The following is a 121465-nucleotide window of genomic DNA, read 5'->3' as shown; positions in this document are numbered from 1 at the left end:
TGAAATGACACGGTCCTCTTCTTTTTCTTATCTTGGCCAGCAATCAAAGCTATGCAAAATACATGCAAAGACAAGGCAGGCCATTCTCATAAACGCAGGATTCAGGTACATTTTCATATGCATACGGCAGAGTGAATAAAATCACAAAGCTCTATGACTGAAATTCAAATCAGAATTAGACGCCCGGCCAACAGCAAAAAGAAAAAAAAAGACACCGTATGGCTATATGTGAATACAATCTTGGGCCAGTGAGTCCCAGTCCCTCTCTCCCTCTGGACCAGCAATGTACTGTAATGCATGACACAGCAGGTCGACAGTGGCCTGGCTGGGCGGGCCGCGGGGTGTTCTGGTCGTCCAGAGGTTCAGGAATGCTTTACGGCTCCGGCGCTCTGAATCGGGCCGATTCACGCGCCATCACCCGACACCCACCTAAGGTAAAGGTCAGCAGCCAGAACAGAAAAGCCATCCTTCTCTGTCCCGTCCCCAGGACACAAAGAGCGTTTTGTGTCCTGGCAAGTGCACAAACACGAAACATCACTTCCTCCTCTGGGTAATAGTCCTGCTGTAAGGGACTGACTTGCAATGCCAAAAACACAAACATTATGGAATGACCTCAGAGGGGCAGAGCCCAGGTTGAGGCTTCTGTGGTTGAAAACCGACACTCACGCCCTCTCGTTAATGTCTCATCTTGTCTCGTCTCTCTCTCTCTCTCTCTCTCGGGATACCAAGGATAGAGCCAATCTCAACACCCTATCTCCCACTAAAGCCCTGGAGAGAGAAAGAGAGAAAGAGGGAGAGAGAGAGAGAGAGAGTATCCACACCCTGGACGTGCAGACTGAGAGTGTGTGTGTGTGTGTGTGTGTGTGTGGGTATGTGTTACTGGGCACTGGGTTCCTGTGACATCATGACTGCTTACAGTTTGGGCACGCTGCCATGTCTCTGGACACTACATTCCCTGATCCACCCTGAGAGAACGCTGGACAATTCATCAAACTGTACCCCAGGAACAGCGTTGCATTTTGAATACCAGGGGCGTGTTTTCAGAGTCACAGTTTTTTTTTAATTATAATCTCCATACAGAGCACAAACATCTGATGGAACAAAGCAAAGTCAAACAAACATATTGTGAGCAATAAAACAAACACTAGACACAAAAGAGACCATGGAGAATATTGTGTGAAAGGGCAGAGGGGATGCAAGGGGGTACACTGCCCAACACAGCTACTGCTGTCGCCAGGATCGATCAAAATCAAGGAACAACTTGGCAAATGGTTATTATGTCAGTTGCTCAGTAAACTGTGTGTCCTTCATTAATATCCCACTCTAGGTCAAGCTGAATTTCAAAATCATTTAGTCTGGGCAATCACAGTTATCCTGACAAAATCTTTAAAACTCTTAAAGAGATCAAGATCTGGGATTAGAAATACACACTGTATTGACAAACAGTTTTGCATTTAATAGAGAAACCCTAAAACATTTTAAGCTGACGAAACACTATGACAAGTCAACCATTTTTAAAAGCCTAATTTGTCATGCATTCCCAGCCCTTGAATAAACAATCCACTTTTACTGCATTGTTTGATTGCAACTGGGTGAACTAAAACTGAAACCTGGCGTCTCTTCAATGGCGTGGGCTGTGTTGAGTAGGACAGGAAATTTAACTAAGGGCATTCTAAAGAGCCGGTAGATAAACATTACACACGAGTCACTGGTAGTGATTCACACGAAGCCTTGGTACAGTAAAGCCTTTCATCACAGGGAGGTATGAGATCACTGGGTCCATGGTTCTCTGTGAATGCCAACTCTCAGAGGGCAGGAATATGAGGTCTAATGCAAACTGTTCACTTTTTGTTGCCTTTTTTCCACTGGCGCTGTCGCCCGGCTGAGAAGTGACGTAAGAGCCGAGCGAAGCGAAACAGAATGAAACTTAAGGCTGAAAAAAGAAAATAAATCCAGATCGTCGCGGCAGAAATTTGTCTGCACTGGCTTTCAGTGTAGGAACACTCACTCACGGTAACACTGAGGTTCAGATTCTCTGAATTTGTAGTTGATTTTGGATGCCATCTAGCACACACGCACACTGACTGAGGTTAAACAAGTTGGGTAGGCTACCCTTGTCTGAACGCTGAGAATCCATCAGGACCACCTCTCGTTTGCAAAGAATCTGACAGCTTGCATTTGGGTCATACAAGAAGAAATGGTCTAAAATCTGTCTTTTATGGAGATGCAGCTAAATGGAGCTATCGTACAGCTTGCTGCCACGGACACACAGTCTGTTTGCCTGCGTTCTCTTTAGAATACCACCATGCCATACAAATACACAATGCCAACATATCAACACAGGCAGCTTGGTATCATAACTGAATTTGTACAAACATGTTCATTTAACCTAATCTTTCCATAACTTGAAAAATACAAAAAGAGGAACTGAGGACAAAACAAGGAGACCAGTTTGGTGATTTGTGTCAGACTTACATAAACAGGACAATGGGAGGAAAATGTCTAAAAGGACAAATTTCCTTGTGATTTTGGTTGCTTGTGTCACTTTCTCACAGTGAATTATGCCAAGACCAAGTGACCTTTTGAGATCTTTTACTCAATGGGGAGTGATTGTTACACTTCTCAAGAAAGCTGAGAGGGCAAGATGTGCATGGTTGTTGCATGACAGCCCTTAAAAACTGGCTGAGTGTTGTCTCACACACTCATCCAAAAGGCAAAAAGCTTCCGCATTGCACTAAATACACCACGTGATTAAATAAGCAAATCAATAAATCAAAAATAGTTTTGCAAACAGGTTTAGGCATTTGCTGATACATGACTGAGGCAGGGGATAAGGATATCCTTGGCAACACGTTCCTGAACACAGGAAGGACTCTGCCCAAACCAGGAATGAACAGACTGAACTAACTGGTACCTACTGCATCACCTCTAAAAACCTGACACACACAAAAAAGTACTCTGTGCAGCACTTTATAGCCTAGAATGTTCCACACACACACTCACCAGCAATGTGTTATGTCAAGGGTCACCACAGCTGTTATTTCCCCAATACAAGCGGACAGGGCCCAAGCTTGTGTTAGTACACTGTGGAATGGGCAAGTCTCAGATATGGTGACTGCTCTTGGCAATAACGCTTTCCCAGCACCAGCAACTGATCTGAGGCAACAACAAATGGAGCCATTCATTAAAGAAATGCGCATTGCCAAATAACTCACATACAAGTGACAACATGACCCGTGAGTCAAGCTGAAATGATGCTTTTAATGGTTGAAGAGTGACTTTATAAATAACTGACACAATGAGTTAGCACAAAACATACTTTTTTTTGTCCACTTCAAAAACATCAGTGACATGACCAGAGAAATGGCCAGTGTCACATGCTCAGAGAGCACCCCTCATCGATTCTCCCTGGCTTTTTCGCATCCGATTCACTGAGCAATAAGCATCCCGACTGATATCCAATCGACTGTTCTAAATGCTCTTCGTGCTCAATTAAGTGCAGAGAGGCTTCAGCTGGTGTCTGTGCAAACTGCAAGCCCATGAAAGTCCATGCAATATCATTGATTGCGTTTTTATTGCTTTCTTGATTAAAAGACCTTAACAACAGTCAGCTCGAGAATCTTACCGCTTGGACGCAAAGGAGAATCAGCAAGTCATCGTCTCCTTTTAGTTCCTTGGTTACAGTATCAGATTTTGTACAGTAAATTATCTTTCAAAATGTACTCCTTTTAGAAATGGTTCTACATACTGTATATGGAGCTTGCATACAATGCCAATACTGTGTTGAGCGATTACACACTCAACACAGAAGAATAACATAACGCTGATTGTAACTAACTGACCTGACCAGTTCCAGTTCAAATGCTATTGTGTGCATTAGTCTCCACCAAGTTGCTCTCCACATAGAGTGTGGGCCCAGACACACCAATAGACGTGGGTGTTAGTAGGCTCTACATGTTGTTTGCCTTAATGAGAAATTGTAGCCAGTTCAGGCTTGGTTCAGGCTTCAGGCCAGCCATACTAAAATGGGCACACAGCCACCTCTCTCTGCGTTCAGGGATACTGAGCTCTGAAGAGATGGGCTGAGAGCCAATGGAGGTAAGCCTGGGTTGATTTCATCAGTACAGCCCACCACAGATTGGCTGTATTTCACTAAGAGTTTCGCTGACTGAGGCCATTGAACAGTCTTCGAGGAGGTGAATGAGTCTGTCCGCAAACGAGTCTTTTCTTTTCCTTTTCCCCCCTCCCTCTCCATTTCCCTTACTCCCACTTTCACAAGTACCCTCTAATACATGATCTTGTTGCACAAAGGTTTTTCCATGAACAACTGGTCTGTACGAGTTTGAATGCATTGCTTTTTATGCGACACAACGATGATAAAACGTACTTCCACCTCTCTTTAACCACTTTCATCTTTCACTTTCAGGTGATTCTGCAGGGCCTGCTTTAAAACTCATGCTCTGTTTGAAGTTAGTCCTCACTAGCCTTGCTAAGTTAAAGACTGTTGAGCTAAGGGTTTGCTACAGATATAAAATGAAGAGAATATATCATAGTAAGACAGCAGACTCATCTCCAAGTGACATCAACTGAAGCAGGCGCGTTAACGTCCACTTTCTGTTCTACCAATCAAAGAGCCCAAAGCGATTTCTCTTTCTTTACAGTGACACACCGAATGGGTTTCTTTTCACTCAGTCACCCCAGAAGTCTCTCAATGCGTCAATGCAGGAAAGGAGCTGGAGCTAATGTGCTAAAGTCTCAGAAGGTTTGCTTGTCTTTACACGTCAGGGCTCCTAATCACACTGCAGAGATACGGGGCCTACGGGCAGCAGTTATTGAGCAGCTCCTCCTACGCGTTTCGGGCAGGCACAGCCACGCCCAGCCAGTGCAATAATGACAAACCCACCAAAACTACAAGGAACAAAATCCCTCTCTAAAGACAGAGTCATAGGTTGTAGCCTGCAGCAACCGCTTGCTTACCTTCACATGATTTGAACACACACACACACACACACACACACACACACACATATAACACCCCTCTCTAAGCCTGGATACACATGAGTCATAAAGTGTCAGACAACACAGCCAATCAGTAGGGCTTTATGCTTTTATACCTGATATTACATAACACATTTAACCTCTTGATTCTTTTACAGGCAATAATTAATGTTGAGAGCTCTGAGCCAAGAACATCCTTCAACAAAGCCAGCAGCTAAGACAAATTCCCCAAACCTTTTTACCACATTCATTTTTGATCTAAGCCAGTGCTACCCAATTACAAATTCAAATGGCCCAGATTTCAAAACCAGGCCTTGTTCAAGGGCCAGAAATTCTGTCAGAATATTTACATTGACATATTTACATTTATATAATCGGCTCTGTGTGCTTATCAAGATGCTTCTGCTGCTGTAAATCAGTGAGTGAAACATACCGTAAGTACCCCAGGGCTGTTATATTATATATATCAGCACTAATGGAATGCCTTTTGTCCAGTTAAATTACTTGACTGGAACTAACTGTTGTTTCATTTCAGTTTGAGAGTGCTCACCACTGGAACCCTGGAGAGCGTTCTGCAGGCCACCAAATGAATGGGGCTGATCTAAGCAATCCAAAAGCTTCAAGCATTTCTGACTAAAGCTATTTCAGTGTTTCTGAATCCACTGTTACCAGGCCCAGCATCTTGAGTTTTCATTTTAGTTGTAGCACACCCAATTCAGCTTATCACTTAGTCAAAATGTCAAGAAACAAATAAAAGTTGGGCACTTGGCCTTGTAGGAATAAGAATTAGTCCAGCGCTGCCAGGGATAAACCCAGGTATGAGAGTCTGATATCCAGCATAAATGACCCAGGCAGGAAAAACGTACAGTAGTCTGTGATCATCCTTTGTCAAGGTTTTAAATGGCCTGGTACATGAATGAACTCGCGTGCTGAGACATTCAACACCGAGATAAACAGAAGATTAGCAGATGATCGCTCTACTGTCTTTACTACAGACTGTCCCAGTTTACCGTTCTACCGTGGGAACGATTACATTGAATTATACTGAATCCGTGAATTTTGGACAATTCAGGAGAAGAGAATATCTTTATACATGTCACTGTTTGTAAAAGGGCAGGCACTTTTGCACATACAGTTCGTGGAGCGTTTTGCAGAGAAGCAGCGCTAAACACAAGTACCCCTTTCAAAAGGCAGCATGTCCCTGCTTTTCTCATGTCTGTTTAGCCCTGGTAACGTGGCAGGCGACAGAACATAATCAAAAATTCAAAGATTCACAAATCTTTGAACCAAAAAAAAACAAACAAAAAAAATCAAAGACAATAGTTAACCTAAAAATGTGGAAACTATAGTAATATTTTGTAGTTTGGGGCGAAAAAACAAACCACGTCACCAAAAATGACTTCATCATCCATTGTCTTAGTTACTATTTAGCCCAAAACGGAGGTGACGACTACATGCACCTGACATAGTCCTTTCTACTGAGAAGAGAACTATTAACTGATGCTGAGTTGGAGAAACAGTTCGGCTTGCGCGACCGGCATGTACGTGCATCTTGTTTGCGTTCAAAAACCACCTATACGACCTTAGTAAGATTTCTGCATTACTTAATTACTTATTACAGGAAAATGTTTCATACGTTCAAAGAATTAGGCTGTCATTCACCGTCAACAAACAAGTGCAAGTAACCCTGTTTCTATCCTGCCTTCTCTAATCGATTGATTTAAATCTAGACAAAAGTCTGTCATTCCAGAAATCAAAACAAAACTAATTAGTACGCCGAGTTTTACCATACCTGAAACAAGAAGCAAGAGCAGAAAAGTTCGAAACTTTAGCGATATAATACTTACAATGGCGAAGGGACAAACTTCACGTCTCTTCATAATCGGCACAGTGAGACTGTTTTGTACACAACTATGGGCCAAAAAGTATCATCTTCCCGCCAAATACCCTACCCTACCCTACCCTACCCTACCTTGTGCAGGTGTCGGTAAATTGTCATAGCTAGTTAGCAGAAATGATGAGCAGTACCATAGCAATAGTCCTGAAGTTAGCTGCATTTACCAACTCAACGGCGTTCTTGGCTCCTTGTTGGTAAGTAAAATAATGCTCTCTCTGAAACATGTCCAATACACAGGCAAAATACAAAAGTGTCAAAATCTTGCGGAGACATTTGAATGTACCTGTCAATCTCCGTTTCTCTCCACGGCGGTGTTAACTTGCGAATGCGGTTAAGTTTTTCTGACCGCTTGACAACTCGTCCGTAAAGCACTGTTCTTACTTACTGTATTTAAAAGACGCTTACAAAATTACCACAGCTCTAAACCTCACATGTGTTGCACGCTTTGGTATTTTGTCATTCCCTACACTGGTTCTTCCCATATTATGCTATTACGTTACTAGCGTCAGTACTCACACTGTCTCGCTCTGTATGTGCATGCTCATGCTGGCAACCCACTCTTAAAGACACATAGCACTAGTCTAAGAATTTCTCTCTCTCTCTCTCTCTCTCTCTCTCTCTCTCTCTCTCTCTCTCTCTCCAAATTGTTTATTTACGTAGACCCATTGCTTGACTAATGCAACGTTAAAATGCAAACACTTGACACTGTCTTATACTTTCCACGAACTTCAGTGATTTCATTTATCCAGTACAGAACATCAGCTTGCAAAGTGACAGGTCGTCCATGTTGACATTGTGGGCTACAATTCTAAATACTGTAATGTTTATAATGTTTATCAGTCGCTGATAGATGCTGATACACATGATTTTTATTTTGTTTTAATATTCGTTGATTTTCAGCTCTATTTTACCTATTGCATGAACTTTTTTCAAAATGACCTGAAACTATGAGAGAAACATAAACCCCGCAATTCTAGCGCTAAGCTAAAACACAATTCATAGAAAAGCACCCACAGTAAAATGAAATGACAAATTCTTTGTGCTTGTTTCAGTTGTGTTAGCTGAATCCGCATTCAATCACAGTATTGTACTCCCGCGGTGTGGTCTAACTGTAGAACTGCAAGCGATCTGACATTAAAAGTAACTGAAGCATACAACATAACCCCAGTGGCTAACATGTTCCTTTTACAATGTTATAAATGCATAGAAAGATAGACGACATTATATTTGAAAAAAACAAACAAACAAACAAACAAACAAAAAAAAACAATGACGCTATAAGTGACGCTATGAAACAATGACGCTATCAGTAAAAAGCCCTTAACCACCGTGATGCATCAGTGAAGATCAATGGTGCATCTGCAGTTCAGTCAAGAGACAACACCATAGTAACAGCCATAATGTCGCTAAAATGGAGTCTAAAACTTCACAGTCGCTGTTTTTGCAAAGCCACTGTTTTGTGGCGCAGCATTACTTATTTATCACAATACTCCATATCAGAACACTCACTCAATGTCTCACTCATTATCTACGCCGCCTATCCTAATCAGGGTCGCGGGGGGTGCTGAAGCCTATCCCAGCGATCATAGAGCGACTCACACACACATTCATACCCGGCGCAATTTAGCGATTCTCCAATTCACCTAACCTGCATGTCTCTGGACTGTGGGAGGGAGCTCCCGGAGGAAACCCACGCAGATACGGGGAGAATATGCAAACGCCACCCGGCCCGGCCGGGAATCAAACCCCTTCTTGCTGTGAGGCGACAGCGCTACCCACTGCGTCACCGTGCCCATATCACAACCATCCATCTAAATAAGAACAAAATAAACCAAACTGCGTGTAATTTTTACATGTATTTAGAATGTCATTGTCAAACAGTACCTGTGCAAAGGCCTCTGATCTTGGTCAATAGATCAGATGAATAAAACCCTAAAGAAAAAAAAAGAAGAATAAAAACCAATTATTTTAACTGCAGGGTGTGCACTTCATGCAATTTGTCACAGTTTGACACATCTACTGAGCAGTGAAAGGAAACTGAAAACAGACGAGATCACCCAACCGCAGTCTTTCCACACACCTGCATTTACTAAGCCCTAACGTTCCACCAACTTCCTGTCAGTTAACTGTGTCCGTCATAAGCTCTTGAATGGTTTTGTTTGCCTTTCTGAAGGAGAGCCTCACCGTTTTTACACCAGTGTCTCGTTGATATAATGTTCCTGCCTTAAAACAAGTGTCACTCTCTTTTTCTCTCTCACTCTCTATCTGTGTGCATGCGTATGTGCGTGTCTGTGTGTGTGGAGGGAGGGGGTCCTTCTGCATGCATTTTGCTCTAATGCTAGAAACAATTTTATGCATGCATTTCACTCTGATGCTAACAAAAGCACTGTCACATTCATCATCACCTGTTTCATTTAAACAGAGTCCAGTTCTCTCACCATGGAACCTCACAGTTACTACTAGCTACTATGAGAGGGATCCTGAACATTGCTGCTCAATTCAGTAAACAATAAGCATGGTAAAGATGAAGAGTTTGACTTACTTTGATGTGTCCAAACAGTTCTTCAGTTTCACTGCTTTACAGATAGACTCATTCACACACATTTGTCACAGCATAACACGTCTATTGAGCAGTGAAAGGAAAGCGAAACAGACAAGATCACCCAACCGCAAAGTAATCTCTACACACACCTGCATTTACAAATCCCCAATGTCCTGTCAGATAACTGTATGCCTCTTAAGTTCTCAAGTGTTTTTCAAGGGTTTTTTTTTTCTTGTTCTCTCACCTGGGGTTTCAGAGTCTGTTCATGTATACCCAACATTAAAAATGGAGCAACATTAGTCTAAATGCTTTGTTATTTTAAGGAAAAACTGTTATCGCTGGAATGTTTGAACGTGTGTTATCATAAAGGATAATATCACCTTTGTCCTGCCACCAGAACTCTGCTAAAGAATCAAGAATCTAGATCAATAGTGAAAAACAATGGCACATTCAAGGTTAAATCAACCATCTGAGATACCACCATAGTAACTGCTTTATTGTATCTTAAATGTTGTCTAAGAGCTGAAAATGGAAAAGACAATGTTTTATGTTGTAAGTATTTTTTAAATATTAAAGACGAAGCTATATTACTCCTGTTTTAAAATATCCTGCATATATTTTTATACAGTGGTTTGTTGTACAGATGGAGACACAAGTATAAACTAAAACACTATTCCTTTATTATTCCCGGACCTACTATCCCCTCTTATCTTACTAGATCACTTAAAGTAATTTTTATTTTAAAAAGGACATTTTTATTTAAAAAAAAAAAAAAAACAACTGAAAGGCCAAGATGTCACATAAAGATTTATTGCATGAAACAGATTGCAAGGTTTTGTGCAGCTTAAATGCAAAAAGCACTGAATATTTTTACTGTGTGCAGCAGAAGTACAATTTTCTCTGTAATAACCTATGATTCTTATACATGTATAGCTGGTGAGTCACTGGAAATATTCAAATGAAGTTGCTGCATAGTGTGAGAAATGTCCACTGACATACACTCTCTGTTGTGTGTGGTTAAGACAAATGGTCTTGACAAGATGATCAGGGATAAAAGATTCAAAAATTAAAAAAAAAAAATAATAATAAACAGGTAATCTTTCAGCCTTCACTATATCTACTCTGATTGTAACAGAACAACGCAAAAGTGCAAGCAATAAAAACAAATTATCGATTTTTAGAATTCAAACATTTGAGCTGTCATTGTGAAGCCATAGCTATGTTCAGACCTTTGACCTTCCCAGTCTGAACACATAGCCCACATTCTAATGCAGTGGTTCTCAATCCTGCCCCCGATTAGTGTGATTGATATGCTCTTGATTAAATCAGGTCTGCTCAGCCAGTCAAAAGTGCCACTGATGAATTCAGCCAGGTGGGTAGAGCAGGGAAAGATGGAAAACATGCAGAGCAGGGGGCCCCCCAAGAGCAGGATTGAGAACCACTGTTATAATGTATTTAATTCGCCCTAAAGGAAAGCTTCACTGATTTTTTACATCTTGGACATTGTGTTCCCATCTAAAAACAGCTTTAAGAACGGTGGACTTTATGCATGCCACTGGCTTTATGCATAGCATTCTTGGCTGGGAACGACCAGAGACTGGCTTAACATTGGTGTAAAGGTTTGTTCACATCCTGATCTGTTAACACTCCATGGCCCCCAGTCAAGGAAGCCACTGTCCTGTGCCGCTGATGTTGTGAACCAAAAACCAGATGAAAACAAAGCAAAGAGATACACAAAAAGCTGCCATTAAAAGGCACAAAGAGGCAAAAATACAAGAAAACACAAGGGGAAAAAACTACAGAAAAACAGAAAAGGAAGCAATACACTTTCATAAGCATAGAAACATACCAAAAAATTTAATTAAAAAAAAAATAGCACATCGTTTATCAAGATACTACTCTGAGATTTCCCCAAACTTTCACCTCCTGAGCTTTCAAATGAAAATAATTTTCTTTTTTTTCCTCCCAAATCTCCATTACCCAAAACTGAAGAAGATAATAGCACTTGATTGTTGAATACAGATCCTTAGGGGATATGGTAATGAATGAGAAAGCATGACAAAAGATTGTGTGTGAATGCTGATTAATATGTACAACATTATGGGAAACACTGTCCCCGATAATAAACATCCACCATACAGTGAAATATGAGAGGCACTGCTCTCGATATCAACGCACTGGTAGGCAAAAACTACCATCATCTTCTTCACATTATGGAAGTCACTGCTCCCGATAATGGTTTAGGATTAGGAATAACAATGTTCCTAAGGCAAACACTAGAAACAGCCATGTAAAATTTCTTCTTTGATCCATGTGAATAGTAATTACATCCTCCCCCAAAAAAGATATATGGATCTGATTGATTACGCCTCATTTTTACAAAATTGACTAAAAGTCTTGTAAATGGTTGATTTCATATAAAACTCTCCAATATGGCAATGTCTAGTCATGTCCTTTAGTAACAAGATTATTACCATAGCAGATGCTGCTTTGTTATTTCGACAGTATAACTGTCATAATTATGGAAGGCACTGCTTCCGATAATTATACATTTTTTAAAAAAGGCGTTACAAAATGCTATTTATAGTGAACCCTGCCACTGATAAATAAATATAAAATAAATAGAGATTTCAGTGCTATATCGTAAAGGCGCTTTCTACCACATCTTCAGTTGTCCATATAAACTGCTAGCAGACAGGTATAACAGTCATAACTAGGGTTGGGTACCAAAACCCGGTGCCAATATGGCACAGGTTCCTATACAATCGGTATCTACCGGACAGAATTGAAACGAGATTTCAGTGCCTAATTTCGGTGCCACTTAAATGAGCTGTCGAATGAAGTACTTGAAGTATCGGTTCAGGCACTGTTTAGGCACCGGCACCGTCTTAAAAGTATCGTTTTAGCACTGGTATTGGAAAAAACTCAAACGATACCCAACCCTAGTCATAACAGAGCAGTGAACATGCCAGTGTTCCCACTGGGTGAACTTAAAGTTCCAGGGTGTTTCATGGGCTGAATCAGATGGTGTAGGTGACTGTCTGACTACAATCTTTGTGTGTGTGTGTGTGTGTGTGTGTGTGTGTGTGTGTGTGTACGTGTGCATCTGTGTGTGCCTGCTTGTGTGTGCATGTGTGTGTGTGTGTGTGTGTGTGTGTGTGTGTGTATCTGTGTCTGTGTTAGATCTATTCATCAGCCTCTCACTTGAGTCTGATTTAGCACAATTCTTTATGTTCCTAAGATGAGAATGGATATCCTAGAAAATAGCAAAAAGAGCCATAACAAAATCCCAAATTTGTGATTAGGTTAGTTGTATAACATATGGTGACCTCCTCAACTGCTTCAAATTTCTTAATCAGTGCACATGCTTACAAACTGCACACTGTCCACTAATTGTGCTAAATCTCTTAATAGCGACTTAACAACTACATTCATAATCTTGTAAAATACTGCTACTTGATATTGGCTGTTTCTACATTGTATATCATAAAAACCACCAGTATTTCAAAGTGCTCCCCAGTAACGGAACCCCCTTTTTTTTGGCTGGGAGGGTGGTGGGGTGCGGGGGTAGGAGTTACCAACTTCCTGTGTAAAGATGTGAAGGCCCCATTTGTAATCAGTGATAATAAGCATTAAATGTTGGTCAAATCAAAGTCTGTCTTAAGGTACTTAATTTGGAAAAGGTATTAGAGGTCTCAAAGAGAACAGAACAGTTACTTACAGTCTAGTCTCAGGGAGCGCAATCCATATTATGGGGGACATAAACCTGATGACATTCAAATTGTGAATCAGTTGTGAAGAGTCTAACTAAACTCTTGACCAACAGGTCTGTTTTTACCAGTTATTCTAAATGTCATTATTCAATGCCCACACAGGTCCTGCGATTGCATTGGCACAGCCCTGAATGGTCCAAGTGGCCAGAGCCAAGTCAACTTGGAACCGGTTGACGTCAGCCGTTATTGAGTCTTGTTTTATTGCTTCTAGGTGGTCCTGCAGAGCCGACAGCGTGTGAGGGCCAGAGCCCACCAGTATGTGACGGAATGGACTGTCCCGGGGAGATACGTAAGGCGAGAGCAAATCCCTCTCCACCTGCAAGGAAAGAGAGACAATCAAAGAAATACACGCCAAAAAGGCATCCACAGCAGCATAAGATGAAATGCAGTATGCTATCTAAGGACAACTGAGCGTCAAAGCCTAGCAAATGTCACAAGCGGCACTTCAACTCTGTCCACTTAGCAAAGCTCTGGTTTACCCTCATGATGCGATCGTTGATGACACGACACTGCTCAGCATCCTCCAGGTCACTGCCTTGGATGGTGTTAAGGAGGTTACGTGAGGCACGGCTGTAGGAGCCCAGGGCTGATATCAGCCAGTCTCCCGTCAGAGTCTTAGGCAGACGGCCAGACTAAAAACCAAATAGACATCAACCATCTTTACTGCAGAACCATGAAGGGCTATGACTCTTACATGTTACATGTTGTAACACATCACTGCTAAATGTAAAATTCATTTAATTTGTTGCAGAAAGTCTTTGCACTGTCCTGAAAAAGGGCAGAGGGCACTCACTGTCTTGAGACTGTTGATTTTTCTGGTGAGTTGGAACACGTGTTTGCGAATGACAGTGGTGTACATTTCAACATTCAGCCTCAGCACATGATCATGCACCAACCGCAGAGCCATCTGTCCAGCTATCTGTGCCGCTGTCTTAGACACCTTGCCAATATTGTAAGACATGATCTCGCCAAGCTTTTCTTTGGTATCATACTGCGTCCCAAAGTATGGGTACTCCTTTTCACCCTAAGACAGAGGAAGGCAACAAAGAGTGAGGCCTTTCTGTGGTCTGATTTAAACTTCTCATCATCTCAGTCCCTAACCCATTGACAGTTTGGTGGAATTGCTCACACATCGGCAAACAGACAAATGAAAAGAATGAAATCACTGACCTCGCCAAACCAGAAGGAGATTGAAGGGATACCAGAGAGGGTCAGGAATGGGTAGGCAGGATCAGATATCATCATAGGTCTCATACTGTAACACAAAAAGTAAATCATGTACCATGGGACGTTCTCAATGTGAGTTTACCAGGCAGGAAATGGGGCTTGTGAATATCTGACAGTAGAAGTGCTGGGGTATCACATACACAGCTTTTGTCCATTCCGATGACTGTATTTCTGCAAACAGAGTTGTGTCCTGGGAACCTAGTGAGGACACCTGCAGGCAAGGAAAAGGCCAATCAGTTCTCTATGATTCAAAACAAAACTTCACTCTCAAAAATAACCATTGTTCCCATGTACGAAAGCTCACCTCTTTCAGGGTGTTCTCAATGAGGTTATACATCAGTGGGCTTGCGGTTGCTCTGAAAGAGGAAGAGCCTGGGGGAATAATTTAAGGTTGGTCATTAACGAAATAGTGCAACTACAGCACAGTGATTACGGTGAAACATGGGAGTCATTACGTACCCCTTACAACTCCATCCAGGCTTATGTAGGAGAAAGCTTTCACACTCAGAGAGGACAAGTATCCCTGCAAATAACAACCAACAACGACAGTTATTTAATTCATCCCCTCCTCAATGTGTAAGTGAACAGTAAAAGGAAAATGTATTCTAACCTCCAACCACTCAGTGGCACCAACACTCCCATATTCTCCTGCACTCCAGCTGGCGAATATTATACTCCTTCTGGGCTTGAATCCATCTATGCAAGAGACCCAAGCAGCGACCAGTAAAAATATACACAAGACATATCTGTGAAAGAGTGGGCCATATACACCACCCATGGTCTAAAGGTAAATAGTGTACTTGAATCACCTTCCCTGTGATCTATAGGAAACAGCCATGGATGTTACTTCCAACAAAGCTTTCCAAACTGATGAACTTACCATCTTTGATCATTTTTGTGATGGCGCTGGCTAGTTCAACCAACAAGGTAGTGCCCACAGTAGACTTTGCAAAACCAGGACCCCAGGCATCTCTCTGTGCACCAATCACCAAGTAACGGTCTAAACCAAAAGGACTGGTGGTTAGAATGAATTCAAAGGGACCTACTCAAAGTATAAGTGAATAATCATTTTACCCTTACAAATCTTGTTTCAGTATCTGGTTGTACCTGAGTCAGTAAAGCCTTTGATGACGCCGAACACATTGTGGATCTTACTCTCAACTAAGACATTTTTAACCTCCACAGTGATCTCATCATCATTATTGCCAATCCTGTATTCAACCCCGTTTAATTCTCCATCTGCCCAGCCTCTAGGGGGGAGCTCTCCTTTCATGTCCCTGTCATGGTAAAAAAGAATCAATCAACATTAAGTCACTGAAGACCTGGAAATATTGTTGTCATGAATGACAACATGCTCTAGCAAGATTAAGATCACCATTTAGGCAATGTTTACTGTACCTCATTATCGAAGCAGCCATGCTGGCTGTGATGGTCTGTGCAGGAATGGTTGGCAGGCCTGAAGACTGAATGGGAGGAAACTGAGTGTGGTTGAATGAAGGGAAACTGGGGGTGTATGGGTCACCAGAGCCAAGATGGACCTATGCAAACAGAAGAAAAAAAACTCCCCAGTTACTTACTTAGCTTGTTAAGTACAGAAACCAGTTTACGAAAACCAATTTATTCTGGTTAACTCATTTGCCAAGATAAGTTGCGACACCTGCACAACAACTATAAAGGAATGAAGAGCAGGTTCCACTTACGTGGCCATACAGATCAGCATCAGGCGAAACTTTGTAGTCAGCAGGGTCCAGATAGATCAACACAGCACTAGCGTTTACACTAGCAGCATTAGCAACCTATAATATTTCAACAGTGAAATCAGTGAAAAAAGATGGAATAAATAGATAAGAGATAATAAGAGAATAATGAGCACTATCATGCCAGTGCAACTATTATTGTCTTGAGCTGTTACCTCATTTGACACTGAGCACTTTCCAAATACCAAGTGGTCATAAAATAGATTCGATTTTTTTTCCCCACTCACCTTCTCAGCAAAACTTATTCTTCCCGCTCTGACCAAGAGAACCTTTCCAGCGAAATCAATATTGAAATGCTGCTGCAGCTGTGTTAGGTCATCTTTCAGTCCATAATGAGCATACAAAGCTGTGCCCTGTAAACAAATTTAAAAGGCTGTTTACCTTCATAGAAACAAGTATGTGAATATTCTGTACTTCAGTAATACTGTTATGCAAAATAATATAAATATCTTGTTTGAGGTAAGAAGTCACAACAACAGTGAGGGCAACATATCAGTTCAGACACCAACCTCGACAGTTCCTGGTGCACTGTAGGCCAGATAGCCTAGAGTACGTCCAACACTGCGTCCACGGAAGGTCACGCTGTTGCCAGAGAGAGGGGGTTCCTGAACCTTGACAAAGTGCTGATCAGTCCAGGGTTCCATGTCATTAGCCTCAAACCTCTTCATCACTCTGTAAGCCAGATCTTCATCTCCAGAAGAACCTGCTTTATGACTGCTGCTGGAGAATTCACTAAGAATGAGAGAGACAGGAAGAAGAAGAGCTTTCAGATAAAAGCACCTGGCAAATCAGAACAGACTACATCAAGTTCTTCTGCTTAGCATCCATTTCCACAGATGAAAATATGATGTTTTAGACCATCCATAAGCATCAAAGTGGACTGGAGTATACAACTACCTGAGGGTGTCCTCAATGTTTGTGGCACTAAGCTTGTTACTCAGAAGGGATGTAAGATCCTCCCAGGTCAGTGGTGCCACAGGTTCGATCATCTCGGATACGCCATCACTGTCATAATCCACTATCAGTTTGGATTCAGCGTCAGTACAGCTTGGAGACACATCTGTTTTCTGGTGCGACGCGTAACCAATCAGGTAACCTGAAACACAAGCCATAGTACTGGGTAATATCAATGGTTACTCTTTGAGCAAATGTAGTGTCTGTATTTGTATCCTTTACTTTTTGACACACAAAATCTTTACAGAACTACAAAAACATGCAATTTACACTTTTGTATAAAAATTTAATTTAAGGAACAAATAAAACTGTCTGGAATGCAATGTAATCAATGATTCTTTGACATACTCACCAATAGTGAAAACCAGCAGAGCAGTAATGAAAATGAAACAGATTTTTCTGGGGTTGCGCTGGCTCAGTGTACTGGCGTTGGATGGCCGTGTATGATTAAGGTGCTCCCCAACTCCATTGCCCCCTACCTCTTCATCCATGTCTGACGAGAGCTTCATCTCCACCTGGCTGTTCTCTCCTTCCATGTTCTGCGTGAGGCTGAAACGCGTGTAAGACCGCGGCTCTCCATTGAACTGCAGACAAGGAAAGATGAAGAGTTAAAAGTCTCAGGATTGTTGTTTTATGCTGTTTTATGGGTGCAGTCATCAAAGATTTGTGATGATCCCACATAGGGGAGGGTGATATTTCGAATATGCTCGATGTATCATGGCTTGTGCCACGTGTGACGCAGTAAACGACTACATCGTGAACAGCATGAGACTCCCTTTAACATTTCACTTCTCTCACTCTCTCCCATGGCTCTCCCCCTCTCACAGATACAAAAAGAAAAAAACTCACACACTCGCCCACCCATCCAGGCCACTTTCCTGGGCGAGTGTGGGTGAAGTATATAGGTGGTGTATATATGTGTGTTTTTGTATCTGGAGGGAACAGGGAAAGAGCCAGGAGAGAGTGAAAGAAATGAAGCGCTAAAGCGAGTTCATACACGTTGAGCTCGGAAACGGTAGAGGTGGACAAATTGGTTACGAAAAAAAACAGCACTGGATCCATCATCTGGCAGTGGTTTGGGTACTGCAAGGAACATGTTGAATAAATACTGTTTTGTTAAATTTAACTTGATTGTGATTTCCCCTTTTTTGCATGCAAGTTTAAAATTGTTCCAAAAGAAACCACTAATGAATATAAACAAGAATGTTTTAATGCAGACATATGCTGCAGGGACTACTAGAATCATCATACTGGTGTGACTGTATGCATCAAAGGGTTAAATCGAGCATTTATCAAGTGCTTTAGAGGAGATTTCAAAATATTGAGATATATATCATGTATCGAGATATAGCCTAAAAATATAACAATATTATTTATTGGCCATATCGCCAAGCCCTAATCCCACAGGACGCAAATTTTTGAATAACGATCAGTGACGTGTTTAATTTAATTTACCTCCTCCCACCAGTTGCCTCTCAGAAACAGCTATTTTGCCATGAGCATTTCCATGGCAACTTAGATCATTCTAAGTAGTAATTAGTGGGAGGAGGTTAATTAGATTAAACAGAAGTATACAAAATAACTTTGAATTGCAATGTCTTCTCAAATGAGGATCACATTAAACTGGATGGATATCACAGAATATTAAAAAACCCTTACTATTTTGGATATTGTTGACCTTGCCTGGTCCATCGCACCATACAGAAATCTGAAAAAGGTAAAGAGGCATTGTAAGAAAAAAAAAAGCAGATTCATTTGTTCATTAAGTGCCCCTTTTTGTGAACACAGAAATTACAAATTAGCCTAAATTCAAATGAAATTTAAAAAAAAAAATGTTTCTAATAAAAATATTGGAAATATAGTTTTTTAAATACATTTTTAAATACATTTCAATTATTTCTTTTTAAATACATTTATTTTCAGTTGACAAAAGGAATACATTTAATAAATATTACTTCAATTTGTACAAAAAAACATATTTCACTTTACCACCATGAAAAATTGAAATAAAAAGTTTGATGCCCAAAATAACTGTTAAACACAAAACAATTTAGGAGCAGTAGGGGGCGACAAAAGCCATTTGGTAACCTACAATGTTTATTAAACCCAGTGGAGCCAATGCAAAGCTGAAAAGAATTTATTTCATTTTACACTGTGGATATGCCCTCTTTCATAGAAACACTACATTTGACTAATGTGTCCAAACTTTCAATTAATTGACTTAAGTAGTCTTACAGTCTCACTCTCAGATAGTCATTCACCCACGCTTGTGAAAACATAATATGTCTACACAGCAGTCAAAGAAAAAATAAACTAAAGCAGACATGATCACTGAACCACAACTTTCCACACACCTGCAATTATTAATCCTTAATGTTCTACCAACTCCCCATCAGGTCACTGTATCCCTTTCCAACTGCTTGTCATACTATTCATTATGCCTAATATTCAAAATTGATGGACCTTAAATGCTTTGCTATCCTGATGGCGTGTTATCATAAAATTTATGGTAGGTCCCCCCAACGTTCACACACACACACACACACACACACACATCTATAACCTCATATACATTCCTACAAGGCAAGATAATGGCAAGGGAGTTAGCATGGGAGGTCAGTGAATGTTAACGAAATAAAAAAAATTGGTCTGTTTTGTCCCTGGACGAAGACAATCACTTACCAAACCTCTTGAATGTCTTCAAAAACTAAATCGAGATGTAAGAGGTGACATATAAAGGGAGAAATACCAGCTCAGATGAGCATGTCTAAGCCACAAATAAACAGACAATGAACTACTGACACGCTCCACAAATGGCAGGTTAACAGGTGCAGGTTTAGCAAGTGATACCTTAGAGAAATGTTGATGTTAACCAGTCAACAAAAATAGCTTATTCTGCCGTAACTGGACAGCATTCAAAGCTTCTCTGATATCTGTTTTAATGACTTTGCCCAAACACATGTGAGCTAGAGATAGGGAAATGCTTTGGGTCACACCCTACCGGGAAGAATTACGTTCAACGTGCACACAATCAGATCAAACTCTCCCTCCCATCTCTGGGGACAGACACTTAGACTCTTACTCTAACCTGCAAAACCGCTCAGAAAACAACCAAGCTCTTCTAGAGAGGGTTTTAATCCTCTATAACATGTTTAAACATAAGATGTACCAAGTCACAACCAATGTTGACTACCCAAAGAAACAACTTCAACACCAAAAGGCTAAAAACACAGACTATTTGATCTAATGCGACATAACATCCTCCCTGTACAATGTCTGTGTCAACAGCATTTCAACTTGGAAAGAACAGCTCATTTAATCCTTCCACACCAAAGACTCCAGTCCCAGAGTCTAGCCACCATGTGACCAACTGAATGGCACAATTCTGTGAGAAATGGTTCCTACATTCACAAAAATAGGTTAACAGTGCAATCAGAGTATTAACATCAGTTTCAAAGTTGAACTAAAACAAAAACTAGTAGCATATTCTACATGAAAAAGACCTGTTCTTTAACCACAAAAGCGACAAACTTGCATGTTACGACCAGAACAGTCTCCAGTTCCCTGAATCTTACAATTTAATACTGGGATTTTTTTTTTTTTTGGGGGGGGGGGGGGGGGGGGGGGGGGGGCTGCAACTATTCTTCAGCCACTTGGAGGCAGATCATGTGAGGGTCACACTGGAGAGGTCCAGGACTTCTATCTCAGTATTGCCAAGTTATGAATGGAGTTGAACCAAGCAGTGGTGGGGGAAGCAGCCATTGAAATGTCAAGATATACTCCGAGAAGAGTCTGACATATTTTATAGATAATGTGGGTCATCCACAAGCAAGGTCTGAGAAAAAAAATATTACTAAATCAAGGCTATTTGGGCTTCTTTTTTAATGATTGTAGAGCACCTATTGTATGATCTAATCGGACATCAATTGCAAAGAATACGGCAACAAGTCGTGCTTAAAATTGCGATGTTAAGGTGTCCGTTTACAACACAAAATCCCAAACGAGTCTCTGTCAATGAGTAAGGGATTAAACATAAAATAACAGCAAAAGTACACCGCGAAAAGGAAAGAGATGGAAGCGATCAAGGGCAGGCAGCAAAGTGTCTCCACTTCAGCCAAGGACATGTCACTTTCACTGGCTACAAAACTCTGCAAAGCAATATTTAAAACGGTTCTCTGAGACAAAACTTTAACAGCACAGAACAATACATCATCAAAATATCGGTCATGGGCTTTCTTTCGACAGGACATATGAGTAACTCCACCATCTCTCTTCTGTATAAGTGGGTTCACGAAAGCGCAAACCATCCTATGCTAACGTTGCGATAAGCTCACGTGTCGTTTTCTTTTGGCTTGCATACTTTTAACCCTGACCCCTAAAAGCTCAAAAACAGGTTTTCTAATTACTTTAATAGGCAGACAATACGAACGGACGCTCAGCGTCTGAAGTAGACAGCTCTCCAGTCAAGGTCAGCAGGTGCCAGCCCATGTGCTCTGGCAACATTAAGCTCATGTTGCACGACCTCATTGCCGTGTTAATTATTTTGCATCATAAAAAAGAACGTGAGTCATGGTTCAATCTCCACTACACTGAAAGCTTAGCCATTTTAAAATGCACATTAGGTTTGATTTCGATATTTCAATAAAGCTGGTAGGTCAGCAAGCGGCTACAGGAATGTATGACATTAAAGTTACCATAAGCTGAGTCAAAGACTTGAATTCCCATGACATGCAATTACAATGCAGTCACATAAATTAATCGACATTTCTAAAGAGAGCTTACACCACTGAGAAAAATAAGAGGTCATATGTATCGTGACAAATCTTACCAACGCTTAGAGTCAGCTTCCTTTATCAGATACCCAAACGCACGCTTCTACCGGGGCGCTCTGAACCTCTCCTCTGCTAGTCTAGCTTTGCCTATCTCGTCTGTAATAAGGAGGACGGACTGACTGTTCAACGTCACTTCCCTTCAAGGATATGTACCTTTGCGCTTTCATCTGAAATAAATGTGCTTTGTGAACCAGATTTGTTCTGTGGACAAAAGACTGAAGCAGAACGAGGTACTGAGTGCATGAATCTGATCCTAAAGCTTGGCTGTTGAAAGCGTCCCATTAAAGGAGATCTGTTGTTCTTCCTATCGTTTATAAAGCCTTACCACCGCAGAAACAGTGGTAGTATTACCTCGGCCGACCCCACTGCCTCGGGAAGACAGCTGCACGTTCACAGTGCCAGTATGTTCTCTTGCTATTTCTCATGCAGCTCTTTTTACAGTCAGCATGAAACTATTGTGGTTTTTATGCACGAAATATGTTGCACTCCCACAATCACGGCGTATTTTTGCTATTTTTGTTGTAATTCCAAAAGGAGCAATGTAGAACTGTTATTAGGCTTTTTAAACACTTTTGGGTTTTCTACCAAGTGTTTGAATAAATAGTGTTGAAAATACCTACCTATTGCTCTAAAGTCCAGAGAAAGGCCAAGATAATCAAACCAGACCCACTTTTTCCTGCAGGTTTTTGAGAACTCTGGACAGGTTTTTTTTCCCCACCATTTCTACAGCTGTGAAAATATTTTATAGGTCGTGGTTTTACAGTGTGCTGAGGAAGTGCACAGTGAAGAGTTTTGGAAGCTGCTTCGAATGTATCTGCAGTCTCTGACATTTGTGAAAATCCACTCTTCCTAATGGTAATTACGCAGTAATTACAGTCCGGTGTCACAGGTATTTGTGATATATGTGTGTGTGTGTGTGTGTGTGTTCTCACATATGTCTGTTCAAATGTATCCAAAAAGCTGCTTTCTGCTTTCTGCATTATCCCCTTTTTCCCATATTTCAGTGTTTGTTAAACATTTGTTAAAGCATTATTAAATAAGTACTTTTAATATGCCAGCTGTTTCACTGAGACTTTGTTGCACAATGAATCTCTAGTCTTTTCAATATTCTATACATTCCATTTGGGCATTCTCTACCTTAGTTTTTAGCAGCTTGTAGTACAAAGCGGTTTGAAATGGCCTTCTGTGATGCAGTGCACCAGTTATGAGGCAACAAATGTTGAGTAAACACACCAAATATCCTCGCCTACCTCAAATACTAGGGCAATATTATAAAGTTACACTTTAAACAAACTGTCTGAGTGTGAAATGTGTTTGGAAATTCTTAACCTTTGCATGAGTGCCCCATCGTTTCTAACGTGACATAACGTTTAATCTTAATCAAATCAGTCAGATAATACATGCCTGCAATGTGATTCCCACACTGTGATGGTCTTAATGTGAGCAAAATCTGTCAGTAAAGAGAACAAAACAGTGACCTGCACAGGGGCCCAGCCGAAAATATTTTGAAATAATTGGTGAGCAGAATTAGGACATGGGCTTAATGCCTCCATTAAGTATTATTTTAGCTTCTTTTTTTTTTTACACAGGCAATAGGCCTGAATCAGTTTCAATAGATCGTTGTTGTAGCAGCTGGCATTTCAGTCCAGGAATGCTGGGCGCCTACTGTGTTGGTTTTAAAGCCAAGTTCAAGTCAAGTTTATTTTTCTCAGCCCTGTGCAGTTCTCTCACGTTGTGGGAGAATTACTGAACCTGTTGAGTAAGAAGCAGTGCAACTGACTTTAAACATTAACCTGAAGGCATCTATGTACCACAATTAAAATTTCACACATTTCAATTCACATTCAAGTTACATCTCATATTCTGTCATGTTTCATAAATATTGTCACCACAAAACACCACACCAGTGCATGCTGGAATAACCTGATGTTGCACAACCTCACTGTAAAAAAAACAAACAAACAAAAAAACTTTTTTGATTTGATGATTTTGTCACGAAAGAGTTTTTTTTTTATTCCCTGTTCACAAGCACCTGAGCAACAGACTGATCAGATAAACACATTCTGGTTGTCTTGCTAGTTTTGCCACATGAAATGCATACAGCTTTTGTTCTTCCCAGTACAAATGAAGAATTTTACTGATCCCATGCACTTTAAGCTATGGGTTTCACTTATCACTGTTTTTATGTGATAAAAATAAAGGATAGCATACATTAATTCATCAACTTTACCAAATGCATCCTGAGAAACATTTACTTCATCTTGGCATTTTTTTAGGGTTACTGAGAATGTCTTTCTATTATAGGGTTTTCATAAATGCAGGTAACCAGGGCCAGATGTGGTTTCCTTTATTAAAGATATTAATAAAGGGGGGGGTGCAAACACCATAGTCTCATTGGTAGTCTAAATATACCAAAAGAGCAGACGCTGGTGCTGTCTTGGTTTTTCTTTGACTGTTTCATGGTCTAAAAATCATGGCAGGAGTTACCAGACCTGTATGTGTTTTCACCTTAGCTGACCTGCTTACCAGGCTTTCCGCCAGGTTGGGATTCAAGGTCACAGCTTCTCACCACAACCTTTATAACTACTGACACAGTGAAAGAACAGAGTAACCATCTGTGTGAGGGCGGATCAGAGGGCAGAGGAGGGAGAAACGAGGCACTAGGACAAACACTCCGACATTATGTTCAGTATATTCCCAGAGTAGTGGTGAGTCTCCTATGTGTGACACAGTGCCTTTCACTGGAACACAGACCTCTTACCCGTGTCTGCAGCCTGGAGCGTAATAATACACGTTACTCAATAACACACTACATAATAATACACTTCAGAAACTTCAGTTTGCTCTAAAAGGTTGAAGATTATCCTTGAGGCAGATGCTGACTCCTCTGCACTTGACTCTGTTTGGGGGGGGGGGGGGGGGGGGGGGGGGGGGGTTATAAGGGTCTCCTTCAAACAAAGGACAGCAGGAGCAACCCCCACCCCTTGTAAATGGGCCATTACTGCATTTCTTTATCAGTACATTTAGATACACCGTTGTAGTATTGTGTTCAATGGAAGAACACATGGGTTGTCAAAGCTCCAGTGAGACAAGATGACAAACTAAACAATGTCAGAAAAGCAAGAATGTTTTCTTTCAGTTTTCTTCTCTTTCTCTTTTTTCATCTTTGTGTGTAATTATGGGGTGGCACGGTGGTGCAGTGTGTAGTGCTGTCACCTCACAGCAAGAAGGTCTCGGGTTCAATTCCTGGCTGGGCGGCCAGAGTCCTTTGCATGTTCTCCCCGTGTCTGCGTGGGTTTCCTCCCACAGTCCAGGTGAATTGGAGACACTAAATTGCCCCTAGGTGTGTTTGTGAATGTGTGTGTCTGCCCTGCCCTGTCTAGGGTTTTTCCCCACCCTTCGCCCTATGAGCGCTGGGATAGGGTCCAGCAACCCCACGACCCTACTTAGGATAAGCGGTTAAGATAATGAGTGAGAGAGTGAGTGTGTAATTGCAAATATAACCAAGTTAGTCAGATGACAAATACAATTCTCGCATTGTCCAAAAATGATAATGGTTGACAAAGATATATTAAATGTTAGGATACATTACCACACTGTTAAAACTGTTAAGAGCATTGTCTTCATTTTGAATGAGATTAATCAATAAAGAGAGTTTTGATAGAGCTGAAGAGGGAAGAGCCCATTTATTCTTGAACATGAGCATTGTTACTTAACCTTACATCAGGAAACTACTCTATACAGAGCAAAGCTCAGAGAGAACCCTCATGCTGCATTCATTCAGAACCTTGCTTTATAGACACACACACACACACACACACACACACACACACACTAGCATGTACTATCCTATCCCGCCTTTTTTTCTTCCGAACAGTATCAGTTCAGGAACCTTTTCTCAACCTAAGGGAAGGCCTCCACGTTCCAAGAAGACACTCTTATCAGTACCTCTCCTATAAGGCTGAGTATCAACTGTGTCTGTGTGTGTGTGTTTGTGTGTGTGTGTGTGTGTGTGTGTGTGAGGAACAAACTGATCAATGGTGTAAGCACATGGTAAGTTTGTGGTGTAGATACTCAGGGCTTTTGGAGAGATAATTCACTTTGCCCTCCACTGACCCCCTGGGCACCCACATATTACTCAGTGGTGGGGGGTGGGGGGCACCCACACTAATTTCACCCGCAGATTGTCATAAGCATGGGCAGTGTTAGAACCAACTGACAAAAAATGATGAATGCCAAAAATGTGTGAATTATGGATTCTATCACAGTTTAACCTTAAGTTTAATATTAAGTGGTGGTGTACTACACACCGCTATGTTTTCTTCAAGCCACTGTCTGATCCATTGTTATTTTGTTATATCACTTATTGGCAGTGGTTCCTCCATTGTCTTTGTCTAGGCAGAGGACAGTAGCTGTTATGGAAGAAGGAAGTATGAACTAGACAAAATTAGTTCCTGTTTAGCAAGAGAGCCACAAACCTGTTTTTGCAGCCTTGCTGAGGTAAATACTGAGTAAATGGTTTAGAAAAAGAAAATAAGGTGGTGCAAGAAGACAGTGCTTTCTCGTTCCTTCTATTGTTCTGTCAGTCACCCTAACACAAGCGTGGTCTCAAACATTGCCATCTGTTCTCTTTTCTCTGTCCTTACTTCCTCTTTCTCTCTCTCTCTCTCTGTGTCTCTCATCACATTCAGCCAGTCATATGCCAATAGACCAGGCATAGAAGAGACATTTTTTAAAACGCTGTCCTTGACCCCATGCTAACATTGCTCTGTGCTGAAACAGCCATGTTTGTCAAATGATACGGAAGTATTGAGGCCATCCCAACCAGAAGCTGCATGTGTCACTAACAGTGTTACAATTACTAACAGTCTCAGTTACTCATCCACTTATCAGAGCACAACTGTGGATTTGGCCTCTGATCCTTGAATTTAATGCTCCCCATGTGGTGTTGAAACTGACTGCAACCTGGAACCTCTTTCATATGAAATATGAGAGCGGTTGAATTCCACCCCCATGCTGGTATCAAACCATAACTACCCCTCCTTTCAACAACAAAAAAAAACACCCACAATAAGGCTGAGGGATTAATGAGATGTTGGGCAATGTTTAGAGTCTTTGTGCAGGGTAACCTTTAAGAGTTAACCTTGGAAAGAACCTGTTGACCCAACTGCTTAGTGGGAGATGGCAACAGTCATTGTTTATCACTCTGACCGTTCTCAACCCTAACAGCAGTGTAACGAAAGAGGATTGCATTAATTCTCACGCAGCATAGGGAGGTTAGTAATGCTGTGAAGTATGTGAACAAAGAACGTGAGTAAATCTTGCTGTACGTAAAGCAGGTTTAGAGCGAACTACCAAGAAAGCCACAACCCTGCTGAAAAAATGTTTCCAGAACGTCTGATTGTTTTCAGTCTTGGAAGACAGAGATAGAGGAACAAGGAAGGAGGAAAAAAGTGGAGAATATTCTTTGAAAGAATGCAGAGTGACAAGCTGCCTTCCCATCAGAAGCACCTAAAAAAAGGTCGCATTTTCATGTACACCCAGTCGCCACCCCCCCCCCCCCTTCCCCGCATCACCACCACCACCAGACAAGAAGTTATTAGAATGATGCAACTGGAGGTCTGAGTGGAGAAGTTAAGAAGTGTCTTCTCATTCAGAGGAGGAGTGACCGTGATCAGAGACTGTCTGTGCACAGCAAAGATACGTTATCTCTCAGAGCCGGGCCCGAGCCCAGCTTTCAGAGGACTCCACAGGCTCGAACTCACTTCTCATACCACAGTGTACTCTACATGCCAGCTGAAAGTCTGTAGAGAATATAGTTCCTATTTCCATTCATGATTTTATACACAGCTACGTGAGGAAATTAATATTCATGATCAGATGCGTACACAGTTGAAGGCAACAAAAGGCTGTATTGCTGGCATAAGAACTGACATGATCTAAAATAAAACGTGAGATGCAGTGCCAGCAGAGCAATGTAGGGTGATGCTTTCTGTCTGAACTCAGGAAGTGAGGTTTTGACGTGCAAGTTCCTCGAAAAAGATTTTTTGGGTTGTTTGTCTCAAAATGAGGTTAACCTTCCTATAGCGGTTATTTGTTCGTTATGGATAATCCTCTTCATTGATTCAGTCTGTTAAGGATGTTATTTGCGAAAACAGCAACAGGCAATCGTGCATATCTGAAATCATTAATAATGTGAATCCCAAATCCTCTTAACCTTGAGAATGGGTAAGCCCTGACACCCCAAACAAGACTGTGCATGTAGTAAAAGATACTAGGTCATGATGCCAAATAATGTTAAGCAGAGTGTCTCTGTGAAAGTGCTCAGTCTTGGCAGCAGAATAATCAAAGATTAATTATTCATCAACAGTAAATTTACGTAACTGGAAGGCTTGTTCAAAGACCCTGTGTGACATTTAGCGTCTCGGGCTAATTTGGTATTCAGTAAATCAGTCTCTGTCCTTTATTGTCCTGATTGTGGACATTACACGTGCTATTTTCCAAGACAACAAAGCAGTATAATAATGTCCTCCGCTGATCCGTTACATAAACGCACAGGCAGTTTATTTTAAACAGCCTCTTACCTTGCCATGAGTGACACAGCCGTGTAGCACTTACACGTACAGGTATTTGTGGATTAAAAATATCTGATCAAGTAAGGTCAAAATATGTTACCTAGTTATTTATTCTCATATTAGTAAATATATACTTTATCTGGAGCGTCCAAATATTTGGCATCTTCTCTAGCGTTGACTTCTAAGGAACGCTTTAAAATTACATCGACTTGGTTCACTTCTCAATATTCTCTCTAGGTGGCACTACGTACTTGCACAACTACACGTCTCACCGCCGAAGAAGCTTACTAGCGGATAGCAGAGTTGTCGATTGAGGACCTTCAATGCGTGAGGTAAGGTAGCTTGTGATTTAACGTACATACATTTACAACGTGAAATATTTATGTACACTAGTGTAACTGATGCATTTTGTAATTTCAGCCTTCATACATAGGTCCATTATGGTGTTGCAAAGAATCTTGTACGCTTTGCTAAACAACGCACAAGTTGTTGAGAAGCTAGCCGAGTCCCGTCCTATCAGGCGAGCGGCGCAGATCACGGCCTTTGCCATTACGAAAGCCCAGATCGCCGGGCGAGACGCATCATCGAAGATCCTTAAATCTGACACTCTTCGCCAAATTCGAGAGGAGTCGAAAATGATGCCAAAAGACTTTGGGGAAATCGGTCAGAAAGCTGGGCGGCTTCGAAATACTTTTGTTCGGGAGGTGAAAGAGGGAATGAGGGATGCATCCAGACAAATCAAAAACAAAAAATGAGAGAGAAGAACGGAACTGTTAGTTGGTTAGATATTATGACCTCTGAGTTGGGAACGTTGATCGGTCTGTCAGCTGAGTGTCAAACGACGTCCGTCACATTTTGTCACACCGAATGACCTTTCGGTCGTTCCAACGACTTATTTATTTTCCAATAAAGTAGTGTATGTTTTATTTACGTTTCACTCATCACGAAATAATACTGTAAGAGGCGAAGTTTCAGAATCTGGTAGCTTCGTCTGTGAATTTCATGTTAAAATTTGTGAAAGAGTATTGAAATAAATGATCGCTGATAAGAACAGACGTAGCCTGTGAGATTAATCGAGAGCAAGTTTAGAAGAATTTGTCATCCCACGTCTCTATTAAACAGCAGATATTCTCGATATTGCCATCCAAAGAGTGAATTTCAGTGATTAGACATCTTTAATATTCATAGACGATCAGAGTACACAACTTGATAAAGAGGAATAAGTTATGTAATGATTACACAACTGAGATTCGGCTTGTTAGCTTAGCTGTTCTTAGGGTTTGTTCAGAGAGACAGCTAGACAGACATACACAAGCTCCAAATTCTATATTAGTGCAGTTCCACAAAGTGAACCCTAGTTGCCTCATATTCTGTCACTGTGTTTAAAATTAATATTATAAACAAGATTTATAATCCAGTGTATAAATTCAGGGTTCCACTGAAATCTGCTGTTTATTCACAAGTAGTAGACATTTGCTGGTATTATTTAACCTCAATCGACACATCAAATGATAAGGAAGCCAGAAGTGTTGAAACTTGACATTTATTAGTCTTGCAGTCAACCATGGAAAACCTGTAACACTGTATCCTGTGCCAAGGGACCATTTATCAAGCAGGAAGAATGGTTTGCCCATTTCTTATTAAAAATGCCTCATTTTACAAATGTCTAATTCTCTCATTCTTTTTACCTCCTGTGTAAAAAATTGGCAGCCAATTCGTTGATAACAAGGTTAAATTGGTATTTTTTGTACATTATCCGAAGCTTGATGACACATCCATGTAGAAACACCCACTTTTAACACATGTTGCGTCCCTCACTTACTCAAGGGTCTCCTTTATTTTGCAGTTCCATATACAAATACACCTGTGCATTGTTTGTATTTGTAACGCTGATTATGCGACTTATCAACTAGTCCACTCTTGAGTTATTCTTTTGGACCTTCCCTTGGTGTTTTCAGTATACAGTCACAATCACATTGTCCATGTGAGGGCATACCAACCTCTGTTTCCCACATGAGTTCCCTAACACCTTGAAACCAACTTAACAAAGACTCAAACCCAGACTGTGTTATATGAGAAAAAAATCGATTTTATTATTGTCATAACTTGCTGTAATAGCTGTTCTCTGTTTTCGATGTGGAGGTTATTTACAGGTTTCCGGTCCCAGATTTTTTTTTATATCGCCCAGGCAAGGCGTCAGAAGAAGCAGTCTCAGTATATAGAAAACTAGTATATCTTAGAAGATCAGACAGGCTTATGTCTCCATCTGCTGGGTTTTGGGGGCTTTTTTTTGTTTGTTGGCTGTTTTTTTTTTTTTTTTTTTTTTTAAAGGAGTCTCTCTCAAGTGTCTCCAGTCCACATGGAGAACAAACCAGTGCAAGCCCCTGTAACAGAACAACGACAAGGCGGAGCCGCTTTCCCCCAGCCAAGATGGTTTGCAAGTGGGTGTGTGAAGAGATAGAACGTTCTCCATTTTCACACAGAGGTTTTTGAGGAACCTTTTTGCTCACAGGGTGGGTGTAACAGGACCGCAGAGGAGGTGAGATCAGAAAGAGAGCCAAGAGTCAGATCAGCGTCAAGTGTGACCATTCCTAAATTTGGTAAACTGGAGCACTTGACATGTCTTCACATGGTCAAGATCCTTCCTGTATATTTCTGACAGGTTAACTGACAATAAAGGGAAAGGTGTTAAAATAAAATATATATTCATATTTAACATTTTTTTTCCAAACATATCTTTCAAAATGTCAAGAAAATAACTCCCATAGTAGTAGTGCTTAGGTATAGTTCAATATAGATTTTTATTATAACAAAATAGGCAGTTCATGAAGGGTTAAATATCCGTTAAAATTTCATTGTACAACAAATTGTCCAAAGCAGCGCTGGCTGACCAAAGCTGTTAGGGGCGTGGCTTTAAAACGGCAGTTCCTTGTTCATGTGGTCATTTCAAGACTTTATTAGACGGAAATCCAAGATGTTGAGAAAATTATTTATTTATATAAGACACTTATCATAGAAAAAAACACACACTCTGTGACCTTCTAACACAGACTGCACATCCCACAGTTCTGCGCAGCGGAAAAAGAAATGACAAAAATAAAACGGCTTCCTAACATGGACATTTGTTTGTGAGTATGAGTGGGAATTCAAAAGACAAAAGAAAATAAAAATAACAACAACACAGACTAAGACATATGTGTTTAAAATAAGGGACTAAATTGGTAAAGAGGACCGGGGGGGGGGGGGGGGGGGGGCTGACAAGAAAGAAAAGTTGAAGAAGACATGCTCGTAAAGCTACAACGTGCAAAGTTATTTCATGTTTCTTGCTAGTTTTGCACCAAATGCCTGAGACTTGACCTCTTCTCTACTGTCTTGGACAAAAGCTGAAATGGGACAGGTTTAATAAAATCCAGCTGAACCTTTTTTTTTTGTTAGTGTTAATATTATTATCATTATTATTATTCTTTTAGAAAGTTTCCTCCCTTAAACATTAAGGAACTGTGCCGTTTAAAAAGCCCTGGTGCAAATGCTGGTCTGTTCTGGCAGATCCTCTCAACCTCTCTCTGTCTCTCTCTCTCACTCTGTCTCACTCACTCTTTCTCCCTCTGTCTCTCACTCACTCTCACTCTCACTCTCTCTCTCTCACACACGCACTCATGCTCTATCTCTTTCTCTCTCTGGAAGCAGTGATTATTAGAAGAGAAGATGTCGTGCACCCGGCAGGAACACTGAGGTCTTACTGATTGGGTGAGAGCACTGAGCTGAAGACTATAGGAGGTGGGGAAAGGGGACTAAAGTCAACTCCATAAGTCTGGGAAGATCCAAGGGTCAGGTGGTCAAGAGGATGCTGCCAAACACAGCACCCCAGCTTGTATTAAAAAAAACAAAACAAAAACAAAAGAAACAAAAACAAAAAAGAGGTAATAAATTAAAACAGACAGAGAGAGGCAGGGAGGGAAGAGTTTGGGGTTGACTCAGAGTTTTTCCTTGGACTGCACCCATATGTATGGCCCAGACTGCTCTTCGATGATCTGTTTCACTTGATCGTAGATCTCCTCCAGCGTGTCCCCCTGAATGATCGCTGCAACACACACACACACACACACACAAACAGTAAAACACAAAGCGTCTCATTCACATCTCTTCACTGAAAACTTCAGACTTCATTTGGCCGTTTCTGTGGCTTATGTCTGCTCTCACAGAATAGTGACAGCAAGTGATTAACACTGACAATGTTCTCCTAGCTAAGGGGTGGAGAAGTGGAGGTGGAGGTGATGGGGTAAGAACTGCTGTCTAGGGTTGTGCAAAACCAACGTTTTTTCAATTAATCGTTTTTTAAAATTCATCCGATTCGAAATCGATCTGTAAAATTTATGGATCGATCTTTTAGGCTATTATGCATTTTTTTCCCTTGGTTTTCTAGGTTCATTTCCGCCATGTTTAAACACAGCCAGAGGATTAAATAGATTAATTTGCAGCTATTCCTTTCCGTCTGAAGTCCTTTTTCTTTCTTTGGTGCTTAGTTTTTTGTTTTGTTTTTAAGGAACTGTACCCATGTGTTTCTCAAATAAGAAGATTTTGGTAACCAAGTCCTTGGCCTTTTCTTCAGTGGTTTTTCACAATTTGTTTCCATTTGCAAATTTCTGTTCGCTTCAGACCTTTTTTAACATCTCTCAAAATATGCAGTGCTATATAGTATTTCATATGTCATTCCTATTGAATCAATATCGAATAGGAATCGAATCGGATTGAATCGAATTGTTAGCTTGTGAATCGGAATCGAATTGAATCAGGACATCCGTGCCAATACCCAGTCTTACTGCTGACCTGTGAAATGCTCTGTAAAGTCCTGTTCCAGCTTTGTGGCTCTGTCGTAGATCTTCCTGCCCTGTTCCTCTGTCAATCTTTTGTTCATCTCCCTGTGGTTAGAACACACACACACACACACACACACAGAGTAGGCTTAGAGTTCAGTACACACCCTACCCTTTATATAATAAGTGACAAATATGGTATTATAATCCATGAATGTGTTTCTGTGGACAACATGGTGAAGCTGATGAATGGTATCTAAAGATCGTGTGTGGGATGCGATACACTAGTTAATGATGAGTGGACAGAGAGTGACAGACAGAGAGACAGTGAAGGAGTATGGCAAAAATGATCAAAGAAACACATTCCATGTTATGATGATATTACAGATGAATGACACAGATAAGTACTGTGTTTAAGGTCAAATCACTTTTTGGGGGGGGGGGGGGTTGTTTCATTTGGTAAAGTGAAACAGACTCTGTTCTGTACTCACATGATGTTCTCCACTGATTTGGGTTTGATGAAGATAGCGATAGGGTAGAGTGCTGCCACCTGTAGTCTTTTGATGGCGTTGCCTGACACGTCTAATATGCAGTGTTTGCCCTGAGGGGACAGAGGAACCAGACCATTGTCATTAAATTCATGAGAGCTCAGATAAGCTAATAACTCAGGTCTGTACAGTAGTCACTTCAGTGTGACAGAGGGTTAACTACCATGACAGACGTTGTTTCACGTCAACAAAACCATAACACTGATCCCAGACCTGCCTCTTAACAAATATAATAATATAATACATAAGTAAAAGCTGTTCTGCTGTGGATACAGGTTTATAATAAGTCATTAGGTCAGTCTAAAGAATAAAATAAGGCCAGTGGTGTAGAGAGCATTTTAAACATGCAGCTCTTTTAAAAGCACCTTTACCACAGTAAATAAAAACAGACAGCACAACACTCATCCAGGAAATGAACTGAGTAGGAGGAAACCATGTCACGAAAACATTCAATAAAAATAGTTTCTTCATCCAGGAGCAATAGACACTGAAGCTGTTCATATCAATATTTTCACAATCCATCATGACATTGTTGACTTGTATTATACACTTATTTATTTTAATGTAAACCAGTTAGTCAGAGCAGTTTTACTGTACTATTATTTATTGGAGTTCAGAAACAGGAGGTAAGTTAAACAGTGGAAACACCCAACAACAAAGGGCTCAGAACTGAACTACAGTCAAAAATGGATTCTATTCTTAAGGTTCATATTCACCTCAATACTAATTACCAATATATGTGTGTGCCATAAAAGGCATCTTCAGGTCAACTTTTTAATATGTTAATCTAAAGCAACAAGAGAGACAGATTTCAAAAAAGGTCAAATGATTGAACCCCAAGCTGGGACAGATTAAGTCAATGAAGTCAACCTATTTCTTCAGTCAATGAAGTGGAACAAAAACTGTTTTTTATACATTACTAAACTGATATTTGTGGTGAAGGTGCCACTCAGAAACAACTCATAACCAAAGTCAAAGAACAACAATGTATAACTTAAGTAATTAGGGCAAAACATGGACCTCTGAACAGTGTGGGAAATATAATATGGTTTTTCACTGTTTTTCCTACAACTGGGATGGGTCTGTGTTTGGAGAAAAGTACAGAACACCACTCTACCTAAACATAGTGGTGGACCAGGTCTACTGCAGGCTACCAATCCCGTGGGTGGATCTGGCTCTGCATGGTAGAATTATGGCCAAGGTATACAAAGTCGTTTAGACGACCAGGTGCACGATTTGGGCCTTACAGTGTTTGTCTGAGCTGTAACTATATTCCATGACCATAACGCCTGCGAGCACATGGTTTCATAAACAGCAGAATGAAGTAAAGTATATCCTGTGGTCCCTTTATAACACCACATCGTAACATGATGGAACCTTAAGTCAGAGTTCTGGAATGTACTGTATATGGAATGAAGCTCTTAGAGAACTATAGCTATTCTACATACAAGAGTAGACTTATATCTGATTAAGCAGTTCTGTTACAGTACTCAGAGAAAGGCTGAACTTATTCCATAGAGATAGTCCAGTTCCTCAAAGGTCAGTAAATCTTTATGTGTTGTCCGATGTTTCCATTATTTTGTCCATCCCCTGTATTTTGTTGTAGCTCAGTTTTTTATCTTAAAAATTGTCCTCTGTATAAAAGCTCTGATTTTCTTGTTCGTAGAACTGAGTTTTGATCAGAGAGGATATGAACAGTCTAGGTATGAATCCCAAAGTATGAAACCGGGTATGTAAAAAAACACCATTCAAGAAAAGTTACAAGAGTAGTTGTAATGTGTTACTGAGCACCACTGCTTCAGTTAAAATTAGGCTGAAAGACACCACACCATAAGTACAGTCTGTTTAACATTTTATACCAATATTAACTCTCAGAACACTCTCCCAAAGGTGAAAAAAACAACCTCACACCAGGTCCATACAACATTATAACACCCTTGTGTGAGAACAGCCACTTTGTGGTGCTAACCTTCTGGGCCACCTCCCGCACTGACTGCACGCTGGTCCCGTACAGGTGGTTATTGTACTGGCCAGCTTCAATGAATCTGTGCTCCTGGATGTCTCTCTCCATCTGCTCTCTGGAAATCACAAAGTGATAGTCTCTGCCGTCCACCTCATAGTCCCGCTTGGGCCTGGTGGTGTCTGAGAGAGAGGGAGAGAGGGAGAGAGAGAAAGAGAGAGAGACAGAGCGAGAGACAGAGAAAGAGAGAGAGAGAAAGAGAGACAGGACACAAAGCAACAATGATTCACTGTGTTTAGATTTTAGAGTGGAATTCCAATGCCATGTGACAATGATTAAGTGGCTTTTTATTTGCTTTTGTTTCTTTTTTCAAAAATAAATCTCCTGTGGACAGTACAGTTACTTACGGGGAACACAGGAGCCAAATTTATCAGGGAACTCTGATATTAGGTCATCATTTATCCGGTCTTTCATGGGCCCCAGGATGATTACTGGCCGTGTGTAGCTCACTTAATACAGAAAGAGAAAGGAGTTCATAAAATTACTAAACAGAACTGAACCATCACACTGAACAAGCTGCACTGACATTCCTTTCAGTTAGTGATACATCACAGTATATTTGAGTGCTGTGTCTAATACTGGCATTTGGTAAGAGCTGGCAGGTTTGAGGTTTGGATTCTCACCTTCCTGTCGGCAGACTGGCTCATAGGACAGTACGTAGTCCTCCTGTCCACCTGAGAGCAGAGTAATACACACAATGACATTTACACTACTCACACAACATAGCCACCCTGGCCCTGAGCACTGACAAAAGTTTCACTTTGTGAAAATATGTTGATTCTCTTCAAAGGTTAAATTTAGAGTGTAAACTACAGTGTGTGTGGCGGATGTCTTATCAAAATAGGGTTACTGTTTTGTTTTGTTTTAACTACTTTATATTGTTAAAGTCCTTGACAATAATTTACTTTGAAGCACATTTTTGCTTAGGTTAGTGATTAAATATGTCTCTCAGTAAAATGATAACAAAAGACTCCCAGGGACTTTTCCACCAAAGAGTGTTAAGTTGGCAGCATGAAGGTCTATGACAATGCTCTGTGTGGGGCCTGTGCAATATGTGACCAGCACATGGCAACAATGCAATGAGGCCCTCACTAACTGCTGGGGTATGTGTGTGTGTGTGTGTGTGTGTGTGCGCATGTGTGTGTGTGTGCGTGTGAGAGAGAGAGACAGACAGACAGTTATCATGATAAGAACCTGTTATTTGCATGCCTCAAGCTGATGGCTGTAATCGCTATATTGTATTAGTCCCAAACAGAAGCTCATCAGAAATCAATAAATTTTAGTATTAAAAATGACAGAGATGCATTAACAAGCAGGCCAAAGTATACTACAGTAAACAGGTATGTGCAGTGTACTGAGGGCTGTCCACTACTGACACATGTACTGTGTATGCATAAAAGTCAGACAGCATTACTCAAGCATTATCCAGCTCTGGCCTGTACTGGACCAGACTGGAGCATTAGAGCACTGTGAAAACAGCTGTAGAGAGCTGTACCTTTAGCTCAGTGTGAGAATGAAATGTGATACTAAACAAGAACAGCAGACCGATCTTTCACTTATTTCACTACTGTGAACCAGAAAATCAAAATGAAAATGATATGAGGAGGGGAAAAAAAACAGATCCATTTGATGTACACAATGAAATGATCATAAACTACAAAAAGCCATGTGCAGAGTAAGACCAGCCCACCTCTCTCTAATTTCATCTCTGAAAGACAAAATAACCCATTAGAATCACTCGTGTTGTCAGCAGTCTGTCTCCATGAGAGATACCCTTGCTTTTTTTTTTTTACTTTTTTTTAAGGACTAAAAGTCACTGATTTTGAGCCTTCTTTTACTTAACCTGAGGAGCAAACTCTACTACTGCCACTGAGAATTCGAATTTATTTCTCATAAACGTAGAGACACTGAAGAGCTGTTCCTCAACTTTAAACCTGAACATGCTGCCTGGAGTCCCAATCACAACTGTTTACGGAAACATCTGGATATTCGTTTGTGTTTATGCACAGCACTGTTAATTCAACTCCAGAGTCATACGCTGTTCCTCACAGGTTCAAGATCCATCTTTAAAATCTCCAATCTGGACAGCTCCCAACTCTACACAGGCAAATTTCCAACCTGCTTTTTCTGGGAAAATTCATTGATTTTTTTTTTTTGACTCAGGGTTAATACCTGACCCAAGGCTCAGTGCTGACACCATTAGGGTGTCTGTTCCCATTCTCTTGGATTTAAGTGAAACAATTGATGTGACTGACGCCAGCATATTGATCCTCTGATCCATTATTTCTCCAGCAGCATTATTCACTGGTTAAGCATGCATACTACACAGAGCCATTCTCAGGTAAAATGAAGTGATTTTCTCTCTAAGTAAAAAAAAAAAAAAAGTCGGTTTCTACTGATTGTGGTATTTCTGGGGCCTCTGATGCTTTGTTTATGGATCCTCTCAGACCGTTCATTTATCAACATGCCGATTTTCAACGTAATGCTGATGCTATTTAATAGTTATGTTTCTGCCTGAAGTGACGACCCCGGTGCCCCAATGCTCACACAAAAAAAGTCTTTCCACTGTTAATGAATGGAAGGGTAACTGAACAAGGACAAGACTGGGATTATGATATTTGGTCTAACATTGAAGAGAGCTGAACTGCACCCCAGACTGAGTAGTTTGACTATGCATATATAAAAGCTGAGAGATCTGAAGGTCATTTTGGGTTGGCACCTCTACCTCACAGACCATAAACGATATAACACAGAGTCAGCACTGTTCCACTTGAGAGGCAAACCCAAGAAAAGATCAAACAGGAAATGAATGATGTCCAATCATTTCCAGCTGCCCTGACTCTTGGAATAACATGACCACAACTGAAACTGGGTCCAAAAAAGTGAGCATGTAACTACACTGCAATATGACCCACTCTGGCTCCCCCGATGGCGTTATTTCTATTTAATTTCTTTACGATTTTGTGTCTTTTAATCTCTGCACATAGAGATGTATTGTATGAAGGGTGCTTTAAAGATGCATTGCTGTTTTAATAAGTTATAATAGCAGCAGCAGTGACAAACTCTTGATTCACATTTGAATGAACATTTCAGTCCAGTACTACTACTTGGCACCACGGTTTGTGATTGAGACTGCAGGTTATTATCACTAATCTTTGAGCATGTAAGTGTAAGTGACTACGATCCACCAACATTGCCGTAACACGGTCCTTAGCGTGAGCTGGTCCCTGTCTGTTGAACTAAGCTATGACTGAAATATCACCGCGTGCTGACTGAAGAGCTGGGGAGGAGAGTGCTGTTGCCATGGAGACTGACTGGGTGCACTGATTGATTTTGGGATTGTATCTGTGTGCCTGTGCACTCTCAAGCTTCTGGAGTATTCCCCCACCCCACCCCACCCCACCCCTCACTGCAGTGGCTCTCCATTTGAGAGAGAGAGAGAAAGAGGGGCTAGCTGATTCCTTATATAAGACTGAAGCTGTGTCATTCTCTATGTGCTCGTACATCATTTTGGTATAGTGTTCCACTGGTCTGTGCAGTATTAACCACATGGTCCAAAACAGTCTGTCAATTTTTTTAAAAATGAATTTCAAAGAGGACAACAATATGTTAGAAGAGTTTCATTGCAAGCTATGCAGAAGGATATCTTGTGTGTGTCTGTGTGTGTGTGTGCATTTAAACCACAATTTGACACAGAAAGACTGATTTTAGTGTTAGTGAGTTAGCATTAAAATGACAGAAATGCAGAAGATGAAAAAGAGGAGAAAAGAAATAAGAAGAAAAGAAAGAGAGGAATGAGGGGAAGTGAAATGGACACTTACGGTAACTACTTTCACTATCGCTGGCATTAGATGTGACATGTTCTGGAAACACAACAGCATGGGGTGGATGTTGAGAACTGAGCCCACAGTCACCAGTACATTGCCTCACAATGGAATATCAACAGGAAAATCAAATGGCTCACTACACAGCAGTAATACATAAAAGGACCAGCGGAGGGCAGCACAGAGAACCTACTGAGATCAGATCAGAGTAGGCCTTGGTAGGATCCAGCAGACATATTGGTTACAAACTATCATTTTTTTTCTATTTCAGATGCATTAAAAATAACAGAACTCTAGCATTAAGAAGTAGCTTTGCAGCAGAAAATCAGACCTGAAAGCGCAACAAAACTCTCCTCTGAGAGAGGTCATAACATACCTATTTTCATAAGTCAACACATATAGTATGTAACACTCAGTACGCACCAAGAGGTCAACAATGAAACAAACATGGGACATCTACGTGGTTTTAGACTGATTTAGACTCCACAGTGATTCTCCCAATGAGAAATAGCGTTAACAGACAGAGACCCAGACACCAGTACCAAAGCTTTACACTGCCAAGCCCAGCACTGACAATAGAGGCCAGAGTTTAATGACACTCATTCTATGTGAATGAAACTGCAGCCAAAAGCCGCTGAGCTATGTTTCCTTTAGCTTAATGTCACCACAGGTGTGCCATGAAAGTGACATATAGTGATAGGCACATTAGAGAGAGAAAGAGAGAGAGTGTGTGTGTGTGTGTACACATGTGTCTGTGTGCGTGTGTGTGCACAAGTGCACATCTCAAAATATCCAAAGTGGTCCAAAAATGAAAAAAAAGGACTGAACTAGAGAAAATGCTCTCTAAAGAAACTGATGTCTATTTGGTGTGGTTTAAGAGTGAGAGAGTGTGTGTGAGAGAGAGAGTGAGAGAGAGAGAGAGAGAGAGAGAGAGAGAGTGTGTGTATGTGTGTGTGTGTGTGAGAAAGAGAGAGAGAGAAAGGGAAAAGGAGGAACGAGATGATGAGAGTGGGATGACTGAGGTGGAAGGTGACAGGGTGGTCTGGAGCAGATGGAGCTATGGGGTCTACGGGGCAGCAATGCTGAGAAGGAGGCACTTACTCTGGCCTTTGGTTAGCATGTCATCTGGGTTGTCCTGTGGAGCAGTCAGCAGAGAGCGAGAGAGCAAAAACAATAACAAGAGCACACACATTACTGGAGCACTCTGGGAACACTTCCCAATACCTGATACAGCAAGCACCAGACTCTTACAGGGCACGGAGAACCAACTTTACCACTGAGCTCAAAATAAACAGGTACCAGTAAAGGCATAACCAGTATCATATCTAATGTGGAAACATGAAGCATAATCTTAGCATGTGGTACTTTCCAATGTCCTTAAGCATTTGGCTTGACATACTCATGCCACAATACTCAGGGAGACTAGTGTCCACGATTGGGCGCATGACTGTGACTCCCAAGCCAAGGAGTGGGAGTATGTGCAAGTCAGTTTTGTTCCAACCTCACACAACCACACCCAGTTTAGCTAAACACTAATAAACACGCCATCAGTAGAACAGTAGAAGAAGGCGTGTTAAGATCAGGCCTGGAGCGATTTCCTTTTGGTGTGTGGCTCTCTGGGTGGAGGAGGAGTCAACTCCTCCTGTTATGTGAATGCTCCTTTAAGTTAAATACTCAGTGACTCTGAAGGTGACTCCGTGTGTCACTGTAGAGGGCGGTGGTGCTTACTGTAGCAGGGGGTCCCCTGCTGGCTCTAAAACCCTGCTGGACACGCCCTTGCCCCCTGTGTTCTCTCAACGCCCAGTGTCTCAGCTGCGTCTCCGTGAGCGCGGGGCCGCGGCCTCGGCTGACCGTACTTACGCTCCGCATCGCTCGTTTCCTGCTCGCTCGTCTCCTTCTGCTTGTAGAAAGGGAACTTTCGGGAAAAGAGGTTCTTTTTACGCTTGTCATTGAGGGACTGTTGAGGAAGAGAAGGAGAAGGCGAAAGAAAACAAAGGGTTGGAGGGAGGGGGTTGGAAGAGGAAGGATATCTGATGTTTGTATGGAGAAAAAAAAGAGATGAATCTTCTGTACCGACTCAGCGATTCTCTACGAGGCAAAAGAGCTGACACAGAACTCTTAAGACTATTACAACATTATAATACAGATCACATAAATGTTGACTGTGTAAGACCTGAAAACGCCACTGACACTACAGATTCTTACAGGTGAACCAGTTCTGACGCTGTTTTGTAGCAGGCAAAGGCAGTGTTGTAGGAACATGTGTTAGGACTTGGCTTATTAATCAGTATTTCAAAGCACTCTAAATATCCTGATGACAATAGTACAGCATTAGTTTTTATGTTGTTGGGTTTTTTTTTTTTATTTATTTGTGATCATTAATCAGTTAAGAGAGAGCACAAAATCAGTACTTCATGCAAGGCAAATGAAGTAACCTGAACTGGACAAATATATCAACTTGAGCCATAGACCCAGAGGGAAACATTAACTTGCCCCCACCCACCCAGAAAAAGCCCTTGCGTTCATTTGCATGCATAAAGGGGGCTGAGGAAGGCTGGGGGAGGCTTGACGCGTGTGCCAGAAGCATGTGCAGGCCTGCGGCGGCTTTTATGGACGTCTCTTATCAGCAGGAGCGTGTGGAGCAAACACAAAAGCCTTGCAAAAAGTCTTTCATTAGCCAATCGAGACCAGCTTTTTTGGCTTTTCACCCAGAAAAATCAACTGGAAAACCGATCAGGAAAATAGATAGCGACCATTGGCTGAGCCCAGATGCCTTCCTGCGCATTCATTGGTTAACATGCAAGCACAGAAAACGAGCTTCACATATGTCACAGAATGACTTTCCCATACACCCTAACATGGAAATACGTTCTCAAACTGCACCTGTCTGAAGAGATAAAACGGGTGGTCGAGCACTCAGGAAAGATTCTGTGATGGAGTAGCTTTAGCGAGATTTTTATAAAGGCCAGCTAAAGTTATTTCTGCTCTGAGACACTTAATGACATAAACAGTACATGCTATTGTGTCTAAAATTCATATTCGCATGACAAGATAGCTTTACTTTCTCTCTCATAGGTGCCTGCTAGCACACGCACTATGAGGGAAAAAAAAAACTACAGAAAAGCAGAGCTGACCAGCAGAAAGCAAAGAAGAACAGAGGAAGTGAGATGGAGTAGAGTGTGAGGTAAAGGAGTAAGAGGTGAGTAAGAGGAAGAAGTAGCAGAGGAGAGCAGTCCAACATCAATGGCAAGCGTATTTGTCCTTCATGTTTCCTTTTTTTTTTTAAATTGTTTTTTTTTTTTTTTTTGGTTCTGTTTCAAATAGTCATGCTTTTTTTTTTTCTTTTTGCTTTGCTTGGCAAGTTAAGGGTGTGAAGCAAGTAGGTCTTTGGACAGGGCACTTCAGGCTACAGGATGCTGTTATTATTATTGTTATGATGATTATTACTATTACTAATGCGTGGGCTAAATTCTGCCAGTAACACTCACTGTTTGGTTACACATGCAGTTAACTCAGTTCTTCTACTAGTGTAATTATTACAGTATTTTACACAGACAATGCTGCAATGACTAGGCATGAGTACATGAGGGTTAAACTTAGAGCATATACACGTCTACATCATTCCTGCATTAGCATTCATGCGTTAATATGTTTCAAATGCATATGTACCATTTATACAACTGATTTGGCAGATACTGTTCTATTCTCAGGTGAAATTATTTATACAAAACCAACTCATATGACTAGTAACATTCATACAGTCAATAACATCTCATCTCACATGACAACAAAGCCCAGTGTTACCAGTCCCAGTGCCGAAACACAATTATTCTGCTAAAGTAAACTGACGGGTTATATACATACTGCTGTGTCTGACATAAGCCTTAGGAATGGCGACACACAGGGTGCTAAACTTACCCCTTTGTCTCGTGATTTGGGGTTGAATTTGACTGTTTTTAATCTGGCTCTTTCTTTCTTCTCCACTCTGAGGAAAAAAAAGAGCAAACTCTCATGACCATGTTGAGACAGTGCTTATCCTGTTGCAGAAGGGTTAAACAGGGTTAAGTACCCATACTCTATGAGATGGCAATTCTACATGCACCAATATAAGACCCTGATGCCTGTGTTCAGTGTTTGAGATCTGATAAAAAAGGAGGGTGGTGTCATTCAGTAACATGACTTTGATTTTCATTCATTTCACACACCTGAGTAGACTTTGTCTATAGGATTCTTTATAAATAATAATCTATTTGAGAACAAACAGACAATAGGATTGAGAGAGTGTGTGACAGCACTGCTGCCGTCTGTCTGTTACCCTCTGTGTTAAACAGAGGAAAGTTGAAACCATGTCGAGTTCAGTCACTGAGGAAGCCGTGTTAAAAAATGCATGAGCAATCAATGTGGAAACCAAATCTTGGATTTCCACAGAGGGAAATCAGCCCTGCGTAGTGAGGTGGATAATCTAGCATGCGCCACTGTGGGCTTAAAACTCCCACTCTTGTTCTATATCTTCCTGAGTAGTCCTCTCCCTGGTCACATTCAATCCAAACAAATCCCTGTTATCTGACCACATTAACACTGTACAGTGGGCAAAATAGTTAAAATAAATCATTCTCCAAATGGTGTAACACCAGCTCCACAATCTTTTTTTCTTATACCTAAAAGGGTTTATGACTGAGGAAAAAAAAAGAGAGAGAGAGAGAGAGAGAGAGAGAGAGAGAGAGAGAGAGAGAGAGAGAGAGAGAGAGCGCTGAGTCAACGGTTTTCTCTAATTGTCATCCCTCCATTTTTCTAATATGAAGGAGGCATTTATGTGACACAAGAATGTCAAACTAGCTCGCACTCTCTCTCTTTATCCTTCTCTGCACTGTCCTAGAGAAGCTTCCAGAATGTTCTACAGATCTAGGCCGGTCTCTGACCTCCTCTTGCTGGGGATGACTCCAAGCTCCTCGGCCTCCCCCTCAGGGGTGACCTGTCGCGCTTGCCACCATTCATCATCGGAGGCATTCACCACATGCAGGATGTCCCCGAATTTAAAGTTCAGGCCTTGACTGGGCAGCCCAGAGTCCTTGGTCTTATCATAGTCAAACAGAGCCCTGGAGGAAAGGATTAAAAGAAAAAATAAAGAGTCAGCGCACATCAAAAGTACAAACAAAAGGAAGAATGCCAATTATAAACAGCAACTACAGTGAAAAGTTACTTGTGATTTGTTAATGATACTGGAGTACACTGAGTGAGGATGGGAATGCTTGACATACAGCGTGTTGTCTCACACCTTTATGAAATGAACCATAAAAAATAACTGAGTTTGTTCTTTTTAATAGTTGCCAAAACCTTAAAGCCAAAACTTCAAGGTGGTCTGAGTTTTAGAGTCACAAAGTATGACTGATCTCCATGTATGAAACAATAGCAATACCATATATTGTTGAAAGCCATCAGCTAGGTGGACAAATGTAGATTGCTATAATTTAAAACTCTTTGGACCCATACTGAGGGGTAACAGCTGACCTGAAAGCAGTTCAGGTGGAGAGTCATGTAGTGTGAGAGGCTAAATTGTGTAGTTGTGTCTCTGACCTGACATATAGAGATCTCTTCTTACTGGTCCTCAGAGAACCTGAACCAGAGCTGATACTGCTGTTCATCATCTGCTCCCGCAGGTCATGGATCTTAGCCTCAAAACGACTGTACTCTGAAAACACACAAACACACACGCACAGTTGGTTTGTCATGCTCTTCACAAGAGGACGGAGATGAACATCTAACTAGAGATCAAAGACGGCTGAACTAAAAACATTTTTGTCTGCATTTGTTTACACAGATCCTGTGATTCATGTGGAAAAGGGTGTAAAATGTGTGTATTTGTAACTGTACTTGAAACAATAGAACATACAGCATGTTTAACAATAATAGAAATTAAAGGTTGTTAATAACACACATACCAAAAACACGTTGTGCAAGAAAGGCGACTCGCAACATCAGAACATTTCTACCCCTAAACACACACTTTAATTCACCCAAATTTCACTCAATATTACAGAGAGAGAGTTCATATTTGGTGAGAGAGCTGCAGTGTCTTTTGCGGCTTGGGTCTGACAGAACGCATCTACAGAGGAGGGGGAGAGAGGGAGAGAAAAAGCCTAAATGGTTTCTCCTTTCATCTCTAAAGGAAAGAATGCTCTTCCTTGGCATTTCCTTAGCAACAGTGGGTGAGTGGAGCTGCTAGCCAGTGAGCTGTCTAACGGAGGATCCTGTTGTCCAGCTGATGGAAACATCCAGTCTGTTCTCTGCAATATGATCTGACTGTCCACTCAACACTGATGACTGCCAGGAGAAAAAGCCCTCACAGAGACAGCAGTGAGGAGATACTGCACAGGGCAATATTACTGTCTACTCTCAACATGCACCTATTTCAATGCAAATAAGCCCCCTACATGCACAGTCAACAACAACAGTAAACTTCAAGGTTACATATTTGTCAGTGTCACCATTTACTCAGTAGAATACTGCAGTGCCGTTTAGAGCCTCTCTATCTACAGCAATGTCGAGTCTAACCGAGTCCAACAATGGTTAATAACCAAAGCAATTCATACAGGTCATATGCTTACTGATGGCCTGTCCCATTTCTGTAAAACCAGTAAGAACATAACTGCTTATCACACAGTCTAAACTTAGCCCTAACATTTTACAATTGCTGATATTCTCTTCACATAGCCCAGTACAGACAAAATTCAGAAACTTCATCCTTTCTGTTTATCACTCGTTTATACACAGTACAATCTGAAAACAGTACTTACACAAAGTTCCTGCCAACTCCGCAGAAAAAGGAGGGAGACAAGAACAGAGAGAGAGAGAGAGAGAGGCTTCGGAGGAATGTTTCTGTTTGACTGTGACTGTGTGAGTAATTCAGTATGAGAGAGATCGCTGTCCTGGACATATAGCCTCCTAATGGTCACAGTGTGTAACCGTCTGTCACAGTGCAGACAGAGCAAGCTTATATTGTCTTTTAGTGTAACAGACTACAACTACACCATACCATATTTAAACATTCTTTCCCCTGCTCTCTCTCTCTCTCTCTCTCTCTCATAACCACACAGTCCTTGATTAAATCCCAAATGAGCACTACGAACCTCAAAACGTGTTATTCAAAGATAAATATTAATAAAAATGAACTTATTTCAAGCCAGACACTCCTGAGGTGAGAAATGCACACATATATGCAATGAACCTAGACACAACTGATCATAAAGCAGCTGTAAGGGTATCCAACCACTGAAAGAGTCAATCAATCCCGTCCTTTTCATTCATTCATTCATGCTACTGATGAAATCTGTCGGTAAAGAAACAGACTGTCAAACACCCAGGCGGTGCAAACCTAAACACAAGCATCGGCATCTACTGGCCAAATGTATTGACTGTATACTGCGGCAAAATGGACATTCAGCTAAACTACAACACAGGGCTGCAAAAATCAATGCACGGTATAAAATAATTTACAAAAAAGTCTAGCACCAGAGAGGATAAAAAAAAAATCATAATGTTAGTGCCTGAGAACTAAGCAGCACAGAGTTCTGAAAGTTTGTCTCAGAGGAGAATAGAGGTGACCGTGCTTCACCAAAAGTGTCTGAGTTCCAGTAAACTGAGAATGGATGCACATGTGTTTGGTATAATGCTTCACTCAGAGCTCACAGTTAATTCTATCTGACGAAAAAAGCCTTTATCTGTGTCACTTTTCAGTTTGATTTTCCCAATTCATTTACAATACTGATTATTTTCCACAGTGACATTCTCCAGTGGACTAAAGATTACCAACTGACTAACCAAGGTTTGTTATTGTTTTTGTTTTGTTTTTTTAAGATTGATTTCCAGTTCATCAAATGAGACCAAGACACAGGCTCCACTGATAAAATAGTGCAATTGATTACTGTTGATCAATAAATGGTTACTGGCCTGTGTGTTGTCATAGTGATGAGTGACTCCACGTTCCTATGTATCTGTCTGTGTGTGCATGAGTGTGTGTGTGTGTGAGAGGTGTGTGAATAGCTTACCCTCTGGTCTGTAGTGGGCTACAATAGTTACAGTTTGGCCGGCGTTTTTCAGAGCTGCAGCGGCTTGCTCATGAGTAGCATTGCGTAGATCTATTCCATTCACCTGAGACAGGACAGAGAGAATGTGTGTGTGTGTGTGTGTGTGAGAGAGAGAGAGAGAGAGAGAGAGAGAGAGTGAGATGGGACCGGGGCATGCACTTGTGTATAGATGCATTCCCATGTCCAAATTTGTCAGGTGTTTTTTTTTTTTTTCCTAAAGGCCTCTGGTTCAGGTCTTGTGCGCGTGGTGTGCCTGTGAGGGTTATGAATATGTGAAAAGGTTTGTGGGAGCGAGTGCTCACAGACACTAGACGGTCTCCTTTCCTCAGCTCCCCACACAGGTCTGCAGGGCCTCCTGCCAGGATGAAAGAGATGAAGATTCCCTCTCCGTCCTCTCCACCCACAATGTTGAAGCCAAGGCCTGTAGAACCACGGTGTAGAACAACCTTCCTGGGCTCCCTGAGAGAGAGAAGGCAAGACAACACAAGTCGGCAAACATCCATCATTTTAACTAAAAGTGATTTGACTCGCTAGACAATATTTCATGTGCTCTGATAACTTGGTTGTACTGACTGGTATTTGAACATGACTTTGGGAACTGAGCTGGCTTTGTCACATATAGAGCCTGAATGATACCCAAATATTAGATAATGTTTAAATTCTTCTGCCCACAGAATGATACAGACAAAATTCTGATGCCATTGTGAACAAATCCTTTTGTAATCATATGCTGGGTTTTAACTTCTTGTAACCATTCATCAAACATCATCTGACAATTAAGACAGACAGAGCTTTTGTTAGAGCAACTATTTTATTATCTGTTCTTTGCCTAAGTACTTTTGTTTGATGGACACAATCCTTTATTTGAATAAGAAGGCTCTATTTATGAATTTGGCCTCTAGGGGGCACTGTAGGCCTGTGTCTACAGTATGTCTGCAAAACATGAGATCGAAGGAGCGATCACTATTTGTCGTCCTGAACTCCAGACCTCAGTGAACGTTACCATGAGGTCAAAAGCATTAAATTGTAGAAATCCAGCGGCTGTAAGGCAGTACACTGAAAATAACTGGACTCTACATTCAAACGGAGGTTCGACAAATTAACTATGACCAGTCAATGGGACGATTATCTGCTTTTAGAGGGCACTTTGCCCATGTTTGGCCATCGCGCCATTGAAAATCCTCCATCGCATCTAAATGGTCAGATTAAATGAATCGATTGTTCGGCGGATTACAATAATCTTGTTTATTCATTTCTGTCAAACTGACTAAGAGGCTTTGATACACAGCGACATTTTATGAAAATGAACAAACACATGACGCGAGCGGGCTAAATTTGGATCTTATCAGATCTCTAAAACCTCGCTGACGTCCCACATCGGACCTCTTTATCTCCGCCTGTGTTACTTTTTTTGTGAAAAGAAAACATATTTTGGTAAACCCTGTGCTTGCTGTCTCAACACGAGGCATAGCAAATCCTCTCATTAAAGCGGATTCAGTGTGCTAAAGTGTTCGAAAATATGCACGTCACCTGCCCTCATGTTCACTAGTCGCACTTGGACAACGACCACAGACTGGGTCACCCGGATCCAAGGAATCCATGAAAGCTAGCTCCCACGCTTCTCAGCTCTTAGACGCCACTCAATGAACTGTTTTTCCAGTTTATAATCACTAACCTTAAGTTACTCTAAACACACACAGTTTTGTTAAGCACGTTTTAATTCATGGTCCATTTGTATTGTATGCTGACGCACAGCCCAGATGAATGACAAGACTATTGGCATTGAGATGGTAGGTTTATGTCTTGTCCTGCCCATAGCACAGATTATGGCCAAAGATCACTATGTTTGGAGACCTTATAAAAGTTTGGTATTTCTGAAATGGAGATTGTAAAGGACACACTGATGTCCTGGGTTTAGTTATGCCCATGAGTGAAGGCCGACACTGCTCTACTCTTGGACTCTTCCTGGCAGCATATAACTGTCAGTTATCTTTTTCTCCCTCTCTTGCTCTCTCTCCCTCTCTCTCTCTCTCTGTGCTGCGAAGGTCTCCAAATGAAGGAGTCAATTCACGGCAGGACTGTAGTTCATTCTCTGAGTGACATTTACTCAATTCTATTATCATGCAATGGTAGGATTCACAGTCACAGCCAGGAGTGATAAAGTGTAATGACATTGGGCAGCAGAGAAAGAGGGAGGCAAGAGAGGGAGAGAGGGAGAGAGAGAGAGAGAGAGAGAGAGAGAGAGAGAGATCTGGGACTTTAAATTATGAATCTTCTCCCACCACAAGTGAGCACTTGTAAATCCCTCATAACTTTATCTCACCAATTTCTGCTGGATGAAGGAGAAAAGTGAGTGAAGAGAGGTGAGAGAGAGAGAGCGAGAGAGAGATAGAGAGAGAGAGAGAGAGAGAGAGAGAGAGAATAAAAAGAGAGAGCATAGATGGAAGAGTCCTTTGGAGAATTAATGTATATTTTTTGGCCAGATTCACAAGTTACCACTTGAGAGACTCGGGTTAACATACATGGCCAAAGACAGGTCTAATAATCTAACAGCACATACAGGAAAAAAAGGAGAAGTATCATTACCTGGTGATGTCATCGTCTCCTAGCGTGGTCTTAGGGGTGGGTGAGTAACGTCCTGTAGGGATGGGGGGCACCGGCTGGCTCAGGAAGCTGGGGGGGCTGATATGGTTCTCCATATGTTGGGAGTAGGCTGTGAGAGAGAAAGAGAGAGAGAGATGCTGGAGATCAGGGACACAGTTCTGTACATCAGATTCAAACAACTGCAAGAAAAGACATTCAGCCTCCTGAGTCTCAACTGGAAGTTGTCAAGGTGACAGGATACTGCTCCACGCCCTAACTGGGAGAAGGTAAAGAATAACACCATGCACCCTTCTGCCCTGTGTCTGGTGCTTTTCACAGAAGAAGTATCTGACCACTCCCTCAATGTTCCAATGTGAAATCTGATTCAAGGGAGACAGGTATGTCTCTCCTTTATCTTCTTTGTAAATAAACAGCATATGGGCACTTTTCATTAATGATTTTGATTCTTTACTGTTAAAAGCTATCCTGGATACACATGCACTTATTCTTTTATGATCTAGTGTTTTTTTATACAAACTGTTAACACTCCACTTTGCTCCAAGATGTGTGCGACATTACAAATATCTCTGTATTAACAGAGAAGTGTTAATACTCTGTGTACTGTTGTGTGTTATGTTGCACAAAAAACCCTCTTTTAGTGATGTAACAATATTAGTCAGCCTCTTTGACAACTGCATTGATGTTGAAAATGCTTTTATTTCTGTCAAATCTTAAGCTCTAGGAGGGCAGGTGAGATTGCATGAGTGGTGAAGAGACATGTTTCTGTAATGGACAGTAAATGATACTCTACTTAGAGCTTTTATCACCTCACACTAAACTAAGGCTATAGTTACACATCACACAGCCACTCTGCTTGTGGTCCTGGACACCCAGGGGTCAAGACCGAAATCGAACCCAAAGTCTGTCTGCCTGTCTGTCTGTCTGTCTGTCCGTCCGTCTTTCCCTTTCTCTCTCTCTCTCTGTCAAAGTTTAGATGACAGTAGAAATGAACAATTCCTACTTCAGCTCAGAGCCATCCCATCAGGACTGTCAGTCAGCATACAATGGCCTAACAAGTCACTCACTGATCTCTCTCTCTTCATTCCTCTACACACCCATATACCCTACCTAACCCCTCATTCACTGCTAGGCAGAGATGTGTGAAAAAAAAGCTTTTGTGCTGAGAGCTGGGTATTAGAAAGTCCTTCTGATAGCCAGTGTAAGAGCACTGAGGAACAGAACTGGCAGTAGTTCAGTGCATGATATAATGGTTGTAAGAGAGATTCTGGGGGTATTACACACAGGCCAGACTCTTGGCCTAACATACCTTCGTTTTAAAAAACACTGTCCCCACACAAGAGGAACGCAGCATTAGTTTGATGCCAATTTTCAGGGTCTGCTGGGAAACTTCACACATAATTTCAGAGGAGTTTTTGCAGATTAGGATGGGAGAGAGTTGAGAGTGGTCAGAGTGTGCTCCTGCTCTGGTGCTGCAGCTAGATTCCTGATTCCTGTTTGTCTGTTCTCTGAAATGATCTGATGAAACACCAGTGCTCCTGAGCCAGAGAGCTGCTCTGTAACGTCGTTGGAAACAATTGCATAATGAGGCTGAACTAGTTCAAGCACAGGAGTGCGGCTATGGAGAGTAGATATCCCCATGGTATGGAATATCACATCAATGCACATCTATACCAATACACTTACATGCTCTATATGGGGGAATGACCGGGCAAAAGAGACTTTGATATCTCTAATTCTAGGTATGAAATGAAGGTAATGTGTCAGGCAAAAGAGACCTGGATATCTCTAATTCTAGGTATGAAATGAAGGTAATGTGTCAGGGCTGGGGGCTTTTGCATGGCTATAGCAGGGTGGCTTTTCTCTGTAAATTCCCTGTGGTGTGCTATGGTTGTCACAAAACTGGAGGCTTAGCTGCAGAAACCTCATTTTACCCTCTGGCAGAGCATGGCGATAAAAGAAGACCAACAGATGGTAGAAAGAGATGTTTCTGTGGCTCCCTCTTACTAGGGACAAAAATATATAATATGTTAATGCAAAGGCCCTTTTTAGCTGTGAAACCCCCTAACACATCATTACGCCACGTAACCCCATACCATATAAACACATCCAAAACTAAAATAGAACAAAAACACACACATACATAAAAACAAGGAAATCAGCACAAAGACTCTAGTCTATCTCAGCATGCAGCTACACATGTGCAGTATATGGTCATTTTTCCTAGTAAACACTGTTGTTTCTGCTTTAAGCTCCAGGGGCGGAGAACAGTTGCACGCACTTAACTGAATTATTTCTCATTCATTAACTGGGCCCTGGGGTCGGGCTCCATACGCCACGGTGAGGCATCATTACACATATTGCCGTTGCGGCTGTTGCTGCATTAGGATATTACTGCTTGGATTAGCAATACCGGCCGCCAACCACGTGACCTAAACTATAGCTGATCTTTTACCGTTTGTCCTTCATGGTTTTGAGCCAACGCTACACCGTCTCCCGTGCGACAGGAACAGGCTGCTTCGAGGGGATCTGTAACTTCGCTAAGTCACAAAATTCTGCAATGTCAGCACTGAGGAGAAGTCCCTTACATCGAGCACCACGCTATAAGCATCACAGCATAAACAGTGCATTTGGTCATGGTAGGAACACTCTGTGTGAGTGTGTGAGTGTGTGAGTGTGTGTGTGTGTGTGTGTGTGTGTGAGAGAGAGAGAGAAAAACTGAAATCAATACTATTTCTATTAAATTTGATCCTTGTATAAAACAGTTTAAAAGGTTTACTGTGCGATAATCATTCCCAGATAACTAAATAAATAAATAAATAAAAGACATCCTTGTTTGTCCATAATCTTCAGGGAAACAAAAACGAAAGGATTATTTGACTGTATCTGCAACATGAAGGCAGTATACAAGTCAGTCTTTTCCTAAAAAAAAAAACGTTTTGAATTTTTAAAAAGGCTCAGCCAAAGCCCAATGGACCTTGCTGAATTATTGATGGAAACAGCACCTGTCACATGACTACACATTATATTTACGATACATTTTGTCACATGACTGCCACCTAAGGTCAGCATAATACATTTGCTTCTATGGGTGAAAGCCAGATAGGCTATGCAGGTCTGAACAGATAAACAACCACCCACAGACAACGTGCTTTGCTAGAAAACTCAATCACTGTCTCAGCACCTCTTCAGTTACCCCTCCACGAGGTCACGTCAGGCCGTGTTATTGCTCTGTATTTAATGCCTGCCCCTGTCCTATCCTGGACACTGTAATCACTGGAGAGATAAGACAAGCTTTGGTCTGATTCTGAACGTACACCACAAAGATGAAAACCTTTATCCCTCTGGTGAAACTGATTCTGATGACATGTTGTCAGTAGCAGGCAGGGGGGTGCATTTGCTGCTTTTTCTGAAGATTTGAGCGTTGTCAGTGGTCTGATTTAGTCAACATTCAGCCGGAGGTGCCAGTGAAAATTATCTGTGAAAGGCCAAGGGGTTTGTGGCCCTACAGTTCCATAACAAGGTGCACGTGCGTCCGTAGAAATGCTGACAATTGGTGCATTCTGACCTGAATGCCCTCATTGGTCTCAGACAGATCCATCGAAAACCTGCGTCATTACGGTTGGACACTTCCACAGCACATTTCATTCGAATTCTTTTACCCTCCAAACATGGCCTATCCCAGGAAGAGTGAATTTATGGCAAACACCACAAAAATCCAGAAAACTCCACAGTATCTATACCTTACGGAACCGCACAGACACCTAAACACTCAGCTACAGGGACAGCCAAAGCAGCACTCCCAGTCTGAGTGAGGAATTCAATGCTAAAGCCAAAAGTCACCAGACAATAACATTTTCAGGCCCAGCACTAATGTCCACATACCGTGAATTCATGGAAGGATCCAAGATATTCCATAGTTCTTGGTAGACTTAGTACAACGTTTAGCAAATCTCTACACACATGAGCACGCACAGACATTGCCAAGAGGTGAGGTCCTTTTTTTTTGTCCTCCCCCTGCTGAGCGATTGTGCTGGCCTAATGGCAGCGGAGGTGGGTAGGGGTTGGAGGGGTGCTCAGACAAGAGTAATCAATAGTGCTTGAGCTCTCTCCTCGTTGGGCCATTAAGTGCTCCTGCTGGCAGGGCTACGAGCAGAGCGCTGATCAATACACGGCTCAGCGTGGGCCTGTGAGTACGGTTCAGCACATCTGACACACTTTCAGCGTGTACTGGGAAAACAGCGGGGCAACACATTCCTTTTTTTTTTTTTTTCCACATTTCACCACTTTCCCTACAAATCAACCAATGACACAGCACTTTTAGTTTTCCATTCATTCTTTTCACGGAAGACTGTTAAATAGGTTTCCTCTAATTTCATTGCAAATTTATGACCAACTTCAATTGCAGCTTGTTCACAGACACCCTCAAACATGAATCATAAAAAAAACACTCCCAATTCATTTCAAAATTATTCAAGATGTTTTTTCGTCCAAACTCTTTCACATATGACAGATACAGCTACGTATTTCTCAATCATTACTACATATTTTTATCTCATGTTGTGCTACTTATTACAGCATAAAGGGCAGAAAGCCTCACTCTCTGCAGTCTGGCTGCTCTCATATGATGTGTAGTGAGAAATAGTGAAACAGGTCTAAGATTTTTATTGTGGTGAGTCAGTTTCTTTTGTGGCTGTTTTTGGCATTGAGTGTTTTTAGGCAAGCACTTACAGTTTGTGATATCCGGTGGGGCAAAGCTATCGTTCATGAAGACACTATTGGGTTTTGCTACTTTCAAGTAGACCACGTCTGGAGTGTTTTTCAAGGCAGTCACGGCATGCTCGTGTGTCACCTCCTCTAAACAGGTGCTGTTCACCTGAGAACACACACACACACACATACATCACACACACACATACCATTATGTAAAAAGAACTACACAGTCAATTAAGTGTGCAAAAAATCTTTAGCATCCCAACATGCTTTAGCTGAATGTGTAATTCTCTCACAGCCAAAAGTTTGTCTCCAATCTGCAGTCTGCCATCCTTGTGTGCAGCTCCTCCCTCTATGATCTTGGTGACATAGATGCTGTTGTCCCCCGGGATGTGCTGATTCCCTACACCTCCTGCTATGCTGAACCCAAGACCTGGAACAAACCAAGAGAGGAGAGGGGGGGTTGGGAGGCAGCAAGTGGCAAAGAGCATCAATACAGATATAAATCCAGTCTTGTATATGGTAAAACTGATAGACTGACAAAGGCTTAACATTATCAGTATTTATTATTATTTGAAAAACATCTAAATAATATTTCTTTTGTAAAACTTACAGCTGAGAAAAAAATAACACTTCTTGTTGTTCCCATATTGCAATTACAGATCAGCTTTTGCTGAATCAAAAAACTGTGACATCAAGTGAAATGCAATAAAAAAAAAAAAACAGATCACTAAAACACAAGAGCTGTGTGGAATATCCTGAAAATTCAAACCAAACAGACAAATCCAAAGTGACAGACAAATCACCATCAAAGAGCCATACAGAAGTAAGGGAGGAGTGCAAGGGCTGTTTCCAGTGGTTGCCATGGAAACTACACAGCTCTTTACCAGTCGTGTTTGAGGATGTTTCAACAAAGCTTGCGGTTTCCATATGTTAATTATGTTTTTAGCGGACCAAGGGGCAGGGACAAGGGAGAACTATGGGACGTGGATGTAGCTCACACTGTGGTGGGAACTATCCATAGAAGAGTCAACACCTTTATACAGATTGAGGATTTAGCATTTAGCTGTGCTATTCAAAGTAAAGTAGAAGCTTATTCATAGCTAACCCCATTTTGACAATTAGATCCCTGTGATTAAATTACCACCACATTTTTTTCCCGGTGTATTAATTTCCATTTTATTTGTTGTTTATCAGCTGAAATCCATTATATCAAAACATCATATGTTCAGGATGATACCTGACAAGCGTTCTGTCTTTGAGACTGATAGTAAAAGATGCTACTTCATGTTGCTAGCAAGAAATCAGTCTTTGTTGGTTTTTGTTTGTTTTTTTTAACTGATTTGACATTTTTAAATTCTTTAATTTGGAAATTCACTAATGACTCAGCCATAACCACCGTTATTGGAACAGTGAATCATTGTAGTTTTGAATGCGTTAAACCTTCTCACGGATGGCACGTTTTGGTTGAAAAATGGTAAAAATCTCAAAGGTACTGATTTTACAAATGTGTAAAATTAGTGTGCTCTCTTTTTATCAAAACTTTTTTTCTTTGTGAATCCATACTGATTGGCTGAAGAGCATACACGACTCCTCAGTAGTAGATGTAAAACTCTCTTTTCACAGTGTTTTTTCTCCCTACTGCACGCTGTGGGAATGAGAGTTGGTTTTTCAGGGGTCAGAATGCAGAGGTGAGGCTGTACCTTTGGGTCCTTTCACCAGCTTAATCTCCACCACCCTCTCGGAGACGGACTTTCTCCTCCTGACGTAGAGACGCACCAGCGAGCCCGCCTCCTTCAGCGCCTCCACTGCCTTACTGTGTGTGACGTCTCTCACGTCCACCTCATTCACCCGCAGAATTACATCATTTACCCTGTACACACACAAACACACACACACACACACACACACAGTAAATACAACATGATCCCACCAGTAAGAATTCTTCACAAAACACAAACACACACACACAGTAAATACAACATGATCCCACCAGTAAGAATTCTTCACAAAACACAAACACACACACACACACACACACACACAGTAAAAACAACATGATCCCACCTGTAAGAATTCTCCACAAAACACAAACACAGAAAGCACGCTTACTGCCATTAGAAAGACTTACACACTTACAGAGGCAGTCACAATGCACACACACTGACACACAGCATGCTTGATGTTATTACTGTACGTTTTTTTTATTATTTAAATGGGTTTTAAAGTCTAATGCATTATAAATAACAACAAGACTCAAATGGAGTAAATTCATACTGCTTCCAGTGTAATGAACACACTGATACACTCACACATATCCCAAAAAGTTCATAACAGGCCTGACCCTGACCGTTCTCACACACACAAGTCTCTCTCTCTCTCTCTCTCTGTGTGTGTGTGTGTGTGTGTTGTCACTGTAATGCTATCTACTGCTTGTCAGGGTCAGGTCTCAGCTCTGGCCTGAACTCATGGATCTTTAATAAACCTCTGGCAGCTAACCTGTGGGCCCTGACTGTGTGTGCAGACAGCTCACAGGTCCATTCACACACACACACACACACACACACACATACACACACACACTCACTCACACACTCACACACACTCACACACTCACACACACACACACACACTCACACAGAGGGTTTGATATCAGAGACGCTCACCGAAGTCGTCCATCCTGTGCTGCTGCTCCCCCTGGGATGACTTTGGTGATGAAGATGCTCGGGTCCTCACCAACGTGGGGGTTATCAGTGCCCCCCGCAATGCTGAAGCCCAGGCCTGAATTACCCTGCAGACAGAGAGAGAGAGAGGGAGAGAGAGAGAAACAAAATGAAAAGTATCTCAGAAAAAGACTTAACTTCAACCTTCAAATTCAGGAAATAAAGTTCAGTCCACAAACTGAAATAAAACATTATTAAAATGAAAAGATAAGTAACTTGGTTAAAGTTTGTTCCAGGTCATAGCCCTGAAAGAAACAAGCTTACACTAAATTACAAACAATTAACACATCGTAAAAACTGACTCCTAATAGGCTGGGCGGGGAGTGGATTTGGAGTACTCTCTCTCTCTCTCTCTCTCTCTCTCCCTCTGAGGAAGAGGAGTGGGTGTTTAAGATGAGCCAACAACAGCTTGCCAAGGAGCATTGTTTATTTATGCCAACTTAATAATGCGCACTTGAGAGAGCACAGCTAAACTGGGTCATCCACAGAGATGATGATGATGAAGATGAAAAAAAAAAGCCAAAGGCAGTCAGGGATTAAGACTTGACAGTTGAATGCAAGATGGTGCTCTCTCTCTCTCTCTTTCTCTCCTGCACTCTTTCTCTACTCTGCACAGATAAGGCATGTTTGTCAGGCTAAAGTACTCTCTCATGCTCTACTAGGGCCTTCAGCAAGGATGACATCTGGCATTTTAAATGATAGGGTTTTAATTTTGTTAGAAATGCCTGTATGCTCTTCAGTTCGGACTTTTTTCTCTTCCCTCTTTCTCTATTGTAAAACAGAAGCCTTTTTATAAAGTGGAGGAGTAATCACAATATGTAATATAATACAATGTTATTTCAGCAACTGTTTCTACAATATCTTTGTGTTTTGTGTTAACAGTTTAATGTGAACTGCTTTGGCAATGTTATATGTTCCATAATATGTACAGTAAATAATAATTTTTATAATAATACAATATAATAATAATAACCATATATGTACTTATGTTTTCCCTGAGGCTGCAGTCCTTATTGATTGTATACGATAAAAGCTGATGACCATCTCTGATCAAACAAACAAGGTTAATATTAATATTTAAAGCCTTCAGTATAACACAGACATTTAGATTCAGCACAAGGCTTTGTATAAGCCTTCATGTTGTCAGTTAGACTGCATATGTTTATGGGGTTTTTTCATTTATGCTCCATCTGGTTATACTCTTATGTTAGGACAAAGCAACATGAGCACAGAGGTAAATTCTCCTTGTTAATATTACACTCTGAAGTTACAGGGCAGTGAGCCAGTAATCTGCTACACCGCATGCTGGACTCACCCGTTCCAATGTGATTTCTTCATATTCGTAGTCTGCCTCTGTACCGTTTACCTGAAAACAGAACAAGACGAAACCTTAGATTGTGCTGCACATTGCATTGGTCAAGACTCTGGAGATGAAGATTCTGGCTCTTTGACTCTCAAGCCTTTAGGGAAATTCATTCTGACATAAGCCATAACTTTCCCTGAGTAAACAGGAACCAGGTCATTTTGATCAGGCAAATTGTTGATGCAACAATCACTCTATCCAATTATTGATCCCCATCAGTCCACTCCTCTCAGTCATCGCTGCCTGTCCGCACCATGAACCAGTGGGAACCCTCTGAAGAACTGTGTAGCATTTCCATATTGTATCACTATCCTCCATGGTGGGTAGTTCAGTGGAGAGCATTAGAATCTATAACAGTGAACAATTCTTTACGCTGTGTTATTGATTATGTGGTATCTGGTCAGTCCTAATTTAGACCTTGGCCCCTCTTTCAACAATACCTCAACCAATCACAGAGAGGACGAGATACAATCTACATGCAACAGAGCTCATCTGGAATGGACCGATTTGCCTGACTTCACACAGGTCAGACACAAAGCCAGAGTCAATACTGCATCTCTTTGCAGATCCCTCTGACATTAACATAACACAGAATCTGCTGCAATTGCATTTCCCGATGTATTTGATCTCTTCCATAGAGAGCTCTTAACCAGCCAGTGAGAGACCTGCAATATCCAGTGACCACAGGCATTTCAGTTCAAATGACCCAGAATTCACAGCATAAGCAGAAAGAGCCATATTCATAAAGACAGGGTATCACTAACTGAGTATATAATTTTTATTTATCTGTTAGTTACATGTATACCATGAACAGAGTATCCAACACAAACCGAGTATTAAAGACTGAATATTGGCCATGCAGTGTTGCTGCTGACCCAGTCATTTCACACTCGGTGCTTCAGCTCAGGCAAGCATACAAACATTCATGAGTCTATGAGGACATCTATCATTTCTACCCATTCACCATACATTGATGTATCAGTTAATAGTCTTTGTTCTCTTGTTTGGAAACTATTGAAGCTTATGATGAATAAGAGGATGGACATCCCTTCTCAACGGTGAGAAAAGGGAGGCAGTGAGAGAAAGACCTTAGAATTGTCCCACCCCTTCACTCTGTCAGTGCATGTAGACATTATGATTGGATATGAATGAAATAACAAACAACTTAATGTAACAGCTCAATACTGCCTTTAATGACAAACTCCAACAAGATTCCATACTCTTCCATATTCCCCTTGCTCTGTTTGCTTACACACTTTTCTATGTACACTCTCGCAATCATTTTTGACTGACTCGGTTTATTTGCGGCTCTTTCGTGCTTGTGGAATCTACATGTGTTACTTTAGTGGGAAACGATGCTCCTCAGAGGAATTCAAATCTCATCTTTCTGACTGAAGACACAGGGCAGAGGATTAGACTTGTGAGGGCAAAGCCTCTGAGCCCTGAGTATTACACGCAACATATCAGTCAACAATACAATCTGATCCATCTTCTTGACCCACCAAACATACTTCATATCTGCTCTCAAGGGGCATTTCCTGTTGTCGTGAACCACAAAGGATACAATTCAAACGCCCTGTTTTAGGGACAGTCTATATATGACTCCTCCCTGCTGACAACAAAAATGCATCCAAGAAAAACAAATCAGCATGTGTGTGTATGTGTGTATGTTTCCTTGTACAATCCCATCTGTATGAGTGTGTGTGTGGAGATGTGTGTGGATGCGCGCCTGAATAAGGCTCAGTGAAAGATAAGTGGTGACACACTAATGAAATCAGAGGTGAGGTGAGGCAGACAGGGGCCCTGGAGAGACAGGCACGCTGGAGGGGGAAAAAAAAAAACAGAAACATAACAGTGGCCTGGTAGAGCAGGAATATAATGACTGTTATGATACGGCTGCAGCCAAGCCTCTGTTGGGCACACACACTCACACACAAACCAGTTCACTGTCCATTCCAGCTTAACAGTCCAGCTTCACATACGTCTCTTCAGAAGGATCCACATATCAAGCTGTTGGTACAGCCCATTTCACTATTCTGCTCCACTAAAAGGGAGCGTGCTAGAACATAAGAAGATGTGTGCAAAACGTGTGTATTTCGACGTGACCGCATTATGACATATGTATAAGGGAATAAAAACACACAAGGCACAGCGATGGGGCGCTCGCTAAGACACAGCATATGTGGCTATGAAAAAGTTCTTAACACCAGTGGATTGTGTGTTTCTTCTTTTTTTCTCTTGAGAAACCTGATTAAGCCTCCTAAAACCAGGTTGCATGAAGCTGCCAAGATAGAGTGAGTATGCGGCTTATCTGTATCCAGGCATATAAAGCCAGACGACCCTACTGCTGTGTTTTAAGGTCGTGTCAACTTGAATATTTTAAGATTTCAGTTATTGGGCTGTTTTGACGAGTTACGCCATGCAATGATAAACTGTTGTCTTTAGCTTTGCAAACTTCCTGAAACATTGATTTGACAAGAGTGCGCCACTGCGTATTCAAATGAAATATTCAGATGAACTCTCTTTTGACTTGTGTAGGGCTTTATAAATATGTGATGTGCCTCTCTTCCCCCTGGACACAGAGTGATCTGCACATAGAGCAGGGATCAGAAAAGGAGGCATTCTTTCATCCTGACAGTCAAAAGGCAGAGAAACGCCATTTTACCATCCTTACACATACCCCTGACATCTCTGTCAACACCAATGAAACCATGGTCCACAGAGAACCATCACCATGCTGTCTTTGAGCTGCGTTTGACCTGAAGAAAATTGTCTTTCTGCTGCTTGAGCCAAAGTAGAGTTTGGGAAGACATAACCTTCCTAGGCCATCTTTGTACCGTATCTGATAACTACAAAATCAATGCTTACAAATTTTTAAAAAAACGTAATACAGAAATGGAAGCTGATAAGCCTTACAATGGCCTCATTCTGTAGCAGCTGAAAATTACAGAGCCATCTCTGTATGTGATCTGTGCCTGCAGTGCTTTCCAGAAGGGTTCAGCTTTGACTGATTACGTAACGGGGAGGACGGAGCATTAAAGTCAAGCCTATTCCTGTTTTCAGCACCATGGACAAGGCTGCACCACACTGGCTCCTTAAACAAATTGTGTCGCTCTTCCTTCATCCCCCATCCCCGATACAGAGTCAACAAAGTGTTAAGCCTGACAAACTGAAGGGAAAAAATGATTCGTTCTCAATATTCTTCTTGATAGTTAAACGAAAGGGATCTCAGTGAGGAAGTTCTCATTCATATGAGTTGGGACTGTAAAGCAGAGAGTGCGGTGTGATATCATCGACGCAATCGCAGCCAATGAGGATTCACACCTCAGCACTTCAGTAAATCACCACCACACAGAGACCAATTAAACTCCACAATCATATTAGACAAAAAGGTGGCACATCCCTGGAGAGAGGCTCTGTATTCTGCTGACAGCTGGAGGGCCAGCTGAGTCAGCACACTGGTGAAATTGAAAGTCCCACGTGTGTGTATATACGTGTGTGTGTGTGTGTGTGTGTGTGTGTGTGTGTGTGTATGTGTGTGTGTTGAGTAGGTGGGTTAAGGAAAGCCAACACAGCGTCCCACGCAGTGCTAGATTAATGACTGGAGTGACCTTAGTGATCCCTGGCTATCCCATGGGAAATGTATAGCATTAAAACCAATCTCAAGCTAGGGAGAAACATCTAGTCTGCGCTACACCTCTCCACCTTTGCATAACTGTAGTGCACGAACGAGATGCAAAGCTGAGGAACCATTCTGCAGCAATGTTATGCAAAGTTAACGTGCAAACATACTGTGTGTATGCAATACCATACCAAAAGCATAAACAACACTGGGATACACTAAAAAGCATTATGTCAAGTCAAACCACATCACAGACATTTCAAACCTGTCTACTGCAACAGTTTAAGTCATGTAAAGGATATGAAACACTACTGACATTACACTCTGTTGTCAGAATTTAAAAAGAAGGAATGGAGTGAACATGGTTTCCAGTTTTAACAATACACTGACTGATTTGATGAAAATTTGAAGAAACATCCATAAAGAAAACTCTGTCATAATTAAGTATGATAAGACTGAATACTATGAATATATTCCGAAACTGACGTGCACAAATGTCTCAAACATACAAATACTTTTCAAATCACAAGAAAGGAGAGAAAAACTGCAAGACTTACGTATGGGGCAGAATCTATGCTGTCCGTATTCACCACAACAGGGGGCGGATTTGCCTGTAAGAGAAAATGGAGTTAGCCATCCAAGCAACAAGAAATTCACGTTTAAACAACTAAAGCATCTAAAGGCAATTTTTCACATAATAGAAACAGTCCTCAAATGGCCTGTGCTGTACTGTATGACAAGGCGCTCACTTACTCTCCACATGACGCCACATACACGGCCACCATAACAACAGGCACTCACAGTAGATTAGAGCAGTGCACCCACTATACATACGTACATGGCATTTTATACTGCAGGATATGCACTGTTGTAGCATGAATGCTATTACGTCTTCAAATAGCCTAAATTAATTCCTCTCTTTATCTCTGTATGTGTCTCTATCTCTCTCTCACTTGGGCTCTTTCTCTCTCTGTGAGGGCTTTCCACTTCCAAAGGCTGGCTGGCACGCAGATGCTGTTTTAGTCAGGGGGGAGAGAGAGAGAGGTATTTTACAATACGTTCTCTCTCTCTCTCTCTCTCTCTCTCTCTCTCTCTCTCTCGCCAGTAATCTCTTGGCCCATCAAAAGAGCAGTGGAAAGGCAGGGATCAACAGCAAATGACCAACAGAAAGAGAATGGAGAAAGGAGTGGGGTGGAGGGGAAGAGAATGAAAAAAAAAAAAAAACCTGTGACGTTGGTGGAGGGATGACAGCAGGCTCCACAGGGACAGGCGAGATTGGGATCACAGGGATTATGGGAGCAGAGGGTGGGACAGCATCTGTCTGCTAAACAATAGCATGGGGGGAGAGGTCAGCACACAGTCTCACACACAAACACACACATACACACACCCTTAACACAAAACATGGCTATGCAGAGGATGGGCTGACAAGAGTCTAAGTTTGGAGGGGGGTGTTGAAAGTGTGTGTGTGTGTGTGTGTGTGTGTGTGTGTGTGTGTGAGTGAGTGAGTGAGTGTCAGAGTGCGTGTGTGTGAAAAGAAGTCAGATGATTGCGGTAAATCCGAATATGGGAACACAGCAGGGGGTTTAGCAAGATGTCCTGTTTACGTTTACTGAAGAAAATCAAAATTGCAACGCAGCACTCGCAAAAAAACACAGAGAGAACAGAGATGCACAAACATCTCAGTGTGCTTCGGAAAAAAAAAACATTTTTACTGTGTACAGAAATAGCAGTAATGCAGAACCATGCATTATCAGTATGCATGTCAGCATTAACCAAACATGCGGTGACAACAATAAACACTGTAACCGTGCGTGCTTCACTGAGGAAACCTCACAGTGGATGCACTCCCTTTGCGATAACAGTGGGAGTGAGTGTTATTCTGTGCAACAGATAAAATCCACTGGAAGTCCAATATCCAACTGTACAAAAGTGAGGGGTCAACCTCTCTAAAGCTTATGGATAAGTAAGTGCGGTATTCTATGGACTGCAAGGTCAGGCTTCAGATTGGGGCTGATCTTTGCAGCGTTTGAGAGAAATGTAAGGGTTTTCTGCAGTGCATCAGTGTAAAGATGAAGCTGGTGCCTCAGACTGGACAGGTGGGGGGCGGGGACCTGGGGGGTGGAGCTTGTCCTCGTTCACTGTGACAGCATGAAGCATCCACCCCCAAAGGGCACGAGCCCCCAAGCATTTCGCTCTCTGACATATGGCCCAAGGGGGAAGCTTGACACAGTTTCCCGCTTTTCATCCAATTCCTTCTCTCATGTCCCTACACCTCTTTAAATGGTCTTTCAGAGCTCAGGCTAAGTTTCTGAAGAAATGTGAGTGGTTACAATGAATAGAGAGGAGAAATCATGATAGAATAAATGAATAAAAAAGGATTTCCTTTGGAAGAAATCTTGCTTTTGCTCTCTAGCTCAGTTAACAAGTCATTTCTAAACATATACATGACAGTTAAATACAACACATCCACATACAACCACTAAACAGCATTTGAACTGTTGGAACACAACCTTCATTTTACTGTGGTTTTATGTCACCTCTATCCAAAAGCTTAAGGACAAACTTTCATACTTCATACAGACACTTCTGACAAATTCAGACAGAAGAATTCAGAAGCCCCTCTTTAAGTACTGTGCTTAATAATTATTGATTTAGCAAAACTCTAACTTAAGGTGGATTCTCATTCATTCTCATTCACAGATATTCTGTTTTCCCCCAATCAGGTCACTTAGGTCTTCGTACTGTCAGTTTCCCAGGCCACGAGTCCTTCTTTGAGGATCTAAAAGCACCTACAGATGTTTAATTTCCCTTAACCTTACATAGCAATACACCTGAACACGTCCTCTCTGAGTTCTCCCTCAGGCACAACAAGACAGTTCAGCTGAAAACACTGAATGTGAATGGAGAGCTAAGCTGCTCCGAACCTCACTGACACCACTGTGTTATCAGCCTTCGCAAGACGCTGGACCAGTTGTCACTCATTCACTTGAGTCAATCATCACTTTACCAGTTCAAACACATTTACATTCATACATATGTTTCTAATGGATTGCGTTTGTTTTGATTTAAAGAACAGGGTCCACCATTGCTTCAGACATTCTTCCTCTGCAAATATCAAAAGCCTTTAGTTGAAACCCCACGCAGGACAAGAACAAAACAATGGTGAAATGCCTGTAGGGTCTACCTTAGCAGGACAACACACTCAGCCAGAAATTTGAAATACATCAGTGTAATCATACGACGACAACAACAACAACAACAACAAATTCATGGCAGGAATCCAATGGCTTTAAATGACTAAATATACCTCTTCTCACTTAAAACTGCAGATGTGTCATTTAGCTCCTGCATGTATAGTATACAATGCTGATGATGGCTTAAAATGTTTTAACACACTCTCTTCACCTGACTTTTTACACAGACTTACAGACACATATAAACACTTTGTTTTGCTTGAAAAATAACATGGTTTGGAGGCATTCTACAGGTGTTAAATAATATTTAAGAGGATTTAACTGTTGTTTTGTTGTCCAACCAATAGACACAGCGGGGACAGAAACTAAAAGTAGACCTTATCAACAGCATCGATCAGTCCTACTTCAAAGCTCTACTTTAGATCTTTACATGTGCTATAAGTAGCTGGGCAAGCAAAATAATCTTTTCTCTTTTTACCCTAATTTGTAATATTCACTTACCCATGCTCATCCAAGTCTTAATGTGCTCGACAGCCACCTCAGCCCAGCAGGCACTAGCTTCCTATGATACATCTAAAGGCTCCTACTGCATCTTCTCACACTTCGAGTTTCATTGTACTGTCAAGCAACGTAACAAACTTATGAGGAGACAGTGATTTGTCCAACTCAACCCAACAAGTGCATAGGCAACTAATCATCAATATCTACCACTGTGGAGCAAGAACTTGACCATAGCAAACACACCTACCCAAGTAAACACCTTTAACTGCACCAGCAGCCACAGTCAGCAAGTGCAGCACAGTTGGGACCTCACTGCCAGAGAGGGGACACACCTCAGCACTGTAAGGCGATGCTACAACCAGACAGGCCAAATACAAGCAGTTTTGATGGCATACCTTACACAGACATAATCAACACTAATGCACGTAATCTCGTTTACGGTTATAACCAACCACTCAGAGAAACCGGGAAGCATGACACAACTCATATCTTGGAGACCAATTTTTTAAAAAATCCATCAGTGAAATTCCAAAAACAGGGCACCTCATTCCTCTCCACTCTTTAGTCCCAACGAGGACTCACATACCTTGTCAAAGGAAACAGAGGACCAAGGGCAGTCAGCCCTGCTAGAGAACCTCTCCCCAGGCCCAGCCACTTTGGCCGTGCTTTTGGTGGGGCTCTTCCGAACGCTGTCTCGCAGGTTGAGGAACTTGGCCCTGCTTTTGGCCATGCTGGCGGGCAGGGTGGAAGAACTATAGCTCGATTGGTAGAGACCTTGCTGTTGAGAGTGCTGCTGCTGCTGGTGGTGGTGGTTTTTAAGGATGGGTGCCGGATGGGACTGTGAGAGTTGGTGCCTAAGGTCCAACTGTGGATGACAAATGCTCCTGCCTTCCCTCACAACCCTTTCCCTGCATTCCCCTGTCCGGCAGGGATACTCCCGACTGGGGTGGTAGGTGGTCATTTTTGTTGCAGGGCGTGGATGGTTGAACCCAGTGGAAGAAGGTGAAGAAGAGGAGACGAGTTACAGGAGGAAGAAGGTTGAAACATATGAGATGTTCCTGAGGGCAGTTTTTTGTTGTTGCTTTTTTTTTTTTGTCAGGTGGTCTTCCGTAGAGTCTTGGCAACAAATAAGCGAAGGGAGGATCCAATCCAATTTTTTGGGCTCTGACCCGTTCCACCAGTATGCTCCGTGATCTCTCTCTCTGTGTATGTTGTGACTGTGCAGAGGCCACTGACTCTTTTTCACACATACACTCACTCTACTATCTCTCTCTCGCTCGCTCACTCTCACCCTCCCTCCCATCTCCTAACATTCTCATGCCAATTAGCGAGCTCCAATGGGCACAGCCAACGAGAGCGGAGATGCTTTTCCTGGCATGAATAATCAATGCAGAGCTCAGATTCACACATACACTCCATCCCACCGTTAGCGCATAGACACACACACATGCACATACACACACGCACGCACGCAAGGGACTGCATCCAAACAGGACACGGCTGATCTATAACATCCCTTCACATGTATGCCATTGTCACTAGAACAGAGTTGTTTTTTTCATTTAAGGGATGTAAACTGTAGCAGTGTGAGCCAACATGGCTGTCTCTGCTGCTGCACTAAAGACATCCTTCACGCTCACAGTAGGGAGGCTCCTCTCATATGCTCTGTTGTCCTCATCAGAGTTAGTTACTTGTAGCGAGGGAGAGCACATCAAAAAACAGGCCTTTCTTCCATATCACTCAGTTCTAATTCGCCCGTGTTTAGTCTATGATGTGGGCTCTGATATGCTCTCATGGTGCTCTTTTCCAATCTCGGCATCGCTTAAACAATGATCCGATCGGATGGTTTGCCTTGACATCATTGGCAAATAACGAGGTGCCTTCAACAAATGTCTCTGTGTGTTAAACACTGTGGTGACAGATGGCCTGTAACTGTGTACATGGATCTACAGAGCCCTTACGTTGGCTAAATTATGAATGGGAGAAAATGTATAATGCAAAACGGCCAAGAAAAGACGGGATTGCATTGACATGAAATCTCCAGCGATTGGATTGGATTGGAGCACAATTTCATAAGTGGATTAGGACGCAGTGAGTTGGAGGGGAGCACAGTGTGAGCAGTGAGAGGCAGATACACTTCCTAAGCATCCTATTCTAGAGCATAACTGCTGACGATAATATTTACAGTTACATTTGTGCTTGAACAGTTGGTTTGGTTGGTTATTGGCATTTAAAATATATGCATTATCCACAGGGTCTGTACAATAACAACATTCCAGATGTTTGAATGAGCTTTTGTGTTCAAGGCAGTCAATAATGTGGGTGTCACATCTGAAATGTATTCCAGAAATGTATTCCAAAAAATGCTGCCTTCAGCCATAGTTTTACATCAGAGTGGTGCCTCATTCTCACCACACTTATAATCAAGTAATGAAGAAATCATCTGAAATGTCATAGTCGAAACTTAGGTTTCTGCATATTCATTTTCTACTGGAATATTGTATGTATTATGAGTGGTCTAAATCTATAGTCTGCTGGGATCTGTTGGGGGATTAGGATCAGAGAAGAAGGCAAAGCCTTTTCAGCCCTTGGAAGAACAATATAGCAACAGTGCCACCTGCAGGCCATATAAATCACAAGGTAGGTCCCTGACTATTCAATTAAACACCATGCCAGTGTTTCCAGATCCACTCTAGTCTTTCCAATCCTCAGTTGTTTTGATTTATCTCAGTACTGTTATGCTCAGACTAACTTGCCAAGAATCAAAGACTGGATGGTTAGTTGCTGTATTGAACCAGGTGTGTTAGTGCTTAGCTAAACTAAAAAGGCTAAAGATAAGGACATTGTAATAGATTAACCCCTGCAGTATAATTAACAGTAAAATTGTTATGGAGGCATTTCAAAATAACTTTAGCAGAGATTCAAAATAGGTACACTAGTACTTCCAATTTCACTGTGTTGTTAATATGAGACACATGCATACCTGCTCTATGTCCTTCACTTGCTTAATTATTATAGCGTTTTAAACTGTTATCTAAGGTTGCCATTTAAGGTTGCAACATTTCTTTACAACAACTGAATGCTCCTGAATACCTTTGGAGCCTTCCTGTTGTGTCTTATGTGTTTTACATGGTCATGGCATTCTTATAAGTCCTTGACCACCCGTGTCTAAAACAGGACTCCCTTGAGAGATACATGGTTGTCAAGCTCCCTGACCTTGAGGTGACCTTGACTTTTATGGTAAGTCATTTCACACTGAGCACAACTGAACAGAGGTAAGGTTTAGGTCACAGAGTTCATGTAGTTGACTGTTCACATCATTTTATGCAGTGCTTACTATCACAGCTGACAGTGAAGCAAGGATATAAAAAGGAATTAATGGGAAAGCAGTCACATGATCTACGCGCCTCTACCATTAACCACAACCAAAGCACTACGTGGCAACAGCATGGCAACCACTGAAGCTGAACAGGAGAGCATCAACATTTGCTTTACAGTCAGGGTTATACTGCAGAATTCCAGTTCCCTTTGACTCAAATCTGTAACCATGAGATGACATACTGCAGTATATTTGAATCGAAATTTCCAGGACCCATTCTTCCATTGTAATCACTGAACAGATAGGGCAGTCCACTTAGAGACTAGTCTGCATATATATGTTTATATATAAATTTTCCATGCAATTATCCAGTGGTCCAGTGATGACACATGATTCAAGTATAGTTGTTGTAGTTTTTTTTGCAATTTTTGTCAAATTAAACATTACTTCAACCTTTCATGGAAGAGTAACACAAGATCAATTTCCTGGCCAAAAAGAACCTCAAACAAAACAACGACACAGAAGAACAACACAAACTGCAGAGCACACCGCTTCTCTGTGGCTTGCTTCTCCAACTTATCATTGGACATAAAATCAATTGGCTCATTATTTTTGTTCAACAAGGCCGTCAAAGTTCTGCACAAGGCAGGCGATGACAGAACCTCTCTCTCTCTAATTGAGAAGGACTTCCCTTAACCCTTTTTTGGAAGGTCTGCAGATAGTCCACCCCTGCAGACCAGAGGACTAGGCTAGACTTACCTGGCTGACCCCAGCAGAGATGCAGTCAGTGAAGGCACGGAGGCGTGCAAGGACGGTCATTAGCCGGCGCCAGCGGGATGGGGGTGGATCGGCCGGCTCCTCAGAGGAGCTGCGCATGGACCAGTGCCTCAGCTTAGGTCCCACCACCGAACCGCCGTGAGCGGAGCTGGTACTTCCACCACGGCTCCCCCTAGAGTACACGGTGTTCCCTCCAAAAATGTAGTTCATCGTCACAAAAGCAAAAAAAAAAAAAAAAAAAAATAGCACCAGCTCAACAACCTGATGCTAGTAGCGCAGAGCGGAAAGACACGGATCTATACTCTGCGAATCTCGGGATTTGTTAGCATTTCCAAACTATTTCCTCAATTATGAGTGTGGCTTCCTGTGTGCTTCTGTATCTGGGAGCTCCATCAGCACTAAGCGTCAATGTGCAGTGTACTCATGACTCCAGGCACTTCAGACACTCCCTCAGACTCATCAGCACTCTCAGAGCAGAGGACCAACCACGATCAAACACAGCCTTGAAGGAAAAACACTGTTATTGTGCACAGAGTCCAAAGATCCTGGATTAACACAGCCCTTGGGACAAGACAGCTCGAGAAGTAAATTCCGCAAAGTAAATTCCCATGTTCTTCCTTCTTACAGACAAGTAACACATTTGACGAATTGATTGTGACTGCAGGGAAGAAGGGACTCCGTGACATATTGATGCACAATTTGATAGATCACCATTTCTGTATTTCTAGGTCACCAAGTGCTTGTCACATATATCCTCCAGTTTAGTACACTGAAATGGAAGGCATGAGTGATTTGCCCAGCTCATGAAAACAGTTGCAGAATCTGAATCTGAAACCCTTCCCTCTGTGAATATGACTACACTGAGTCAGACCAGGTTTACAACTGTCAGCTTAAACAGAGTATCAAAAGGGAATCCAAGTACTACAAGCCTTGTCCATGAATAAGATCCCATCTTCTGAAGAGGTTTTATACAGCTTAAGAGCTCTTCACGAAATGCTGCAGAAGTCTTGTCTACCGCAGACAAACATGCAGTGAAGAGGAAAAATGGAAACATGCCCTGAGAGCCAAGGGCTCTACCTGTCGTAGGATACACCGTTTGTGTGATGCAGCTGGTCCTTTGCACAGACGCTCCAATAAAGACTGTGCTGCCGACAGAGTTCCAGAGATGTGCCACAGGTGTCGAATGAGTTGGCAGATTCTGTCACCAGCCCCTGCCTCCACTCCCTCAGAAACCAGAGCCATGGCAACTGCTCACACATCAAAGAGAGGCAGCAGGATTTCCCAAGCAGGTTCCGGTCCCCTGTCTCACACCAGACACCGCAGTAAACACCCTTTTCTGCCTTGTTTGTTGACATATTCATTAGAGCTCCAGCTCCTACAGGAGGTACTGGATGGTAAAAAAATATTGTCATTTGGGCATAAACATCACCCTAGCTCAGAACAGAGATGTATAAATCAGGTATAAAATCTACCATTTTCCATCTTAATGCAGCTTAAACATGACTCATCCCAACAGGGCAATCTATCAGCTTCAGTCGTTTTAGTTATTGGTCAACATGTTGTAGCCTTATGCTGAACAACCTCTCAATGGTTGCCAATCCAGCCTAACATGAATATTCACCCATTCTATTGACCCTTTCAGGAGGCGATGAGATGGCAATCTCAGCAACAATCTTGAGCTTATACTTCTCTCCTGTGACAAAGCTTCCCAATGTACATGTATGGCAAAACATCAATAATGTATTCCCAACTGCCTCACAGCACACCACATGCATGTCTAATGAGAGTCTTGGTAAACCCTTTTATCAGCCTGCCATCCTGGCTGTCACCTGGCTAACCGACAATTATCAGAAGCATGCTGTAGCACTGAATGGCACAGGATGCCCTTGCTGATGGACCGAGAGCTCAGAGTCACTGAGCACGGTGTGAGAGCGTGTAAAATGGGGTGATTAAGTAGACAGATGCTTATGGGGATGGGGACAATGACACCAGGCCTGTTCAGGCATGAGGGACGTATTTAGGGCTTTATGAGAGCATAATGGGCCTCTATCCCTGTATCCATTTTCCATAAGCCAAACAATGGCAGACAAATTAGATCAAGCTGCCAAAAGGCCAGGTGCTTTGACCGCTGGTCACCTGGTGAATGAGTAACCACGGTGAGTAACCAAGACGAAGGACTCACAGACCTTGCCTCGATTACGCCTGTCACCACCTTTTCATATAGCTGAGTCCTCAGATAAAGACATGTTTCCATTTTGGTCAGTTGCGTGTGACAGAGGTGATGCCGCCGACCTCCTCATGTTCCCTGCCGTCTGGCTTCATCCCTACCCTTTATCAAGAAGGAGGCAGAACCCTTCAGCACGGTGGTAGGCACTCTGGACTTGAACCTTTGGCACTTTGGACTTGGTGCCTTGGTGACCAAGACCCTTCAGATAAATGAGCCTGTGCTTGATCCACAGGAAGGGCAATGATCCTAAGGAATATGGAGTTTGTGGGGACACACAGGCATGAAAGACATACAAGATGTTGTACAGTGCCCACCTAACTTATGTAAGTAAAATACAGTCACGATGGGCCTTCAGACACTATTTTGTAGCATTCGCAGAAATACATTTGTTTGTTCAGCCTAGTCTTACAAAACTCTCTCGTCAATCATTAAAATGCTGCAAGGAGACAATCTATCATGAGCAGATAGTCATGACTGTCAAAGAACCTTATATAAAGATAAAGAGAATATCTGAGCACTGTGGAATACAGCCCAGCCAATATCTTACACTGGAGTGTTAGCTGTAACGCATCAGGTTGTACGTGTTTGTGTGTGTGTGTGTGTGTGTGTGTGTGTGTGAGCATGTGAGAGAGAGAGAGAGAGAGAGAGAGTGAAAGAGAGAGACAGAGAGACAGAGACTGTGAGCACTGCTGCATGACAGGAGCGCAGAGGTTGCCAGGCAGCAAGGGGGAAGAGGCATGTGCTAAAACCCTGCTCCCCATTCCAACAAACAAGCATGCTTAGACATCATATAAACACACAGAGGATTACAACAGCAGAATCCTACGCAATTCACATAACAGTACAATATAACAAGCTATGGTATTCAAGACTGTAACACACATGACTGCTATTTTGTCACTCAGGCTGTCTATGAGTCTATGACGTACAAGTTTCCAAATGACATACCTCTGCTCTCTCCATGCACAAATACTATTCTAATGGGCAATCACATGCCTAGTCTCACCAAACAAACGTTTGACATGGCCATAATACTGCTATCCAGAATGAAGAGCTGAATGTAACTGACCATAACCAACATTGTGATCAAACATAACACACATTCACATTGATTCAATAAAAACATAAAACCTATGATGTGATACAGCATAAGAAGCTTTGCTGTAATCGCTGCCAACGTGTCCCCTCCTCTTAAATGTCCAGTTCAGAGGACTGTAACGTGGCTCTCTGCCTCCATCCTTTTTCCCTCTTACGCTGTCAGACCTACCAACAAGTGCCGGTGGAGCCTCTTGGTTCTTCTCAGGGTGCCCATGATGCGCCGTCCCACCTTTTTGGCATACCAAACCGAGTTGAGCATTGTGGGCCGCTGGCGTGTGTGTGTGTGTGTGTGTGTGTGTGAGTGCGTGTACGGAGTTCACGCTCCAGTGAAGCAGGGCTGGATCTGAGATGCCAGCTCTGACCCTTTCCTCTTGTCTCTTCCTACGCAGTCATCCTAAAGCTCAGTGTCTGTACATTGCCAGCAAGAGAGGGGACAAAAAACAAGTCTCTCAGGTTATGAGAACCTGTGACGAGAATGAGGTAGAAGGAGAGAGAGTGAGAGAGAGAGAAAGAGAGACTGAGAGAGAGAGAGAGAGAGAGAGAGGGAGGGAGGGAGAGAGAGAGAGGCAGTGACTGTCTGACGCACACAGGGCTGCTGCAGGGAGCAGGAGAGAGAGAGAGAGAAAGAGAGAGGGAGAGAGAGAGCAAAGAGAGATAGTTTCACAATCTCTGCATCCCTAAGACGCTGCCTGATTCACCTCCTCCCTATCCACCCCCCCCCCCCCCCCCCCCGACTCTGTCTCGCTCCCTCTTTCTTTTTCTGCGTGCCGTGGTTGACGCGGTGCCTGGCACGTTGATCCAATCAGGGCTGCGCAGTGGAGGGGATGTGTGTGCTCCGGGCAAAACAAGCTGCTGCAGGTGGTGCTGTTCGAATCTTCCAGCTGAAAATGAGTCAGCAGGGAGCCCGAGAGAGAGAGCGAAAGAGAGTGTGAGAGAGAGAGAGAGAGAGAGAGAGAGAGACCGAGGAAGAGAGAGAGACACTCTTCGGCTCTGAAGCTAGTTAAACGACTGACCGACTCTTGGGCAGAATTCAATGTTATGGTCACTAATGCATATTCACTTCCTCCCAGATGGAACCGCAGTGCCGGCGAAACAGCTTCATAAAACGCATTCTCTTTTCTCTTTTTTTCTTCCCTACTCCTCTTGTTCTTTAAAGACTTTGTCCTGGTGACCTCCCTTTTCTTCTCCCTCAAACCTAATCAGAGAGTCTGCTGCTGCTACTGTGAAGCTCTTCTCTCTCTCTCTCTCTTTTTCCTTTCTTTTTTGTTTTTAATCCGTGATGGAATATCTCTCGAGCATAGATATAAGGATGTATGAGGGAATGGCAGTCAATCCTCTCATCTTCATTCCCCGCATTCCACACATTCTCCTCCTTTCATTGCCTTTTCTAATGTGCCATCCATCTTTACCAGTCAACACAGCCCCACACAGGGAGAAGCGAGGCGATGACATCACGGTCGGGAAAACCGATACGGCTTGCGGTGTGTTGATCTGTGTGGGAAAACCAACTGAAGGCTCCCTGCATAGCTTCCAATCAGAGCAAACCACTCAGGATTATCGTTTTTAACAATCCTTCACTACTGCTAACCATTCGCACAAGTTAACAGCAGCAAACTGACCATGTTCCCAGCTTATCATGGTCCATCACTAAATCAAGCCAGTAATACAAGTGCACAAACAGATTTGCCAAGTGGATTTCACTCACAGTGACTAAGAATTGTAATGTGCATAACATTAATAAATGACACTGAAAATGTGGTCAGAATATCCGAAATCCAAACCCGTTTATGACAATATGGTTGCGACGCATTCATGTGAAGGAATTCAGACTAGAGACCACACGTCACTTGAGTGAAACACTGAGATTTCCTACCACTGAGCCATGCACAAAGGAAGCCAAAGTAAACACTTCTGTGCATGTCCACATGCGTTACGGCCATGACCACATACACACACTGACAGTCAGAAAACACACAGAGGGAATGCAACAGATGGAATGAGGGAGCACTCCGCACCTTCACTCGCACGCAAACCTCAACTGCTACTGCTGCATTCACTACAAGCTGAAGAGAAGATCCTCTGAATTCCGTAACACTGTCACAGATGAGAAAACGTTACAGAAGAGAGGTCTCATGCACATTGGAAACTGTCCCATCTTGCCTTAAAGCTACAGGCAAGATAATGGACAGATTCAATAGCTTGCTCTAAACACACTGAGATGATGGAGATTTGCATCTAATGGCCAGACTACAGCAGACAGAAGTGGCCAAACACTGGCCAGTAAGTCACGGCGCAATGAGGGGCACACAGAGACAATGACTACGTGGGACAGCCACAGCCAGACCACTGCACAAGGAGCAGACGAGTGTCGCCTCCCACAGCATGTGGTCTGGGGAGGTGGGAGGCTAGACTATTACCTGGGCCGTCATAGAACTTGGGGAGATCAAGGAGGAGAAGGAAGGGGGAGGGGCATCCTCATCTGCCCCAGCAGTGGGCGGCCCATCGAAGATGCACTCCAGCGACTCGACCTACAGGGGGCACGGAACTTAGTGCATTACTGTACAGTCTTAGGTAAATTCAGCTCTTAATTAAAGTAGATCTTAATCAATATTAAGAGGGAGAGAGAGAGAGAGAGAGAGAGAAAGTAACTGACAGAGAGAAGTACAAAGACAAACAGACTTAGCAATTGAGAGTGAAGACAGATAGATGGGGCATATTAAATTGAAGGACATGTAAATGCTACACTTTATGTGTCAAGAGCTTGAGCAAAAGCAGAGGTCACAGGCCCGGTGTAAAGACACAGAGCTAAGAGATCAAAAAAAATCAGTATAAGCTAAATCTGCATTGCACTGGCCTAAAGAAACAGACTTGCTTTGTTCCCATGATACACACAGTGATATTTGATGGGATGTCTTGTGGTGGGGAAAAATATTCTTCAAAAAAGTTTAGACAGGTTTACACAATTTTGGGGGGCTACTGCCAAGTGTAAAAGTGCCAGCTACTTAAGTTTAACTTCATTGTAATTAGACCTTAAACAGAGACTAACTAACTCAATATCATTAAAGGATAGGATACAGAACAAAGGTCCCTACCACAACCCACATATACACACGCATGCACACACACATGCGCGCACACACACGCACGCGCACACACGCACTTACACATTCACAAAAAAAATAATAATAAAAAATCCACTGCAGTAATTTTGCAATGGCCTAAAAATCCACATGAGGAACAAATTTTAACTACTGAGCATCATGATATTACTTCAAGTGCTAAGACAAGGTGGTCCAAACAAACTGAGACTTAAAAAATGACCAAATGTCATAAGGTCCATCAGACATAGCATCTGATTCATGTTTAGTATGCTGTGACAATGACATGGTGATACCTACTGGGCTACAAACCAACTGCAGCTGTAATGACAGATATGAAACACAAGGTGGAGACAGAGTTCTGTTGTGCGTAGCAATCACAATGGAAGAAGTCACTGTCTGGAACCTAGACACAATTACCTTTTTTTTTTTTTTTCCTCAAGAACTTTCTCCGACGATTCATCTTGTGACAAATTGCCATGGTGGGCAATTAATCATTCGTACTGATAATGGCTTGTTTATAATTCTCAGCCATGTGAATATACATTCCCCAAATCACAACTCAACCTCAGGCACTTCATCAAACTGAGAAACAAGACGCCAAGAGAAAAGAGGGAAAAAAATTGCCTTTGTCCCCTTTGTCCTGCACGTCCATGCTTAATATTTACACTTTCGCTACCGTGACTGCTTGTCTAAATCTTAGGGGAAAGGAGAAGGAAAAAAACTTTTTTGAACTACTCAAACAGCCACTGAGGAAGAGTTACAGACTGAATGAATGAATGAATGAATGGGGCTCACCTTTATCCTAATAAGTGTGTGCATGCACTAAGGAGGCTGCGTTAGGTAAAAGGGTGGAGCTGTCACAGAAGAGCATGTATTGAGAGGGGTTGTGCAGGTTAATAGCTGTATTGAAAGCCTGAAGAAGAGACAGATTTGGGCTTGGCATTTATGACTTTATGTGTGGTGGTCAATGCTGCCACCAGCCTGGCTTTGGAAGATGAGCAGTTACAGAGATAGAGAGAGAGAGAGAGAGAGAGAGAGAGAGAGAGAGGGGTTATAAATCTCGGAGGAAAGGAGTGCTGAGAGGGGAAGGCAGTGAAGCTTGGCCAGAGGAGGTCCTGGTCATAAATGTTCCCACACACACACACACACACAAACATTCACACACACAGTGTGACCTTGCTGTTTAAATCATTCACTGGTCTATGAGAAAGACAGAGTAAAGAAAGTCACACAGTGACTCGGCTGGTAAGTTATGTGGCTGACCCAGGACCGTACTTGACCCTGACTGGAGAGGATCAGCAATTTCATACCAGTGTTCTCCTACTGTTACAGATTCCTAACCCTCTCACAAGACTTCTACAGCATTCATCAATATTTACATGATAAAACCATACAATCAGTAGGCATCTTGTATTTTAGTGATTCATGAAGCCTTTGTAAAGCTGACAGTAGCTTTGTTTCTCCTTAAATGTATTAATCCGGCTGTTCTTAACCAGCATTCAAATACACTTAACATGCTGCATTAGATGTGACACAGCAACCAATCAACTGACACACTAAAAAAAAAAATCAGAGATACTTCACTAAAGTGTAAAAAAAAAAAAAAGCAAAGATTGCAATCAGTACATTTACATGTAACCCTACACTATAGCTCTGGTCGACATAGTAACTGCGATAGTTTAAGTGGAATTTGACCCGAAAAGAACTTCAACTTCTATAAATGAATCACGAACTATTTCTCAGCAAAATGCCACCTCTTTGCTGTTAGAGTAAATTCTCCCCCTGACATCAGAGGAAAGAAGATTTGACAGCACTTGACTCGCTGGATGGATTTAGGCAGCAGGTTTAGATAATCCATCAATATTTGTATGATGGTAATTAATATCAGTTTCTGAGGAGCATTTGGCCATGTGTTCTCTGTTGGTTCAAACAATTACCACCTTTTTGTGGTGCATCCACAGCCAGCGACTTTTCCCCAAAGACAGTAACCGCCAAAATAGTGGGCAGTATTCTCACTCAAATGCCAAGAACCTTTGCTTACAAAGTCACTATGAACAGAAGAACTCAATGCTGAACAGAACTGGGTCCTGAGCTAGGGGATACAAACTGATCGTGCTCTATGTACAAAAACAGTTGATATATTTGTACCAAACAAGCAATTATTCACTTGTATCCCTGATCAAATTTGTGACGCGATAAGCTGTCTAAGTGTACAAATCGCGGTCCGGCTTCCCTTCAGTGACAGGCGCTGCTGAACTCAAATGGACACGTTTGCTCCCCCAGGGGAAAAAAAAAAAAAGAAAACTCCTCGTATCCACTCTGTCTGACTTTTAGATCCTTGAGCTATACAATTTCTCTTTACAGTTCCAGTAAAACAATGGGTGGCTGGTCATCAGCCTGAAGGCTTTGTAAATTGACTCTGTTGTTAAGGATTACATACAGTGGGATCGGCAATGACTCTGGGCCCTCCGCTGTGGGAACATGCGCTCCATTTGGAGCGTGGTTGTGGATAATCAGCCCCGAAGCAAAAAAAAAAAAGATCTCATTTGCCCAATAATTCTTTGCACAGTGCATTTTTTAACCGTGGTTATTCAGCTCTGTCTGGTGTACATGCATGGCGGGAAAAAGCTGACTACACGGAAATGACAGAGCGACTGCTAGCTCCCTCTCTTTGTACTGATGCACTGCAGAGGAGGCGTGGGGAGGTTGTCATCACTATCACACCTGGCATCTCTTTAATGTGTGTGTGTGTGTGTGTGTGTGTGTGTGTGTGTGTGTGTGTGTGTGTGCGCGTTTTTCTGAAGACAAAATGACAGTGTAGCTTGGCAGAGTTCTGACAATGAAGCCAATGAGTGTGTTGACAGTATGAGAACATCATGGAACAATGCTTGACACAGAGCAGAAAAAAACAACAACATAAAACAATAATTAAAAAAAAAAACAGGCTTAAGCCAAAGTCCTACCTTCATTGGAGAGATGTGTGCGTGGGCAACATAACCATGGACATTCTCTATCTGTGAAATGTTCTTCTCAGCCACCTGTACCAGCTCGGGGCCCGGGGCCTCATCGGTGAGCTGGGGTGAACTTTGCTCCTGAGGGGAGGTGTCCTCATCATGGTGCCTGTACTTCTGGAGGAGGAGACAGAGAGAGAGAAAGAGAGAGAGAGAGAGAGAGAGAGAAAGAGAGAAAGAGAGAGAGAGATGCTGGAGATCAGGGACACAGTTCTGTAGGTCAGATTCAAACAACTGCAAGAAAAGACATTCAGCCTCCTGAGTCTCAACTGGAAGTTGTCAAGGTGACAGGAAACTGCTCCACGCCCTGACTGGAAGAAGGAAAAGGATACCACCATAACGCCATACACCTTTCTGAGTGGTTAAGATTTGTCTCAGGACTGGACAACATGTCACTGAATAACACCTCATACAGCGATGTCTGACGGCACAGAAAACGGGGTTTTAAACTTGGCAACTTCAAGCAAGCAAAGACGTTGTTTTTGTTTCGTTTTTTTAACACAGACATAACTGGCCCAAGGTGGAACAGCCTTATTTATTTACAATAAACATAATTACATCACAATTGTCTTAAACAGCGTGTACGGTTGCTGCGCTGTGTTATGCCAGAATGGTTAAGTTGAAACCATAATAGGAAAAAACAGTAAGCTCATTTTAGGTCTTTGTTTCAACATTACTGACTGTAATTACACATAACAAGTGACTGCAGGGAGGTAAACAAAAACTACAGACCAATACATGTGCCAAATAACTCCCAGCCACGTCAGTTCCCTGAGCCACTGTGTTAAGCTCCTGCCTCCGTAGAGAACGAGGATCAGTGAGATATTAACTTGCCAACACTGCCGCAAGAGAAGAGAACGCTGCTCTTCTATAGACAATGAGGGAGTTGTCACATTTCTGTGAGAGGGACCAAACTGCAACCTAGCTGTCTATCAAGAGTGAACTGAAACTGATCTATGACACAGTGAAACAGTAATTAAAGCCAAAGACAATGTTATTTTCGCTGAAAGATAACAGACATTTTCTAACGGTCTGTGTGTAATGGGTTTTTGGGTATCACTGAAAGAAACCAACAAATCAGGAGCAGTGTCTCTTAACTACTGATTGAGGGGGTGAGCGTGAAGAGCATGTAGATTCAGTGAATGACAGCATCACTGAGCACAGCTCTCTGCCCACAGTCACACCTGAGTGAAAGCCAAATGCCTCAGAGAGGTGTCCATCAGAGGAGTCCATCCAACACAGTCCCTAATTACTCACAACAGCTCAGCAGCTTTCACTAATTAGTCATGTATTCACCACCACCAACACACTTTAGGGAGGAGGAGGATACACACACACACACACACACACACACACACACACACACTGCAAGAGCTGAGACAGCAGTGTTTGTACCTCAGACTGGCATCAGTGAACACATCCCACTGCTCAAAATGGAGGGGGAAAAAATAAAAACACTATTAAAGTGAATTTAACAACTTCCTGCCTGTTGTTTCTCAGAGGACAAAAAACACTTTCTGCTTTGGTTAATATTTTCAGTGTAATGCAGTCAGACGGGTGATATGAATGATGCCCCTGTCATAACATTCCCAAATGTAGAACGGCCACAAAGAGCACCTTAAGTGTTAAGACCTTGCATTAGATCCGATTTTGGTGATCCGATCACAAGTGGACAGCTCTAAAGTACGTCCATTTATACCTGGCTTTAGAATCTGTCTCCACATGTGTCTCAAGTGACCACTTGCAATCGGATCTCACCTCCCCCGTCTATATGCAAATAAATACTTATATCATTTCCATTCGCAAAGACCAAATGGGTTGCTGTTTTTAACCAGCGGGAGGCAGCAATGCATTTCCCGTGCCTAGTCTGCCTGAATTTAGAAGAAGAAGAAGAAGAATCATGCAAAGCACTTGCCACGCCGGCAATATCAAAACAATTCAGACTGGGTCTGTATTGTTCCACAAACGCAGAGGGCGTCAGTTGCGTAGTCCTTCAATGTGGCCAAGATCACATTTGTGTTTACACTACTAAAAAAATGTGGTCATATGCAGCCAAGACCACCTCCAGATGTGGTCTGAGTAGGGCTGGGCAATGTGGCCTATAAATAATATCGCGGTATTTTTAGGCTATATCGCAATACACAATACACATCTCGATATTTTGAAATCTCCTCTAAAGTACTTGATAAATGCTCAATTTAACCCTTTGATGCATACAATCACACCGGTATGATGACACTAGCAGTCTCTGCAACACATGACTGCATTAAAACCTTCTTGTTTATAATCATTAGTGATTTCTATTGGAACAATTTTAAACTTGCATGCAAAATTGGGAAATCACAGCCAAGTTAAATTTAACAAAAAAGCATTTATTCAACATCTTCCTTGCAATATCCAAACCACTGCCAGACGATGGATCAAGTGCTGTTTCTTTTTGTAACCAATTCATTCACCTCCATCCTCTATTATCGCTTCCAAACTCAACGCGTTTAAACTCGCTTTGGCGCTTCACTTCTTTCGCTCTCTCCAGGCTCTTTCCGTGTTCCCTCCAGATACAAAAACACACGTCTCCCCTATATACAAACTCGCCCAGGAGAGTGGTCTGGATGGGCAGATGAGTGTGTTATGTATGTATGTGAGTTTTTTTCTTTTTGTGTCTGTGAGAGAGAGAGAGCCATAGGAGACAGCGAGAGAAGTGAAACGCCAAAGCGAGTCTCATGCTGGCGGCTTAAAAAATTAACGTGACAATTTGTACTCAGTGCTCGCGATACAGTCCTTTACTACATCGCACATAGAACAAGCCGCGATACATCAAGTATATTCGAAATGTCGGCCACCCCTATGTTTGAGCGAACGGATCTCGATGCGACCTCAATGTGTCTTGGGTGCCTTTAAACACCTGTGCTTTAGAGCTGTCCACTTGTGATCGGACCATCAAAATTAGATCCAGATACAAAGGCAAGAAAAGCTAAAGGAAAGTAAGTGAGTGAAGTACAGACAGATACAAGTACGTCTATAGCCCCTTAACCTAAGCTGTCATGTACCTTCTGACAAACTATCACAAAAATAAGTGCTAAATAGTGCACAGGGGGCAGGAAATTTACATCATAAAAGTGACTGCACACAGGACAGCATGAGCATCGGCATAGATTTATAGCATTTTTTAGTGTTGACAAAACCTATTTTCTTAGTTTAATTACAACTCGCAGCATGCTGACAGGCCAGTATTGACTTTGTGTGGGTAGCAGATGTTTACGAAGCTTTAAAACGGAGTGGTAGAAATGGTAAAACATCCCAGTGCTGTTATACTGCATACATCACCAATCAAGGAACACTTCCAATCAAATGACTTGACCAGAATTAACAGTTGCGCTGTTAGAATTTGACTACGATTGCTTTCAGGCCACTGTCGGTCCCTCTTCGGCCAGCAACTGAATAGGCCTGGTCTAGAGGACAAATTCAAAGGTGTCCTGGCAGCTGGAGGCAACATACTGACAGAGGGAGATGGGGACAGACCAATGCTGTCTATGTACGCAAGCCGGAATCCTAGTAGCAGTACACGTAACATTAACAGTGACAGGGACCTAAACAAAAAAAAACGTAGATATTCTGACAAAATGTAATTTTCACTCTAAGACATCTAATATACAGAAAACAACACACAACAAATACACAACAGATACTGAACCCTGCAGTATTACTGGTGGAACAAAATGACAAATACATCTGTGGGGTTATGATGTCAGAATGCTATAATATTAGCATGTTCACACATCAAGCTACAGCACCAGCTCAGCACTAAAAAGTGCTCAAAAAAAAAATCTTTTACTAACTTTCACAACAAAACGTACTCCCATGACACGCTTGCCAACAATGATATAATGGAAACCCTGATGAAACCGTTAAAGTTTCACAAGGGGAGCATCCACTGTGTTTTGAAAGATACGCAGTCACGTTAAATGCTCTCCTATACGATGAGAGAACTGAACTGCTGACACCACTTGACTGTCCCAATCAACACATTTTTTAAATGATACATGACCCACCAATCTGTATCAGACCTTGCAGCACAAATATGAACGGAATGCATGACTTCTGCTAGTGTAAGTACTGTGGTTTATTGTCAGTAGATGTAAAGACCAGAACATTACTATGGTATGATTGTTTTTTTTAATTGCTGAGCTGGAAGGACATCCTTCTGTCCTTAAGAATCATCACCAGCAGCACTGAAGGTGACCTCAGCATAATATCATCATAAACAGTTTCAGTATGATATCATTATAAACCGTTTCAGTATGATATCATTATAAACCGTTTCAGTATGATATCATCATAAACAGTTTCAGTATGATATCATTATAAACCGTTTCAGTATGATGTCATCATAAACCGTTTCAGTATGATATCATCATAAACAGTTTCAGTATGATATCATCATAAACAGTTTCAGTATGATATCATCATAAACTGTTTCAGTATGATATCATTATAAACAGTTTCAGTATGATATCATTATAAACCGTTTCAGTATGATATCATTATAAACCGTTTCAGTATGATATCATCATAAACCGTTTCAGTATGATGTCATCATAAACCATTTCAGTATGATATCATCATAAACAGTTTCAGTATGATATCATCATAAACAGTTTCAGTATGATATCATTATAAACAGTTTCAGTACGACATCATTATAAACCGTTTCAGTATGATATCATCATAAACAGTTTCAGTATGATATCATTATAAACAGTTTCAGTATGATATCATCATAAACAGTTTCAGTACATCATTATAAACCGTTTCAGTATGATATCATCATAAACAGTTTCAGTATGATATCATTATAAACCGTTTCAGTATGATATCATTATAAACAGTTTCAGTATGATATCATCATAAACAGTTTCAGTATGATATCATCACAAATGCATTCCAGCCATTAGTACTGCTTTTTCCCAATTGCCTCCCCAAATGAGCCTCATTCCCATAGAAAAAGAACTCATCCAAGGCTTGGTAGTGTGGAATTCCAGTTTTGCTAACTCTGCTCAGAAATGAATTTGACTACTGCAGGAGCATCCTGTTACTTCCTTTATGTTAACTTAAAAAATGATAAAAACAAACACATGACTCAAAATACAGACCACATCGTGATTGCAAAAAAAAAAAAAAAAGTCAGTGCCTAAGGGAAGCTGTCTGCCTCTCGGTTTACACTCCAGAGGATCTTTTTAAATAGTGAGGACACCCTCAACCCCCTTGTCTACTTGTTTCTCTGTAACTACAGTGGGGATCCTCGCTGATCCTGAAAGGTATACGTTAGCCAATGATCATCCCTGCACAGCCCTGAGGCCACAGTTTCCAAGGCAACGGGTTTGTGGGCTCAGTGCAGGAGTATTGCTATAGGTAGTCGTATGATACAAGCCTTATTTAGAGCCCTCACTCGTGCCACTGAAGAGATTTCCTCCCTGGAGTTGGCAAGTTTACATGGAGGGTGCATTTTGTCTTGATCTGGGGTAGACCAAGATACACTTCAGTTCTAGCCCTTATACTGGGGCTTCAGCTGAGGAAACGTGTTGTACCATTACTCCCAAAACCCAAGATAAAACACACTGTGAGGCATTTAAAAAACTTTTTTCCGATTAAAAAAAGTTTTACCAGAATTTTTGAGACCAATCGGAAACCTGGTTAGATCGAGTATCATTGTTTAGTTAAACTACTTGAACAAGTATTTAAGTAAACAAACCCCACATACAGTGAACATGCAAATACTTCATTCAGTATATTCAGATGGCAATAAATTGCAGTGGTACTTAAACTGTCAAGAAAATATTAATTTAAAAGATAAATAAAACTGCATAAATAGGAAAGGGTTTCGATTGTTTATGAAATGTCTAAATTACTGCACCAAAACCATATACTACATAAAACGATATTACATGCTCCCTTTTTTTATAACCATTAGAGGACAAATTACCAGTACCAGCACCGACAGTCAGTTTGCTAATCAATTATATAGTCTACAAATGACTTCCTTGTCCTATGTAGAAAATGAAATGTAAAGCTGATTACAGATCATATAAAAGTTCTTTGCCCTGTGAGAACATAAAATTGAAATGTTGGCAAAATGCATTCGTAATTAGCCATAGAAATGAATGTGTGTGAGACTATGGCTAATTAGATGCTTCTTTGTCCATATGTAGGGGCAGTGTGTGTGGGAGGCTGCATATCAGAGGACGGTACAGTTCTCAGACTCCCTCCTGTCAGGCGCATGAGGAGGAGAATCGCCTGGCAACCACAGCCCATTCACCGTTGAGTCACAGCGCACTTCAACTTAGCCAAGTAGCTCAAATTAATTTATTTCCGAGAGAAAGAAGAAAAAAATGGCCAGTTCAGCGCAGAAGTATTGTGTCGTTTTGTGTCACTGTTCCTTTGCCTTTTTGATTTTAGATGTTAACTACGTGGAGGGAAGCGCAACTTACACTATCCCTACATTCAATACCATGATTAGACAGAGACATGTCATCTGATTTTAAAAATATAAAACCATTCAACAGAATGTCAAGAATCAGATCATAATTCATGTTTTTAAAGGTATGTGATTTTGAACGAATACCAGAACAAACATGAAACTTTGAGAATGGTGTGCTTCAGCTAGTGCGCTGCACAGGCAAATGCGAAAATCCAAAACAGATCACATATGTGCCAAGGTAGAGATTAAAAATGAATTATATAAATGAGGCACCACCTGCCGCGGTACCATTAAGAGCTGGATATCACTCAAAAAGGGAGGGGAAAAAAAAAAAAACAACCGAAAAAAATAACCTAACAACATTTTCCGAGACTAGATCCCCAAACACCCTTGTGAGAATATTCCATAGAACAGTACAGTAGAAATATCATTTTCTGTCTCTCTCGCTCTAAAAAATAAGCTACAATTGTGAAAAACTCACTGAGGAGAACCATTGCTACACTGAGTTTACACAGGTTTGAACTTGACCACATACATCAGATCCTTGTTTAATTAAAAACCCAGAGCAACATTTATCCTGAAAGCTGAACGTCAACGCTAGATGACATTTCATCGAGCACAGGCGCTGTTTAGTATGCAGTGTGTGTTAATCAGAGAGTAATCTGAAGCCTGCTGCTGATCTGTATACAGTAAGCTGCTTTCAGGCATTCAGCGCTTGGCAATCAGGAGAGAAAATGAAGTTAGCATCACTAGCTGACATGTTCCTTGGAGGCCTTTACTCTAATCGCATTGGTAACATCTCAACTTAACGGCACGTCAGCTAGGTTTTAGGATTAGGTTACAAGCGTCACCAGCACTGTCTGTCTAAATTGTTTTCTGTAGATTATAGAATGATACGCTGGGCAAAATGGAGGCTTATCTCTCCAGTAATTACACAGTGTAGCTTCTCTGATCATGTGTAGCATGGTAACCCTCAGCTTAAGGTGGTTTCTTCAGTTCCTCTTTCACACAAAAGGATCCAGTGGCTCATCAAATGTACAGCAGTAGCAATGTAGTAATGTAATGTAATGATATTAGTGACAGCTACATGTTCACCAGCTATCGTGACACTGTATGAACTGGGCTGTGCTAACGTAAGAAACCTGATCTTCATATTAGAATATTAAGAATTATATAGTCTAGGGCATGTCATCCCAAGCTGCAGCCTTTTGCAAGACACGACAGAAGAGCTTTGTTGTGAGGGGAGCATCCCGTCGCTCGCCTGGTTAACCTCAATCTCCATTGCCATGGAACATGAATCAGAGTCAAAGAGTCAATGCTGATTTTTTCTTTCAGATCCTCAGCAGTGACAACACTGACTTGACCTCTGCATATATTATTACATTCTATCGCTAAAGGCAAATTACATCCCTGCCCGCAACCTGACACACACAAACACATTACACAGACACAGACATGCATACGCACACAACCATGCATACACACACAGACACACAGACACGTGGTCCATCAGACAGCTGGGGACGGATGCTAGAGAAATCTTTCCTTGAAGAGTCACTTTCAGGAGAAGATGGTAAGATAATATTTAGATCATTTGGTATTATTCAGAACACGTAGAGCCACTTAGAGGGGGAAATGACATAAAATGATCGGAGTCGGAGCGTCACGACATGTCATTTCCAAAACCTGCCCCATCTGCGCAGTCAGATGTTGAGATTCCTCCCGCTGCATGTGTGGTTGAAGCAGCAGACGGTGCAGCAGAAGCCAGCGTAAGCCTCTCTCCGCCGAGCCAACGCTCTGACCTGGGTACACAGCCTTCTCATCAGCAAATGAATCAGGCTAAGAGAATTAGCCAGGCCAGTTGTTTCTCTTCGACGCAGACCAACCTTGGCAGGGAGCGAGTTCTCCTCCACCTCGTGTTGAGAAGGCCGTCAACATGAGTGTTAGGAGGTGTGAGTAACGTCAGAGAAAAGAGCTCGGATGGAGCGGGTGTCGAGAGAGACAAGCGGGCTGTTTTCAAAGAATCGCTGGTTGCTACTGTTGTCAAAAAAGTCACCTGCCTATCAGAGGCCTGAGGTACCATATCCTTCCATTGTCACGCACCATACAATAAAGTCACTGTCTCCACCAGAGCAGCTAAATATAGGCATGTGAATCTTGCCCAGGGACTCGTGGAGGAAAGGAAAATCGACTGAGGAATTATTTACAGCTTCCTAATCAAAGGATCTGTATTACACCACAATTTCAATGCTGTATTCCCACCTCCCTCTGAGTCAGGGGGAGCACAGCTATTTAGATCATTTGGAATCAAAAAAAACACTTTCACTTTGCCAAGAGGCAAACTGAAAAGGATCCAAAAAGAATCCAAAACACAGAGTTAGTAAACTTAGTATCAGTGATGTAGGATTCTCAAATCAACAAGCCTTACATACACTCTCAGTCACCTAATATGAATATCTTGAGTAAGTATTGGGATAACCTTTTTTTCTAAGAAGGTACGAGTGAGCAGACAGCACCAGACGTGTGGTATGATAGAAAACAGATGGACAGTCTGCTAAAAGATGCAGCTCAAAGCTTGTTTGTGCATGGAAACAGACTGATTCGGTTATCCAAACACAGTTTCAATTTTAAGAGCCTAAATAAAATTCAAGCCCAAGGAAGGTGGGGAAGAAAAACACAAACGCATGTGCGCACACAGTCACAAGCTGAAACTCACCTTAATGAAGTGATGAGAACGTAACTGAGAACACTGATAATGCCTTGATTCATGTCTCAGCCCAGTCAAAACCATCAATCAAAACTTACTGAACACACGGGACCAAAGGAGTCCAGATTTAACGTGCGCAAAGGATCGAGCATCAGTAAATCAGGTAGCGTGACACATAATGTTCAAATTCACTCTGAGGAAGTCGGTTAATGGGGTCCCAGTCCTGCTAAATCATTTGTGTATGTCACTTAGAGGTGAGGTCAAAGCACCTATAGATCAATGTGTGAAATATTTTGCCTAGCCACAGCACACCCTATTCCAGGCCCAAAAAACTGGTCAAGCACTACAACCACACAGCTACCACAAAGAGTATTATTTTAATCAAACATCACAATCATCTTAACCAATCACACAGACGGTCCATTCACTCTGGGAACTTTGATTGACAGCTCTCTGAGAGCACTTGTTTTTTCAACTGTGGGAAGGGCGGATTTCCAACAGTAACTCCATGTGGTTTCCACTGAAACGGAAATAATCTTGTCAGTCAAACAGATTAACGATGAATACTAATTAAAACGCAATCCAGCGTAGACCAGATGAAGTTACCAAACGTGGTCTGGGTTAATGCCGAGGCTACGGAGGGGCCATAGATGACCACACGAAAGCACATGGACACTATAATGAGACCTGTGAAGACCTGTGCCTCACAAATAAATCACAGTACCACACACAAATCACAGAGTCATCTGAAAATAGTCACAGAATCCCCAGAATCCCCTCGAGCTCAGATCTGAGCAGCTATGTGAATGCCAGCATCACATATTTGCAAAATATTAACAACATGAAAAAATTGGTGGTTTAGGGGGTTGGGGAATACTTTATGAAAACGTGCTACTTCAAAAGACATCCAAATGTCATTCTCCAACTTACAAAAAACTGCTACTGTGAAACATCAACTTTTATTAATCTACTCACCTTGAAAACATAAAAGCAGGCCATGAAAGTTGAGTTTCGGTAACCTATCAGCACAGTACTTGGCATGTGAAGAATAAAAACAAAGTTGCTGCTGAACACTAATCAAAAGCAGGATATTTCAAACATGCCACCCTGCTAACATCCATACAGAGTCACTGATGGATGAAACATCTCTCGCCTCAATAACAGCAAAGCTGAAGCATTATCATGACAGATTCTCATTACGCCAACAGTCTCTGCTCACATTTCCACAGTGTCTGACACATTTAAATATGTGCAATCTGAACAAACAGAGAGAGAGAGAGAGACAGAGACAGAGAGAGCTGGAGAGATTAGAGAGGAGTGTTAACTCCAGAGCCAGATCGGAAAAGCGACTGATTGATGAGATGAGAGGTTGACATATAGCCTCTAACACATACTGCCTGAGCATGTGTATGGGGTTAGCATGTTAACAAGCAGTTCAGCTGCTTCATTTTGTACATCTGTTCTGGTTCCATTTAAGTCCACTTCTAAGAAGACTGTTTCAATTTACATAGAGAGTACTCTTGCATCTTAATGTAAGGAATAGTGATTTGAGTTTGAAACCTATAAAACAAGTTTCTGCTGATCTAATAACATTAAATACACACACACACACACACACACACACATTTAAATGTCTTGCGTAAACATTCTCACCATATCACCGAAACAGAGGACTAACAAGCCTTATTCTGAGCAATGAATGGTTTCAGAAACCTTTTCTCATAAGAATAACATAAAACATCTTTAAAGCTAATATCAGCAGCTAACCACCTGAGCGTCTACAGTGTAGGAAGAGAGACAGAGAACTCAGCAGATGGTTTTCACTCATCCCATTCACAGATAAATACTCACTTTAAACTTCAACAGTTCAACCACAGACAGCCACAAAGTTATAGTGTAGTGTCAGAAAAAAGAAATGCTCCTCTTCTAAGAGAAGGGCACAGATAATCTCTGAGGTAACTCTTCAACAATCCTTGACTCAAGCTCACCTGTCTTTCAACAAACAAATCAGAACAATTCGACTACCCAAACTAAATCCAGCAACCACCACACCAGCTGAGCATGTTCCCACCCACCTTGCATCCAAACATGAGAGAGATGGTGCTGTTGGTACAAGCCACCTTGCAGTGGCACAGCATGGGTGAGAAGCAGTCCAGCTTCCCAATGCTGGGAGACATCTTCTCACCGCGCGGGCAGCTCAGACGCTCCACCACCGAGGAGCTAGAGACACGCCGCCTCCTCGAGCGCTGTCTACTCCTGCCTCTCCTGCTGCTGCTACTACCGGCTCCTCCGTCAGCACCATCACCTCCACCTCCGCCGCCGCCGCTGCTGCTGCTGCTGCTGCCCGCCCTCACCATCCACCCTCATTCCTTACATCACTCCATCACACCGGCCGGGGAAAGGACAGCTGAGCCGCTACCTTCATCCAACCGAGCCTTCCAGCCCCTTCTATTCCTCCCCACTGCCGCCTATGTCTTCTTCTTCTTCTTCTTCTTCTTCCTCCTCTTCTCCTCCTCTTTCTTCTTCTTCTGTTACTGTTTTAGCTTTGCTTTTTTTTCCTTCTACTTCACTTTTTCAGCCTGGCTTGTCTATATGCTACGTCTTCGATTTGCTGTTGCCGAGCAGTCTCAGAGCTGTCCGACACGCTGGAGATGTTTACAGAGAGGCCCCATTGGAGCCATACTGTGTGGCGCTGAGGACTGAGCTCAGCTTCGCTTAGCCTGGACTGAAAGCGCGCGCACTTTGGCTGCGTGTGTATGTGTATGAGTGTGTGTGTGTGTGTGTGAATGAGGGAAAGAGCAAAGGAGTGACCGTATACTGGTGCCTGAAAGGGCTCAACAGACGCACCCAGAGCCCGACTTTCAGCCTGTATCAGACAGAGCTTCTCCACTGGGGGAGACGAGACAGTCGGTACCTCTTTCCCAGGAGACACAGAGAGAGAGAGAGAGAGAGAGAGGAAGAGAGAGGGAGAGGGAGAGAGAGAGAGAGAGGAAGAGGGGGAGATTGCCACTGTGAGCTTACAGAGCCGAGCTGTAATGATGGGGGTGGGAGGGGGGGGCGTGGAAAAGCTGTTGCAGCGCATGGGGCTCCGTCACACAGGCTCTGTCAAATACAAGCCATGCTTAGCATCTCTCTCTCTCTCTCTCTCTCTCTCTCTCTCTCTCTCAGTGTGGGTGCCCTACGTCACTGGAGATGCTAAGGGGGAAAAAGGCAGCCGCCAAAGAGTGAGAGGAACAAGAGAAAGCGAGAGAGAGAGAGAGAGAGTGAGAGAGAGAGAGAGAGAGAGAGAGAGAGAGAGAGTGAGACAGAGAGAAAATATCCTTAGGTATTACAATGCTCTCACGAAGAAGAAGACATGATTGTATGATAACCAGTGTATTTACATGTAGGACAGAGGAGAAAAACAAAGAGTGCTAGCAGAAAAATGGGGAGGGGAGGGGAGGTAAATCGACCAGCCAGAAAGAGAACTGACGGAGCTGACTGGACACACTGATCCTGACCTTTTTGTTGTTTGTTGCTCCAGTCCCCAAAGAGCAGTGTCGCACTCTGTATGTGCAAGGAAAGAACATCATAGCCCACAACAAGAACAACAAGAGCAGTGGGTTTCAAGACCCTACAACCTCCTGACATTCCAGCAGTTTGTCTCTGTCACGTGCTGTTTTTTAGCTAAAGGACCAATCTCTCAAACAAGCCTGAGCAGGCAGGGTCTGGAGGTAGCAGAAGATTGTGGAGGAACAGCGTAGAGAAGGGGGTGGAGCTCTTCCCTTGACTTTGCTTCGGGAAGCTTTTAATCAACAGTCAGGTTCTGAAGATGATGTGGGCAAAAGCACACACAAGCACACACAAGCACACACGCACGCGCGCACGCATGCACAAGCACACGCACACACACACACACACACACACACACACACACACAGAGTTGCTACTGGCTACATGGTTAGATCTTCTTCCAGTAGCCAGCAGAACTGCTGCAGTAATACTGAGTATGTACATGAGGTCAGAGTATAACATGACACACAAACGTAATGAGGTCAATGGTACAATCGCCACTCTTAAAAGAAATCCCATGATGAAAAAACCTGTGAATTTGATGATTTTTCCTTTTCAGGTCTGACTGCCAAATGTCATCAGATCTGTTCTGTTTGAATCTGATCTGTTTTACAGATTTAAATATGTGGTTCTCTGATTTCCACATTTACTAAAGATGACCTGTCTCATTCTTTCAATGACATTGGAGTCTCTCTCCTATAGAAAACAGAAATGGAATATAATGCAAGAACTGAAAGTGAGCCTCAGAATCATAAAGCAAAAACATAAATCTGCTCTAATTTAAGCGTGTCAATCTCCCTTTCTTCAGAAACAACAACTCATACTGAGTCATAAAAATATTCATCTATGCCTGCCATGGTTAGCCTCATATATGTGTGTTCATTTACGCCAGCCATGGTTCACTTGGAGGTTAGGAGAAGGGGGGGGGGCTGCAATTACACGTGTATCTATTCTATTTGTACCAATTACCCTATTTCACTTTGAATCTTCCGACTGGGAGTCTCTCTGTCCAAGCATGAGTCAGCTCCCAGCATTCCCTGTCACGTATACATGCGTCACCCAGCTGTACGCAACTCACGAAGGGAAAAAAAGATCATCTGTGTGTTCCTCTTCAGGGTAACATTGGCTATTTTTGGCATAATTCACTTTGATTAGTGCATGTGTATATCAATATAATTGGGCTTTCTTTGGAGCGTGACTATTTTTACAGCAGTCTAGAACAACATTTGGTTAAATTCGTGACTAGGGCGCTCTCTTGAGACATCTGATCCGGACTCACGACTTCAAGAAAAAAAAGAAAGAAAAAAAAACATCTGTAGCTCTGAGTTTGTTTACATTAGCATTCATTCAACGCATCACAACACTTATCTAAACAAAGACATTTATGCCATTGTGACTGACAGCTACGAATAGCAATGGGTGATACACCATGTCCCGCCCTCTCATCGAGAAGGTTAGGTTGAGAATGATGAACTGAAAGACAAGCATTTGCTGATAGGGTCTGACATTGGCATTTTAATATGGCGTAGCTCTGAGAGCTCCACAGTGGGACACCAGATTAACAAGGCTACAAGGTGATGAAGAAAGATGGTTCAGTGGAGCCGGATGTGGGAAAATTTGTGGCAGTGGTGATCCAGGTCTTTCACAGCTGACATTTAGTTTCTCTGTTCATTGTTCTTCCTAAAGAAACTAAATCATATTTATTTATAAAGCATTCGTGCTCTTACATCAAAGCTGGTTAAATGTTCAATGGTCATTCAGAGGTAGTGTGCAGTCAGGTTGTACCATACATACATGTAAAAAAATTGTATGAATAAATCAAGTAATTGAAGGTGTAAGAGGAGCCTTGAGTGAGACGGGGCAATTTGTCATTTGAACCGAGCACAGCAGACCCCAAAAGCATTCTTAACTTTTGCTGCCCTTAATGGCTTAACACACACCCTGGCTTATTAAAGGTCTACTTGAAAGAAAAACGGGAAGGAAACGAAACAAAGCAATAAAACAGAGGCATGTTGAGGGCATGAGTAGGTAGTTGTAAAAAAAAAAAAAAAAAAAAAAAAAAAGGCAGGAGGTCAACTTCATTACAAGCAATTAGATTCACTTCCTGCTTGACTTCGCCCATTTAATGAGCCTCAGGCACATCCTCTGAACCCAGATGCACTGCAGTCCCTCCTCAAGAAACCAGGCCAAGCCTCCCTGAACAACCAACCTACTCTACCTTCACTGCTTAACACTTTTCTTTTCTTTTTCTTTTTTATTAAGAACTGGCCCTGGGACCGATGCAGAGCGTCTGCACTGATGAGATACCCTCAGAGTCTAATCAATGTGCTGCTTTTCACAACCACAGTCCTGTTTCGATGACATCTGCAGCATAGGGCTAATGGGAGGCATCAGATGCATTTGGAAGAGTCGTTGTATACGCTGCCACCCAGTGGTTTATACAAGTATCGCATTGCTGACGTTTATGTGCCCTTGGTCTATTTCAGGGATATCCAAAGTCACATCCAAAGGGCCTCTATCTGTACAGGATTAGGTCTAAATGCAGTGCTTTGTCGATCCATTAAAGGGTTCATTCTGGCTAGGAGTGACCCTCACCTGGTTTTCCGGGTTTTAATTAGTACCTAACTGAAAGGTCAACCCAAATAGACCAAACACGCACTAGCTCTGCAGGAATGCTTTTGGACAGCCCTGCTGCATTACATGCATGAACTGTTCATGTGCATTTGGCTGTGCATCCTGCACAAGGGCAGAGATCAGGTCCTCAGAAGTAAGACAACCTTCATTAGACTGTACTTCCTGGTATGCCTGAGATGCACAGACTGACAGGTGACAAAAATAGAACTTCCAGAGAAGTCCTGAGATTACACTGCAAATTACACATCAAAGGCTATTTTTGAACAGCAGGTTTGATCTAAGAGGAAACTCCGAGTCTTTGTAGTACCATGCCAAACCAGCAGAGGGAGACAACAGAGTGCAGTAGCTGGATCTGTCACAGCTTGGACCAAAGAAATTGATTAAGCGTTGATGAACCTTTACACAATTAGTGTAGTCAGCAATCCATGTCAGAAACATTCCAAGATGGGGGGATTTATTTATTTGTTTGTTTTTTTTTAATCACAGAGTCTCCGCTTTCATTTGTCTTTCTTCCCCTATGACTACTCCCCCGGATGCCCTGAGAAAGCTTTTGGAGCACTGCAGCAGAAAAATCCAGCAGCCTCTCATGATGCAAATCCAAAATAATATCACATGTGACTTTTCAAGAAGATTTTTTCAAACACCAGAACATCATACCACCACAGCATCACATCTCCTAAAAGGTTTTGTGTAATGATTGACAAGGCGAGAAGCATAGCAGAGAAACCTCCGTAGACAAGTTGACCTTTCACATCTTTAAATCGGGCAGCTATGCGCAGTCACTTTCCAGCCATAGATTTTCAGTGTCGCCAGAGGACACCTTTATGTGCTTCTCTGTATTTAAACCCTGATTAGTGGGTTACGCTGCAGTGAGTGAGAGCGACTGACTGTTGTAACCGCACATGTGGCGCTAACATCCACCAGGCAAAACGAAATTCCTCTGTTTCTCTTAAAATGGATGAAATCTTCGCGGACGAGACCAGAATACGTAATTCGACCTAGTCAGGAAAACCGCAGTGAGATGAAAAAATGCGTGGGCATCGTCCTTAAACCAAGGGGTGCACAAAACGATTCCCTATGCTACTACATATCGGTGGCCACTTTAGGCTTTCACTTTTGGTGAACCTTGATGCTGTGACGGTGGCTATCCTCAAAGGGCCTTTGTAGTGAACCTCACTGAGTGCTTACATCCCTACACAGGAAACACATGATTTTTTAAAATCCTCAGATAACTTATTCAAAAAGACTTACGCAAGCAGTCATAAAGCCAGAGATCCTACACGCAACCTTAATTACCTCACACGGCCAAAACGCATGGCCTAACACACGACTCCTTCGCTCAAACCCGTGAAAGAGACCATTTATATACAACCATCAGTTCTCAAAATTGTACTTGAGATGTCAATCACAGGATCCCTGCACCACGATTCAATAACAACATATATCCCAACATAAGGCAGAAGGGCTTTTTTTCTTGCTTGGACAGACTGCAGTTTGTGTTGTACAGGATTCTCCAGTGACTGGGGTTGTATTGTTTAAGCTTGAAGTTCCGTGACAAGGCGCTCTGCTTATACGCACGTCGCAGAGCAGACAGAACCCATTACAGTTCCCTCACAGAGAAGGCAAGAGACACACTTCATATGACAGGAGAGCTCCTCATACTAACCAGGTCTCCGGACAAAAAGAACTTCAGAAGCAGACATGTGGCTGACTCTCTCGCTCTCTCTCTTCCTGTGTAGGAAATGCCTGTAGCATGTAAAACAGCTGGACCATTACAATATTCTGACACTAATCTAAATTCATCAAATCTCAGCAAAAAAGGAAGCTACAAACAAACAATGGAGGCATCAGGATTGCTGTCATAAGCAGGCAATGACAAGTAGATGCATTTTGGATTCAAAGCAGAAAAGCAAAAGTCTCAAAAGTGATTAGCATTGTGGGAAAATTGCATATAACATCTTGTGGACTGAATCATGTTGTTAACAGAATCATGTTGTTTCACAAAACCTCTATGAATTCTACATTAACCGGCAAAACAGAGGTCATCACAGCACATTTGTTTTATTATGTGATTTCTATAAGACCACTGAGTCTGGTGCATCCGGACCACAACTTGGCAGAGGGTAAAGAATTGGATTTGCTGCTTAATGCACAAAAACAAGGCAGAAATGAATCTGGCCAAGATCATAAACAACAGATGTGATTCACTGTACACACGTGCCACAAGCACATACGTGCATGCACACACACACGCACACGCACACGCACACACATACACACAACACATTCAGGGATCCTCTCAGTCTAGGCTAGCCCTAGAATCTGCATCGCACTGCGCTAAACTGGGGCTGCTGACACACATCAACTACAACCATTAAAATGAAATGGTGATGTTCGCTCTGAGTTACTGGTCCACATCAGTCTATGATGAGGCCAAACCCATTTATAATGTTTCTCTTACATGTTTACACAACTGAAACCTAATCATCACATATTAAAATTTTTTATATTACAGGTTTCTAAATTCAGCACCATTACATATCATTGACTCATAAGCACTAGTGTAAGTATATGGTCCACATTGTTAAGAGTGGTATAGAGCACATCAGGATTACCCCAAACTGGGAAATAACAGTGAGGATTTCTCAGTGCATGTTGGGAATTCTCTGGAATACAGGGCGCAGTTTAAGGTTGGCTTTCAGCTCAGAGGTTGTGAATGTATAATTCAGTTGTGAAGACCAGAGAAGCCCATTGCTGCTGCAGATATGACAGCTAACAGTAAAATATGCAGAGGCCTGGAATCTCCACTATCAGGAATACAAACGGGACGGTGCCCAGGGGAGCTGAATCAAAGAGAAAGAGGTTAGAACTCATTGCAACATTCACAGCACGTATATAAGGAGCATACTGAGCAAATGCTCATTGTGTGAGGGTTTTTTTTTTTTTTTTGTGAAAACACATGAATCCATATGAATGACCTAAGAAGAAGCATAAGAGGAGAAAGCGGATACAAGATCTGAGAAAACATATGAATATGATTCATTTAATTTTCCAAATGTAAAAAAAAAGTCCCCTAATTAAGCACAAATGATTAACCTTCATAGGTTGTCAGATATGATGTAGGTCAGTCATTAGTCAAAGTGGCACAGTGCCAGTGACAGGGTCTTCATGGTAGACAGTCTCTTAAACAGTATTAGAATGTGAGTCAGCGCGTTAAGGCGGGATCTGATGCTTGGAGGCGAATGGTTGAGATGGGCTGAAATGAGTCACTCATTTCTATGGCTCAGATAATGTGTGGCATGACATTTGATTCAGGCTACGCTGCCAAAGCTCCCGCAAAGCCCTGATAAATCTGACTGAAAAGATAAATAAATAAATAAAACTAAAAAACAGAAGGAAAAAAAAAACACAGATACACATAAAGCAGCCTCACACGCCGCAGGCAGGACGAGAGATAGTTTTCATTACGTCTGGACGGAGTGATGCTACATTTGGTTGGCCTTGAGAGGCCGGGACAGACGCGCAGTCTTCTGCTCTGCCATTGACATTATGAATCTCCTGCAATAAGCCTTTAGACAAGACAGCGCTGATTCACTGTAGAAAGCTCTGAATACAGGAGCTCATCTGCTTTCTTCATTGACTACAGTTAATCACCCGCCACAGTGATGGTTGGCAAAAAACCCAATCACCTGAAGGTGAAGATCATTCACTCATGTGTGAGTTTCTGTGTGTGTGTGTGTGTGTGTGTGTGTGTTATTGCTGCGCAGGCAGAAGATGAATACTAATTTGTTTATGTTGCTATTGTGCCTATTACTATGTCTTACTGGGAAGAGAGCCTAAATCATCATGAAAGAAGCCTAGCACAGGCACAGTCTTAAGGACTGCAGGACAACTCTCTGCCAAACGTGAAACAAGTCAAATGCACCAAGCTAGATACGAATGGCCCTCACTCAAATAACGGCTGCATCAAAAAAAGCACCTCTGAACTCAGATAAAAATCCTTGCCGGAGACACATGATTATGCATGACACACTATGATGTAAAAAAATAAATATATACATATATATACATACATATACATACATACATATATATATATATTTTTTTTTTTTTTATTTTTTTTTTTTTTAAGTACTAACATTATTCAGAGTTGTTACATGAACATTCTGGAAAAAATCCTAGTGACAAACTGCCTGCTAAACCTGTTGATGAGTGCTACACCACTGAAAGACTAAAACTAAATAATGAGTGCTACACCACTGAAAGACTAAAACTAAATAATGAGCGCTATACCACTGAAAGACTAAAACTAAATAATGAGCGCTACACCACTGAAAGACTAAAACTAAATAATGAGCGCTACACCACTGAAAGACTAAAACTAAATAATGAGCGCTACACCACTGAAAGACTAAAACTAAATAATGAGTGCTACACCACTGAAAGACTAAAACTAAATAATGAGTGCTACACCACTGAAAGACTAAAACTAAATAATGAGCGCTACACCACTGAAAGACTAAAACTAAATAATGAGCGCTATACCACTGAAAGACTAAAACTAAATAATGAGCGCTATACCACTGAAAGACTAAAACTAAATAATGAGCGCTATACCACTGAAAGACTAAAACTAAATAATGAGCGCTATACCACTGAAAGACTAAAACTAAATAAGTAAACAAGGTGGCCCGGTCCTTTCAGCACGTCACACAGCTGGTGCACTGGAGGCTGAGTGTGGAGAGTTTGCTTGAAGCAAGAGTGTGTGTGTTTGGGGGGGGGGGGGGGGGGGGGGGGGCTTGTGCGAGCGTCTGTGTATGTGTTTTTGTGTGTGTGTGTGTGTGTATGTGGTTGGGGGGGTGGTCTATGTGCATTTAATGTGCATTTAAAGTCTGCTGTGGCCTGGAGCAGGCTCCCACAAGAGGAGATGAGAACATGTGCAGTCATGCATGGGATAAACACACACATACACACACACACACACACACACACACACACACACACACAGAGCTCACTGCTGGAGCACATCCGCCCTGACAACCAAGCAAACTGCATAGGGAAGGAAAAGGAGGGGTGATGGGAGAGAGACAAGAGGGGAATACCAACATCCACATGTTTCACCACAGCACCTGCTGTGCATTCCCAACCAAACAATGTTACATTCACAACTCCATCTGCAACAGACCAACCGATCAAGTGTCTGTTTATTCTAAACTAATCATCTAATTAAGCAGTCAGAACAGCATATTTGATGAGATAAATGTTACGTTACACTTCCCATGTTTAAACAAATCATCACTTGAGCACTATGGATAAATAAATATGCATAAGCAATAAGCATGCCCCTACTGTACTCATGACTGTATGCTTAAATTAGCATAAGCGTGTGATCACTATTTTCCAGTTGGTTGGCTAAGCAAATTCCCTACTGTGCTAGAGGCTAGTCCTTAAGGAAGAAAAAAAAAAGATTGAGGTAGGGAATTTTGAGTCATCAAATCAGCTTGCAGAGGTAAAAAACAAAACAAAAAAAACCCCACCATATCCTGTCAATCATATCCTGGTCCAATTTGCATCCTACAGTCTCCAAACCAAACTCTTCTCTCAGTCTGGCTCTGTTTACACTGACTCCAGTGGTCCAGCCAAGACTTGCATAATTTTGCACTGGAACTGTGTGAGGGTCAGCTCATTTCATTTCAATTTGGACTCAGACCCTCTGTTGCAAGGCCAGGTAGTCACAGGTGAGACAGGCACTGGTCTGGGTAGTCAAACACACTGGTTATGCCAACTGCATACCGGGAGCAGGTAACTACCAACATAAAGTGAATAGCAACATAAAATGTGTCTTAGCAGTGGGTTTGACACAAGCTCTCAAAACAGCTTCAGTGTTCTCTGAAATTGAGTCTGTATGTGTCTGAAACTCCACTAGATGTCTGTGACGGCGAATGTTCCCTGAAAAATGTGACCATGTGTTTTATTGGTGAAGGTGGGAAATGCGGTCGAGGACACTGCTCCAGTGTTTCCCATAAGTGTTTGACTGGACTTAAAATCTGCTCATCCAGATGGCTGTGGTATATGGTTTAACACTGTGTCACGCTCATCCTTAAGACCCTACATGCCCCTGTGAATCGGACAACTGTAATTATGGAAGGTACCACGCCCATCAGGACAAAACTGCTTCACCACAGGATGGATGTGATGACTCAGAATGACTTTCTATTTATTGTTGTTTCTTTTTTTTAACCTTTCTTTATAAGGAGTTGAGTGCCAGGAAAACCATGCCAGGAAAACAGACCCCACACCATAACACAGCCAGCTGAACCCTTCACCATGGGGAAGCAATACTCTGTGATCCTCCACTTCCCTGCACCACAGATATATTTGCCTGCATGTTGAGAACAAGGTGAGGGATGAGTCATCTGTCCATATGCCTTTTTCCTCCTCTGCTCACTAGACCACGGTTTGTGTTTTTCAGTGTAATCGGGCATTTTAGCAGTGCAACCCAACCGTGGTATCCTTTCTGGGAAGTTCTTGATGGGGTTTACTTGATTACAGTGCAGTTGATCCTGGTTAATGATCTCTGTCCCTCATACATCCACCCAAACATCATCATCATCAAGCCGCTACTCATCAAGAACCCTCAGCCAACAGAGCAGACTTTAACACTGAAGCTCCTGCAAACATTTGCCGAAACATTTACTCCTCTTTCAAACTCAATTTCTTCCTTCAGTCACGATACTCAGAATTAAGGTCGACTGGGTTGCCTTCCCAATTTACACATCACCTCTCAGCATGGTGTTATTATAACTGATTCATTAATTCAGCAACTAATACATTTCATACTTCATGTACATCAATATATTTAATTTACGGATAGTTTATGCTGTCAGTAACGTGTATTTATTATATAGATGCCTCACTACTAAAGAGCCACTGCAGATTCATAACTAAGTAATTTCAATGTGGTCTTAATATCAGGTAGTGTTAATAACAAAACACTTCGTTCCACCAAAGCATGTTAAAACAAGTAATTTAAAAAACAAATCAGATTCATCAGCTACTCTCAGGAACACAGAGAACCACTGATACTCTATAGCAATCATCCTTCTGCCATGCTTGTTTCAAAGTACATTCTTCAACTAATATTCGCCACTGGTCAAATGTTTACAATTACAATTGGACAACTGAAAAAATGTCCCACCAAAAACAAATAAACAAATCTAAAAAATAAAACAGAATTTAAAAAAATTATTGCTAGCTCCCAAAAAAACGTCAAAAAACACTGTAGTCTGTAATCCGCCCCTGTGTCGTGGTGTGTTCATTAAAATGAACATTGTCACACTGATGCAAACAGAACACTTCCCATTGAGAACATGAGGCCATACAGACGGGCCATTTCACTGAGAAATGGATTGAGACCGGTCACTTACTCAAGACCAATGACACAAAACTCGCCCAGTGAAGGTCACGACGCAATGACAGTCTGGCCCTATGGGGGTTGGGGGGGGGGGGGGGGGGGGGGCACACAGATGCACGACGCTTGAGCAGGGCATGAAAGACGCACACGGCACAGCCGGACTCCGCTCCATCTCCCTGGTTACCCTCGTCTCTCTAATGGAAAAGCACTACTGAGTCAGCCACAGATTTATATTCATTGATGGAGGATAATGTCAGGAAACTGCTATAATGACAGCATTTGATCACAGCCACTGTGATTTGTAAAGCGATTTCACTGGTGGAAATGAAGAGAACAACACAGGCAGGAGTGGATAAACTCAGAGAGTCAATGTCAGGGAGTACAGTGGGGTGTCATTCACACCAACACTCTGTCAGCACAGCAGTTCCGTCAAAGATGCTGGTGAGAGTGAGGGGGGGGAGAAGGAGAGAGAGAGAGAGAGAGAGACGTGGGGATACTGCGAATGCATGCACACACTGATGCATTACAGAGGTTTGTACTGGCTCAGAACCGCTCAGCATGGCTCATTTTAGCTGCATTTCAGTAAAAATAAATAAATAAGCAAATAAATAAATAAATAAAATGCAGGGCTACACTGTGACTCTGCGGCTTTCTCAAGTAAGGAATGCCATAAATGATAAATGGCTCCTGAATGGACCATATAGAGGCTAGTCAAAAACAACAGACAGACAGACAAACAGACAAACAAACAGAGACACACACACACACAGGCCCTCACACTAAAACAGGAAAACACTTAGCTACCACTACTAAGTTTTGATTTGAAATGGAGGAGAGGGGAGATGGAAAGCCAAGACAATCAGTGTATAGTTCTCTCTCTGTTTATCTTGAGGAGAATGCTTAATAACTGACATCTCAATACACAGCTTTGAAAACACAGCAAAGGCACTTTCGTCTCAGGCGTCACTTACAATAAACTCTCAGAAACAAGGAGGTATGCAATGGGAAGGAGCTCTTACACTACAGGTAAGTCACATTTCAAAAGTACCTTGTGCACATGTGAATCTGCTATAGCATTTTCAGCAAGAGGTGCCAAAGTCAAGTGTCCAAAACTAAATTATAAAAAGAAGTAAAGAAAAAAAAATGCTGATGACGAAGAAAACAGTATTGAAAAAGGAGGAGTGAGAAATCAACAACACAGGAAGAACACAAATGACTGTACTCTTAGAAAATGATTAAACTAAGCCATATATCTGAGGAATCTAGTAATCTAAGTGATAAGTAATAATTGAATGAAAATGCGAGATTAAATAATACGGGTGTTGAAAAACTGTTATTGATTTTTCAAGTGGGACAATTACCAACACTTCAGTGTTGCAAGAATGTTTAGTTCTTACAGGACTGAAGCTTACCTTGGTCGTAACGATACAAATGCAGTCCATCCTTCCGTATCGGACAGCAACCGCGTGGGGTTCAGCATCTCATTTCGCACCTTTCTAGCTCCGCTCACTAGCGGACGGTATCCGTGCATAAATGCATCAACAACACAACTGGAAACCGTTATTCCTTCCAGACTGAGAGCAAATCGAGAGGCAATCTACATGTTTGTACCGTCTTTTGTATGTTGACGGTATCCGTAAACTTCGTAGTGGAGAGAGAGAGAGAGAGAGAGAGAGAGAGAGAGAGAGAGAGAGAGAGAGAGAGGAGAAGCGCATCCTACGGCGCACGCGAGTGCGCTGCTCCAGACCATGCCAGTTCCAATCCAACGACATGTGCAATTATGCTTGCGTTGTTCTATTAACCCTCTAATGGCATGCGCTCTCGCTCTCTCTCTCTGCTGAGACACATGCCCATGTAGTTAACTTTGATCAGTGCGGCTTAAAACTTCGGCATGTATAACTGCTCTCAGTGTAGTTTTAGTCGAAGTCTGTCACTACTCTCTCATATTGCAGCTCAAGTCAAACGCTTAGCCACTACACAAAGAGCGAATTTACAAATCGCACATAGTATGGGTGATCAATGGGTGACGGTTTACCGTTTCGCCGTTTCATGTAGTACACAAAAACTTCAAACTACCGAAGCATCACTTTGAATCGACAAACTGAGTCAAGTCAAGCGACAAGAACAAGCGTTCAAAAATGATTTTCGAATGATCCAACGATAAATAATAGTACCACATATTCATGATATGTTCACTAACAGGCAATGAAATCAAGGCTTAATAACTATATAACCAGGCTCACATTAAGTTATTTAGCGTTGTGGGGGTAGATAAGACGAAATGGCCAGATCTTCAGTGATCCGTAATTTCGCTTTCAGTGTCAGGCAGAATCAACAGACATCAAATGACATATGAATCATTACGCGACAGGGCGTGGCAAGATTTTAATCTCAGACATAAATTTTCATCTTTTTTGAATAAGGCAACATGCATCTGGAGGGGGAGTGACTAAGACCCAATTATGTATCAGTATTAAGAGTTGTTATCAAGCGCGATAATTATTATGCTTGTGCTAACTGCCATCATAATTTGCTAATGCACCAACGAGTATAAACTACACTGCGTTTACATGTCAGTTGCCCATTTAAATGAGATGTCCCAGAAAAAGGAGGACATACTCATTTGGTTTTTACAACTCAATGAAATGCGAGGGTTTTTTTGTTTTTGTTGTTATTACCAAAACTGTTCAGAAAGATAATCTGTTTAGTTTGAGTGGTTGAGTCAGTCCAAGACAACATCAAATATTTACAGAGGATGGTGTTCTTAAAAGTGTGACAAAGTGAGAAAACAGAAAACAGCTACCTGCCTGACAATTCTCAGAGATCGGAACAGAGTGAGAGAGAGCGCGAGGGAGGGAGGGAGAGAGAGAGAGAGAGAGAGAGTTACATTACCATGAGGTCGTGAGCACACTGCACTGATAAATATTTAATGTAGTGTAGATCCAATGATTAGCCTCCTACATTAAAACCAGGATCTGCCCATAGTCACATCTCAGCATGCCTTTGAATACTTCACTAGATTCTTTTTAAAAGAGGCTTTCAAAGCAAAAGGGAACATGTGAAGAGTATAAACATCGTCCAATCTTTCGAGTTCAAACACACCCCCAAACAAATGCGTAGTCCTCACAAACCAGGGATGACCAACGAATTTCCAACAGAGAGGAAGCTGTGGTGTATGAGGGACTCCCACCCTGACAACCAGAATTCTTTTAATGTTTAAGATCGTGTGGCACATAAACAATGACTTTGATTCATGCCGTGAGAGATTTCGAGATGAGACTCCACCATACACCACTGTATCAATGCAATCAAATTATCACCCAATACCACATATTTAAACCACCACCTCCAGAAAACAATAAAGTAGCTCCAATCCAGGGGCCTTCTCATAACATAGTTTTGTACTTTCAAAAACAGAGAGAGTAACCTTTTCTTTGATGATAAGAAACTCAATTATAGCCAAGTTGAAACTGACCAATAACAGTCCAAATGCGCTTGCTGGCAGATGTGAATTAATGTGTTCATGATAAAACAGAGTAAAGTGTTTCATCATACCACACTATGAGAAAGCCCACCCATTTCACAGACCGTCCAAAGAGAAACCTTATCCTGTTTAACATTATTCATTATCACTTGGATGGCATACAGGGTGGCATGTTCACAGTGACAAACACCTTTTCTCCCCTATCTCCTGCACCTTCAGAACCATCAATACAAAACTCAAATCTCTGCTAACACGCTTTTCTAACTGATGAGCTAATGACTGGGCTGTCAGCTGAATCGGCTGTGTTCATACGGGCCTTGAAAAGTGAAATACTGATTTTAGTCTACTTAATAGCAGATACACTGACATTTACATGACAATTACTTAGCGTAACCGTACCAGCTGACATTAGCCCTGAATAAATTAACAAACCATTCAGATCTATTAGCTGTTTTTGTTTAAAAAAAAAAAATAAGAAAGAAAAGAAAAAACTCTATTGTCTTTTCATACTCTGTCCTTCTGTCTCTAAGACAGATGCAAACATAAACGTTGTGAAAATACCACCCATAGCCAGTCTTCCAAACTGTGCTGGTTGACTCCTGCAGCGAGTGAGAGTTGACAGTTGCAATGGTATCCCACTGACAAAGCCTGACCCTGCCTGAGGACATGGTAAAAGCAGAGGCGTGGACCAGAGCCACATGAATGGAGGACAATGATACATGAGCCCTCAGCAGTCAGAGGGAGACACAGCTCCACTGACACTCAGCAGATTGGGTTTGGAAGAGGGAGGAGGAAGGACGGATAGATGGGGGGGGGGGGGGGGGGGGGGGGTTGTTTGATGAGCAGACCAGGCATGCAGCCACGGGGGATGCCCCCACCCACCCCGAAAAACCGGGAACGATACTTACTTGGTCCAGCACGCAGGGGGAGGTTTTGGAGTTAGCGAGCACATGTAGGATTTCATGTAGGAGAGGGGAGTCCTGAGAGTGGTGGTTTTAAACAGTGTTCAAAAAAGAAAAGGAAAAAAGGAGAGAACAAAGGACATTCAAACATACAGGAGGAGGAATCTTCACTCAAGTTGAAAAAGTCATCACTCAACTTTTACATTCTGTCATACGGGAAAACAAACACCATGACCGGGGGGGGTTTTTTTTCCGCTTCGTGTTTTGTCTGAGCTTGTTCTCAGCATAAAAATAAAAGTGACTGGTAGATGAGAAATGAAAATGGGGTGTTGTTCTTTTTTAAAAAAAAAAAAAAAGAAAGAAAGAAAGAAAGAAAGAAAAAGTAAAAACTTTGTTCCTTTGTGTGTATGACTTGATTGATATTACAGAGAATTTTCATGGAGGTTGGATGCATCCCATCGCTCTCCCTGGGGGATAACACACGCTGCAGGACATTCAAAGGCTTGTGCCATCCTTTCTCTCACGTTACTGACGTAACGTTTCTGCAGTTCACCACACTGCAGGTCCCTCTGTGCCCGAGTGAGACCATGGTCATGAAGAGTGAGGCAATATGTCAGAGAGGTGCAGCGATTTCTGAAGTGTCCATGGGCTTTATCACTGGAAATATCCCACAGATCAGATCTACCACTTGGCCAAAAGACACCGAACATCTGCATGACTGCTCTGACGAGTCTGAACCACAGGTCTTTAATGTTCCTCTCAGATCACCAAGGATTACCTCCTCTAATCTTGTGCTGGTGATACAACAGCAATAGAGTTACTGTCCATTTAAAATAGAGTTCCTCTTCTTCATCTCCTATTGGTAATTAGTTACCATGTATGACTGCATACTATAGGGCCAAGAACAAACGTTGTGACTATTCACGTAAAGCAGCAACAACATTTCAGCAAGCTTCCCGACAATATGACATGACGACGTCAAGGAAAACATGGCTAACTACAAACAGAGCCCACAGGTGTGGCTCCATTCAAGCTTGTCGACACTAAGAATCAGTGAGACTACACAAAATCCCCTAATGAAAGGCATCGGCAGTGCAGACTGCTGAACAAGAATTCCCTTTGGACTGCTAGAGATGTAATTGCACAGGAAAACTACAACACAAGGACTCTTTCTACATTAATCAGTAGTAAATGTGGACAACTGGCCAAACCGATCTCCTTATGCTGTGTGCCGGGGGATGGAGTGGCTTTCTGGCATATTGCGGATAAACTGTAAACATAATGGTTTATCACTTTCAGTGGATCGTGTCCAATAACTCACCTTGTGAGGTTTGTGAGAGGCCAAGTCCTTGTAATCATTAATTCTCCTAAATTTCCTGGGCGCTGCTCTGATCAGGGAGAGAGAAATTTCTCCCCCTCTCCTCAAAAAACAGTTGCCCACAACTTTTGATCAATACACTCATTCTTCATACCACCTCTATCGACATCCAGAAGTAAAAAATAAATAAATAGAAAAGTTAAGCTACGATTGCCGCAGACGATACAAGCTAACTGACACCTCAGTATCAATGATATGTTACCATGGTAATGTCTGTTCAATTCTAAGCAATTTATGATTGTTGGAATTGAGGTATGAGTGAAGGATTCAGGAGAACTACATCTGGTCTGTGTCAGACAGATGTATTCTCATTATTGCCCTTTACAAAATGATGAATGCAGTCAAAACAGTTCGACACAGTCTCCTGGCCCTGTTCTGACACTTTCTCACACCATCCACTGATTTCCATCTATTGCTTGAGTCCTGAATTTTATATAGCCAAATCCCACTGATTCTGCAAGAACTGCTTTGATAAAAACAATTCTTGTTACGGAGAAAAACAGAGTGGAAGTCACAGGATTACAGGCTACTATTGTGAACTCTATCAGTAACATATAAAACTAAGATCCAACAAAAGCAACCACACTGACAGTGACAACACACAAGACACAGCATGTCACAATGGCTGATCAGAGTGCCAGATGTCGACACTGAAATATGAATATGACATGGCTCAGAGTAATTAAACAACAAAACACTCAGTTGGCCTGTAGCAGTCTGAAAGGTCACATGGCGTTTCAGAAGCCCAGGAATATCACACACAATGAAATCCTGGGTCATAAAAAGGACTCACTTCTTTGTCAAATTCTCCTGGAAGTATTTAAATATGCTTCACTTCGTAGTGTAGGCTCTATGTGATCCACATTTTTTTAACATTTCTGATTAAGCTAGGGCTAAAGTTTCAGTACCAATAAAATACAAAACATAAAATGCTGTTCAACAACAGAAAAAAGACAACCTAAAACATGACAACTTTAGATCAAAAAGCTTTATTTGTGCACCAGTGTTCCCAGGGATCCTTACCTCTATGCTGGTGCTAAGGCTGGGGAGGGTGTCTGACGTCACTGTTGTGCTTTGGAGACTGGAGAAATCCCACAAGTTCAGAGGGTTTGTGTCTGCCACTTTTATTGGCTCCCCACATTTCTGATTATCCAATAAGGTCACTTCATAAAATTCCTGGATATCTGTCAGGAGAAAAAGAAAAAGTAAAACCTCTTGCCCTTATTGTGCTAAACTGACCAAGCCAGGAGAAGTTTAAGAAAATAGCTTAAGTACAGAAAAGCACTGGTACACTGTCTCAACAAAACTCACTAGGATTACACTACAAACACAAATAACATATTGTTTCAAAAGATGAGCAGCAAGATTACATTTCTACCAGTTTGAATTTCCAAAATTATACAAGGCTGAAGTGGAAAATAACCCTAATACTTTGGCTTTACACATGGCGTCAAAATTATGAGTATTAATAAGATTGGCATTTAATAGGAACACTAGTAGCATAAATGTAGACCAAAAGAAAATCAAGGATGACTCTGTGTATTAACAACTGCATTAAAAGCCTTAACAATTAAATATATATTAAACGCAACATGTATAATGATCTGTCATCAAGATTATAGTATGATGATTTGCCTTCTAAATCATTTATATTTGTGGATCACCTCAAACTTTTTAAAATGTTATTCTAGCAAAGTTACTATAATCTAAAACCAGACTAAATGTTGTTTAAAATATCTGCTGGATTGAAAAAGTCGCCCTGTAAAAGAGAGATTAAAATGTGTAACTTGAGGGTAGAAGCTCTTAGGAGACCAAACATGTCTACACAAAATCTAATACACTAAAATTACACTGATGCTACTAAAAATTCTTTCCAAATCTAATAAAACACAGCGTGTAGTGCTTCTTCAGACGCGGAATAAGAGAAAAGAGTCCAACGCATTTTACCGACCTCTATAAATACCCTCCCCTGAGTGCATTACAGTGTAAAGATTACAGTTATGTGCCTGGGTTATAACTGGAGGTTGAAGGTGACCTGAAAGGTCATCGACAGCTGTTACAGCATTCATCAGGTTACAGCCACGCCTTGCTCGGGGGGTCAAATCCATGTTCGCACCAAAACAACGGCGAAAGAGTGAGAACGTCATATCCCAAACAATCCCACACTATATACCCCAAACCCCACCCGACCCCACGTGTCCAATCTTCCATACACACTCACTGTGTAAAAACGATTTTTACAGGGACAGAAGGGCTCGATCTCATTGTAGTAGCAACAACCATTGACACAGTTCTACCAACAATTGAGTGAGTAGTGAGGTAAATGTGGAAACAGGTACTTCTGCACCTGAAGGTGTAGCAGTCAGTCAGGGATGTGAACACATGGTCTGGGCTGGTGGTGTACTGGGTGACTACAGCATTTCTCTCTACAGCAGAGAGGGGAAAAACAGCAGAGGGATATATAGATCTGCGGTGCGTGACAGAGATTGGGTAACAGGGCTGAAAATACATGCTCGATCACATGGAGACGCAGGGCAATGAGAGTAAATATTTTTATAATGCATGTCGGTGGGGGTGATTCCCTCAGATACAGTTTCACTCATTAGCGCCTGAGGCCAGCGACTTCACGGCTTCCAATGGACGCAATGTGAAATCACAAGGCCCCCTTTTCACGATCATCTGCTAACTCCTGGTATCTCTGTTCTATTCTACTTATTTTGGACCCCTCTGTTGATTCCTGCCATATTCGTTTGCTTGTTTGTGGCTCCTCTGCTCATTGCAGCGACTGATAATGTCCACAGACTAAACATTTATGACAAATAGCATGAGCAGTGTGAACATTTCAGTAATTTAGCTAACACTCAAAGTTGGATTTTTTTTTTTTTAATTAATCTCCAAAATGGTCATAGCGAACAGCAAAAAACACATACTTCTCACACATTCAGTGTTATATATATATATATATATATATATATATATATTGGTGTAGCACAACTGTTAATTTAAATAAAGAAGTACATACACACATACATACTGTACATACAAATTAGCAAAATGTTGAGCCCAGCTGAAATGAGAGCATTAACTGTCTTCAGTCTTAAGATGCTTTTCAAATGAGTCTTACTTGGCATGATATTAAAATATCCCAAGATTTTCAGAAAATCATTTCTAAATATTAAAGCCACTTTTATCACCGCACGTACAATCTAAAGAGGCTTAATACAGATGTGTGGATATTCCAAACAGACCTTTGTGGAGTGGCTTTTTACTGACACAGAGACAGTCAGATTGTAACCTCTGTGACCAAGGAATACAGGTTGATGCAGTAATACAGACGACACAGTTGACATAAATCTGATCAGTTCTATATCTCCAGCTGCTCGTATGACTGATGAAGGTTGCTGTCCTGCCTGTGGCTCTCAAATGGACTGAAGTACATGAGCATGAACATGTACATGAACATGTGACATGATTTGGTGCAGAATGCAATGAACAGATATTCAGAGTTTTAATCTGGTCTCTCGGAAAAATCAACAAGGGGTTATGAGTGAGGCAAACTATAAATAAACATAATTCAACTACGGATCTGACCCTCTCTTTACAGGAAGGCTTAGAGTTCACCTCAACGTTGAATGTTCGCCAGCCCCTAACAGAGCAACGCAGTGGTGACAAGATCATCCACATAGAGAACAAACATTGGTCTCAAAAGCAAAACAAATTCATATATGGACTTTCACTAGGTTTGTGAGGATGTGACCTTTGCTCGCAAAGTTGTTTTTTGTGTGTATTCCCTTTACATTGGCCCCATTTCTGTGCCACTGTCATGCTTAGGTGTTCACAATGTGTTCACTGTCTTAGTTTTAGGGTTCACAGTTGTTAGCTGTTATCAGTAGCCAGGTAACCAAGAGGCCACACCCTAACTGGTCGATCTTTTATTTACTGCAGGGAGCTGGAAGAGAAGAGGTTTTGTCTCTTTACCTTTTGTATCAAGTTTTGCAATTGTGCTGTGTTTTAATTCACCTGTGTGTGTGTGTGTGTGTGTTTCTGGCTGACCAAAAAAAAATGACTCTGAAAGACCTCACACATACAGCTGGGAAGTGGACGAAAGCCTGCCACGATGTCACAATTTCACGTTCAAACTAAAGTTGATTAGCTCTTCCCACACGATGACAGGACTTGGCAAGCCCAGGTGAGACAGTGGGAGTCATGACTAAAGCAGACAGTGTGACTGGATGAGGCTCACAGCCACCCAGAGATGCTTGCCTTCTCCAACAACCTATAAACATCACAATGCACAACCAGGGTTACAAACCGCCAACAACGCTCAGAGCTGGTCAGTGTAAACCCTGTAAACTGGTCTAAGTTTAACAACCATTACCTGCTGTAAAACCAGAGAACCAGAAGGGGAAATTTAACTTTTAGCTCAACCCTCCATGCTTTGGAACTCGACTGCACTGATGCCCTTTAATGGCAGATCACTTAATTCCATTCAGTCTCAATAACTGGGATAAGAGTAAATGAGTACATGACTATACAGCAAACATGAACAAGTATGAAAATGGACAACAAGATTAGATCAGTGTCCAAGCAGAATGCCTTCAGTATACTGACTCACTGATATTACAAACATAAGTGGATAAAGAGTGGGAAAAAATGAATAATTCGCTTTCATTTTACAATAAACTGTGGTCCAGTCTGAAAACTTCCTCAGATATGAAGACAGACCATTTTTGCTTGTAAATAACTGGATGCTATTCAGATGCCACTGCATGTTCACGGATCTCGTCCAACAATTTTGTGTTCGGTAAACAGGGTATTTGGCAAATTTAAACGGTGCTTAACAAAGATTATGACAGCCAAGCCCTCCTCTGTAAGTGAATTTAATCTTTCCAAATCTGTCATATTATATACATGGCTTTTCCCTTAGTCCCCCAGTGGAGCCAGTCAAAACAAACATCAAGGTATCAGCGGCGGCTACTTCCCAGTGTTTCCCAGTGTCTCGTGTTCTCTGGTGTCTCTCTCGGGACGGGTCCGTGGTAAGACTGTTCTTAAACAGAGTGCTGTATTGATATCTAACAAAAAAAAAAAAACTGGCCCTCTTTCACTATTGGATGGGGATTCTGTGCTTCACAAGGCCTGCCTGTTCTCATTTTGCATTAATCCTGATTATCAGGATAACTCATAAAGACAAATGGGGTATAATCAAGAGATCCATTACTGAGCATCATACCGCACTCATTCCAAATGGTGACTGTTATCATTGTGTTAAAATAATTACTGTGGTCTGGTTATGTTGTCAGACTTTTGGGTTTTTAGCATGTCTGGCCTGTCAAGCGGTGCTCTGGATGAGTTAGTCACAGCAGCACTTTTTAAAGGAAAACCCATGCATGGCGTAAGGTGCTTTTCTTTCATACACTATTCCAAATAGGAAGACCTGGAACGTGTGTGTGTGTGTGTGTGTGTGTATGTGTGTGTAAAGACACACAGAGAAAGATAATGCATTTCATTCTCTATCGTTGCTGAATAAAGACCAGGTATATAATGGATAACAGTTTGAATAGATATGGAAATGTCAATAATGTTTTTACAAAAATAAAAAGTCCATGAGGCTGTTGTAGATATGAAGAGGCCGCTTTGTGACCCATATAATCCAGGCAGGAGGAGAGAGCTACTCTTGGTCCTGTTAACTCTTGCTCTACTGTCCTATGAGGGAACTCAGACTCTAATCAGAGAGAGACATGCAGCTTTCACTCTGCAGTGCAGCAGTTTCTCTGAACTGCTGTCTGAGAGAAAAACTCACACACACACACACACACACACACACCAAATCACCAGCACAGGGATTACCAGTTGGGTAATCATGTCAACTGACGGATTACGTTTTGTTTGTCCCTTAGAATACATATCTTAGGCAGAGTCAAATTGGAAACTGTCACTCCAATCTATTTTTCATTAGCAAGACTCCTAAGAAGAAGAAGAACATGTGTGTGTGAGTGTGTGTGTAAAGGCTACACACAGCAAAGGGAGTGCATGGGTTACACATGGGTAAATGTGGAAGAGCATGTGTGTCTATGCTGGAGGCACATGGGCAATAGTGTGTGTGTGTGTTGGGTGCACACAAGTGTACGAGTAATAGTGTGTGTGTGTGTGTGTGTGTGTGTGTGTTGGATGCACACAAGTGTACAAGTGAGAGTGTGTGTGTGTGTGTGTGTGTGTGTGTGAGTGTGTGTGTGTGTGTGAGAGCGTGAAAGAGTGAGAGTCTGTGCGCTTGCGCTACACATGCATGATGCATGAACTCATCCTGCAAGGTTGAGCACACCAATTCATCAGAAAGCTTCCTCAGAAACTGGCACACTGGTAAAAATAAAGCAGGTTCTTACACTCACACGCACATTCACTGTTTTCGGCTGTATGGAACGAATGTGCAATATTTACAACTTTGGATGAACCACTGATTACTGTTTCCAACAGTACATAAGGCTACGAAGACAAATATGTCTACAACATCGACAGGAAGTGGGTGACTCATTGAGAAAGTGGGTGACAGAGCAACAGTTTGGATGAGTGTTTTTTTGTGTATGTGTGTGAAATAGATTTGAATACAGAGATATAAGGAGCCATGTTTTCCATACCAAGTCAACAACAGCTTGATTCATTCCACTAATTACAATTATTCCCAATTAACTTTGCATTTATGCATTTTTTGGTAAGTGCTGTAGACCAAAACGTGGTACAAAAGGTTTTAAACCTCCTCTGTAAGTCTGTAACTGTGGTAACTGTGCCTTTCTTTACAACAGTAACAAATTTGAAGTAAGACAACCACCAAATAACCAGTAAGAGTTTTCCCTTTATGGTGAATCATGCAAAACCTTTAACTGCAATGAAGACCCAACTTCAAAAAAAAAAAAAAAAGTACAACATTCTATTGATTTCGATCAGTAAGGCCAATGAAAGTGCAGCAGTGGTAAAGACTGGAACCCAGTACACCTAAAGGACAGAGAAAGTAAGTCAGTGGCACCCTGCCAGTCAAACTCCATGGAAACCAAAACAGGCTGTTCAACATTCCAAGTGGTTACTTTCCATGCTGAGTTCGATATCAGTTAGCTCGGCAGAAGAAACACTATTCCCACTTCTCAGAGTCAAGGGGTGCTATTCATCTGTGAGACGCCTGGACTCCAGGCCCCAGGAGTAAACATCTCTGTACAAACATTTGGGTGAAATAGCTGTGAAAACACTAAGACCTTAACTCAACACATATCCCTCACATGTATATTATACAACTGTGTGCCAGCAAATTTCTTATACCGGTAATTCTCATCTACAAAAGCATTTTAAGTATTTAAGTGAGAGATAAAACAGATCCTGATATGGAGTAACTTGGCTGAGACAATGGGTGCATCCAACCAAGTACTAATGAATTCTTATGCCAACTGAAAACTGCTATTAAGACTATGCAATGAACAGACACCTAAAGTCACACAGAGTTTCTATTAGGATTTTATTGCTTCGCAACCGCGTGTGATGGCAAGTTGTCAGAGCCATAGCAGAATACTAGGGTTATAAACCCTACACAAAGACACAGTAGATTTGACCTCCACTTATACAAATAAAATGACTGATTCCGTAGGGCTGCTTGATCAGCCTTCAGAGTGAAAGTTCAACTGAATGAAAATGGGGATCAAAAGACTGAAAGCCAGGAACTGGTATATCAGTTTACATCAACTACGAGGTTTTTTGCTGATGTTGTTGTTGTTGATACAAATCCTCGCAATGTAGTAAAATCATAGTGGGACATATCATACTTCAAAAGGGAGTATTAAAAGAATCTCTGTACCTATAAGCGCCTGAAAGAGGCTACTCTGGAAGATGTCAATAACCCGCTGAATCGACTGTCTCAGCTGTCTGTCTTCGGTGTTGCTGAGCTTTGTCCGGTATTCCTCCAAGAGTGAAAGTGCCCGCTGCGCATCTAAGGGACAAGCACAAAAAAAGTTTTTTCTCGCAACTTCTAACGATTGTGGGGGTAACACAGAAGACGTATTTTAAACTGACCAGGAGGCCAGCTGTAAACATTTCGCGTTTGTCTATAACAGCGTTATGGTGCAGTTACACAGACGACAAGCACAACATTTTATATCAGAACTGGATTCTTCGGTTTATCTGAGCCTTCATTTATGTATGTGGCATACAGCGTTTAAAACGAACCCGTTTGAAAGGGCACCCTCTGTTTCCAGGCTAATATACCTGTTATGATAACAGGGTTGTGGAAACAGTTTAAGTGTCATTTCAATCGCTGCGTTATTCAGCAATATGGTATCGTTCCGCTACAATGACTTGGCTACAGTTGATTGCGAGAAGCGGCACTCACCTTTTTTCCTGACTGGCATATTTAGGCTGGCTCGGGCTGAAATGTAACCAGCTGAGCGGGCTGGCCAGTCGCTGGTCAGGAACGTTAACACACGCGACAAAATACTCTGTTCCCCACGCGTCCAACGCAAATGTCAAGGGGTAACTTGGAGACCTTTGGCATGGAACCCTCGTGTGTACTGTATAAACATGAAGCAGTTCTCGCTGATATGAAAATTACCCCTTACTGGTTTAGCGTACAGGTCCCGCTCAAAAACGCTGCAACCAGACGTACCACTACAGCACAACTAGCTGCAGCACTTCTTGAACCTGACAGCAGCGAGAAAGGACCGCCACGACACAATATTTATCCTTCCCCTGAACGGATACAGATCGCTGTTCATCAGGTCCATCCAAACAAGAGGACCCACTTGTACTCAGCCTCCAAGCAGCATGATTCAGGCATGCACAGCGAATCGCGTCCTTGAGTGCGGGGGGGGGATAAACTATGAAACAGATATTTGCCGTTGCTAGTTGTTACAGGCTTCCAAAAACTCAAAATTGTGAAACCAGTGCATTGGCACATGCAAGCCTCAGTCTGCACACTCGCGATTTAAATCCTCACTTCCGTAGTTACGTCCATACTTCCCATTCGGAAATGAAAGATTGTTTTCATTCACGTCAAACTTCTCTCGTTATCCCCACCTCTTTTTCCTCCTATGTGTCAGAAATTCCAAACTTTCCTCCAAAATGGCGTCCTAGGGTAGGAAGAATATCACGTGATTTTAGACCCTACCCTTGACCGCCCAATCATGGGACTGAGTTACCTTTCAGCTCAGGGGTTGGGAAGGTGAGTCGAAAGACTTTCTTAAAGGGGACTCATTAACTCAAGCTGTTAAGTGCCCAGGGAAGGCAGCCCATTTCAGCACAGTCACGCTCTGCAATTAGACCGGACACTATGTTACTTGGAAACACAGTTTATGTGAGTTCTAATTGCAGAACTGATTCATTGTAAAAAAGGGAAATATTTAGATGAAGGGACGCAAGCATCTATCGCCATTATAGTTGAGCTTTACTCGTTTCACACTGAGGTAATTCTCTTTTAAAAAGTGCAAACAAATGTCAAATCCACTTTTTTAGAGAGTTTATGAGTGAATGCCCTTATTTTTTTTCTTAAAAAAAAAATAGACACAACTTACATTTAGAGTATCTAACAGTTTCAGATGTCACATACATTTAAGTATTCGTTTAGGGTCTTGACAAATTATTGTGCTCTACTTTGTAATTAAGGTCTGTCTGACACATTACCTTAAATTTTCTATATGTCAAAATAAATAAAATCTTTATGAAGTCTGTCTTAAAATTTTCATAGGTACCCTGACCACAAAGTCCACAACTTGAAGATCACCTTAAATGAAAGACCACACCACAGTCAGTAATATGATTTTAAAGTTCTATATCAGTGTTAGTGCTGTTCAAATTGAGGTTAACATGATGGACTCAGAGGGATCATTGAAGAGACTTAAGTGAAGTATCTAGGGACTAAAACAGGGGGAAAAATAGTTTGACAACATCGCATATTTAAGCAGCTTTGAGTTCACTTAAAAATAAAAATGACCATTTTAAAAGCAAATATTAAATAGTATGCTCACAAAATGAAAGCTCTCTTCTTGGCTTAATATACATACATTTAAGAAATGAGCTCCACATAACTCCTGCAAGATTTTTTTTATTTCAGTTTTTTTTTTGTTTTTTTTTTGTTTTTTGCTGTTGTTCATGTTGTCCAGCTGAAGAAACACTCGAGTCTTGAACTACTAACGTTGGCCGACGCAAACAACGGTGTCCCAGATTAGAAAGTAGTCATGTTTAAGAGAGGGTTTTATTTTTAGACGGTCATGTTTTATGAATGATCCTCTCAGAGCTCAGAAAGGCAACCTCTGAGCTCTAGATTGGTGAAAGGCCTCCATTGTACCTCCTCACTTGCCATGGCCATTATCTATCCATTTTGCTGAAGAGTGAGATTTTAGCAACACGCCACAAGTTCACAAATTGACTCACTTTGCCACATGCAAAGAGGCCCTTTGTGTCTGTGGTATCTCGTTTTATATCAGTTGATGAATATATGAACTAAAATGGTCTTTGTAACTGTTATGGTAAATTTTAACCACTGGTCTCAGTAGTTTGGTTTGTGTTTTCAATTACTGTATGCCACTAAAAAAGCAGAAATTGCGAGTGCAGACACAAACACATTGGAGTAGAGCCACAGGTTTTTGAACAAACAGGGGCATTAAGTAGAGAAACGTGAATTATGGTTTGATTTCTGTTGGCATTTCTCATGCTAAATCACATCATAGGATTGAAGTCCAGGCTGTCGGGCAGCCTTCTTACACAGTAATATGATTACAGCAGCTGTTTTGCCAGCTTTTTTTTACTGGACAAATAGCACATATTAATCTTGGCTCATAATAAAGCAGGGCATTGGCAGGAATGTGTTTCTGTGCACAGTCATAGTATGTTATGCATAGAAGGGAATTTTTTAAAAAAATAGACCAAAAAAAAGAAAAACAGTGTCGGTACCACTAATAACAACAGCATAAATAGAATGTTCTAGTATTAACAAATAACTGGGTTAATAACAGTAGTTGCAGTGGTAGTACCACCGTCCTGAATGCTGTTGAAACTGGTGTACTCATGGTAATCTTCAGTAAAAGTATTAAAAGTATTTCTAATATTGCTATTGTACTGCAAGTGGTGCTGGCCTCACTATACTTTAAATGTGTCAGTGTTAAATTAACTTGGAGAGAATGGGATCATACAGACTTGCTCAGACTTGATTTAACTCTCTCTGAGCAAAACTAGCACTGGAAAATGCACTGTGTACAAGGATTGATTATACTGGCATAAATAATGCTCGCAGTTGTTGTTCTTGCTGTTGTAGCAGAAGCTGTAGTTGTTGTGGTTATCATAGTTTCTGTGACTTCTGTAAATTAGTTATGCAACAATTACACATTAAATCTTTCTCCTGTATTGTAAGTGTCACTGTCAGTGTTCCTCATCATCAGGGCACAAAGCAATTCCCTGTTTGAATTGAGTTCCTAATTGCAATGTGCTGATTGTCCAATAAGACAAACCCTTGGGCTGTAAACACTCTAATCCACTGCATACATTCATGTGTCCTGTCAGGAGTTTGGCCACAACAGTGATTGATCGTGAGAAAATGCCAGTGCTTCATTTAAACTCCTCTCACCCTCCTGTCTCTGTGTACAACCCTTTCTCAGTCATGGTCAGAGTGACAAATCAATATCAACACTGAAGACAAAGTTCTGTGACACAGTCTGTTCTTAAACTGTTAAACTAGTACCTTGGCATTTGCATATCGCATACATATTGAAAATGACAGGCAGATTGTCAGTGATGGATTAATCAAACGCTTGCAGTATGTTTTCATCAGACATTGTTCAGTTTTTGATTGCGTTTTCACAGGGAATTCTTGTTTAGTTTCATTTTCTGTTGGAAGAGAGCTGTTCAGCTGAGCTTTTTTCCCCCTAAAACCTACACAGCGACAAGTGTAAGAAAAAAACACTGCTTCTGACCACATTCCTGTTTAATTGGTTCAGTGCTTCTCTGACCACAGCCCGATTGTATTTCCAGCAGAACAGTGCTCCAACCACAGAGGCTGAAAAATCCAATTGAAACCTATAACATGATCCCTCCATCAATCTGAGGTATGGCTCCCTACAGACCAATAGAGACTCCTTTGTAAAAAAAACATTGATAGATTTTGTGAATGAACACAGCGGTGGAGGATTGCGTTATCGTGGCGTTCTGGTTTGGCTGTGACTCACAGACAAACTCCTCAGTCAGACGGCATGGGGGAGATTTCCTAGTAATCTATCCCGACCCACTGCCGCTGTGAGTTGATTAGATGATAGTTTAGGATACGAGGGGCTTAGAGTGTTTGTGAATGGCCAGATGGTACTCATGCAAATCCAAACTTACATCATAAAATAAGTCTTTTAATGTAATCCATCAGAGCTGTATTACAGCACAAGACAACAGGTCTCAAGCACAAACTCACCCTGAGACAGTACATTGTAGAGAGTGAAAAACACTGTACGCAATACAGAACAGAGAGATAAAACGTGTGGCCAGTCACACAGATTTGAGATCGTCTGTACCACTGGTTGGTACCTATTTTGACTGAAGCGCTGACTAGGTCAGTTGTTATCAAGGGAAATATCACTTTGGCTAGTCAGAAAAGTGTTATAAAATAGAATGACATCAGTCAGGACTCTGTGCCAGTTCCTGGTGTCAGACAGATAAAAAAAAATAGAACATTGCTACAACAAAACGATGCAATGAAAACAAACCGCTGCTTCTTTTTAATTCACGTCTCTGCCACTGTATCATTCTCATAATTATAGAGTTAAATCACCGGAGTAACCTGACAATTATTATGACAAATGCAATGATGACAT

The 121465-nt window shown here is 41.8% G+C and overlaps 2 protein-coding genes across 14 annotated transcripts; both read right to left on the bottom strand.

Moving 5' to 3' along the window:
- Positions 1 to 12581: 12581 nt before the first annotated feature.
- On the bottom strand, positions 12582 to 22037 carry tfr1a (transferrin receptor 1a). The gene is made up of 18 exons (XM_030774560.1): positions 21977 to 22037; positions 18808 to 18856; positions 17501 to 17732; positions 17092 to 17290; positions 16704 to 16926; positions 16422 to 16547; positions 16138 to 16233; positions 15836 to 15975; positions 15545 to 15714; positions 15318 to 15437; positions 15048 to 15133; positions 14897 to 14960; positions 14742 to 14809; positions 14578 to 14648; positions 14381 to 14465; positions 14004 to 14234; positions 13690 to 13842; positions 12582 to 13526 (listed from the first exon to the last, which is right to left on the bottom strand). The coding sequence occupies exons 2-18, from the start codon at positions 18838 to 18840 to the stop codon at positions 13284 to 13286; spliced, it is 2340 nt and encodes a 779-aa protein (XP_030630420.1). The 5' UTR covers positions 18841 to 18856; positions 21977 to 22037; the 3' UTR covers positions 12582 to 13283.
- A 9757-nt stretch (positions 22038 to 31794) lies between these two features.
- On the bottom strand, positions 31795 to 117726 carry dlg1b (discs large MAGUK scaffold protein 1b). Of its 13 annotated transcripts, XM_030773174.1 has the most exons (28): positions 117010 to 117726; positions 116479 to 116610; positions 109741 to 109828; positions 107791 to 107808; positions 95110 to 95122; positions 80051 to 80215; positions 76404 to 76514; positions 64093 to 64191; positions 63413 to 63478; positions 59198 to 59248; positions 57826 to 57950; positions 56863 to 57032; positions 55456 to 55592; positions 55178 to 55322; positions 50432 to 50558; positions 48148 to 48304; positions 47807 to 47909; positions 45336 to 45450; positions 44681 to 44857; positions 43682 to 43746; positions 41622 to 41723; positions 39759 to 39800; positions 36561 to 36611; positions 36285 to 36386; positions 35887 to 36059; positions 33861 to 33970; positions 33383 to 33474; positions 31795 to 32636 (listed from the first exon to the last, which is right to left on the bottom strand). In XM_030773174.1, the coding sequence occupies exons 1-28, from the start codon at positions 117026 to 117028 to the stop codon at positions 32530 to 32532; spliced, it is 2862 nt and encodes a 953-aa protein (XP_030629034.1). In that variant the 5' UTR covers positions 117029 to 117726; the 3' UTR covers positions 31795 to 32529. The 13 variants fall into 13 exon arrangements, with proteins under 13 accessions (XP_030629034.1, XP_030629030.1, XP_030629031.1 ...); XM_030773170.1 differs by lacking the exons at positions 95110 to 95122; positions 107791 to 107808 and adding an exon at positions 107273 to 107344 and having other exon boundaries at positions 41622 to 41718; positions 43680 to 43746; positions 63425 to 63478; positions 109668 to 109828; XM_030773171.1 differs by lacking the exons at positions 64093 to 64191; positions 95110 to 95122; positions 107791 to 107808 and adding an exon at positions 107273 to 107344 and having other exon boundaries at positions 41622 to 41718; positions 43680 to 43746; positions 63425 to 63478; positions 109668 to 109828.
- Positions 117727 to 121465: the final 3739 nt, after the last annotated feature.

This window comes from Chanos chanos, chromosome 5, assembly GCF_902362185.1.
Source record: "Chanos chanos chromosome 5, fChaCha1.1, whole genome shotgun sequence".
In the NCBI taxonomy this organism is placed as follows: Eukaryota; Metazoa; Chordata; class Actinopteri; order Gonorynchiformes; family Chanidae; genus Chanos; species Chanos chanos.
The sequence above is the reverse complement of the archived record's forward strand: the minus strand, read 5'-3'. Positions and strand labels throughout refer to the sequence as shown.

What these genes read in the sequence shown, in the direction of transcription:
- tfr1a (XM_030774560.1), bottom strand. Translation starts at nt 18,840, where the DNA reads ATGGACCAGGCAAGGTCAACAATATCCAAAATA. An exon ending in GTGCCACTGAGTGGTTGGAG is followed by an intron (nt 14,961 to 15,047) that starts GTTAGAATACAT and finishes TGTTATTTGCAG; the next exon opens with GGATACTTGTCCTCTCTGAG. An exon ending in TTGAGAACACCCTGAAAGAG is followed by an intron (nt 14,649 to 14,741) that starts GTGAGCTTTCGT and finishes CCTTGCCTGCAG; the next exon opens with GTGTCCTCACTAGGTTCCCA.
- dlg1b (XM_030773170.1), bottom strand. An exon ending in TTGGAGACAAACTTTTGGCT is followed by an intron (nt 55,323 to 55,455) that starts GTGAGAGAATTA and finishes GTGTGTTCTCAG; the next exon opens with GTGAACAGCACCTGTTTAGA. An exon ending in ATTTGGCTCCTGTGTTCCCC is followed by an intron (nt 36,060 to 36,284) that starts GTAAGTAACTGT and finishes CCTCTCTCTCAG; the next exon opens with ACACCACCAGGCCCAAGCGG.